Source organism: Spea bombifrons, chromosome 4, assembly GCF_027358695.1.
Source record: "Spea bombifrons isolate aSpeBom1 chromosome 4, aSpeBom1.2.pri, whole genome shotgun sequence".
NCBI classification, from domain to species: Eukaryota; Metazoa; Chordata; class Amphibia; order Anura; family Pelobatidae; genus Spea; species Spea bombifrons.
Window position 1 is genome coordinate 4,074,665 of NC_071090.1, and position 141,001 is coordinate 4,215,665.

General features: G+C 44.8%; 10 protein-coding genes across 13 annotated transcripts in view; 4 read left to right on the forward strand and 6 right to left on the reverse strand.

Moving 5' to 3' along the window:
• The first annotated feature begins 2,083 nt into the window (after positions 1 to 2,083).
• On the forward strand, positions 2,084 to 6,955 carry GPR19 (G protein-coupled receptor 19). The gene is made up of 2 exons (XM_053462475.1): positions 2,084 to 2,314; positions 5,624 to 6,955. The coding sequence occupies exon 2, from the start codon at positions 5,665 to 5,667 to the stop codon at positions 6,910 to 6,912; it is 1,248 nt and encodes a 415-aa protein (XP_053318450.1). The 5' UTR covers positions 2,084 to 2,314; positions 5,624 to 5,664; the 3' UTR covers positions 6,913 to 6,955.
• A 2,696-nt stretch (positions 6,956 to 9,651) lies between these two features.
• On the reverse strand, positions 9,652 to 14,258 carry CREBL2 (cAMP responsive element binding protein like 2). 2 transcript variants are annotated; one of them, XM_053462483.1, is made up of 5 exons: positions 14,074 to 14,258; positions 13,685 to 13,723; positions 12,245 to 12,442; positions 11,146 to 11,293; positions 9,652 to 10,275 (listed from the first exon to the last, which is right to left on the reverse strand). In XM_053462483.1, coding segments are annotated over exons 1-5 (402 nt in total). In that variant the 5' UTR covers positions 14,089 to 14,258; the 3' UTR covers positions 9,652 to 10,273. The 2 variants fall into 2 exon arrangements, with proteins under 2 accessions (XP_053318458.1, XP_053318459.1); XM_053462484.1 differs by lacking the exon at positions 13,685 to 13,723 and having other exon boundaries at positions 14,074 to 14,253.
• A 9,479-nt stretch (positions 14,259 to 23,737) lies between these two features.
• Positions 23,738 to 27,606, forward strand: DUSP16 (dual specificity phosphatase 16). The gene is made up of 6 exons (XM_053462467.1): positions 23,738 to 24,142; positions 24,263 to 24,404; positions 24,679 to 24,842; positions 25,145 to 25,304; positions 25,672 to 25,795; positions 26,078 to 27,606. Exons 1-6 carry the CDS (start codon positions 23,831 to 23,833, stop codon positions 27,195 to 27,197), a joined length of 2,022 nt encoding a protein of 673 aa, XP_053318442.1. The 5' UTR covers positions 23,738 to 23,830; the 3' UTR covers positions 27,198 to 27,606.
• Positions 27,607 to 32,322: 4,716 nt separating this feature from the next.
• Positions 32,323 to 41,079, reverse strand: BORCS5 (BLOC-1 related complex subunit 5). 2 transcript variants are annotated; one of them, XM_053462479.1, is made up of 6 exons: positions 40,934 to 41,079; positions 40,561 to 40,643; positions 40,206 to 40,292; positions 39,380 to 39,523; positions 33,382 to 33,539; positions 32,323 to 32,864 (listed from the first exon to the last, which is right to left on the reverse strand). In XM_053462479.1, the coding sequence occupies exons 2-6, from the start codon at positions 40,628 to 40,630 to the stop codon at positions 32,634 to 32,636; spliced, it is 690 nt and encodes a 229-aa protein (XP_053318454.1). In that variant the 5' UTR covers positions 40,631 to 40,643; positions 40,934 to 41,079; the 3' UTR covers positions 32,323 to 32,633. The 2 variants fall into 2 exon arrangements, with proteins under 2 accessions (XP_053318454.1, XP_053318455.1); XM_053462480.1 differs by lacking the exon at positions 40,561 to 40,643.
• A 7,689-nt stretch (positions 41,080 to 48,768) lies between these two features.
• Positions 48,769 to 52,384, forward strand: MANSC1 (MANSC domain containing 1). The gene is made up of 4 exons (XM_053462485.1): positions 48,769 to 48,864; positions 49,838 to 50,147; positions 50,380 to 50,520; positions 50,764 to 52,384. Exons 2-4 carry the CDS (start codon positions 49,922 to 49,924, stop codon positions 52,038 to 52,040), a joined length of 1,644 nt encoding a protein of 547 aa, XP_053318460.1. The 5' UTR covers positions 48,769 to 48,864; positions 49,838 to 49,921; the 3' UTR covers positions 52,041 to 52,384.
• Positions 52,385 to 57,672: 5,288 nt separating this feature from the next.
• LRP6 (LDL receptor related protein 6) lies at positions 57,673 to 85,527 on the forward strand. The gene is made up of 23 exons (XM_053462465.1): positions 57,673 to 57,846; positions 62,169 to 62,562; positions 67,972 to 68,169; positions 70,145 to 70,341; positions 70,603 to 70,734; positions 71,512 to 71,908; positions 72,427 to 72,598; positions 74,399 to 74,615; positions 74,756 to 75,045; positions 75,620 to 75,846; positions 77,431 to 77,615; positions 78,471 to 78,797; positions 78,937 to 79,136; positions 79,527 to 79,738; positions 79,832 to 80,022; positions 80,193 to 80,402; positions 80,546 to 80,671; positions 81,457 to 81,693; positions 81,915 to 82,025; positions 82,402 to 82,632; positions 83,286 to 83,422; positions 84,041 to 84,138; positions 84,925 to 85,527. The coding sequence occupies exons 1-23, from the start codon at positions 57,792 to 57,794 to the stop codon at positions 85,214 to 85,216; spliced, it is 4,836 nt and encodes a 1,611-aa protein (XP_053318440.1). The 5' UTR covers positions 57,673 to 57,791; the 3' UTR covers positions 85,217 to 85,527.
• Positions 85,528 to 89,925: 4,398 nt separating this feature from the next.
• On the reverse strand, positions 89,926 to 95,604 carry BCL2L14 (BCL2 like 14). Its single transcript, XM_053462478.1, has 6 exons — positions 95,429 to 95,604; positions 93,079 to 93,418; positions 92,071 to 92,199; positions 91,247 to 91,314; positions 90,764 to 91,024; positions 89,926 to 90,476 (listed from the first exon to the last, which is right to left on the reverse strand). The coding sequence occupies exons 2-6, from the start codon at positions 93,395 to 93,397 to the stop codon at positions 90,432 to 90,434; spliced, it is 822 nt and encodes a 273-aa protein (XP_053318453.1). The 5' UTR covers positions 93,398 to 93,418; positions 95,429 to 95,604; the 3' UTR covers positions 89,926 to 90,431.
• A 7,013-nt stretch (positions 95,605 to 102,617) lies between these two features.
• Positions 102,618 to 107,850, reverse strand: LOC128490302 (uncharacterized). Its single transcript, XM_053462132.1, has 6 exons — positions 107,785 to 107,850; positions 105,061 to 105,385; positions 104,178 to 104,266; positions 103,971 to 104,037; positions 103,035 to 103,102; positions 102,618 to 102,680 (listed from the first exon to the last, which is right to left on the reverse strand). The coding sequence occupies exons 1-6, from the start codon at positions 107,848 to 107,850 to the stop codon at positions 102,618 to 102,620; spliced, it is 678 nt and encodes a 225-aa protein (XP_053318107.1).
• Positions 107,851 to 112,872: 5,022 nt separating this feature from the next.
• Positions 112,873 to 129,963, reverse strand: ETV6 (ETS variant transcription factor 6). Of its 2 annotated transcripts, none has more exons than XM_053462473.1 (8): positions 129,499 to 129,963; positions 119,193 to 119,328; positions 115,872 to 116,036; positions 115,483 to 115,617; positions 114,848 to 115,390; positions 114,290 to 114,432; positions 113,577 to 113,677; positions 112,873 to 113,094 (listed from the first exon to the last, which is right to left on the reverse strand). In XM_053462473.1, the coding sequence occupies exons 1-8, from the start codon at positions 129,523 to 129,525 to the stop codon at positions 112,989 to 112,991; spliced, it is 1,356 nt and encodes a 451-aa protein (XP_053318448.1). In that variant the 5' UTR covers positions 129,526 to 129,963; the 3' UTR covers positions 112,873 to 112,988. The 2 variants fall into 2 exon arrangements, with proteins under 2 accessions (XP_053318448.1, XP_053318449.1); XM_053462474.1 differs by lacking the exon at positions 129,499 to 129,963 and adding an exon at positions 120,462 to 120,497.
• Positions 129,964 to 134,528: 4,565 nt separating this feature from the next.
• The window catches only part of LOC128490543 (protein mono-ADP-ribosyltransferase PARP12-like), a 12,764-nt gene continuing 6,291 nt past the window's right edge, over positions 134,529 to 141,001 (reverse strand). The window contains exons 4-13 of the mRNA XM_053462466.1: positions 140,135 to 141,001; positions 139,367 to 139,456; positions 138,791 to 138,914; positions 138,423 to 138,585; positions 137,965 to 138,085; positions 137,120 to 137,216; positions 136,878 to 136,983; positions 136,408 to 136,538; positions 135,955 to 136,106; positions 134,529 to 134,832 (exon numbers count right to left, since the gene is read on the reverse strand). The exon at positions 140,135 to 141,001 is cut by the window's right edge and continues 54 nt beyond it. Of these exons, the coding sequence (XP_053318441.1) occupies positions 134,546 to 134,832; positions 135,955 to 136,106; positions 136,408 to 136,538; positions 136,878 to 136,983; positions 137,120 to 137,216; positions 137,965 to 138,085; positions 138,423 to 138,585; positions 138,791 to 138,914; positions 139,367 to 139,456; positions 140,135 to 141,001 (2,138 nt within the window). The 3' untranslated portion in view covers positions 134,529 to 134,545. The remainder of the gene's footprint in view (positions 134,833 to 135,954; positions 136,107 to 136,407; positions 136,539 to 136,877; positions 136,984 to 137,119; positions 137,217 to 137,964; positions 138,086 to 138,422; positions 138,586 to 138,790; positions 138,915 to 139,366; positions 139,457 to 140,134) is intronic.

Genomic DNA, 141,001 nt, shown 5'->3' on the forward strand with positions numbered 1-141,001 from the left:
GTCTCTAGTTTGACTTAATTGCATATATGTTAACATTTTCTTACTGGTGGTTAATGGGATACGCGGACATAAGCGATGTTTGAGTTGTCAGATGGATACAAGTCTTGTTTCCTCCCGTTTTCCTGTTTTAATAGCCTGAAGTTCTCATTTTGTTTGTCGGCAGATGAAAATAAAGTTGAGAAAGTGTCCCGGAGTCAGTAAGATAGTCCCGCTGTGCCAGTCGGTCTGCTTTTCCACTTTATCTGGCCACTATGCCACCCAACTGTCCCAATTTGTACGGGACTGTCCCAATTTTCACAATGTCCCCCTGAGCTCTACCTCTGTCCCGCTTTTTGAGACAGAGGTAGATCTCGGCAGGACAGTGAGATTGCGTGCCTGGAATTGTGCACATGCGCGGTAGCGCTGCCAGTTTGAGTGCCACCCTACCTCCCAGGAGGTCCCGATTTGCCAGGGGTAGAAGTTGGGAGGCATGCTTTAGCTAAGGTGGTTGGAAGGCCACAATCCTGGCCACCCCACTAGCCACCCCATCCCCCAACACAGGTGTACCGATTTGGACAATTGATATTTTTGGGTTATTAAATTAAATGAATTATAGTAAACTGTAAATGACGAAGTACATATGTCATCACTAAACCAATATACCTATATCTATATGTATATATCCATCGATATACATATACGTCCATAAATATACCTGTTATATTCAGATGCCGCCATGGAGTGGCAGTGCTACATCGTGAATCAATTCCAACCGAATCCTTTCATCAAACGGAGAAACATCGATACGATAAGTACAAAGCTGCGGAATATGATGGCGATATATAAAACATTAAACAATAATACGCAAAGATGCGCCTACATGTGATATGTGTTGTCTATAGCAACCAATATATATATATATATATATATATTTATATATTTTATTTATATTTTAATTCATTTTGCTGGATTAACCTCATCGAACATTGCAGTATTAATTAGTGGATAATATTTGTGTTTTTTCTATGCATTTTTTTTTTATTTATTTTTTAGCTCATCATACTGAATAGCTGAGAAAATCCCATTTTACCTATTGTACAGCACTGCTGAATATGATGGCGCTATATAAATCAATAAATACGTTAAATAATAAATAAATAATATTAATAATCTTTTATTTTTTATAGTGCTAATACTTCTCCGGTTCATCGCATGATATGGGGGTTATCAAAACCCATATAGATTCTGTAAGACCAAAAAATGCATCTTTATTTTATAAAAAAAGGAGAATTGTTCCTGCTTTTATTTGGCGTTCCTGTCATCATACATAAATTGTAAAAAAATTAAAAATTACAATTATTTATTTCTCTATTACTAATTTTTCTTCTATACTAGAAAGAAACATTTTACTACATAACAGACAAAATTAAAAAATAGATATTAAAATACACTTTCCGGTATCCCAAATGCAAACAATAATGTCATAAAATGAAAAAGCAAGAAAATAACAATTATCGTAACAACAATAACAATAATTGTTATTATTATTAGAAAAACATCAACAGTTATAAACCTAATAATAATAATAATACTCACAAGCCTGCTATTTAGTAAAACTTATCTAGGCAAAAACTGGAACAATTCTGGGGCAAAGTGCTATATTTAGAGCAGTCGCCATGGAAACCACCACCACCATGGAAATTTCAGCAGATTGCTCCAAATGTATTTCATTTCCCTTTGCTTGCTCCGGTTTTGCATTGATAAATATGACTCATCGCCAGCCTGCTGTATTTACCAAAAAACACCTTTTTGTGCTTAAAATCAGTATGTTATTTTGCTTTTTTAGTTGTATTCTGATTGCAATCAGTGTGGGCAGAATGTGGGATATTTCTATTATAAGGTTTAATTTTGGGGTGCGTTCCTGGACCCCCCTTTTTACAGTGTGGGGGGGTAGGTGGCCCTGCCGGTGGGGGTGAGTGGCCCCTGGTGGTGAGTGCGAGGGGCCCTTGGTCTCTGGATGATGACTCAGAGCATCCTCCCCCAGCCCTGTGTGATGGAGGAGGAGGAGGAGGAGGAGGTCCAGCCCAGCTCCCCCCATGCTTTGTTGCGGTGGATACGGGCTGTGTGTATGGTGGGATGCAGGGACTGAGTCCTCTGGCTTTGGGACACAGCGCATGGATCTGCTATGAGGGGCCCCCGGGCCCCGTGCTCAGCCTCCTGGCCCCCACTCAGTGACGGCAGAGGACCCCTCCGCAGCTGCCGGGAGGAGGCAGCCAGCATGGGCAGCAGCCCCCCCTCCCAGAGGATGCTGACAGATTGATACATTGTATCAGAGGTGAGCGCGTGCTTTGGGGGGCACTCAGCTCGGCCCCTGACTGGGGTGCAGGGGGTATTGGGGTGCAGGCAGGCAGATGGACCCTCAGCAGAGGGGTGCTTGCAGACAGGGGGGCTGTGTGGATCCTTGTGGAGTGAGGATCATACAGGCTGAGGGTCCCTCAGTTGTGGATTGGGGTACAGACATGGAGTGAACTGATCAAAGTGTGCTGAGGGGCCCCCAGAGGAGGGTATTAGCTGCTAGAAGGGTCATTGGGATTGAATGAATGGATCATTATATACAGGGGTCCGTACAGCTTGCTGGAGGGGTCTTCAGGACAGGAGAGCGTGGGCCATTATAGACCTGCGTAGGCCTTGGGGCCTTCAGTAGAGGGGTGAATGGGTTATTGTGCACAGGGGTTCAGGAGAGGGGGGTCCCTGGATCAGGGGGCTCAGGCAGGTAGAAGAAGCCTAACATGGAGCACTGTGGATTCAGGTTCAAACATGGGGCGACCCAAGCATGGTTTCGCGTGGATTTGGGTTCAGTCAGGAGAAATATACAGTAGATCAGTTTACGATTTCGAAGAGGTCTTCACGAGGCGAGTGTTGGGTCAGTGATGAATCAGTGGGTTCTTTGTAGCGCACTTGGGCATGCAAAGGGTTCATTCTCCATGGGTATCACTAATGCCCTCCATACCTGCATACCAGGGGCTATTGTTGCCGGTGATGAAGAGCGTATACATTAGGGGTCGTAGCTTTGCCAGAGCTCGCGGCTTGCGGCATATAGAAGGCAAAAGTTAGACAAGCAAAACCAAAGGACGCGTCCCCTACACATAACATATTACACACTTATACAGCAGGATGTATAGATCTAAACAGCCCTGCGTATATATTAAATACCCTGAGCTTCGTATGACACAGGATAAGAGTTCTGGACTCACTGAGGATAGTGACGGCGTATCATATAGTATGGCCTCATTATATACCGGGTACAGAATAACATATATGCCAATGGAGAGGCTGGTGAATAAAGGCATGATATGTATATATATATACGGTATACAGACACTCCATAAAGTCATATATAATAAGTTAAAATTAACAAGTAGTGTAGAAAGTCTGAAAGCGGAACGTACAGGTGGAATCATTTTGTTCCATACATTGAGCGCCAGGTGGTTGGCTTAGTGCGCTATACATCCTGCACTTAGGGTTGTCAGGTATCTAACCATAACTGTTCTCCGGAGGCTCACATGTGTTTGTATGTTATAGAAATTAAACATATTTGGAAGCCAGTGTTCTGTAAAACTCTCGATATGTCAGGATCTCCTAGCCTCTTACTTAGAAACATCAGCCCCATCCGGCCCCCGTCTAGTCTGCCCGTTTCTCCTGCTGTAAAGATCCAAACCTTAATCAGTCGTTGGTCCCGTCTTAGATTCAGGAGCCGTATGTCTATCCCATGCATGTTTAATCCCCTCACTGTATTACCTTCTACCACTTCTGCTGGGAGGCTGCTCCACTTACTTACCACCCTCTCAGTAGAGTAAAACATCTTTACATTCCATCTAAGTCTTTGACTCTTTAGTTTTAGATTATGGTCTTTAACATCCCTCCTGTCCTTTGTTAAATCCCTCTGTTTAAACGTCTCTCTCTCTCTCTCTTCTTTCCTCCAAGCCCGAGATATAGAGATCCTTTTGAAATACTCTGCAAAAGTTTAACCGCGGGGATATTTTTCAGATAAAGATTTGTATTCCTCCTGAGCCAATTCTAATTAGAATATATTGATTTATCATTTTTGGTTTTTTTTTAGATTATAGTGAAATGTAAAAAAACTGTGCGGGAGACGGGCCGGTGACTGCTCCGGTCTAAATTCGACATTAAAGGGCCAGTCGGGCTACCAAATAAATCCTAATAGGCACATATTTAGCAGGTTGGATTTAAAAAAAATGAACCACTGACAGCAGAGAGGAATTTGGGGCTAAATTGGACGCGAAATGCGTCGGCCGTCTACCATTTTGCTTTATGGTTAATATTATGCTGATCAATGGCCTCTTTCGGCGCTCAAACAGTTAAATCTGGGGTTGATTTCCAAGTGCATAGGGGGAAGTATGGGGGCCGGCGGCTAGAATGATCTTCGCATTAGAACTTAATAAGTGTTCAACTTAAATAGATCTGTGGATCAGGTAAATATTGCGGACGCGTTTCGCACAGATCCGAGCCGCAGATGTTCTAATGAGTCATTTTATATTTTTTGTGTAGTCAAGGAGGTGTATGTTTGTGTTCCCCGACAAGCATGATTGAGTGTGTGTGTATATATATATATAGAAATGTATAAAATCTGGAGTGTGGATCTTGCCGTGGGAAGCGTCTTCTAAATAATGAGATTGGGGACCCTGCGTCAGAAGAGCCCGGGAGGGGGGCCGTCGCCGTCTCATGCAGTCGTTGTGGGGCTACATTGTTGCCATCGGGTTTTGTGTACCCGTGAGCAATTCAATCTAAAATGCTACATATTACTGACCAGTTTGGGTTAACCCCTTGTGGGCTGGGAGGGATCAGCTATTGCAGAACCCGTAAGGGGTTAAACGGCAAGATCTGAATGGAGCAGGGCTCCCTGCCCTAATGAATTCAGTCTCTAAGCCTTTGCAACTGTTACCCCCCCCCATTCTTCGGTATCCATACGGTCTCCAAGGTCGAGTAATGACCCATTGCTCCGCACAGCATTCACCCTTCTCCGTGGTAACCAGGACGTCACCGATGCCGGTTGCACGGCCCTTTTTTTGCGAGGCAGGCACCTGGTGCAAGCAATAATTTGCCTGTGAATGGCCGTGTTTACCGCTGCTATACCCGCGCATGTCCGCGACCAAAATAACAATGTTCTGATGTGGGTGAAAATGAATTGTGTGCCCCCCACGATAAACGTTTAAATCTGTTTAAATTACAAAATATTTTTAGCATTTTTTTAAATATGATTTTTATTTATTATTTTTATTATTATTATATGTTTAATATCTCCTGAAATTGATTTAAAAGCAATTATGGGAGATAATCAAGACTGAAATCTACAGGGTTAATTTAAAATTATAACAAATTGAAATATCTGAAATATAAACTGTGTTGATTTTAATTTGATTGTTTTTCTCTTTTTTTTCTCTTATATCCTTTTTCTTTTCCTATTTCCCCTTAAAATCTCCCTCACTTTCGATTCTCATTATCCATTACAACCGTTTGTAATCTCCATGCATTCTCGCTTCTGCCACTGCCATTTTCTTTTGCCCGTCCTCTGTCCCCCCAATATTTCTTTTTTACGACCCATTTTCTCTGGTCCCCTCTCCAGTCTCTCTCCCTGGTTTCCCGCTCCCTCTCAGGCCACTGAAGATGGTGTTTGCCCGTGGAATGGATTCTCAAATGCCCCATCTCATCCTGCCCACCGTCCTTTACCAGATGCCGAACACGAGTGTAGTCACCTGTCCCATGCCGGCTGGAGATCCCTGGGTACCTGGTCTCTACAAAGATGGCACCACGGGCAGGAGGAATACCACTATGCCGGTTCAACTCCTGGTTCCTGGGGAAGTGGCTGCTGTCAGCCTTATCTTTGGGGTCATTTGGATTCTATCGGTTTTTGGAAACGCGTTGGTTTGTCTCGTCATCCATCGGAGCCGGAGGACACAGTCAACCACGAACTACTTTGTGGTGTCCCTGGCGTGTGCTGACCTTCTGTTGAGCCTGGGAAGTGCTCCCTTCACCCTTCTCCAAGTGACTTCTGGCCGCTGGATACTGGGGAGCTCCATGTGCAAGCTCGCGCGTTATTTCTACTACCTGACTCCAGGTGTCCAGATCTACGTCCTGCTGTCTATTTGTCTAGACCGTTTCTACACCATCTTGTACCCTCTGAGTTTCAAGGTCTCCAGAGAAAAGGCCAAAAGGATGATAGCCGCCTCTTGGCTTTTTGACGCAGCCTTCGTTGCCCCTGTTTTCTTCTTTTACGACTCCGTGGACGGCCACTGCAACTTCTTCCCTCCGCCATCTTGGGACGGGGCTGCTTACGGAGTGGTCCATTTGCTGGTGGGATTCCTAGTACCCGCCGCCCTCATCATCTTATTCTACCAGAAGGTGGTAAAGTACATTTGGCGCATTGGCACCGATGGATTTACGGTCCGGCGCACCATGAACATCGTACCCAGGACCAAGGTCAAAACCATCAAAATGTTCCTGATGCTGAACGCCATCTTTCTGGTGACCTGGTTGCCCTTTTACGTTGTACAGTTATGGCACCCGGATGAGAGCGACCGGCGACAGAGCTGCCTTGCTTACCTGGCCGTATCTTGGCTCTCATTTGGGTCTTCTGCCGCCAAACCCACGCTCTACTCCGTGTACAACGCCAACTTCCGGCGTGGAATGAAGGAGACGTTCTGTATGTCCTCCATGAAATGCTATCGGAGCAACGCATACACCATCACCACCAGCTCTCGCATGGCCAAGAGGAACTATGTCGGCATCTGCGAGATTCCCGCCCCGGCCAAAACCACCATCAAGGAGTCCGTCTACGATTCCTTCGATCGCGAGGCCAAGGAGAAAAAACTAGCCTGGCCCATTGACTCGAATCCTCCCAATACCTTTGTGTGATGCAGGGATTTGAGCCAGAGAAACATTATTTTTAAAGAATGACTTTAACGCGTAACACATTTGCTGTCGGAGAGACCGTCGGTGCGTCGGAGATCCGTCTGGCAGCAAAAGAAGAAAAAAAAATGGTCTTTTCATGAAAAAAGCAAAATGCGTTGGTTCAAATGTGCTGTGTCTAATTTAAAGAAAACGTATTTTATGAGACTGATTAAACTCTACGATTCACTGGATAATATTTTTGGGGGAAGATTTAAGCAATATTTATGTTGATAGAAAGAAGAAGGGCGATTTGGGTTTGTTTGGTTTTTTTTCACTTATTAAATTGAAAAAAAAGTGTGAATTCTGCTTTGAAAACTTTTTTGGGGGTAAACTAAAGACAGTATGGCCATAATGATACATTAAAAGAGTCTACAGATTATATACATCCTTGGTTTTATAACTAACCCCAAACAGTCTGTAGGTGCCAATAGACACTCAGCGGATTAAACAATTTGTGGTCTGAAGGGGAGGGGCTTATGTTTAGTCACACCCACTGGCCTCCATTGGTATAATAGAGGGCCCTAAAAATCACGTAAAACAAACCTGGAAATTTCCTAAAGGAGCGGACACGGAGACTCTTGAAATATTAAGCATTTCATTGAGTCACCTGCATTCAAGCAGTAGCATTATCTATAGCAGCGCCACCAGCCACCCCTCTGTACCGCCGTGCTTACCACTGACCTATGAGATATGATGTCATACATCAGCTTTCCATAAACCTGAGGAGCGAAATCAGTCGGATTATAAATAAGCTCTGCCCTATTCTGGTCCCTAGGAGCTCTTTTAGGGTTGGACCCGGAGTCTCCGAGCGACGCAGCGGTTCTCCGAGTCACCTTGCTCTGTGTCCGGGTTGTGGGAGGGGAGTTTAGACACGCCTACTTCCCGCCCTATTCCCCTCCCACCACCAGATTGCAGCTATCTGGGGCTTTCCCCACCCCCTATGGACAAGCCCCACCCATCATATGGCTAGCCCCACCTCTCACTAAGCCCCTCCCCTGATGAGAGAGAGGGCTCCAGGTAGCCCGAGCTGGCAAGTTCACAGGAACTCCCATTCATTTCCAACAGTCCTGTTGTGAAAGAAACGCGTCGGGTCACATATTCAACGGCAACTTTAAACTCCAATTAGCACTGAACTAAAAGCGGACTCAGCATTATGTGCACGCTGTGTGCGTTCCGCGATTCTACGCAACGAGCCGACATATGCTGAGCTTTCTATTTTCCGTTGAGATGTTTAGGCAGATCCCATGGCTCTGCGGGGCTGTTAATTCCTCCCCAGTCCGCAAAGTGCCCCGACTCTCTGAATTTAATTAAATCCAATGCTTTCTTGTTGATAGGAATTTTTTTGTATCTATAATTGCCAATTAGTCAGCGGTGTGGGTGCAGCGTTCTCCCTCGAGGTACGCGCCGGGGACGGATACGTCTGAGCATTCTGGAGCCGCTAATCTCTTTAAAATAGAATTGGGAAAAACATTCGAGGGAGGGGGGGTCATCTGTAGCAAATTCACCCACTGCCTTTTGGCAGCATAGTTACATATACACAAAAATATATATAATTTATTATATGAATATATATATATTTATATATATTATATATAGCTAGCCAGCTGATTATATACATTCCTTACCCATACCTAGATGAATGTCCTATAGGGAACCGCAAAGCCCCTACAGAGGGCGCCATTTGTTGTTTAAGCTATAAATACAGCACAAAAGATTGACAGAGCAGAGGAACTCCCATCACATTGAGCCAGCGATTGTCTCGCATTGAGCCTGTAGTACAAAATACATCTGGCTACTTTTCAGTACCTTTACGTCAACTAAGTCATTATTTCTAAGTCTTTCAAGCATCTTTTAACCCCTTAATGATAAAGCCCGTACATGTACGGGATCAAAATGCATGGTTTTCAATGGGTTTAGGGACCGCCCATTGTCCTTAAGGGGTTAAGACGGTCGGGTGAGTAATTAAAATAGTTTTTTTGGTGTGTTTCTCATTGACCTATTGTTTAATGGAACATATAAAATGATAGCGGTAAGGAGCGTACGCCAGGCCACGTACGCTAACTGGCGCAGCTGTGGTATGGAACGGACGGGGGAGAAAAATCCCCCCCCGAAGCTTTAAGGGCAGAAGCGGATAAAATCACATTTATCTACTATTGTCTCGATTTGAGAAAGGCAACCAGCTATTCCTGATTAATGCAGACCCCCGATAAAAAAAAGGAATATAATTCAATTGCATCCCCAAAAAAACAAAAACAAACGAACAAAAACACTTGTAGGATCATCACAGTGGTTTAATAAAATAAAGCTTATCCTAACAAAGACACCCATTTAAAGTGCTAGGCAGTAAATGAATGATGCTCAATCCAATACAAGAAAAAAGTAGCAACTGGTTTAATCTTTAGTCTGCAAAACTATATCAAAAAATAGAATATCATTTAATATCTTCAGAATGTCAGCTCACGTGCCACACAAACATTTCTTGGTTTCCAAATGGAACTGTTGCTTCAATCGGAGATAACCATCTCAAACTAAAACATTTAAGACATTTTGTATATTTATAATATATATATATATATATATATATATATATATATATATATATATATATATATATATATATATATATATATATATATATATATATATATATATATATATATATATATATATATACACACACATATATTATATATAGCTCCAGCTTCTCAGCCTACAGAATAACGGTGGAGAGCTGACACTCACTCACAAGAAGTATGGAGCTGTCCAGAAGGTCACATGTTAGCGAGCAGAAAATGAACATCGATTTCTAAACCACGGCAAACACCATGCAGCTCCATGGCAAATTCAAACCATAGACGCTCCCTCTGCGTATTATGACATGAAGTTAATTGCATGACATCATCAACTTACACAGTTTTCTTCCCCTTAGTCTACTAAAATGTACAAGTAATACAGATTCTTGTATTTACAAGTCCTCTGCCCTACTTAAAATAGAAAATTGATCTTAAAGGTTCTATATGTGCCCTTCAGGGGGTAATTCCTACCAAAGCAGAATGGGGGAGGGGGTAGAAAGCGTAACACAGTAGTGTTATGGTTGAGGGTTTAGCAACAGCCCCTCTTTTTTTTATCTGGAAACAAAGATAGAGAGATGGCTGTCCTCAAAACTCCAGGATTTCAAGCAGGACTTCGCACAGCCTTGGCTTCCTGGTGTAATCGTCAAAGCTCAGTCTGGTGTCCATCCAAAGACCAAGATGGCTTCCCCGCGCAGCCCAATGAACATGCGCCTGTTCTCTTCTCTACGTAACAACGGCGAGCAGAAAGACGTTCCTGGAGAAAGAGAAAAGCAAGGCACGCATCATCTAAATGGCTTCCGAGAAACAGATTTCTACAGAGAAACGATAAAACATGGCAACCGGAAGAGGTCAGGTGTATACACTTCTGAGCAGAGAGAAAATGATCACAAGTGGAACTCAAACCTAAAATTCTCTTTATTCCTAGAACCAGTTTAAAAATGTTTTCAAAAATATTGCGTTATTTCCATTTTTAAACAGTTGTTGTTTTTGCCCCATAGTATAATGTTTTTTCGGGCTACAAAACGAACCCCCCCCCAACTTCTTATCATACTGCCTGTGGGGAACAATAGAATGGCTCAGTCTTAATCACCCAGCCCGACACTCTGACTAATGAAAGTCTATGGGGGGACGGACTTCATTAGCATTGCCATAAAGCATCAGCTCAGTGTGGTGTCTGACCCGGGAAAGTCCCCCAAAATATCACATGACTGACAACCGCTTTCACAAAACAGTTTAATCTCATTGATTATTGATTGTAGCCGTCGGGTTTGGGTTTAATGTAGCAGTGATTGACATGACGTACAGCTGCATTTTAAAATACTGGGAATGCCCCCTTTGGGTTGGATGAATGGCAGAAGGTCCCAAGGTGGGGTGCAGTAATGCTAGTGTCATGGAAGCAGCAACGCAAGGCTGCCCCCTGCTGTCCGTGGAGCACCCTGCACCCCACGGAAAGCTTCCACAAGTTGTCAGGCGAGACATTGGGGTCTATTCCGCTTGCAGGTCTCTCTGGTTCTACTCCAAGAAGGGCCGAGGTGGCCCCTAAGCTGAACATATGACACAGCTACTCAACGTTGAGTAAACTCAGCCCGGGGGGGCTGGACGCCGGTCCTCGTCTCATACTCACAGGTACGTTTCTCTGTGATGTCCGCCTTCCCAGGTCGGTGAGGCTTCCCGGAGTTAGGGGCGGATTTATTCAGATCCTCGCCGTTGAGCAAGGCTTTGATTTCCGACGGGATCTTCCCTTGGTCCATGGCTGAACACCACTGCTTGTACTGACAGGAGAGAGGGGGGGGAAGCAGGGGGTACGTTAAAATGCAACATGGGCAATAATGTATACGCGCCACCTCACCTGTGCATCGCCAAGGGACACCATGGGAACTGCCAGAGTTTGCCCCTGATTCTCTGGGTTTTTACCCCAATCAAAGGGCGAATGGGCAGATTCTCACGGTCACACAACCTAGAGCTGCCAACCTTCATAATCTGATTTCATGATATCAGAGCATCTTGGTGCTCTTCTCACTGCTATATCCAAGCTGAACACCCTGCTTGAACACAGGTGACTTCATTTAAAATATCTCTACTTGTTGACAAGTTAGGGTTTTTAAAGGGCCATTTGGCCGACACAAATAATGAATCACATCACTAGTGTTGGATGAAACACGGACCCCGTATGCGTGTATAATAAACTGATATAACACTAGTGAAGTGACTTCTGGGAACTATTAAAGGCTCAGGCCCAATTGATATTAGATCCAGTAATACGAGTAAACGGGGCACGTACCCAATACACACACCTTTCTTATCCGAGCCCTTATGCTGAGCTCATTCTCAATGATTTCAGTGGCTCTCGATGCACAGGGGGAAGAAACAATTCTCGTGGACTCCCAAGAAGAAAGCCACCTCCACCTGAAGCATACCTCCCAACCACGGACCTTGAGAGGTAGCGTCACTCAAACCGTGCATGCGCAGTATGCGTTCTCCGGTGTGCCAGACACGAGAGGATTGAGGTCCTTATTCCTGCCGAGCTCTACCTCTGCCCCGAAAAGCAAGACAGAGGTAGCGCTCGGTGGGACAGCGGGACAAAGCGGCAAAATCAGGACTGTCGCACGCAAAGCGGAACAGCTGGTAGGCATGACTGAAGTGCCAATGGCTGCCTAGGCCACCACCACCGATGCCAGGATGCGGCACTGATCTGATCCCGAGTCTAGGAAAACCGAAATTACCATCTCCAGCTCCTCCCGCAGGGCACAGATGGCCCTCTCTCGACTGGACACCAGCTCCTCCAGGTACTGGTAACGCAGCTTCTTCCGGGCTCTGCATTCCCGGGCGCTCTGCCGGCTCCGCTCTAACTTAGCTTTCAAATCCACCTTAGCCGGTTTTCTTCCTCTCTTCCCCGATTTCTTCACCTTGCCACCCGACACCTGCAAGAGACCAATGGAGAAACCAACGTGAGCACCTTGCGAGTATAGGATATGGGGCAGAAGAGCTGACACTCTAAAATATATATATTTATTTATTTTCAATTTTAAATACATTTTTTGATTTATTAATTTTTACAGCGCTGTACAGCGTAAGATCTTTATTCCAGAACTAAAAGAAAGATACTAATAGCGTTCTGAATACAGAGCAAAAGTATATTCTAGGTATTATAATACCCAGAAATATATTTTTTTTTTTTGGGGGGGGGTGATAGATTTTTAGTTTAAGGCTCATATAAAATCAAATCTTACATTAATAGGAATATAAAAAATATATTTAATTTAATTACATGATTACAGTTTATTATAGAAAATATATTTTTTCCAATGTCTCTATACAGACTACAAAATAATAATAACAATAATAAAAATAAAAATTGGTATTATACAAATTACAAAAACATAACAAAATAAAAATAGGTAAACATCCAGGTTATTTGCCAGATCCGGAGCTAACCGCATCCATTAATAAGAAATGAAAACATTTCTTATTAACGAATGAATTTTAGTAAATTATCACTGATTGCGGCCCCAGCGGCCCCCTGAGTTCATCTTGGGAAATCTACCATTTTAGTGAAACGTATTCTGACGGGAAACATCTATAATCTGGAACTATTGCCTTTTTATTACCGCAAAACGCATCTTTAAAAAACGTGCCTTTCCCGACGGAAACAAATTGGTTAAATTAATATTCTAGCGTCTCCTATTACCTGACAGGTGTGCGTGGAGCCTTCCCAAAATATCCTAACTGCACCTGTCAGACGGTAACGGCGGCTAAAAAGGGGTTTGCTAAGATTAGCTTGGGAATTGAAAACCCGGGCGCTGAATTAATAACTACCGCTTAAAAATAACTCTAGATTGTAAGCTCTTGGGCGCAGGGCCCCCCCCCTTCAGCTAATGTATCGGTTGGTCTTAGTCTGTGGGTCCTTGTTTAGTCGGACCCTTTCAACGTATGGAATGTAAGAAGCGCTGCGGGAATTGGTGGCACTATATATAAAAAAAAAAAACTATAAAAAAATAATAATAATATGAAATTATGATTAATAAATAATACAATAATAATAATAATGTTATGAAATAATGATTATTATTAAATAATAATAATAAATACGTAAAGAACTTGCATTAAATTGATTATAGACCTATGTAAAATAATGCATTGTTCAAAAGGATATGTTAGATTACCTTACGTTTATTCATATAGCGCCAGCAGACACCGTAGCGCTGTCACGGTAAATCAAATCATATTTAGGATTAAATGTCCGTGAGCAAAACACAGAACTCATCTTAACCAATTCAGCCATAGCAATAATTATTACGATCACCCCCGGGAAACTTACTAAATGAGCTGACCCTGAGGGGCTTTAACCATTAACCCTTTCATAGCCCATCTTTAAGATTCTACGTAGCAACTCGCCAAACGGCTCCTAATACCGGTCCTGATGGAAACCTTGACTCGTCGTTATTTAAAGATGCACTTAACTGAGTCACCTGCATTCAAGCAGGGTTATTAACCATAACCGGTAGCACAAGCAGCAACTTAGTAACAAAAATGACTCATAGAAAGCGCTCACCTTGTTGTCTTCCATGTTGTGAGGCTTAATAGCTTTGGAGGTCAAAACTACAGGTACAAAATACTACCTAATATCAAGCAGGTGAAATATGGTGGCTGCAATAATAATAAGCTACAGGAATTGTATTACCAGCAGTAACTGGATATGCAAAGGACCCCTGATTGCACAATAGCCCCTCAGTCTCTGCCCTTACTGCCCCTAGCCCTTTTTTTTAACCCTGACACTGCTACTTTACAGAAATTAATAAGCAGCAAAAAAAAAAACCAAACATCCAGGCCAGGCAGGAAGCGCTCTGTTTATTTACATAGCTCAGCTGGCTACTTTAAACGCTTTGACAGCTGGGAGTTGTAGTCCTCTGACAACATCCCTAGAAAGGAAGTCGAGGCGCGACGAACGCGATGCGAACTACAAGTACCAGCATGCGCCGCGCGGAAGCGGACGCGGATGAAGAAACATCCAAGGGTTTATGGGTAAAGAAGTGGGATACTTTTAGATGAGAGGGATGGGCCTTCGGGGCATAAACTACATATCCCAGCATGCTCTGCGGCTCAATGAGTTCTTTCTATTTAGAGGATAGTTTTAAAGTGATGGGGATAGAAAGTCTATGTGTGCCCCTCTCTCCTCTCCTGATGCCCCTCTCTCCTCTCCTGATGCTCCTTTTTCCTCCCCCGATGCCCCTCTCTCCTCCCTTGATACCCCTCTCTCCTCCCCTGATGCCCTCTCTCCTCCCCTGATGCCCCTCTTTTCTAGGAGCTCGGAATGTTTGCTGGGTATGAGGGGATCGCAGGGTTCTACAGCCCTAAAAGCCCCGATAATGTGTATAGAAACAGCAGGAAACGGCTTTATAAATTAAACGGGGTAAATAAACCCATTATTGTTCTTGTAAGCGCTGCACTCGGTTACCGTCTCTGACCGGTCCTCTGCTTGTCCAGAGACTACTTAACCACTGGCAGTCTCAAGGAGGAGGCTTTATCCCCAGACCTCTCTCTCTCTTTCAGTGTCCTCCTTGGACTTTTGTCAGATTACCTGGAGTCTCCGGGTCGCTCACCTCATTCTCCACGGCGGGGGGCGGGGTTTAGCCATTTCCACGCCCAATTCTCACACCTGGGAACTCTCTGGGTTTGAATTCTGCGAGAAGGTCCGCTTCTCCGGGTCAACACCCCAATCCTCCAGGTCAAGGGAGTGGGGTCTTTTAAATGGGGGCGTTTCCAACAATGTCAGCGGGAACACCCACCGACATCAGCAGGACCGCCCATTGACATCAGCGGGCAGTGCTGTCCTGGCCGTGACCCGCAAGCTCCCAGGTAATACTCCTTCCACTCCCACTACATTTAATGATACTCGGGCCATGGATAGCTGCACCCCTCGTGTGGCTAAGCCCACCCTTATGCATAGCTAACCCCGCCTCCTCATAAAGCCACTCCCCCCAGAAGAAGGAGAGCTTTGAGCAGCTTGTTCTCCCAAGTTCCTCGCTATAGTTGATTGGTTAATTGGTTGACTGATGCCTCAGATGTCTCCTGGCTGGGCAGTGGATGACTTTTTGGGGGCCTCCAAGCACGTCAGCAAGGGGAGCTGAAGACCCTGCCCTTCTGGAGCGGGGGTAGGGAAGAGGACTGGGCACACTGGGCACTGGACACGATCCTTGTGTTTTTCTGATGTCATATATCTTACATTTTCTCCCATCCTTCCCTGGTCATAGCTGCCGACATTCTGAATAAAATCTAGAAGCTTGCATGTTGTCTGTGATTGGAGAAGGGGAGTGGAGGGGTGCCGTGTCATACTCCATCTACGCATTACGTGGCACTGTGTGTCTAGACCCCAGACGGTTGGATCACTGAGAGAAAGAGTTGGCAAGTACCCCCTCTTATGTGACTCTCCCAATCATTTCAGGATAGTTGGCAAGTACACCACAATATAACTTCTTCCAGCTATGGACAATTAATGCTACAGGCCTGCAGTTAATATGCATTTTAGAGGACATGGGGTCCCCGCAGCGCATGGATAACGTCAGATTTTAGGGTCATTCATTCGTTAAATGATTACTTCATTATCACACCTGCCCAAAGACCTTTGTTTCAGGGGGTGTGGTTAGGGTGTGGTCATTGACTTTTTATGTGACTTTTTGACCTCCAATAAGACATTTAGAAGAATAATGTACTTTATTTATACGCCTGCACTTATAAAGCCATTTCCTGCTGTTTCTATACACATTATTGGGGCTTTTGGGGCTAAAAAGGACTTAGTGCCCATACAGGGACTGCCTTTCATGAACAGGGACACTTGGGAGGTATGTTTTAGACACATACTTACAGAGACCAATTTAAAATGATTACTGAATTCCATTTAAAAGGAAAAAAGACGTAGTTGTGCCTTTAATATGACGTCACCGGCACAACCCACTTGGACTACGCAACTAACCCCGCCCTTTCTTCTTTGACCCGCCTACCCTGGTCTTTCCCTCTCTCGGTGCCCCGCCTCTCCGCCCCCTCCGCTCCCGGATTGGCTAGTGGTGACGTCATGCGGTTCTTCTTCCCCGGATGACCTCACCGCAGCCGGCTCTCACCCCTCAGCGCCCGGAGCCCGGATAGTGACCCGCGACGGTGAGGCCCGGACACCAGGCCCGGACAGCGGGTGAGTAACCCTGGGCCAATGAGGTGGGTGGGAGAAGCTGTCACTGGCCCGGGTGACGTCACTCTGCCCGGTGCTGTCATATTGCGTCACTTAAGAGTGGCAGCTCTGCTCTCCCCATAGGGTAATTAAGTTACTCCGTGACTCAGGCATAGTCGCCCCAGTACTTCTGCCTGGAAAGTTTCCTTTGCCCTCTCCTGTTTGCCCCACACAGGTTAGTTAAATGTCACTTTCACATGTTGCCCCCCCTTGGGGTACTTTATAGGGATTTGCCCCAAATATTGGGCATATTTTATATATTTTTTTCCATTAAAAAGCCCCGATCTGACTTTCCTTGTAGTTTCCTGACATCTCTTTGGCACCCTTCTTACCCCATCACCCCCCTTAAACCTTCCCTCTTATTGCCCCTGCACCTAACCCACCATGATGCTTTTCTGTAATTATTAGCCCTGGCCTAGGGTTATAGATACCCCCCCCCGTTAATATCATGTTATAAAGTTTTTTTCTTCTGCTCTTCCTTTTCTTCTCTGGGGCAATTCCAGAGATTGTTTGCCCCTCTTTAATAATGAACCAGTCTCAGCGGGGTAATTGGCCGTGGGTAGAAAGACCCATTGGTCTCAAACACCATCACTCTTATCCAGCCACTTCTGCCTAAGTGTGATGAGAGTCGTAGAGCTGCCGCTGCAGAGATCGGCCCCAGCATAACCCCAGCTGTTACCCCTGGGGTACTTTGGAATGGTGTTGTGGATTCTGGGATTCGTTTCGCCCCCCGGTTGCCTTTGAGCTATGGGGGGGGCAAGTAGTGTGGGATATTTAACCTCTTCTTTGCCAGGGGACTGTGGTAGTATCTGCCCCCCCTTCAAAACTTAAAAAATATGAGAATTTAACTTTTTATATATTATTTTACATAATTTTCAGTGAATTTAAACCAAAATTCCTGAATTCCGCCAGGAATTCCTATTATTGCCGGATAAGGAAATTTGGAGGGTCCCCCCACCCAGACCCCCTTATGTGCAGATCTAATGACGCCGGTCTAACACCAGAGAGTCAGAGGCTTAGATGTAACATCAGGAGGTTTTACTTTACTGAGAGTGTAGTAGATAAGCGGAACAGCAGAAGTGGTAGGGGGTAATACAGTGAGGGTATTAAACATGCACGGGATAGACATGTATTCCCAATATTTGTATCATTAATAATAATAATAATAATAAAGTCTCAATATTACTGGCACTTGTTATCTCTGATATAAAACCTGTTTATGGGAAAAAATATATAAATAGATAAAGATACAAACAACAAAATATATATATTTCTGCAATCTTATTTGGATTTGTTTTTGTGTTTTTCAATATTATTATTAATAATTATTAATAATATTTGACACTTTACTTTTTAAATAATGCCATGCAGTCAAGTCTTTTTTTTTTAAGGGAAAATCTGAAAGGAGAATTAAAAATAAATGTGAATTAATACTTTAATTCTAGTTTATGTTCAATATTCATTATTTATTAATAGCGTTCATGTAACGCCTGATGAGCCTGATGTTGTATTGTGGTCTGGCTCAACACAGGCAGGCGTAAATATAACTAGGGAACAAAAGGAACGATCTGGAGGATATGCACCGCGATTGACTTTAATTTAAGAAAATGTAACCTTTTTTTGTGATTGTCGGTTATTGAAGCAATAATAATAATAATAATAATAATAATTAATAATAATCTGATTTATTTTAAATGCTACTTTTTCATTGGCTGGACGTGAAGGTTCTGTAGGGCTTTAGAATAATAGACTTGTATAGGGCAGCTGTGTGGCCCCCTTGCAAATGAATGGTGCATTCTATAGAATCCCCCCCATAAATGCATTTGCCCCCCCCCCACAGTTATTCTCCATGCTTGAGGCGGCCCTGCAGTCGGCCCCAGCGCTGGCTCCGCAAAGCTGCAGGCGGAGGAAAGGGGGCGTCCAAGCAGCCAATCCGTGGCCACGATCTGACCAGACAAACGCTATTATTATTATTATTATTATTATTTACTATTATTTTTTTATATTATTGTTATTTATTATTATTATTTTTATTTTATTATTATTATTTTTTTAATTATTATTTTTATGATTTTATTATTATTTTTTTAAATTATTTTTATTATTTATTATTATTATTCAGACCCCCCCTGGAGGATCTTTTGAGGTTTTAATGTTATTTGCTAGAAATAGGCGAGACCCCCGCTTTATACCTAAATCGCTATATGGACTTTTAAATAATAATAATAATACTTTGGATATCTATAGCGCTAACGAAAATGTTTATTTTTATTTTACTGAATCACCAGTTTTTTGTTGTGTTTTTTTATATATATAATTTACGTCGTGTAATTGAGCAGCGTAAGAGAAGTCCAGCTTCTTCTGAAAGGATTTTAGGGAAAGAATCGGGTATTTGTGTACGATTTCTTCGGCCCCCTACTAACTTTTTGCCCCTTTTACATTGTCTGCAGTGTCTTTTGTTGACAGGCGAGGGGTTAATGCCTGCCTTTGAATGACATCATACTTTTTGTTGTGAGCACAGCTGCAGTTTCAGGGAAGGGGGGGGTTGAACCCCGACTGTGTCCGCTTCGGGGCCGCTGATGTCATGGTGCAGCTATGTTACATGAAATGGAAGGAGTACACCTCTGTGCAAGCAGGGGGGCGCGAAGGAGCTGCTCAATAATACATCGGCCCCAGAACGGCCCCGGCAATAAATCTTTAGCCAGACGAGAAAAAAAAAGCTTTCTATGTTTTTTTTTGTTGTTGTTGTTTTTTTTAACTTACTTTCTAGATTCACAGAACCCGCCGGCAGATCGGCCCCCGTTCGGCCCCCGTCTAGTCGCCCGTTTCTCCTGCTGTAAAGACTCAAACCTTAATCAGTCGTTGGTCTCGTCTTAGATTCAGGAGCTGTATGTCTATCCCATGCATGTTTAATCCCCTCACTGTATTAGCTTCTAACACCAAAGCTGGGAGGCTGTTCCACTTCTCTACTACCTTCTGGATCATTGGGGTGGACTGCCACCGTTACAGCTTTTAAGTTAACTTATTAAAATCACCCGTGAAGTGGCCTCTGGTACGTGCCAATCAGCTGCTTTCTGGACTTGCAGTCCCTAGAATCACATGGACGCTCTGCACCTGTTGTGATCAGTAGCGGTTTTTAGCCGACGACGTGACTGAAACGGCCGACGTCAGGAGATTCCAATCCAGCCGGGCAACGTCTCCAACGCGACCCGAACCCAGCGGTAACGCCGAACCTGAAAGAACCCAGGGGCTTTAAGTGTTTTCCCGGCTATTGAAAGTTCGCAGGAATATAGTCTAGGAAAGGGTTAATGTGCGCGGCAGAAGCCTCCCAGCAGAAGTGGTAGAGGGTAATACAGTGAGGGTATTAAACATGCATGGGACAGACATACGGCTCCTGAATCTAAGACGAGACCAACGACTGATTAAGGTTTGAATCTTTACAGCAAGAATAACGGGCGACTAGACGGGGGCCGAATGGGGGCCGATCTGCTGGCACAGTTTACGTTTCTAAACAGGAACCGACGTCTCCGCTTCCACCTTCCAATGTATTTTTTTTGATGGTGGACTAGGAGGTAACTCGTCTTTTCTCTGCGTTGGGGTGCCTGTTCCGGGGGCCCGTTGGGGTGTCTGTCCAGGGGGCAGTTGAGGGGGCCGCTGGCGCTGCGAGTAGCGAGTCCCCCCCCCCGCGGTAGCCGGGTTTCCGCCGATCTCTTCGCCCCCCGTGTTTCTGTGAGTAATCATTGGCTTCGTATCTCTGGCGCGGAGGACAGCGAGGTTACATGCGGCCACCCGGCCCCCACTCCGGCCCCCAATCCCCCGCGCCTCAATTACATAACAGAACAAATCGCTTCTGGAACCTCTTAATGTACTCGACTAAACATCGATACATTCATTGTTACCGGAACGGGTTCCATAGACTAATGTACGGGGCTGTCCACCCGGGGGCCGAACGACGCGCCCTGATTCCCGGGTCTCTTTAGTGTTCAGAAGCCTCCTTTGGGGTCCCGGCAGCGGGGTGATGGGGGCTTATTTTGACTTTGATGCAGAACGCGCTGGGCGCCGGTCCCGGGGGGCCGACTCATTCGCTGTGAGTTTATAGGGCCGCGATTATCAGGACCCCCCCTCATTCTTTAATAGTTAATTGTTTGAGTTCTCGGAGCGGAGAGACCAACGCGGCGATGGGATCCCCGAAATGCGCTGGGGTCACCCTCCCGGTCTCGCGGTATAGAGCGCTACGCACAGGAGGGCGGTGGGGATCCCCGCGCCGGGTTTGCCTCTCGTCTGTTTGCTGCTCTAATCACATGTTCATACCTTTTTACGTAAAGCGTCTTTCAGCTCCCTGGGAAAACCCAAGCCGTCTGCCATCACCCGGACTCGCCCGTCCTGTTCTCCTGCCGTTACCCACCTCCCAGCAGGGGTGGTGACGCTTGGAGTTTTCAGGCTGTAGCGGGTGCTCCGCAGAGGGGGTCTCTTATGAACGCGTAGGGTATATAGGAAGGCCGGGGGGGGGGGTGAATTCGAGGCTCCGCCCCCCTCAGCGGAGTATCTTTGACGTGAGAGCCGCGCCACAGACATGGCTGCGCTCCGGCTATCGCCGCGGCAACCACTCACGCTCCCGTCCCTGGATTTCTCAGGCTTATATGAGGAATGGCGGCCGCTTTGCTTGATTAACCCTGTCTCTGCCAGAGGACTGTGTCTAAAAACCCTGTATTCAAGCAGGGATTTCAGCTGCGATATGGGGGGGGCACGTGGCGTTTAAAACTAAAATGCCCCCCCCCGGCTCTTACTAAAAGTTAGTAAACCGTAGTCCTGTAAGAACCAAAGTGCATTGAACTCGAATGATACGTCGGCTTGCTGGCCTCCGGCTCTGCGAGGGTTACTCGGCCAAGATGATTATGTCAGCACAGCTGTGTCCGTGCTTTACGAGGTCACTTTACCTGTTTTGTTCCCGTCGGGCGATAGCGGGAGGTGTCCGCGCCCGGAGCGCTGCGTGAGTATGAGCTCACCCTCCTGTTATCTGCGTGTGATGAGGGCATTTTATTACCGGGCCAAAGATCGAATGACTTAATCCCTTCTGCATGCGCAGCGATCGCCTCGACTTATAATACCCGCCGTACCAGCAGAACGCCAGAACGTAAAAAGGGCAGATTTACGTTATTTTGGGTACAGAACTATTATTATTATATATTTATATTCTATTTCTAGTGTAATTGGGGGCCAGCTCCGGACAGGTAACCTTTTCTGATGGCGGAGAAAGGATCTCGCCCGGCGGAGCTTTTCTAACGCTGACTGCATCATAAACAGAGTCGCCGGCTTAATCTTTCACCTGATTGCAAGGCATTTACAGATAGCGTCTCTGATGTCATCGGGTTAATATTAAACGGGCTCTTTCATGTCTCTCCTGCGAGTGAAAAGCCTGTCGCAATCCGAACTTTTAACCGGATTCTTAGGAATCGGAAGATAATTCTCCGCTGGCGAACGACTTTATTTAAAAGTAGAACCTTTTCATAAAATCGTCCAAGTGAAGCTGCAGCTTCTCCTCACCCTATGGAACGAACGCGTGTGTTTCAAGGTGGGCTTCCATGTCACCGGAGGGTTGGGGCTGTATTGGTGCCCCCCCCCGACAGTCAGCATTCGGGAAATTATTAAAGGGTGTTATGCACCTTTAAGACACAGATCGGCAAGGTATGACATCATACCCCAGCACGCTGTGTATTAACGGCACGTATCGCCTTTTAATACAGCCTGTTGAGGCACCGCAGCCTCCATAACGTAAATAGTTCAGCCCATTGTGTAGCGGGACACTGGGTGATCAACCCCCCCTCCCCCCGGGGCTATACGCACCGTTAATAAACCGCGTGCTGGGGTATGATGTCATATCTCGCCGATCTGCGTCTTAAAGGTGCATAGGTCTACTAGGCCGGCCATAGCTGTTGATTAATACAACCCTGATTAGGTTTCTCACCCTCATCGTTGGACCACTTGGGGTCACACGGTGTCCACAGACCAGTAGAACCCAGTGTGATACTGGGATGTTTATCCTTTTGCAGAGCTCTGGCGGAATGTTTTTAGATTTTGCGCGTCGAGTCCTAGTTGACCCAACTCACACCTTGTTGCATGGTTTTGGTGGATACAATGTAACGGTTCTAATGTTGACGATGTTTCCCATGTTGGAATGATCATGGATTTTAAAGCTCTTGAGGCAACGAGCGCTTTTAAGGTCCAACCGCTCTTCACCTTAAGTGCTCGGAGCTACCGACCAATCTACAACCGGTTGGAAGGATCTTGGTTATCAGCAAGTGTTGGGTTTCCGAGACCCGGACTGAAGGAATATTCTGCTTTGTGAATACGGGGCGTGATATCTGGCGTTGGCTGTAATGGGGACCTTGGGCAGATATCTGCTGGTGGATCCCAGTGTAACAGATTCAAGGACCCAGAAAACGATTCTCTCCCCTGTTCTTGCAGTTAACTCAAAAAAGCTGTATTTTTAAATAGAAAAATCACACAATATGGGAATATCCCACAATTTGAGTCATTTTTTTTATCCCCCCCCTTGCAGAAACGATAGGCCTGTCTGTAGTTACATTGTATATTATATGATACATTGTACTTCCGTCAGTGCCTAATGGGTTAAACTTGCATGATCTAGTCAATCAGATATGTTGTTCTGAGCTCACCCCTCGTGGCTAAACATAACTATGACCTCATTCTATTTCTGTTTTTCTTTCTTAATGCTTCCCTGTTCTCTCCCTACCCCTCTCGTGCTTCTCTTTTTTCTCAGTTTGCTCCCTTTTGCGGATTTTTACCGTCCTCCGTTCTCGTTTGTAGCGTTTCTCGTGTCTTCTGTCCCTCTCCTGTCTCTTTGGCTTGTATTAATTACCCCTCTTCCTACTCTCCTTGCACAGATTGTGGTTTAGGTAAGAAGAGGCTTAATGGAAGTTGATCGCTTCTAGAGCTGTCAGCTTGGCCACCTTGGATGACCGATAGGAGATCTTCTGAAGAAGGTCCTCTCCGATCCTGAAGAGCCTGATCTTGGCCTCCTGACCGTAGTTTCATCCTCTTGCTTTAAGCGGAACGCCCCGATAACCCGATGCACCATGAACCGGACAAGGCCCTAAGAGCCCCCTTTTTACTCTACCCCAGTGTCTGCGAGCGGGGCCAAGGGGCCACGATGGCCGCCGAGACCTCCCAATGCCGGTTGCTAACCGCAGACAGACTCGTGACTTGGATGGAAGGGGGTGCGGAGAAGGTCCTTCTGATCGACAGCCGGCCCTTTGTGGAATATAACACCGCTCATATCCTGGACGCCATTAATATCAACTGCTCCAAATTAATGAAGAGAAGACTTCAGCAGGACAAAGTCCAGATTGCCGAGTTAATTCAGCATTCGGCCAAGCAAAAGGTGAGGAGGACGAGAGCCGTCGGTTTAGTTACCGGGCATTAAATATGTATTTTATTCCTCTGTGGTTTACGTTATTTAGCATGTTTTAAGTTCTTTGTATCCGGCGTCTTCTCCTTGCAGGTGGAGCTGGACTGGACGGCTCATCAGGTAGTTGTTTACGATCAGAGCTCTGTGGACGCGTCTTCTCTGTCCTCCGACTGTTTCCTCTCCGTGCTGCTCGGAAAGCTGGAGAGGTTATTCTGCAACGTGCATCTTCTCTCAGGTAAATAAAATGTATCCCCTTTCTCCCCTGCAATTCATTTTTTGTGTTTTTTTTATTATAATTATTATTTTTTTTTTTTTTTTACACTTTCCATATTTGCCAGTTATAGAACGTCACAAAAAAAAAATCTGAAATGCCCTACAATAAATGTGTATATTCCTTATAAACATCTCTGATTGCTCTTCCACTTATGATGGGCTCAAATATTATTTAAAAAAAAAAAATTAAAAAAACTATTAAATTCAGAAGTATCCGTTCTTCTATCCTTCTGCAGGTGGCTTCTTTGAGTTTTCCTCATGCTTTCCGGGGCTGTGTGAAGGGAAGGCGTCCATGGTCCCCACGTGCATCTCCCAGCCCTGCCTTCCCGTGTCCAGCGTTGGTCCGACGCGAATACTTCCTCATCTCTACCTGGGCTGCCAGCGGGATGTCCTCAACAAGGTGAGGCAGCATGATGTCAACAACATGACGACAACTCCATAGAACAGGGACTCCCAAACCGCGCTTTCCAGTAACTTCTCTCATCGGCGGTGGCTGTTCACTCCGTCACTCAGGTCCCCTTGGTGTTAATGAGTCCTTTCCTTTCCGGCCGTCCCCCATACGTGATTTGGAGGGTCGTAGTGGAGGAAGGCAGCTCTATCGGCAAAAGGAATACAGAGATGTAAACGTTCTATTTGGAGTTATGAAGGTGTGGAAATATCCGTTAAATTAACGTTTCACCATCTGTTTGATTTTGGGTGCAGGAGCTGATGCAACAGAATGAGATTGGCTACGTTCTGAACGCCAGCAACACCTGCCCCAAACCCGACTTCATCTGCGAGTCCCACTTCTTGCGCGTCCCGGTGAACGACAGCTTTTGCGAGAAAATTCTGCCTTGGCTGGACAAATCCGTCGACTTTATAGGTGAGGACGCGGCGGCCTTGGTGGATCCTCCACTCGTCTTGCCTTCGTGAATACAGTAGACCAATCCGATACGTTCTGTGCCTTCTACAAGTCAGGTTTGTCGCGACCGGTGGGGGAGAAGCGTCGTGACCTGGTGTGTCGGGGCCACTAAACCAGAATGTGATGGTTTTCTCCATAGATTAGGGATTATAATCTCTTAATTTAAATGATCCTTCCAGTGTCTTTCTTTTTTGGCCTCTCCTTATATAACGAATAAGATAAGTATAGAAAATGGATTTTGATTTTATACACTTCATGTTTTAACGCCGGGGAAGGAACTCTTCCTGATTCGAAGCTACGCTGACCGTTCTTTGTTCTGTTTTCACAGAGAAAGCCAAGGCCTCAAATGGCCGAGTGTTGGTCCACTGCTTGGCCGGAATCTCCCGGTCAGCAACCATAGCCATTGCTTACATCATGAAAAGGATGGACATGTCCCTGGACGAGGCTTATAGGTAACATTGAATTATATTCACGTTGTAGGCTATTCCTGGAAGCCACTGACCACTACTGTAGGCCAAGTGAAGTTCTGTGGACCTTCTCCTTCAAGCTGCTTATTCTTATATATTAAGATCTTTCAGTGATCTCCACCACTCGTTTGCATCGGCGCTGGGAGTTATATGCTTATCGAAGGGGGGGAGGGGCGTTGTAAAGGATTCTGGGATGTACTGGAGAGGAAAAACCATATTGGTGGGACGTTGGATGCTCTCTATAGTGACCGTTCTCTGTGACTGCAGGTTCGTAAAGGAAAAAAGGCCGACCATCTCTCCAAACTTCAACTTCCTGGGTCAACTTCTGGACTTCGAGAAGAAAATCAAAGCTCAGACAGGACAGGCGGCCCCCGTTGGCAAACTAAAGTTGCAGCTGGAAACCTGTAGCAGCGAGCAGCCGGGCTCCGCTGAGACCCCACGGCCGCCGAGCCCGCTGCTAACGCGCCCTACCTCATCAGAGCTTCAGCTCCATTGTGCCTGGAAGCAGCCGGCAGCCACGGAGGAGGCTCCGCTCCTTCAGGGCCTCAACGGACTGCACGTGTCTCCCGGGGAGAAGCTCGAGGACAGCAACAAGATCAAACGTTCTTTTTCTTTGGATATCAAATCTGTGCCTTATTGCGGGTTGGCCAGCGCCGTCTCTGTCTGCGCCGCTTCGGAGGACAAAAGCGAACTCTACAAAGCTCCAGCGCCCATGGAGTGCGGCACCAAAATGTGTCAGTTCTCTCCGGTGGAAGAGGTGTCGGAACAGACCCCGGAGGCAAGTCCCGATCAGGAAGAGGCAAGGAATGTCTCGGAAAAGACCACCGGGTGTATCCAGGCGGAGGGCAAGAGGCATCAACCGCAGTACACCGGACGGAGCAGCGTGTATTCCCAGAGGTCTTCGACGAATCTGTTATACCGTAGCGGCAGCATGGAGGACAACCGGAAAACAAACTTCTTGTTTGGCTTGTCCAGCAGCCAACAGCACTTGGCCAAGCCCGGCATGGGTTTAAAAGACTGGCATTCCGATATCTTGGCATCCCAGGCCACCTCACTGACTGGCAGCTGGTACTTCTCCTCCGATTCCCCGTCTCACTTCTACTCTGCCTCGGCCTTGTATGGCGGAGGAGCCTTTACGGCCTACAGCTGTGGGCAGCTGTCCGCAGAACCCTCATGCGCAGTGCGCCGGAGGCAGAAACCAAGCGCCCGCGGGGATTCCAGGCGTAGCTGGCACGAAGAAAGCCCCTTTGAGAAGCAGTTCAAACGGAGGAGCTGCCAGATGGAGTTTGGGGAAGGGCTCGTGGACGGCAGGTCCCGGGAAGACCTGGGCAAAGTGGGCAGCCAGTCCAACTTTTCAGGGAGCATGGAGATCATTGAGGTGTCCTGAGCTTGGCATCGGGGTTGGGGGAGGTTGGTGAAGCCAGCAAGCTGTGCTTCTCTGGTATATTAAAATTATTATATTTTTTTCTTGTAATTTCCCTGTAAATCTGAAATTTAGGATTCACAGAAGTTTTTGTTTTTTTGGGGGGTAAACCCGCAATTCATAATCTATTTTTACAGTTAAATGGCTGCACACAGCACAATTCTGCACACGTAAACCTTTGTCTGCAGGGACAGCCAAGGCTTCTTTACCAAGAAAATGCCCCAAAAACATTCAACTCTTTTTACTTGAGCCTATGTGCCAACAGTCTTCCTAAAAACACGAACTCTGAAGGATGTAGTGTGCCTTTTGAGTGTGCCTCACTTTTGTGTGTTTTTGTTTGTGTATAATAAAGTTTTCAAGTCGGCAGATAAAATGCCACATAAATGAATGAAAGGTTATGCATCTGGCTAATACTAAGAGCGACCAGGTAATGTCGGCATTTATCCAGTGTCTAAAACAGTTTCATCTATATATTTTAAGGACGTTGGCCCCCAACACTCAAGTGGTTTATGTAGAGGATTTGGGCAAAGTGACACTTTTGAACTAGTTATTTATTTGCACAAATATTTGTTTTCCTAGAATAACCACAGGCCCTGTTTCAGTCTATATTATAAACGCAGAAAAACAATTTGGACATTGGCCAGCCTTCCATGGATAACGTCAGCGTTACCCAGCTCATAAAGATTAGCCAGAAATATATATATATATATATATATATATATATATAATGATGATTGGCGGCAGCATTTAGTATGTTAATGTTTGGTCATTCGTAATATTTTTGTTTATGTCATTGTAAATTTGAGAGGGAGAAGTGTTATTTAAGTTTGGTTTCTTAACACTATACTAAAAATGCAATAACCTAATTCCGCGGTTCATGGTTCCTACCCACGCAGATCATTTAGACCCGCAAACATTTTCACGATGGATGTAAAGTAACGAGCTGGCTGAGACGTGGTTAATAATAATTACATTTTGTCTTCTTTTTAGTTCTAATTACGTAACTTTTATTTTTTTTTTCCATGAAAATGAATCTGGCTTAAAAGCTTACACTCAAGCTTACGTAAGGCTAGTGGAAGAGTGGAAAATGTAGATAAAAAATGTAAACATCAACGTTTTTTTCGTGTCTGTCGGGGGAGACGAACCGTTGACTTTCACAGTTTGAAGCTTTAAATAGACCACCGCGAACAAACAGCGCCACCACGAAATGCGCAGGTGATAAAGAGTACTGCGCTCAGAAATCGCGGTAATTGGAAAAATTACCTATAGGGGAGTGCGATGATTAGCATTTCGATTATGAAGAACTAAAAATTGCTGAAGAAGGAGAAAAATGCTCATAGGGTTTTTGGAACTTACTTTGGCTTTAACACCAAGCGCAGTGTTTTTTATTTTGTTTCTTTTGGGGGGGGGGGCGTTTAACACCCCGTGGGTAACAATGGAGATTGATTTGGCAGTTTTTGCCAGTACCGGTCAGAAAACTAAAGGTCTTAAAGTTTGTTTAAACTCCAGTTGTTTATGTGCAGGCTGATTGTGTCGATCTCTGTCCTTAATCACAGTATACAATGAACATAAAGAGTTAATACTGTCATAATGAAGTGCACCGGTGGCAAGACCTAGGAAAGCAGTGATTTATTATGCATTAATACTTATATTTTAAGTTGTATATGTTTTAAAAACTAATCATACTAGCTGATTAATAAGTAATCGATCACAAATCCCTGGGCTGTCTCGGGTCCGGCCAAACCAAATGTATGTTTTTTGGGGTTTTTCCTGGACATTTAATGTGCTGTATTTGACATGTAATTTGTTTTCTGATTATACAAAATTTGTTTTAGTCTGAGCAAAAAATCCCCCCCCCCAAAAATAAACATGGGACTAAGAATATATATTTTTATTTTATTTTAGCTGGTATTTTTAATGAATCTGATGTCGTTTGGAATCAAGGACCTCATTGGCTAATTATTTTTTTTTATAAGGAACCTTCTCTTTCTCCAGTATGAATGGGCTTTTTAGAATGTAAGACTTTTACGCCTCTTTGTAAATCCAAAAATCATTATTATTATGGAAATGTTGCAAACGCAAAGGGTACAAATTGTAAAAATCTTTTTTTTTATTTTTAGGGGAAGACAAACCAATTTACTTTAAGAATAATTAGTAGTCTGTCTAGATCGTCGCTTTGGGGTAGGTGGTAACGTTTGTGGAACAATTTAGATTGATGCAAGTGTCATCCGAATATAAGCTGCTCTCTGTTAACCCTTCCAGTGCCGCTCAGTATGCCGGCACTAAAGCATTTATTGTATCTGTTAATAGCCGAAGAGATTTTTTTTATTATTATTTTTCTTTTTAAATACATCACGTTATATTTTTTTTTATCTTTTTTTTTTTTTTTTCTGCTGCAAAGGTTTTATCCTAAGATCTTAATCCTTAGTTCAGAAATCAGAATGGATTTATTAAAAAATTCAAAATTAGCCACTAAATGACTTAGAAAGTTTTGATTTGGAGCTGAAGGTCGGACCGGTCGTCGGTTGGGCTCTTTCGTGGTTTTCTTTTTGAGCTGCAGGGCAATCGGAAGGAAAGAATGGCGTAGAACGAATCCCGTTCAATGTATCGCTTGTGTGTTTCGCATCCATCGCCGTGAACAATTCTGCTTTTGTTCTGTTTTGTATGAAAGGAGAGAAACAAATATTTTTTCTGCCACGGGAATGTTGTAGAAATCATGTGCTGGAATTTTTGGAGTATTTTGTCTGTTTTGTACCATTTTTTTTTGATCTGAGGATAAGTTTTGGTTTCAAGAAATCTTTCCTGCTTAAAATGGACTATAATTAAGACTGAAGCGCCATGAATTATGGAACACGACATCCGCTTGGTTACGTTGCCACCGTGTAGCTGACGGATTTTCACGCGTCGATGATGAAAATTGTATTTTTAAGGACGGCTGGATGGGTTTTGCGTTTGTTTTTCAAATGTTATAGAAATTGAAAACTCATCGTTTAGGGCCGAGGTTTTTTTGGGTGGCTTATCAGAAAATCGTAATTTGTTAAAGGTGCAGTTCTACTTTAAAGCAGCATTAGAATCATTGTTCATAGTAAAGTTTAACGCCCAAACCCGTCCCAGAAATAATGCCTTAATCCTGCTAAATTTTTTTATATTTATAGTGTTTGCTGACGCCCTATCAGCTGATACAAGCAGGCATTGATACTCTGTTACCATAGCAACTGAAAGCTTTTAAAAGGGTTGTCAGTTTTTGGTGATTCAACCCGCAGAGGAAAGAATAAAATGTCCAGCTCTGCTAAAGCTCATTTGCTTAACCCCATCATGACTTAGGGGTATTTTGTAGCCCTGGTCATAAAAGGGGTTAAGCCTTAGCTTAGGTATCGGAACTGTTTTGACATTTATACAATGTAATCTGTGTGATCATGTGACTCTTCCACCCACCAATCAGGTCCTCTGTACAGGGATCCACTGATTTACATGCAGTGTTCCCCATCACTGCATAGTCCTTATTAACCCGTTTATGACCACTTGATCCCAACATGCTAGAGAGTGGAACTGCACCTTTATAACGACCCCAGGTCGTTTCTCATCGTAAGTCCGCTAACATCTCAACTCCAAGAAAGTCGTACTTGTAAAGAAGCGAAGCAACGTCTCCGGTGCTGTATCTCAGAGCCGAAGGGAAGCTTATACCGTGAAGAAACAAACCCTGATCGTCTGAGAAGCCTTAATTAAAGGGGGGGTTATACGCCATCTTTAGAGCCGTCAGCCTGTATCACCCGAATAATCTGTTCCTATGGCAGGGATAGATTTCTCTAGTGTATAAACACTTTGCAGAGACTGATCGTTACCCCGAAGCCATAGATTTCCTACGTTAACCAAGAATCGACGGGCAGAGACTTGTTTAGTTAATCTCTCCCAACCATCGAAACCAGGGTCTGGGACCACCCTCAACATCTGAGCCGATGACCCGCGATGTAGAAAGCGTTAAGATCCTGGTAATTCTTTGTAGATTGATGAGAATTCTTCCTTTGCCGGTTTTGTTTGATTTTTGTATTTCAGGGACTATTGGCGCGATCTCCTTAAAGTAAAACTCGCTTTCTCCGTTATCTGCCCCCAAAAAAAAGCCTGCTAACTTTGCAATCATCGTGGCTTCCCGAGCCGCACGAGTTACAGTTTAATCCTCTTGCCCCTCGGCGGAACTAATGTGATTTTGTTCTGATTAAACGGGGACTTTGAGCCTAATCTGAAAACCATCTTGAATTAAACATTAAAAAAATGCCGTATTAACCGAGGTGTCCGAGTCGCTCATTGGCTGCTTATTCATTTTTAAAGCACTATGGGGGGGGGGGGTATTTATAAGAAAATGGACCGTACCATCTTGGGGCAAAGTTCTAAATATGGAGCAATCCCAGTGGAAAATGTACATTTATAAATAAGTCCCAAACTATGGTTTCCAGCCTGAAGCTGAAAGGCTGTCTTTATGAACCATTAAAGGGACCGTTTAGCGCATGTGACGGCTAAGCGGTCCCTTTAAATTTCCGTGGTGTTGCTTTTGCGCATGCACAGGGGGATTCTGCGGAGGCTTCGTACTTTTATTATAGTTAAAACACATCCCCTACAAGCTAAGGTGCTGGAGGGTGGGGGCAAAGGGGCAGAATCCATCCATGCATGTGCCCCTAAAAATGATCATTTAAAGGGGACGCAACAAAGTGCTTATGCTGCCTGCGCAACCCAACAACGCAACGTCCCAACGCTTTCAAAAGCCGCGGCCGGCCCAATACAGGAGCCGTTTAATAAATATTTAAAGGGTTATTTAATCTCCTGCGCGATTGCTGTCCGTGAAGCGTACTGGTTTCGTTTACAAGCCAAGTCTGCTCGCTGATGAAAGCTTAACGCGCCGTACAAATGATTTCATGTACAGGACTGCGCATGAAAATGATCCAAAGCTCAGAAATCAGAATTTAACCCATTTCATGTTTTTAAGCCTCTAAACGGCTGCAGTTTGTGAATTTTGAGATGCAATCTAGTTTATCAGCGTTTCTTTGATAATTACAATTGGAAAGGATTTTTGCGCACAATTTTTTTTAAGGGGGGGTTAGCGACTCCTATGTCCGGTTTACGGCAACTAATCCACATTCAGAATTCAATAAAACGGCTAAGCATTGGCGGGTAGTAGCTTACAGCGACGGAACCAATTCAGCTTTACGCAAGTCTGTGGGTGCTGGAAGAAACCTGAAACGCAGGGCACCCGAAGTAAATCCAGTTCTGTAATCCCTGTCTACAGCTGGGTCCTTTTACCCCGGTGCCTTTGGTACAGTTTTCCATGAGCTGGGCTACCTACTTTGCTCGCTCAGGTTTTCCTAATCTCGCCCTTAAATGCAGACACTGTCCGCAGGGAGGCAGCGTCTAGGGCTTGCTCTCTCGCTCCGGGCTCATGCAAAACGGCTCAAGCCTCTCGCCCTCGGGCAGCATGGAGTTGAGCTTCTCCATGAGAGGGACGGTTTGGTCGATCCCCATCTGGATGCGCCGCAGGATGGCAGACATCTCGTTCACCTTCTGGATCTGCTCGGCGTACTTGGCGAAGCGCTTCTGCCGTTCCTGCATGTGGCTGTAGAGGGTGTCCACCGATGCGTCCATCTGCATGGGATGAAGCAAAGATTATTCAGCGGATGTGCCACCTACGTTACATTATATACCATACATCAGGAACGTCCAACCCCGGAGAGCTGCATCTGTAGGAAGAGTTTCGCTGCCTCTGTATAACATATAGATAAGTATTATTACTTCTAAAGCTCCTCGCCCATTGAGTTATTCATTATACAGGGTGAGTACGGCCCTTCACACTGGAGAAACCTTCATAATAAACAGTGAAGTAAAGGAGTAAACCACAGCTCTACTGCAAACTCACCTAACAACGCTCCATTTAGTGGATAAACCCCAGTGTGGCTGAACTACAAATCCCATGATGCAGTGCTAGATAACGTGAAATAGCAATCACTGCTTGTCACTGTGGGGAAAAACATGTTCTGGGAGCACCAATAATGCAGTGATTGGCCTTTTTTTTTTTTTAACAGAAAATCCCCCAAATAGTAGCCAGTCAGACACCAGTATGGCATGTACCCCACAGACCAGTGGCCGATCCCACGGCACGCACCTCTCTGACGCGTTTGACCAGCGCGTTCTGGTCGAAGGACACGGCCTCTGCGCACTGGTGGAGGTGATCCTGGTAACGGACGCAAAGCTGCAGGACTTGCGGGGAGTCCAGCCTCTCCAGCCGCACGTTGGTCGGGGAAGTCTGACCGCTCAGGAGACCTGGGAAGCAACAGAGAGAGAACATGGTCACTTAGTAGATCCCTGGCCCCGGAGGGGCATCAGAGGCATCATTCCTGGTGCTGCTAAATGCCCAAACTCTTCGCCCGACAAATGTGCTAATCAATTTGCCCCATTCGTAATATTTTCGGGGGAATGCTTAATTATCATGTGACACAAAATCAAGCAGAGATTAGGTTGTTGTCATAGAAACGGCAAATGGCTCTTAGAGGATTCAGAGCGAAGGCCAGACCTGTAAAGGTTCATCTACTTGCTGGTGGACACCAGCCATGTGTTCAGGGTGCTGCCTAAGTGGAACAGCACCTTAAAAACACTCGGGGCAGCATCCTTCTCCCTCCAACATAAACGTCTTACGGCCGAAGAGCCGTTCATTCCTCAGAGAGGTAAATAAGAGTTCCCAAGCAGCACATACAGCCCCCATCAGTGGCATCAGGGCCGTAACCTCCGCGGGGCGGGAGACCCCGGAACAGCAAGGTGAGGGGGTACACTGGAGCCACCCGATGGCGATGCCCCTATGCCTCCTTGTGTCATGGGGCACAGGGCATGACCTCTGACCTTGCCCGGGGCCAAACCCCTTAGTTATGACCCTGCGGGGCATCTAGGCAGCCAGCAAGAGACGGTTCGGGTGAAAGATACAAAAAGGCAATAAAAACTAGAAACAGAACAGAAAATGCGTATTCTAAGGCGATCGAGAGAATGCCAGCTTACGGACTGGCCCTACTAATAGAGCTCCCCTTTTAAAGGCCCATCTGGCAGTGAAAAGGTTACTGATCCGGTCCCTGCGCTGTATGCCCCTCCCACCCCTTCACCCGATTGGCTCACAGCATATAAAGAAATGAAAGCGCCTGCCAAGCTTGACCTCACTCCATTCTTATCTGTTGATGTCATGCAAACACGAGCGCGGCTCCCATCCCCCGAACCACACGCTTATTGTTATTGTGGCCCCGCTAGCGTCTCATCGACTCCGGGCGAAATAAACAAATATTTGCTTTCATTTTTAATTAGAGCGATTTGTTTAGCGCCGTTACCCGTCATCGGGTTCCCGGCCAGCATGAAACCTGTTACTGGTGAGGCTATTTGCCCTTTACAATTTAAATGCCCGTTTTAAAGGGCTTCTCTATTAAGTAGTTCAGCTATCGTTGAAACATTTTTATTTATTTATTTTGAATTAAGTCATTATATTTTTTGGCAATTAGAGCCCTAAACTATCCGCCTTCTCTAACCCGATTCCTGCACCGGTCACAATACAAGTTGGGGGATTACTTACAAGAACGCTAAGAGCAAATTACTAAAAATTTATCGTTTTATATACTACACACTACCATTCAAAAGTTTGGGGTCACTTAGAAATTTCCTTGTATTTAAGACAATAGATTTTGTCCATTAAAATTACATGAAATGAATCAGAAATCCAGCGCAGACAGGGTTAATGTTGTAAATGACTATTGTAGCTGGAAACGGCTGATTTGTAATGGAATCTCTTCATAGGAGTACAGAGGCCCTTTATCACTCCCATCACTCCTGTGTTCCAATGGCCCTTTATCACTCCCATCACTCCTGTGTTCCAATGGCCCTTTATCACTCCCATCACTCCTGTGTCCCAATGGCCTTTATCACTCCCATCACTCCTGTGTTCCAATGGCCTTTATCACTCCCATCACTCCTGTGTTCCAATGGCCCTTTATCACTCCCATCACTCCTGTGTTCCAATGGCCTTTATCACTCCCATCACTCCTGTGTTCCAATGGCCTTTATCACTCCCATCACTCCTGTGTTCCAATGGCCTTTATCACTCCCATCACTCCTGTGTTCCAATGGCCTTTATCACTCCCATCACTCCTGTGTTCCAATGGCCTTTATCACTCCCATCACTCCTGTGTTCCAATGGCCTTTATCACTCCCATCACTCCTGTGTTCCAATGGCCCTTTATCACTCCCATCACTCCTGTGTTCCAATGGCCTTTATCACTCCCATCACTCCTGTGTTCCAATGGCCCTTTATCACTCCCATCATACTCCCATATATACGGTAGCGTATATATATTATATATTAATTTATTTACACATATATACTATATAGAGACAGTTGCTGATCCAGATAACTACAGACAAAGTTTATATTAAAGTATGATGTCATAGCACTTGCTTTATGCCGAGACAGACGAGTCTTGTTACCGACGGCCTGCAGTGTGCTTGGCTGACTTAGAGTTTTAGGAGTTGCATCTCGACAGTTGCCGTGACCTAATTTAATTTGCGGCTGTAAACACAATAAAGCAGCAGTTCTCCTTTTCATATGGGAGATAATTTGCACGCAGCGACATCAATAACCGAGTAGACGTAATAACTTTGCAGAGATTACTCGCTGTGTCCTTAGAGATTAGTTCTGCGGAGGGGGGGGGATTCATTTGCCCCGGGAGAGATTGGAACATTAAACGATCCGGGACGCAAAGGGCTGCTTCAAAAAAATACAGCGAGTCTGTGAAGCGCAGAGGGTACAGAGGAGCATTTTAATGACATTCAATGAGAATTAGGGACTTTAACCGTTTCACCGCCGGCAGCCGAAACACAGCGGATCGCCTTCGCATAAATCAAACGGCGCTCAACGGGTCAATGATTTCAAAGTTTGCTTTATATGTAAAATAAAAATAAATTATAACAAAGTGTCGCAGGAATTGTAACAAAAACACAAATTTTTTTTACAGAAATTGCGTTTATTTACTATAAAGTAAACTTTTCGGGGGGGGGGGGATTCTATAGGAAGTACGAGACGTTGTGTCTCAGCAACAACTTGGCCCGTATCCTCAATGTGAAGTCCCTTTTAAAATGTTGTGATTCTCCCCCCCCCCCCATTTGCCCCCTTTCCATCACTACTGCCTGTGCAGGAGATATACGGCTGAACCGCCGGTCAGCTTTACGACCAGCACCGCAAACTCTCTTGCCACCGATTGGCTGTTTCAAGACCATGGAAGAGGTGGGGAGCTGCAGCTTCTCCCGTAGGATTATTTTATTTTTTTGGGGGGGAAGAGTGCAATTTAAAGTACGCACAAAGTACTCCTAAAGGCAAGTGGCTTTAATTATTTATTTTTCTTTCTATAATCTTTTCTTTTTATCTTTTCTTTCTGGGGGTAAATGATGCATATTAAGGTACTTACGAAATACTTGAATATGTTTTTTTTGGGGGGGGTGGGGTGATATACGGCCCGGTGATCATGAGCAGCGCCGGCGACCCAGCACGACGTCGGACCCATTGGCTGCACGGGGAACGCATGGCACATCAGTTACCGCTAACAACCATACCCGCAGGGAGCGACTCTCCAGGCAGAGGTGGTAATGTCTCACATACCAACAACAGACACTATATGTCGCTGGAATGTAACCCATTCATTAACCCCGTGTTAACCGGTTAAAGGAAGCTGACTCAGCTTAATAATGCGACCGAAAAAAAACAAGGTTTCGCCTGTTGAGGGAGAGCGAGATAAGTCCGGAGTTATCTCAGCTGAACACAGAAGACAGAAGGTCGGATGCAATCATATAGATTACAAAAAATAAAGCAGCGACCTTCTCCCTATCGGCAGCGATTATGTCAGCGCGGAGCGTGTCATCCGGAACAGTTTTGGACGATGAAAGGCAAACAGCAGCTTTAAATATGAACTCGTCCTCACGGCGTTAAAGCATTTATAACAAAAAATACACAGAATTTGTGGGATTTTTGATTTTTTAAATAATTGTTTAATAAATATTTACATTAAAAAAAAAACGAGGTACAAGTTCTGTTGGATCCGTGGCAAAGGTTGGCAACAACAAGCAGTTCTGCCCCCCTCCGCGCGCAACAAAGGGCGCGAGAGCAAATTAGGTGCCACGAATGAGCGTCAGTAGCCTAAAAGGGGAGGAATAAGCATTTAAATTCTAAGCTCCCCAGACGGAGCAGGGTTCTGCGGGGTCTCTGCGGAGAATACGGGGGCCATTATCGGTGCGTAAGGAAAGGGTAACCGCTGTTACGAGGGTCCTGGGGTCTTAGAAAAAATAACTCATGGTAAATAAATTTTGCAGATTCTCAGTGCTCTCTGGCAAAGCAAATAAAGGAGAGTTGCCAAAGCTTTACAAACAGAGAGACTGGGGTTATTTGGTTAATTTGTAACCACTTGAAGGACATGTTGTCCAAAGAGTGCTTTCTCCTGACTACTGAACATCTAGTGACGCGACAAATTAGAAACACTGGTCCAGCTAGTCACGTTGCGCGCAGGCTGTCTGCCGTGGAGATCTAAGACCTAAAGTCGGAATCAGGGATGAAACAATAACGGGACAATAATTTGCGACCGGTTCCAATGTTAACGCATCGATTATTTGGCGGCTTCATCTATAGAAACAATATAAATAAGACTTGTAAAAAGGTGGGATAATGGGATTTTATTTTTTTATTAAAGGGTGATTTTATTCACCAAAATTTAAATGATCAGGAAGTGATCTTGTGGTCTGTCTCAACATAGACATACTTGACCGAAAAACCAAAATAAAGCAAGCCAGAGATTGTTCTTCTAGAATTTTAATATATTTAATATTTTAATATATTAAATATGTGATGCAATAATCCACAGAACTACTCGATACCCAAAATATTAATTTAATACAATTCATTTTTTTGTATAAATCATTAAAAGCTGGAAGAAATTGTAATTTTTTTAACCTATTGTATGCTCTTTTTTTCTTTATATTATTTTTATTTTTTTTATTATCTCATTTAAACATTGAATATTGTATCAAATTTTTTTTTTCTGGAAAGAGGGTGTTCATTCAGATCTGGCCTAACTGCATTAAATATGTTTTAAAATCTAAGTTGTGCTGTTTTGCCCATCATGTAACAAAAACAACCAAAAACAAAACACCCAACAAATGTAATTAAGCGCTCCCTTATTCTGATAAATCAAACACTGACAGATGTGATTAAACACGAATATTTAACACGTGTAAATCAGGCGTACGCTTCCGCTAGCACCTGCTACAGATCACATTTCCTAATTCACTTCTTTCATTTTGAAAACAAGAAGTTAAAACCCACAAAGAGAGTCTTTAAAGCGTAAGGCATTGTCATTGCGTTGTACAGCGCTACAGAACACGATGACATCATATAAATCATTAAACAACATTTCAGAGCCGTCTGATCGTTAAATTCCTGCCCAGTGATTTTGCGGCTGGCGACGTGTCACGGGGCGTTTAGTTATAAAGTAATCCAACCCGATCTATACTGAACACCGCAGAATAAAGTACACGGCAATAATAGTAATAAACCACCGATCCGGCTATTAATTCATTCGGATGCCGTTCGGACGCAATAAAGTATTCGCTATACATGTGTTGGGTGCTGGCGCCCTCTGCTGCTCATATGTGGGAATTACACAAACTGTAGACAGGCACTTACTGATTTGTAGAAGCGCCGATATTTAACGTAAAGCATTACAATTTCATATAGTAGGAAAAGTTCACACACTTTATACGCCAGGACTGCCTTGTAAGACTGTAGGTATAATACAATACCGGCAATACCCACAAGTAGAAAAGCAGGAAGGGGGTAGGTGGCGTTTAGCAATGAGCAATAGGCCAGTGGCATGGTTTGAATGAAGTAAGGGTCTGTAAAGCAGAGCTCCGCTTTAATACTGGCAAATATATACAGCTTTACACCACCAACCTCATCGGGAAATTTAAGAAAGTCCCTGTGGGGGTCCATGCAGACAAAACCTGAACACGGCTGCCAACCCCAGCTCTAGTAGGTGCACTAGTGGAAAACTAAATGCAGCACATTCATGTTCAAAAAGAGCCATACTGACCCTTCAGAAGGGGTTGGAACGTGGGAATCTCCTGTAACTTGATGACTTCAGGATCTTTGCTGATGTTCCGGTGGGACTGGGTCCCCGGAGCCACCACTACAATGTCGTCCATCTTTGCTCTCTGCTTGGCAGGTGACGGGGAAGCTGCGTGAAAAACAAAGTCACCTCATTAAAAGAAAACTCACACTTTCCTTTTTTTTTTATTACTAGAATTACCAATATCCTAAAAAAAAACCCGACTCCTTATCATACTGCCTATGGGAAACAGACTGGCTCAGTCTTAATCACTCAGTCGGACACTCTGGATCGGCAAACACAACGTGCCATTGGAGCACAGGACTGATGGGAGTGATAAAGGGCCATTGGAGCACAGGACTGATGGGAGTGATAAAGGGCCATTGGGACACAGGAGTGATGGGAGTGATAAAGGGCCATTGGAGCACAGGAGTGATGGGAGTGATAAAGGGCCATTGGAGCACAGGACTGATGGGAGTGATAAAGGGCCATTGGGACACAGGAGTGATGGGAGTGATAAAGGCCATTGGAGCACAGGAGTGATGGGAGTGATAAAGGGCCATTGGAGCACAGGAGTGATGGGAGTGATAAAGGGCCTCTGTACATCAATTACAACATTAACCCCGTCTGTGCTGGATTTCTAATCCATTTCATGTTATTTGAATGGACAAAATGTGCTTTTCTTTCATAAACAAGGAAGTTTCTAAGTGACCCCTAGCTTTTGGACAGTAGTGTGTATATTAGCAGCAGGCATGTGAGATCTCTTACTTCTGCTCAGTGAAATTGACAAAATAATATAATTTGAACAAACCTGAAGAGCCCCCATCGCCGTGCCGCAAGTCAGACTCTGAGCTCTGGTCGGCCCCCATTCTGTCCCGCAGAAGATAATATAAATTCTCTAGAATAAAGGAACATTAGACGGGTTCAGTAGTCGCTTACGCTGGTGAAAAGGCCGCAGCCAATTAAACATTTAATTTATAGAACAAGATTTCTGATGTCCATAGAAAACACAAACATAAAAAAAGCACAGAAAAAGCATTAGCAATATAAACGTGTCTATAAAACGTTCCTTTCTAAAGTTTCCAAAGACATTGTAATGTATATATATATATATATGTCTATGTATCTCAGAGGCTTAGATGTAAAGTCAGGAAGTTTTAATTTACTGGGTAGGTAGTTAAGTGGAACAGCCTGGCAGCAGATGTGGTAGAAGCTAAACATGCATGGGATAGGCATTTGGCTCCCGAATCTAAGACGAAACCAACGACTGATGAAGGTTTGAGTCGATTTAAATAGAATATTCAATTTCGTTGTCTTATTTAAATATTAAATGACTTTATCAATAATAAGTTATGCAGTATATTATCGGAGGTCTGACTAGAGGCCCTGCCTATTCTCAGGGATAAATAATAAACATATACAATGTATACAGAGGAGTATATGCATGTATGTATGTATGTATGTATATGTAGTAAATACATACTAGCCACACGCTAGGGTTTTGTTTGCAGCACATGTGTGTTATATGATGCACGGTACCTATCCCGCAGATACACGCAGCATCCTGTGCACAGACAGGGCCAGCTCCGGAGCTTCCTGGACTGTCACCAGCCTCCGGAAGTTCCCGTTACCGGCTCTGGTTACCCTGGTTACTTGCGATCCGCACAAGCAACTTCCGGCTTCCACCAGTCAGATGATATTCGTGTTGTGCTTCCGGGTACAGTTGCGCCGCGCGTTGCTCCGGCCAGCGCTAGGGGGCAGTGGTGTGGCACAGCTGGGTCGGGTAGGGGAAGCCAGAGCCCCTGAGCGTTATGGGAGTTGTAGTCCCGCATCTTCTGAAATACATCTGGCTTAACTACATGGATTTAGGAGATTTGTTAAAGTTTATAGACTGGAAGCTCACAAGAACAGGGCCCTCTTCTTCTTGTGTGGGTTACATTTGCCAATGTTACCATTTATTTGAGAGAAGGCGGGAGCTGCAGCTTCTCCCTAAGGATTAGTTTTGTTTTTAAGTTGTTACAAAGAACAAACAAATCGCCTTAGGGAGAAGCTGCAGCTTCCTGTCTCGTTTGTGGTGCGAGAAGTAGCAGGAAAGCTTAGCCGTTGAAGAACGTGTTACAGCTCCTTAGGCCGCTCGGGGAGGGACAGATTATCTCCACGTTTGGGCCGTGATCCTCAAAAGGCAGGGCGTGGGTCAAACAATCAGGACTGTCCCACAAAAATTAGGACACTTGGGAGGTGTAAGCTAAATGAGCCATCTGGTCAGTTTAGCTTTTGGGAAATAATATTATGGGAAACGGACAATCCCACCCGAGTGTCCCTTGTGACGATCCCACCCGAGTGTCCCCTGTGACTATCCCACCCGAGTGTCTCCTGTGACGATCCCACCCGAGTGTCTCCTGTGACGATCCCACCCGAGTGTCTCCTGTGACGATCCCACCCGAGTGTCTCCTGTGACGATCCCACCCGAGTGTCTCCTGTGACGATCCCACCCGAGTGTCTCCTGCGAGGATCTCACCCGAGCGTCCCCTGTGACGATCCCACCCGAGCGTCCCTTGTAACAATCCCACCCGAGTGTCCCCTGTGACGATCCCACCCGAGTGTCCCCTGTGACGATCCCACCCGAGTGTCTCCTGTGACGATCCCACCCGAGTGTCTCCTGTGACGATCCCACCCGAGTGTCTCCTGTGACGATCCCACCCGAGTGTCTCCTGCGAGGATCTCACCCGAGCGTCCCCTGTGACGATCCCACCCGAGCGTCCCTTGTAACAATCCCACCCGAGTGTCCCCTGTGACGATCCCACCCGAGTGTCCCCTGTGACGATCCCACCCGAGTGTCTCCTGTGACGATCCCACCCGAGTGTCTCCTGTGATAATCCCACCAGCCACTATTATACCTTCCACAGCACTTACGCCAAAGCAGGTCATGTGAAGCATGGAAGAATCAACCCACATCCACGTAATAACCCTGACTGGTAAAATAAAGTCAAGAAACATCCGATTCCTGCACTTTGCCCTAAAACGCAGTCATCTTTCACCTGTAAATAAAAAACACCGGCCAATGAGAATTCCACAACACCCAGGCAGCTTTCTTGTAAAAATAAACGTCTACGCTCCTAAACCTGTTACACCGGAGCCATGAGCGGCTGATCGTGTCCCTGACGCACACCTTAGGGGTAAGGAAAGGTAGGAAAGGTATGTGATGACGCATGTCGGCGTTCCTGGGCACTGGCCCTTTAACAGCCCCATCACCAAACACTAAAATTCTGTTGAATTAACTCACTGATGGTGGCCACGCGGTGTTCTAATAACTGTCTTTAAGAAAATTTTGGCTTCCCAGATGGTAAAGATAGTCTGAATGAAGTCACCTGTGCTCAAGCAGGCATTCCAGCTGTGATATAGCTGGGAGAAAAGCTCCAGTTTGCGGATATCATTAAATCAGAATTGAAGTAGTATAGTACAGAACAGTATAGCATAGAACAGTATAGCATAGAACAGTATAGTGTGGTATAGTATAGTATATTATAGTACAGTATAGTATGGTATAGCACAGTATAGTACAGCACAGTATGGTACAGTATAGTACAGTATATTGTGTAATATTGTATAGTATAGCACAGTATACTATAGTACAGAATAGTATGGTATAGCACAGTATAGTATGGTAGACTAAAGTATAGTAAATTATAGTACGGTATAGTACAGTACAGTATATTATTGTATAGTATAGTACGGTATACTATAGTACAGAATAGTATGGTATAGCACAGTATAGTATGGTAGAGTAAGGTATAGTATATTATAGTACGGTATAGTACAGTACGGTATATTATTGTATAGTATAGTAGGTATACTATAGTACAGAATAGTATGGTAGAGTAAGGTATAGTATATTATAGTACGGTATAGTACAGTACAGTATATTATTGTATAGTATAGTACGGTATAGTACAGTATATTGTATGATATAGTATTGTATAGAATGGTATATTATTGTACAGTATATTATCGTATAGTACAGTATATTGTATAATATAGTACAGTATAGTAAAGTACAGTATATTATAGTATGGTATATTATAGTATGGTATATTATTGTATAGTATAGTACTGAATATTATTGATATATTGTATTGATTTTTGAATAATATTAATATTTATTACTCAGCAATGAAAGCAAATCTTATAGAACGTGTACATCATTCATCACAAGTACCAATAATACCCCCACCAGCTGTGACAAACTGCCCCGCAGCGATGCTGAGGTCACAACCTTGGGGGTATCTCCGTAATGGGCGTTACACGTGGGAGGAGGACTGGTTTGAAGGGGAAGGGATTAGAGGGGACATTTTCAATGGTGGGCGTGTTTATTCAGATATCGTGGGCGGCGCTTGAGTGGGCGGTACCTGCAGCTGTTCGGTCTCCGGAGTGCTGAGGCCGGAAACCTGCCGGAGCTTCCCAGCGATCACAGAGGGTAAGGTGGGCTGCAGTGCTGGGGATTGTGGGGTGAGAAGGGGGGAGAGTGATGGGGTAACCGGGCACCTGAGAGGGGAGGGAAAGGGTTCACTGCTCGCCATTGTGGGTTAGAATGGGTTGTAATGATCGGTGGGGGTAACAGAGAGGGGTAGAGAGGGCTGCAGCAGTGGGGATTGGGGGTCGTGGAGGGCAGAGCAGGTGACACGGGTTGCAGAGCTCCAGCTCCTCTCCATAAGCGCTGCGTTCCGGATGGATGCATGAAGCTCTGCATACTGATTGCTCTGCAGCATTTCCCCAGCTGGGTCTCAGGGGGCTCTGCATTGTGGATGGGTGCGGAGGGCTCAGCCCAGCCATCGCTCTGACCCCATCCCCCCCCATTCCAGAGGCCATCCCAAAGGCTCTGCGGATGGGAGACGGGGAGCTCTGCACACGGAGCGCTACGCACAGCTCCCCAGACCAGTCCCGCTAATGGCTGCATTGCAGGTGGGATCAGGGGCAGTTCTGATGGCTGCATATAGCGATCCGACTAGAATCACATGTTATTGCCCCAGCTATTGTATTTAAATGTATTCAATGTATCTGTTTACCCGCTCGCTCCTGTTAGGATCCGTGCCTCTGATCTGCCAGCGGTCGATCCATACAGTCGATCCATACGCAAACCGCACATTAACACATATGGCAGCTGGAGACCAGTAAGGGCATTAAATGCAATAAGGGAATCCGCTGTTATTAGACCAAGAAACGTGAAACAAAGCGGATCTGAATGGCTCCGTGGAGCTCCCCTCGTACCTTTTACCTGCGTGTGAAGCCGTATAGATTGCAAGCCTGCGTGTTCGCCGTGTGTGTCACGCAAGATGCATGCAGATGACCGTCGGCAGGCGGAGTGATTGAGTCCTTCACCCCGGACACTGAATAACGCCATTGTGTGGCTTTGCATATTGCGATCGGCGTGACAGCCCGGGCGGGCAGGTATTTAACTCTGTCAAGAAACTAATTACAGGCTTCAAGGGTTAAAGTTTAAAGGGAAATTAACTCTAGACTTTTAAGGACTGGGGGGGGTGAGTGGCCAGGTTTTCCAGACCCCCCTTAAAGGTTCTGTACCACCTATCCGACTGGATTCCATTCACCGGCCGCACATTCCCCAGAAATAATTGCTTCATGTCAAATTTTTGCTTCATTCATAATTTTTGCCAGGAATTCTTAATCGTCATGTGACACAAAAGCAGGTAGCGATACGTTGTTGCCATAGAAACTGTAATGGCATCAGTGAGTCAACCTAAAGGATCACATAAATATATATAGATTGGTGGAAAGAAGAGAGAGGGGATGGGAGAGAGGCATTTAAATACATAAAGGGGTTTAACAAAGGACCGGAGAGGTTTATTTAAAAGAGGAGAAAAGTTACAACAAGATGTCATCATCATTTACTTTACTGAGTGGGTGCTGGATGGGTGGAACAGCCTCCCAGCAGAGGTGGTAGAGGCTAATACAGTGAGGGGATTTAAACATGCATGGGAAGCCAAAGAGTGATTTGTTGGCAATTTCCAGGTGGAACAGCATCTTTAATGCTCTGAGCGCCAGCGTCTTGCAGGTAACTGGGATTAACTGGGCGCGCGGCGTGTTTTACCAGCCGAGACATTTTGCAGACCGGTGACTTTCTCTGCGTCTCACTTGCTGTTGGGTTTGTTTGCTCTCTCCTTCTGTTACATTAATAATCACTGAATAAATACCGAGTGACCATACAGGAAAGAGACTCTGATAAACCTGATGCTAAGAAGCCGCTGTTTACCCTGCGGAGGAGATAAGAATATATAGCTGCGTCCGCGAGGAACGCTCTCTCACGGTCTTCTGAATCACAAGCTTTAGTTGCTCTGGAAAGCCAGATGCGATTAGGGTTGCCATATCAGCGTTTCCCCCAGAAGACTCCTAATCCGTACATGTTGCTGACCACCACCTCTAAAGTACTCGCCTTCCTTTAGGACGACGTATATATACGTCCCGAGTAGTGAAGGGGGCAGCGCTGATGGTGGTCAGCAAGGTGCGTCGAAGAAAACATGGCTGATGTGGCAAACCTGGGAAGTCTCCGGGTGAAGCAAGGGAGCAGTGCTGCGGACCCCCGCCCCCCCCTGCCCAATGGCCCTTCAACAATGGCGTGTGCCCCGCAATGTCAGCGGGACCTTCTACCCGCATCGGGGCAGGGGGTGCTCCGGCGTACCTCGGCACTTGAGGGCTCCAGGACACCACTGCTGTTGGTGGGCGGTCCAGCTGATGACGGTGGGCGGTCCGGCTGATGACAGTGGGCGGTCCTACTGACGTCCCAGGAAACACCCCCATTTAAAGGGAAGATGGGCGAGGAGTGGGGTGCATCAGGACTCTGCTCCCGCGACCCGGAAGATTCCGAATCCTTAAAGACGTCTCTTTTTCGGTTGATGATTTGGAAGGTGACCTTTAAAAAAGAAAAGTCATTTATACACCGCGTTTATTATAACAGCGCTACAGAACCTGCAGGCGCTATACCAGTAAATGCAACGCCTTGTCGTCTGCTGGACGCCGTAGATTCCTGGAATAGTTTTTCTGCAGACGTTCCTGGTATCTATAGAGATAGCCAACCGTCACCGTAACTGGCAGCCGGAATTCTGACACGCCGAGCTTTATCATTGATAGAGCGGAAGCCGGAATCTTTCTGTCTGCTGTAGAGAAGGTGTGAGAGGCGGCTGAGTAAAGAATAGCCATAAATAACTAAACGTATAGAATGACACTCGGCCCCCCATCCGGTCGCCCGTTTCTCTTGCTGTAAAGACTCAAACTTTAATCAGTCCCTCTACCACTTCTACTGGGAGGCTGTTCCACTTATCCACCACGCTCTCAGTAAAGTAACATCTTACCCCATTGTTCAGATGATATATGAAATGCCGCTGCGGATTATAGGACACCGAGGCACGCGGGTCATGCGGAAAGCCGATCTTAACCTGCCAAGGCCTTTGTGTTTTGTGATGTACGGATTATTTACTCAACTCTCTCCAAATATTTGAGAAGCCATAAATCTCGTTCTCGATGGAGAACAGAATCCCGCCTGAGCGACTTCATCCGCCGCGGCAACAGCCAAAGTTCAAACGCAATATTCGAAAATGAATTGCTTTTTAATATTCCGTATTTACGCGATTGAAAGTTTTTTTTCAGAAAAAAATCATATGATGAAACTGCCTTGTCTTATAATCGAGGTCGTCTTTTATTCAGATCCTCAGATCCATCGCCGCCGATCAGCCGTTGGTCTCGTCTTAGATTCAGGAGCCATGTGTCTATCCCATGCACGTTTAATACCCTCACTGAATTACCCTCTACCGCTTCTGCTGGGAGGCTGTTCCACTTACGTACCACTCTCACCACAAACGCATGTTTAAGTTAGTGGGGGTTACCGCTACCGTGTATACTAATTGCAGAACCGAATCCGCGGTAGGCTTAGGTAGCTTGGTTGGTAATTCGGTTTCTAGGTACGGTGGAAGCCATCTTTATAAATCACTCTGAACGTTTACGGTTTGGGCAGAAATAGAACCGGTTTTACATTAACGCTGATTTTTCACACCCTCTTTTGTGGAAGTTTTTTGTACGGATTTGGGGCCTCCCTTCCCACGGCGTCTGATGCAGACTCACCCGTCCTGTCTTTCTTAATTCCTTCTCCATTTGCCCCCCCCCCGGGGCAAACTTCCCTCTAATGCCTCCATGATGTAATAATTATCCTTTTTGTTCGGAGGACGGGGCTGCGGGTGTCTCTGGCGGGGCGGGAGAGAGACATTTGAATACAAGTTAGAGAAGGAGGAGAAACGGAAGAACGAGAGACCGTAATCTAAAACTAGAGGGTCTGGGAGGCATGTATGGAGGTTTAACTTTACCGAGAGGGAGGTAGGTAAGTGGAGCAGCCTCCCAGCAGACGTGTCCTTACACATAATTGTGTTGTAATCATGTCTTTAATGAGCTCGCAGGGCGTGCGGTCTCTGGATAGGGTGTTGTGGCGTTTTAACCCAGTAATTTGCATGGTATGATCAGGTGGCTTCATAAAGCTTGACTCGTTTGAGGCTCCTCGAGACAAAGGATTGATAATCGGTGGGATGTTGATGATTCCAGATCTTTTTCTGGTGATGTTTTCAGGTTTATTTTCTCCTCCATCCACTCACTTTTTTTGGCTAGGATCAGGTGAGGACCTGCGAGCGAGGGAGAGCTTCATTCTCCGGCCATAAGGCTGAGGGCGCAGGGAAGCCCGAGGTGTCCCTAAGAAGCCACCAGGTTAGGTCCACCCGGGCGCTCGTTGCTGGTGGTGTTTTGGGTGAGGGGTTCCATGCGCCTCTTTGTTGTTGTCCACCTGCGTCTCCTTTCCTTTCGTGGTTTCGTTGAGTTTTTATTCAACAAACTTGCATGCGCTGGAGATGCTCGTGGAGCCGGGTCAATGAAGACTCTTTTGGTGGGGGATGGACCATTGGGCTACCATGTCCCCTTGAAGGCTATTAGTTCCCCACCTCGGAGGGGAACCAAGAAGATCTGGCCCTCCCTTGGCTTTACCCGTGAAGGAAGGGGCTACAAATCCTTCCAGGGAGCGTCGTGGCCCCAGAAGTTTGGGGTTCAGGTGTTCCTCTGTAACCTTACGTTGGCACCAACTTCACCGGCGTGTTTGAAGCCTTAAATCACCCGTTTGCGGGGCTGCTGAAAGATCTGTCTGCAAAAAAATGAATCTTTAGATTTTAAACAATGGATGTAGAATTTAAATGAATTTATTTAAATTTGGAAAACAATTAGAAGAGGCGTTGAAAGCCCTCCGGGTTTCAGGATATCGGGCGTTGAGATCCTCGGCCGCGGCTGTCAGCCCCCGAAACTTCAGGAAATGCTTTAACATCCTGTGCCTTTCCCGTCTTCTCCAGATCCTGGATACTGCCCCCCCCCGAGCGATGTAATATTCGAACCGCGAGAACAGGAGAGCGATATCGAGTGATCTTCAGGATAACGTGAGTATCCACTCAGACCCCAATCCTCGTGGTCTTACTGGGAGGGGGGGGGTCAGGTTGATCTCTCTTCCTCTCTGTTGACTTTTCTCCTCCCACCCCCAACATGTACACATTATATAAGTGACTGTGGGTATTGGGCTGTGATGTCATAACCTGGTGTCCTAGAATGGACCACCAGCAAGTGCGGTATTCGGAAAACCTGGAAACTCTCAGGGTTTTTGCCCCAGTCTCGGGGTGAAGGGGCAGGTTCTCAGGGTCATACAGCCTGGAGCAGACTCCGTACAATTCTACCCTGCTGTGATCGTATATAAGACCCCCAGTTGGTGCTTTTGCTGCCGCTGTGTTATGCTTGGTATCCCTGCTTGAGTGCAGGTGACTCGAGTGTATCATTAAGCCAATGTTTCCACGAGGACTGCTATTAGAGCCATTTCTTTAACCCATGAGGCGCCGTGCGATCCTCAGGATTGGCCATTAAAGGGTTAATGTCACAAGAGCCTCAGGGTCTGCTCATTTAGGAACTTCCCAGGTATGTTTTTGGGTAAGTTTCTTTTCTGGTCCCCCCCCCCAGCACCTATAGTCACTGAAGCCGCGGTTCCCGGGTATAGGTATTGGGGGCGAGATCAGTGCCCGAGGGGGCAAAACTGAGGGTTTCAGGAGTCCTTTTTTTTTTACAATGTGTCTGGTTGAATATATTTATATAATAAATGCTGATTAACGGGGCTGGGATTATTTTTTTTTACAAATCCACTTATTGGGAGGTTTTGTTTTTGCAAAGAAATCCATAATTCCACGGAAACCCCCATTCTGTGTGGAATATTCCCGACTTTGGGGTGAGGCAGAAGTCTCGTTATTGACACGGAGGTTCTGAGATAATGCGACCTGCACCATCTGCTCGAACTTCAGGAAAGTTGCCTAACCTGTTTGTGAATAGCGATCGTTCCGTACTGACGTCGCCTTTCTTCTTTCGTTTCAGTCGCGCCGGCGGAACGCGTTGAATCGTCCTTCTTCTGCCATGGGACGCCGGTAGCGGTAAAATTTCCGCCCCGGTCCGCTTACCATGGGGGTCTGCAGTGTATCGCCCCCGTGGGCCGTGCTTCTATTTGCCCTGCTTTGGGGGGGCCCCGCTCCCTGTGCGGCACAGACCTGCGTCAGCCACCCCATGCCTAACATGGTGATAGACATCGAGCCCGCCGTGTCCCATGGCGTCCGCAGCGCCGATCCTATACACACGTCCACCATGGAGGAATGTTCTGCCGCATGTTGCAGCGAGCACTCTATAGCAGGTAATATATATGTGAATATAAATAGTACGTGGTTTTTATTAATAGAACATATATGGAAAACTTGATATGTAGGCCCTAGAAGAGCGGAAGGAAAGGGATGATATCATAAAAGCATTAGTAGTAGATACCTGGCATAGACTTCCAGTGGAGGTAGTAAAGAAACTCACGAGATGTAAAAATGTTTGGGCAGACTAGGTTTTATCTGACTTGTTGTCTTTCTGTCCGCGTCCAGGTAACCGAGACTGCAACCTCTATATATACGACACCCGCAAGATACGGGCTCATCCCAACTGTTATATGTTCAACTGTCCCACCCCGGAGTCCTGCAAAATGACGCCGGCCGAGGGGGTTATGAGCTACAGCCTGTGGACGGGTGAGTGGGATATGAACTCTGTGCTGGGGGGTATTTGAATGTCCACAAAAAGCCGGACTCCCCAGATCTCCCGTGACCGTCCTGAGTAGCAATGGAGGTTTGTGCTGTTTCAACAAGGACCTCCTTTGAAGCTCCTCCGTGGCCACCTCGCGGCTGGCCTTTCATGTAAGGAGGGAAGATGGCGGTGCCTCTGATCTAATACTCGATCCCCCTAACTGTATTTATTATTTTTTTCTTTTGTAGAAAGTTCCGGCGATAAAGGTCCTTTGTATTCATCCGAAAAAAGGCAAAAGCAAGAACCCATCTCCAGTAAGCGTGTTGAAAAGGTTGATGCTGAAAGCTCAGCAGGCAAAGTGTCCGGGTCTGAGTTGCGTCCTCAGGTGAAGGGATCTGGATCTGCGGTACATGCGCAAGGTTCTGTAGAACAGTCCCAAAGGGACGCAGCCAAGGAACCTGGTTCTACACTACGCTCCCAATCCTCCGCGAGCAAAGAACCAGATTCCGTGGTAGACGTACAGGGCCCTGGAAGAAAGGGGTCCAGCTCCAAGGCAGAGTCTTCTAGAAAAGAGTCAAGTAAATCGCAAGGAGCTCTAGGACAACGTTCAGGCTCTGGGAGCGTGGCAGAAAAGTCTCACAATCCAGGATCTCTAGACAACGACCCTGCCGGGGAGCAGAGCCGGATCACCACTCAGATGCTCCGTCTGACCGAGAACATTGAGAAGCACCTGGATGAAATGATACAAGAACCAGTGCCCAATCCAGACGACTCCCTCCAGACTTCTTATCTCTCTCCAACCCAAGCTGAGCCTACAGTAGGAAAGCCGGTGACGACCGTCCAGCACAGGGGGCTTCAGCGGGGAGAAAAGGGACCGGAACTCAAACAAGCCAACGAGAGACGTCCCCCCGCAACATTCCGCACGATGCATACTACGCGAGTGCCGGGCACGAGGCTTGGCACAAATGTACAAAAACTTAAAGCCACCACAGCTGCCTTTCAAACTGTACCTGCTACGAAACGCAATACAATCCCTAACGGGCCAAGTTCTTTATCTAAAGGCTTAGAAAAAGCCATGGGTCATGCTGGTTCTGGATTTCGTCCGAGTCCCAATCCAAAAGATGCGCTTGTCCACCCCAAAACCAGCACAAGATTTCAAGGTCTTCAAAATGGACATCTAACCAGGGTACCCGTACCAGTCACACCCCATAGCCCTTTAATCACTTCGATTGCCAAGACCACAAGGGCATCTATTGAACCCACAGTTGTGACTCCTAAAGCGCCCAGATCTACCATGTTGACACCGATGGAGGAAGTCAAAAGGCCCGTTGAGAGACCCATCGAACTGGACACCTCTGGGTCCAAGCAGGACAACATCAACGGCCTGGTAGCTGCCCTGGTCTTCGGAGTGATATTTCTGATGGTTGTGATTGGCCTTATTGGCCGTAAGCTTTCCGAGGCTTACCGCAGACACCGGTACACCAAACTAGATTACCTCATCAACGGAATGTACGTGGACACCTAAAGAACGCATCGGCTTTTACAGGAGTTTACAGAAGAATGAAAAAAAGGACTTTGCGTTCTGTTACCCCCTCGCACATTTTACTTGCCCCCCTATTTTTCTTTCGGCATAATCACCCAGTACTAAAGGGAATTGTAAAATGCGTTGTGATCCTGGATGTCATGGCAACCCTGATCAAAAATGGATGTTTTTTTTCCATTTATTCTGAGCCGACTCAAAAGTTTTTTGAACCTGGAGATGAATAAAAGTTTGAAGTCGTGGAACCTCGTTCTGTTTGCTTTCCTATGTCTGACTGTCCGATCGGTCTGGTTTTCAAAAGGCAAACCGTTATTAAAACAATGTACAAAGTTATTTAATAATTCTTACCGGGAACTTTTGTGTTTATTATTATTTTTATATGTTGGAGGATGCAATTGATTTCTGACTTCACTGTTCTAATGATCATATCATATATCAATTTATTTTTTTTGTCATTTGTTCTACCTTTTTATTGGGGTGGGGAATGCAGTTTTCTGCTAAATGCAAAGTTCTATAAGATATGCAGACAGAAAGCAGGCTTATGCAATTGTTTAAAGAAAAAAATTAAACAAATTATTATTTTAAAAAATAATTACAAAAAATATATATAATTAAAAGCGCCACTATAATTACATGAAGATTTTTATTTTAATTAAAAAGTAAATTTTTTTTTAACAATATAAGCCTATAGCCAGTAGCCAATATTTAATTGGTTAAGAGTCTCCAGAAAGAGGGTGGGAAAGAGGTGAATTAATTAAATTGCAGATAAGCTTGACTATTTATAAACGTGTGACTGTATTTTTTAGCGTTTTATTGCCTCTTTAAAGCATGTTTCAGCTGTGTTAGATATCTAAGATGAACGAACCAATCAGAGCGAAGGCAGTGAAGTTGGACCTTTGTGATAAGCCCGCCCAGTGTGAGTGGCAACTGCCAGCAGTGAAGTCAGAAGAAAAAAAAAAGAGGGAGAGACAGAAGAAAGAGGGGAGAGAGTAAAGGAGAATGGAAATAAAAAAAGTGTTATAGAAGAAAGAGAGAGTGAGAAGAGAAAGAGGGGGAAAGAAAGCGGGACAGATAGATGATAGGGAAAAAGGGAGAGAGAAGAAATGGATAGAAAGATGAGAGAGATGAAAGGGGGGGAGAGAGAGAGCAAGAAATAAAGGGGCAGGAAGGAGGGAGGAAAGGATGGGGAGAGAGTCCAGGAAGCGGTAAATGTGGTGTTACAGCCAGAAAATACAAATCTGAATAAAATAAAAATTATAGTGAAAAACTACTAATAACATGAGTATTGATTTTGCCAAAAATGCCTCTAAGTGTGAGTTAAAAACCAACATATTGGTAGAATTTAGAGTATGTCACCACTAGGTGGCTCTGTTTACCCCTTCAAAACCCTGTTTGATTATATGAAGACTATTCTACGTTTTAAAGGGAAACTTGCATTATTTTTTTATTAGTAGGATCAGAGCAAAAATAACTTTTTTAAACAAAATTAAAACAAAATGTAAACTTGTTCTCTCCCCATTACCCATTGTATGGCGCTGCATGATATGATGGCGCTCTAATTCCTTGTGTAATACAGAAAATGAACAGTAGGGGGCAGGATAACATCGTCCAAGCAGCCAATTCACTTTCCAGGAAATCTGATGATGCATTTGTGGGGGAAACCACGGCGGGCCCCTGTGACACAAGCCAATGTGATTCGAATTATATTCATTTTATTTATTCTTTTTACCCCAATTGTTTTTTTTTCTTCCTTTAAATAAACCCTACGAGCTCGGAATGCACCAAAAAGCTTTGAAACAATAAAAGACGGCTGCCTGTTTTTATATTGGAGAATCGATAAAATGTTTGTTAAGTTACCCAATTACATTGGAGATGGTAGAGAAAGTATATTAACCGTGACCAATAAGACTCAACGTCACCAAAACCTGCCTAAAACCACAGCCATTACACGTAATTCTGTACTACAATACATGAAATATGTTTCTAAAACACCAGCAGGTTCCATACCTCCAAAGTGTCCTGGTTTTCTCGGGACAGTCACGATTTTTAGGTACTGTCCCAGGTAGCTGCCCTCACTGGCCTGTCTTCGCAGGCAATGGGCATCATTGATCCGTTGGGGAGATCCGCTGACCTATGATGGCATTCCGGAGGATTTATTGCCGTTTTCATACCACCCCCCCTCTATGCCTCCAAGAGTCCTTTTGTGGGCAGTGGGGATTATGGACCCCCAGGGAGCTTTAAAATCAATGGAGGCCTGTGCTGTTGCTCCATAGACCTTCACTGCTGCTCCCAGGTGGTCCTTTGGGTAAGGTGAGCGGATGGCCAAGCCTTTGAACGCGCCCCCTCCCACCTCTAGTCCTGCCCACTCCTAACGGAAGTCCTGCAATCCCTTAAGCCACACCCCCAACAAAAGTATTTATACCCCGGAACTCTCCAGGTTTCTCCCGGAGACTCCAGGGGAAGCGTTGCTTCTCTGAGTCAACACCCAAATCCTCCGGGTCGCGGGGTCCTGACACACCCCACTGCCCTCCCATTTCCCGCGACGTCTGCGGGTACACCCACCAACTTCAGCAGGACCACCCACCGACCTCAGCGGGACTGCACACTGACCTCAGCGGGACCGCCCATCGACCTTAGAAGGACCGCCCACTGACTTCAGCCGGACCACCCACTGACCTCAGTGGGACCGCTCACTGACCACATAATTACATCCATGTGTGTTTCATATATTAACATACATTTATTTACATAATAGTATTAGTAATAATTAGTAATATTATTATTAGTGGTTTAGTGAAACCAAAAAGGCACAGAAATAAAAGTGTAGATCATTATTTTCCTTAAAAAAGAAATACTTTGAAATAATGTTACTTAAAGCCGACCTTCTTATCGATCTCTGTGATTAAAATTGTAAAATGAATAATTTTACCCTAAAACACTACTTTTCCAAACCTAAAAATGACTCGGAATTGTCAGAAGGGACAAAAAAATTTACTAATAAACATTATATGTATAGGCAATTTACAGTATTATGTAATATAGTGCTTTTTCTGTAAATAGCTGCCTATTAAATTTAAGTTATTATTGCATACATTTTAGAATATCCCCTATATACTATATACATCACAAAAGAATAATGACGCAGTATTTTATTTAGCTGCTCAAATGTACATTTCATTAAGTAAAATGTCACATCTCCGCCCCTTATGGCTGCCAGAACCAATCATATGCTGCCAAAGGGTAGGGGCATCTTGATAAGAGGCGTAACCATGTCGTTACTATGCAAGATGGCCGCTCACATTGGGAGTTAGGAAAAGTGAACCAAAAATACATATTTTACCAATTTTTATTGGGATACGTTGTTATCAGTTTATTATTTATATTATTATTATTATTTATATATTATTATTATTATATATTTACATATTTATTTATTTTTTAAAAATTACATATTATAGAGATTTATTCCATACAGTAAATTCTATATTTTAGGATTTGGGAAAGTGACCGATACTCATTAATAAAAAAATAAATAAACACTAAATTAGCCCGCCAATGCCTCCAGTTGTTGGGCTGCTTGCCCTGAGTGCCTGCCGTGAGCATTCATTCCTTTCTGGAGACACTGATGTTTGAAATTAAAGCTTGTTTAAGGCCTCATTTTATCTCACCTGACAGTTTTATTGCCCCGTCTCTCTAAAAAACTGCCCCTAATGAGACAATGTCCCACGGTGTCCAGCAGCAGGATTCCAATAGGCATTGAATCTCACGTTGTGCACCCACTTAAGGCACTTTGCTTCCTCTTCACGCACTATACATATTTATTAGGGACTGTACTTAATTATTAATAATTGATTTATAGAGCGCCATCATATTCTACAGCGCCGTACAAAGGAAGGCACATATGAACTAAAATGGACTTTTATATGAATTAGAATTTTGTGACACTGGAATATATAGAAACATTTTGACAACTTATAGCAGAATGTTGCTTTTTAGTGGGGGAAGCAGATTTTGGTTGCACACGGAACTTCCTGTTTTATGTTGCATCACTTAATGCTCAGGAGCATTCACATATTATAATTATAATATATATTCTGTGTTGTTTTCTATTTAAATAAACATATTTGCTAAATATTTTAATATAAGAAGCATAGCCTCAATTGTTCGTTTTCACTTTTATGCGTACATTTTTTTTCTCTCATCGTCTTTTGGGTTCGTAGAGACTTATGTGCAAGATGACCATATTATTATTATTATTATGAATTATTGTTTTATATAGCGCCATCATATTCCGTAGCGTTCCGTTAACGCATATAACCATATGCTTAAAGGCGTCTGGAAGTGCTCAACCTTTTGATTTTTTACGAATGTTAATAAGAGGGGAACAGAACATGGGGGGGGGTACAAAACCAGGGGGCAGATCACTTTCTCGGGTGATCAAGCCCCCCAGCTGGTTACAAGGGAGATCTTTGATCTCCTCGACTGGTCTAGTTACGCTACGAAGGCTGTGCCGACGTTATATCCCGACGGTCGGTTTCTTAGAGTGCAGCTCCTTTGGACGCTGACCACGGAGGGTGGCAGCTCGGGGCCACTGCCCTAGGTGGGGGTAAATACACCACCGCCTGTTTATATAATAAAGACGTTGTGTCAACATACCGTCCTGGCCTGTCTTGTATTGCATCACACTATGGATTCTAATGCAGGGATACGGACGAGGATGACCACACAACCACATCCCTCGTTTATTATAACCCGATTTACGTTAGATTGTAAGCTCTTTGGAGCAGGACCCTCCTCTCGTAAATCCAAATTGTTATATAAGGCGCTACTTCTTGTACGTCCTATTTACCTGTTGTACGGCGCTGTGGAATATGACGCCGCTATATTAATCAATAAATAAAAACATAGGAAGTTGTATAACGTATATATATATAAACAGCAACACTGAGGTAAAAAATGAGGAGCAATTAACAGGGACGTTCCATTGGTTGCCATGGTGACTGCATCATTTTTACCACTTTGCACTATTTTTATATATAGACATTCTATATATAATGTATAATATTGTATATGTAAACATACATGGCTTTATATTATAGGGGTATTTACATAACTATTTATATTTATATTACTATTATAAATGTAATACTGATAGCAATATTAGTTTTTTTCAGTTTTCATACCATAGTTTTTTTCAGAATTTTTCCCACCATGTATTACTCCCCCCTACTCCATGCCACCACACTTCAGGGTTAACGCGGCCGGCTGCTTACCCTACTACAACCCGAGGATTCTTTGAACTCCCAGGAGAGAGTAGGCCCTGGAAAATACATAGTTCCGGCTGTGGCTTTTGCTGCTCCTAGAAGGGGGGAAGGGTATGGAAGAAAAGTAATCCCTATGGAATTTTACTATATGTTATAGTTATATTCTTTCCAGAAGCCACTAATGCTATGATTTCTAGTTATTGCTGTTTCTGAAAGTGGGCAATGGAGTGTTTTTCCCCTCAAAGTTTATGTTGTGTAAGCGTCTAGGCGGAGGGATACATGAAATGTCACGGAATCCCTCCGCCGGAGCAGCAGCAGCAGCTGGAGGAGGAGTGAAGCGACGGCGGGTTCACACGCAGCATGGAGGGATCGGAGCTGGATAGCCGGGGCCAGGATATTGGGGAGCACTGAGGCCGCACTCCCTATCACTCTACACAGCGGAATGTCCGGGCCCCGCCGGTGACACGCAGACATGGGGGCCGTGCTGAGGAGCCTGCTGTGCTGCAGCCTATGCTGCCTACTGAGGGGTGAGAGGCTCCGGGGGCATCCCTGGATAGGGACGTGGGGGTATGGGGGCAACGAATCGGGGTCCGGTTGGGCAAGGCCTGAAGGCCACTGTAGTTTGGGGCTTATTGGTGAGGTGCTTGGATATGATCAAGCCTGTGATTATTTATGCATAACGCGACCACGTAGACCACAGCGTGGTACAAGGAGAGCTGGACTATGCTTCATTCCAGTTGTGTCTTGAGGGAAAACAATAGCGACACTAGATGAGATATTGGCCCAGGAGCTTGCAGTCTAGGGTAGGCTGGGAAATCAGCTGGCTGTGGTGGCAACGGGAGTACCAACAAGGGGAAGGCAGCACCATGCAGGTGAGGGGAGGCAGCATTATAGGGGTGAGTAGAGGCCACTGAGGGGAGGCAGCACCACAGGGGTGAGTAGAGGCCACTGAGGGGGAGGCAGCACCACAGGGGTGAGTAGAGGCCACTGAGAAGAGGCAGCACCACTGGGGTGAGTAGAGGCCACTGAGGGGGAGGCAGCACCACTGGGGTGAGTAGAGGCCACTGAGGGGAGGCAGCACCACTGGGGTGAGTAGAGGCCACTGAGGGGAGGCAGCACCACTGGGGTGAGTAGAGGCCACTGAGGGGAGGCAGCACCACTGGGGTGAGTAGAGGCCACTGAGGGGAGGCAGCACCACAGGGGTGAGTGGAGGACACTGAGGGGAGGCAGCACCACTGGGGTGAGTAGAGACCACTGAGGGGAGGCAGCACCACTGGGGTGAGTGGAGGCCACTGAGGGGAGGCAGCACCACTGGGGTGAGTAGAGGCCACTGAGGGGAGGCAGCACCACAGGGGTGAGTAGAGGCCACTGAGGGGAGGCAGCACCACAGGGGTGAGTAGAGGCACTATAGGGGTGAGGGGGGCTTATCAATTGAATATAAAATGTGAAGATGGGACACTTGGTTAAGAAAAAAGAAAAAAAAAAAAACCCTGCAAACATGGTGGGGTAATTGGGATCTGACGTTCAGCTTATGGCATATATATATAATATATATATCCCTATACCACTTTCGCATTTGGTGTCTCTCAGTTCTGTGGCATTCAGAGGGTTAAGTGCTCTTACTGGTGAAGATATTCTGGAGTTTTGGTAAAAAGTCTAGTTTCCTTTTTTTTTCTGAATCACAGTCCGCTTCACTAGCTGTGCCCTATACATGCCTTAAATTGGGACCGTCAACAGTCAGGAGACGGCAAACATGCGCAATTTTCCAAAAAATGCTGCAGGAACTAGCGGCGTATCCCTTGGGGTCTTTTGACAAAGACTATTTAGATATGGTTTGAGACCCCCGGAAAGGCTTGCGTGCGAAGAAACGCGTTACTTTATTTTTGTACATTTGCTAAATATTCTGCAGTGTTGAACGGGGCTTCGCTGCACGTTGCGCGCCTTGGTTTTGGTGCAAAAAGTTTCCTAATTGGTTTAGACATTTTTATAGGCTTGTGCTAACTGTTTAATAGTTGCCCTTTTGTGTGCGCTTGATTGTTTAGAACTCCCCCCTCCTCCACAGTCCATTCACATGCATATAGATTGCAAGTAAACACCGTTCAATTACTTTTGCCCCCTCCCCACTTACCCCAGTATGTGAGCTTTTCCTTTAACATATTCCTCCTGCTACTTTGTAAATAAAACCCAGAATAAGTTGCTGGGGGGGGGGGTGTAGACTTTAATTATTTCTATTCCTTTATTGTATATATAAAGTGTTTTGTTTTGTAATATTGTAATTATTTTTCTTTCTTCTTTGTATCGGTTTAAACCTTTTTAACATTCACTCGCAAACGTATACACCGCATACGTAATATAAACACGCATTTACATTCCACGTCCAACAGAGAACTTAGGAATTTATGCTATATAAATCCACCTTTTTGTCCCGGAAACAGGGTCGATAGTTTTACTAAATGTTCTGTTAACAGCTAAAATAATAATAATAATAATATATAAAAAAAAAAGAAATTATAAAAAAAATACATTAAAACAAATTAAAAAAAATATTTTTTCTTCTAATTTTCTTGTTTTTTCTCCCTTTTCTCTTTGTAATGCAAAGTTCAGACAAAAGGATTCCGCATTCCTCAATGCTGAGAATGAAAACCCTTCTCAGATGTCTCCTTATTGTAAAAGCTCCTACCATACCCCCCCCCCAACAAAGGTCGGGACGTTGGTGATTCTGATTAAATGTTCCAGAAAGGAAACTGTTTCTACTTTTGTAGAGTTGGATCTCATTCATTCGCTTCCTTTCTTCTTCCCTTTTTTTTTGTAAACTTTTTTTTGCATCTTTGTACAAAAGGGAAATTAAATCCCACTTTGATTAACACGCTTTGGCCAGCAATCAGTGAAACTTATTTATTTTGATGGGCACCGGGATTATGAAGTATTTCCGTAAAGCTGGTTGCTTTGGATAGCGAAGGAATGTTGTCGATGTTTCATTTTTCTTTCCCTCCCTCTCAGCTGCCAGCCACATTGCATCCAGCTGAAATCAGTGTTTCTGTTCCCCCCTCTGGTAACTGTATTCAGATTCCTCCTAAAGGAGGAGAAATGTTAGTACAAGTGGTAATAATCTGAAACCAGAGGGTAAGAGGACTGGATGTAATGTAAGGACGCTTCTCTTTACTGAAAGGCTGGCAGATGCATGGAACAGCCTCCCAGCAGAAGTGGTAGAGGCTAATACATGCTCCTCCGAATCAAAGACGAGACCCTATTGAAAAATAGGGCAGGATAAATACTATGTAGAATTTGAAAGGCAGGCGGGAAGAAATACTCCATTAAATTGGTAGCAGAAGTGTAATATAGTCGTGGCTACCTGTCTCGAGGTGTTTGCCCGTCCCCGATTTTTTTTTTTAGAGAGCGCTAAAATATACTTAAAACTTCCGCGGGCCGTGTTATGGACATCGTTTCATCAGGAGTCCGAGCGACCAAAATATCTGCAGCTTAAAGCTTTTATTGATGCCTTTATTATTTTTTTTATATAGCGCCAACAGTCTCTGCAGCGCCGCTTACAGTCCCTACATTCAAAGGGTCTGAAAAACCTGAACCGAGTGCTAAACAGGCTCCCGATCTTAGTTCTGGGCATTTAGTCTGGCTTTTATGTATTTATTTACATTTATTTGAATGGATACAATTCCTGAATGCTCTTGGTTCGGGTTGTGTTGGGGTCATTTTAGGACGTAGCAATTTGTACCAGGCTTTTTTGGGGGGGATTTATATACATCTTTAAAGGGAATCTTCTGCTATGGGTTCCATATGGTCCCTGGCGGGTCCTGGTGCGCGATCCCTTTACACCTGGAAGCGTTTAATTCCCGTTTACAGCAGCAACGCAAATGTCTACACCCCCCCCCACACAGCCTATGTGTTTTACATCCCAAAAAATGCATAATGTGTATTTATAGTACTGGTGTCCTGCGCATGGTTAACCGACTCTCCGCCCCGGCTTCAAACCCCTTGCAGATGTTATATAGAGACGTGTTTATGCTTTGGCCCTAGCACTTGTTCTATTAATTAATAACCCCCTTTCTCCGCAGCAACCCTTTTAAAGAGGAGTAAAAGAGGTTTGCTTGGGTTTGACCTAATAAACTCTATTTAACCCTTTCCAGATCTTCTCGCTCACCTGCAAGTATGGCTCGTCGGCTAACTAATTCTATATGTAGATCGTAAGCTTTGATGGTTAATTTTTCTTTGGTTGATTGATAGGGTCTGGTTCTGGTTCTCACATGGGGCGCCACCACTCAGATCCATCACTCAGCCTTATCTCTTCCTCCTTGTGCCGGCGCAAGACGAGCCGCCTCTAACCCCCACTCGGCTCGCCTCTAACCCCCACTCGGCTCGAGACTTGTGTTTATTTTCACAAGTATAGTGTTACAGGATGTTCCTGTGGGGGAGGACGGTGCCTGCCATGAATACATTTGCAAAGGGGGACCGAAGTCTGCCCGGAACAACGAAATGACATTTTATGCCCCAAAAATATTTAGGCTACAGTTGCCTAAATGGGGCGTCCCCGGCAGCTTCGTGCATTTGAGTGTTTTGCTTGTGTAAACCCGCGCTACGTCCACGTTATGTTGATGGTATATTAGAAACTGACTTTTTTGTGACCTATGTCAATAAAAATAAATATGTAATAAGGTTGTGAATCTTTTGGGTCAGAAAAGAAAACGGTCCTTTTTATTTTTTATTTATTTTATTATGGGGGATGTTGTTAATTCTCATTAAATGAAATAAAATTGCAGTTGCCGTATCCCCCCCCCCTGTATCGTCCGGCTGTAGCTCCTGAGACTGACTCCATCTTTCGTTTTTATTCCCTTAGCGTCTCCGCTGCTGCTTTACGCCAACCGCCGGGACCTGCGCTTAGTGGACGGCGCCGGGGTGAAGGGGAATTCCACGGTGGTGGTCAGCGGGCAGGAGGACGCGGCTGCCGTGGACTTCGTCTTTTCCCGAGGATTGATCTATTGGAGCGACGTGAGCGAAGAATCCATCAAGAGGATCTACTTTAACTCGAGCGGGAATGCGCAGGAAGTGGTGGTGGCGGGTTTGCTTTCGCCAGACGGACTGGCTTGTGATTGGCTGGGAGAGAAACTGTACTGGACAGACTCAGAAACCAATCGGATCGAGGTCTCCAACTTGGACGGCTCTTTACGGAAAGTGTTGTTTTGGCAGGAGCTGGACCAACCTCGAGCGATCGCCCTGGATCCCGCCAGAGGGTAAGTCGCTTGCAAATCTCGGTATATCACGCAGGACGTATACTGGAAAATAGAATATATTCTGCCGGTTCGGTTAATGTAATAAACGTTCATTTTGTGCAAAGCGGAATTCCGGGGGAAGTAATTGGCCAAAAGGAGATAATTTCTGTTGAAAGCAGCGAGTTATGTGTGATTGACGCTAAACGCTTTGCTGAGGTGAGGTATAGATGTGTTGTGGAGGCTGCTCCTTGGGCTGTGTATTTGTGCGTTTCAGGTACCCGCCTGCTAGGAGTTTGCTTTTGTCTTGGAAGTGAGTTAAATGGACGAGTTCTTACGACATGTGTTGTCACGTTTAGGCTCCTTTAGCCCATGTTGTTAGGAGCGTGTGATAAATGCCTTCCTTTTTAGATGAACCTTTTTGTTGCTTTTATATTTACTTTAACAGCCTCCCAGCAGAGGTGGTAGAAGCTAATACAGTGAGGGTATTAAACATGCATGGGATAGACATACGGCTCCTGAATCTAAGACGAGACCAACGACTGATTAAGGTTTGAGTCTTTACAGCAGGAGAAACGGGCAGACTAGACGGGGGCCGAATGGGGCCGATCTGCCGGCAGATTCTATCTATCGTGACTCGTGGGTCGGGTTCGGCTTGACGTGTCCGCACGGCGTTTGTCGGCTCCCCCCCCCCCATTAACCAAACTGTCAGACGGAGGAAGCCCCGTCCGTCCGGTCGGCTTCAGAAGCCGCGATGCCGAAACATGAATTATTTTCACAAAGGCAGAGCTGTAATTGCCCGAGCGTTCAGCAGTCAGCTCGTCGCTTTATTGTGATTAATTGTTCTTTTGATGCTATTGTGCTAAAGCTCTAGAAAGCCTGCGTGATTCTCCGTTTCATCTGGGAAGATAGATGGGGAATTATTCCGGGTTGTTTGTCTTCTCCACCCTTTCCACCTAAACGTCCGACACAAATATATCGGAGCTTAAGGAGATGCCGAACACAAACGGTGTCGTCTCTGATCGATTGCGTTAATTCGCAGTCATCGATGTCCCTGGAGTGTCATGGGAGCAGTCAACGTAACTTCCTGTTCACAGGATCCGAATGATTATTCCTCCCCATTAAGTTAGCTCTCTCCTATTAAATTGCTGGTTGTTTGGTTTAGGCAGCCTTTGTAAGGCTGAGGGAAGGAGAAGGGTGAGAACGACGGGACTGGAAGCTGGTTCTGCCACAAGCTGCCACCGCTTCCGCAAGGACGGGGACGGTTCCCTGGTTAAAAACATATCATTTAGTATATTAGGACTCGCTTCTGATGCTCCATTAAAGGATCTTTAGTTGTTTTTTTTATTGTGGAATATGAAGCATTTATTGCTTGGCAGCGGACAGAGCTCATCACAGCGCAATCTGCTTTCTATTTACGCGCCCCCCCCCAAATGTTTTCTTTGAAGCACGGCCATGCGCTCTCAGCGGCGGGCAATGAAGCGGTTAATGCTGCCAAACTCCATCAGATGCCGAGACGTTAATGAGGATTTCTTCGTACCGTGTCATGGTTCCTTTCTTCTTCCTTTTTCTGTTGACTCCGAGCCGCCGGTCGTCGGTTTTCGTCATTAAATGTGAAACGTTCGTCTTGTATCCGGAATTCGTGTCGGTGAACGTGGCCGTATATACTCTGTAAAGTGCTGGTTTTTGACGCTGGGGTGGTTTAGATTGCGAAGGGCGGTCCGGATTGACGTCTCCCGCAGCTGGCAGTGTGCTAAAGTGCACAGCCCGTGCGTACAGCGACCAAGACTGCATCCGTATACACGGAGAAGCTGCGGTTGGCACGCGGGTTCCTTTTAGGGGCAACCTGGCAAGGGTTTCGGTAGGACATCAGTGTCTCTCCCTGTATCCCAGATGGATATTAATCTGTATTTCTCAACACATATCATACATCTCGTCTGATATACTCCCAGCTACTTCTAGAGTGTAAGCTCCTTTGAGCAGGACTCTCCTTACCTTTTGGCTCAGTGTTATTATTACTTATCTCCTAATTACTCGTACAGCGCCGGGGCTATCAGGCATTCCTCCATGGGCTGGCGATACAGAAGACCACGCGGTCGCTGCGTCTGAAGAACACGAGGAGAGCGGAAACTTTCCAATCTTTAACCAAATCTCAAGTTTGTTTTTATTGTTAGATATTTTAATGCAAGGGATTGGGTTTTTTTTGTGCAGAAACTGAATTATGTAGCAAAATTATCTCGTGAAATTCTCTTCCAACTCCACTCTGCAACTTAACAGGGCAGAGAACGCAACGGGGAGGAATAATTACACAGATCCCCAGAACAGGAAGTTAATACGGCTGCTCCCGTGGCGTAAACACAGTAAGGGTCCCCCAAACATCTACGTGATTTTACTGTGTAAACTCAGTGCTATGGAAGGTTATGTGATTTGTTCCAACTCCCATCATCCTCCAAGTACGACAACGCCGCACATCCTAGGAGCTTCCAGCCGAGGATGCGTATTTATGAGTTCGGTCCAAACACTCTGTGTTTAGGCGAGAATACCGTCCGGCCGTCACCAGAGTAACACGGGGAAGAATAAGGCGATGGCCGCTATGAGCTCCTAACCCCCCCCCCCACCTCGAGGCAGTCAGGAAAGGCACAGGGCCCAAGCGTGGTCGGTGAGGCCCCCGGGTGCCACCGCCGGAGCCGTCCCCGACTGGAATGCTTTTGAACTCGAGTTGCGAAACACAATGTAGCAAATGTAGCGTGTGTGGAAGCCGAGCCGCCATTCACCCCGAGCTGGTGCTCTGCGCACCCATGGAAACGCTGCTTTCATTGTGAACGGGCTCCGTCCTTTCACGCTCCCGGCACGTCCATCACCCGGCCAATTTGTAGCGCTTTGAGATTCGAGGTGCGGTGGGGGGGGCTTGGGGTGCGCGGGGGGCTGCAAAGCTTAAAAACCGCTCCTGTGTAAATGTTTCTGCCGCCAGGGCTCCAGAACGCACGCTGTACCCGTTACCCGCGCGCCCGGTGCTTCCGGTACACGATCTGCGCTCCGCTCTCGGGTGCTTTGGGAAAACATGGTGTTTGTGTTCATTTTTATTTTTGCCCCTGGTTGTGTTCTTACAGAACCCCGACTGTCGGGGGCAGAAATGTTTCCGGGGAGTCTTCTTACCGGTGCACAGGCGGTTTTATGAATGTCTTCATGCCTTGCTGTGTTATGGGATTGCGGGTTCGAATCGCATGTCATGGAGGAGAGTTCAATTCATTAAATTCATATGAAACTGACTCAGATGCTGGCCACAAAGAACAATCCCCGATCCACCGGCGCCGGCCCACATTCATACAGCAAACACTCTGCCGCGTTGGTTTAAAAAGCAAAAACCCGCTGAGCTCCCTTTACCCCCATACTGAACTCGCATCTCTCTGACATACGCCACGCTCTGCCGCGTCCCCGCATCACTCTCAGCCACCTACATACTTACATGCATACACACACTGCCACGTCCCCACGCCACTCTCAGCCAGTTACGTAATCACACACGCTGCCGTGTTCAACTTGCCTGCCGTTCAAAGGCAGCATCCGTGTGGAGGGACGTTATCCGCCGACCACCAGGTTCCCCCGGTGCTGCTAGGCGGGAGACCCCGTACCGAGGATCGCAACTTCCAGACTCTCGCGATTACGACTGCGGGCCCTGACGCGATACAGAGTTACCGTAAATGTGTGTTAGGGATGTTAAGTCGCTAAACTGGACCTTAACTGCCTTAAAATTCATTTCGAGCGAAAGATCATTTAGTCGTTAGAATTTCTGTGTGCCGACGAGGAGCAGATGATTGATAGTTTGCCAGTAAATGCTATTAAAACCATACACACTACATGTTTTCGTTGACAGGCTCCGAAAACAACTGGATAAGGTTAAGTTATAGAAAACGTGCAGCCCAGATGTTCGCGTTCTTTGCTGCTTTCATTTCACAAAAACCTCCGAATAAAAGCTTACTGTGCGATTCTGCGTCGCGTGAAACTTTCCTTACACGGCCGCCCCTGGAAACCACACTGAGCTGACGCTTTATGGCAACGCTAATGAAGTCCGTACCTCCATAGACTTTCATTAGTCAGGGAGTCCGACTGGGTGATCAAGACTCAGCCGTTCTATTATTTCCCACGGGCAGTAAGGAGTCGGGATTTGTTTTGTAGTTTGGGCTCGGAAAGCAAACGCGTACCAATTAAACTGCTGTCAAAACATATAAAGAATTACTTGTTTAAAGTGTATAAACCTTATCTTTGAAGGGTTTGCGGATTATCTTTTGGGGATTCCCCGATAATTTGTTAAGATCGGCGGAGAATACAAGTTGAAACTGGGCCGCCGTTGGCCCCCGCTGTAGCTCCGCTCTTGGCCGACGGGTCGCGTACAAATCCTGAGGTCTACAATACATTCCTAATAATAATGATTTGCTAATTGGAGGCGGCAGGACTGTTCAGACTCGCCTCCCGAGGATTGAACGTTGCTTTTCCTGGCATAATGTTAACCTTTTTGTATCGCTCGCCACTATGGCACCTAAAGGGTTATCTCTGTTGATTTGTAATGGAAACCCCATGCTCTCTCACCTTTGTGTCGCATCGAGAGACGTCCCCACGCTCCTCTTCGGGTGCCACCGTCTCTTGCAAGCTGCCGCATGTAACCGCAGGCAAGGGCAGGGCAAATCCCAGAAGCCGGGTAAACTCGGCTCCTAAACTTTTACTACCGGCATCTGACTTATTCGGCAGTTTATAATCTCTGCGGGATGATCTTTGTGCTTATTTCGGAGGTTTTATGTCTGGTGACTAAAATTCCCATCAATTTATGCGGCTGTACAGCCATACGTGCAAAAATATCTTTCTTAGACCAAAAAAATAGCACTGTATACAGTAATAGCTCCCCTACCCGGCGCTGTATACAGTAATAGCCCTCCCCACCCGGCGCTGTATACAGTAATAGCCCTCCCCACCCGGCGCTGTATACAGTAATAGCTCCCCTACCCTGTGCTGTATACAGTAATAGCCCCCCCCCCACCTGGCGCTATATACAGTAATATTTTGGGTGACTTTCCCGGCTCAAATACCACACTAAAATGATGCTTTATGGCAATGCTAATGAAGTCCGTTCCTCCATAGACTCTCATTAGTCAGAGTCCAACTGGGTGATTGAGACTGAACCATTCTATTTGCCACAAGGCAGTATGACCAGGTCGAAACTAAATTTGAAAATGTTTTGTATCATGAACATTCGATGGGGGTCTGCCTTTGATTTGGCTCCTTGTGCTCTTGTTCCTCCGTGTTGACCTCTAAAGCAAATTGACTGTAAGTGATTTGCCCTCACAGATTATCCCTCAAAGGGTGGTCTTTTTCCAAATATTCACCTTTACCCCTGCTTAGAATGCTTGTGCTTTTTGGTAACCTTGCCTATCCTTACAGGTACATGTACTGGACGGACTGGGGGGAGATGCCAAAGATTGAACGCGCCGGGATGGACGGGTCTCTTCGAAGCGTTATTATAGACGCGGACATTTACTGGCCAAATGGGCTAACGTTGGATTACGAGGAGGAAAAACTCTACTGGGCGGATGCCAAACTCAGCTTCATTCACAAATGCAACCTGGATGGATCCAACAGGTGAGTGAGGATAACGTGTACTCATCTGTGCTCCTTCTCGATTGCCGAGGATTTGTATTTAACGTCCTATTGACAAGGATAACGCTCGGCATCTTGAAACGCTTAAAAACGTATATATATTTACGACTAGAAGAGTGCGCCCGTGTGACAGCTGCACCGTATTAGCGTGTAGACGCTCACGCTTCCCACATCTGCTTTTTACAGTTGGCTATACTTAGTAAACCTATATAATCAAAGCTACAGGTTAAAAATACCTGCGCGGTTTGTGGCCGGCGGCAGAGGCCGGGCTCCGGCTCTCCGGTATATTAAACCCATCGGAATACAGCCGCAGACTTCTCCCTGTATTTATATCTTATGATACTTTAGCTTAAAAAGTTATGACATCGTTACACAAAGGTCCTTTCACGTGCTAATGGCCTCGTTCCAAGTGCCCGCTGTGTGGTTGTTGCTGTGCTGGGTGTCCCATCGAAGATGCTTTTGGTAGGTGGCCTAGGCAGCTGCTTAGGGGTACCTGCTGGATCCACTAGGTACCTTACTGTGTTAACAAGCAAGCGTTCCCTGGACGGAGGTGCCGTCTTTGGGGATCAGACGCGGGAGGTCTAGCAATGGCTCCCATCGCTACATTAATTCCCTTTCGGACGCTCGGACCTGGCTTGGTTCCCTGTACCAACTGCACCATGACCCCCCCCCCCCGTTTCTTGTTTCTGGGGGCTGGGGCAGATTCTTCTAACGTGAAGCCCTGCCGGCTTTCTCAGAGTATTTCTTACTTGGGGGGCTTGTTTGCCCATTGGGAAAATCGTTCCGAGAGTCGCATTCCGGGAGATAACCGGATCCGAATGACTGCGGCCTCGTCGTTACTCGTGTGTGGGGTGTAAGAACGTCTCCTTTTCTGTGGAGTTCTGAGGGCTGCCAATCAATTACTTATTTATTTATTTTTTTTAGTCCAAAGGGTCTAAGACGATTCGAAACGATAAGTAGAGGAGGCCCTGCTTACAATCTAGATTAACGATAATCATACAAGCGATAGGAAGCCCCCTTTTGTGTCTGCGCATTAGAGCCTGTCCTTATTAGTAGCTGTCGTTAATCTCTCCCCCCCCGTAACTAAGAGGTTAAATAGTTTGTGCAATTATGCTTTTGTTTTTAATGCATTGTGTAAACTCTTGCTCCCGGACCCTCGGTTGCTTAGTCTGTCGCTTCTAGTTTAGCTCGACCCCCTTCAATGTATGTAAAATGTGAAAGTCCAAGAGCCCTTAACTTGTTAACCTCTCCTAACCCCAGGATCTGTAAGGCAAATAAGGGGTTACGGGGGATTCCTCCAGCGCTCCCCCTCCCCCCCCTTTTTTTTTTTCTCGCTAGATTTAATTCTCTCAGGGGTTGCTGAACCCAAATTTGTCTTAATTGCCAGCTCCAAACGGTTCCAGCTGCTCCGGCGCTTTCTCCCGGCGGGATCGCCGCCGCGGCCGGCCCTGTTTACATTAGGCGGCTGCTCACCTCTCTGGGTCTGCTTCTCATTGCTCCCTGCGTCTGATTTCACTCGCGATAATCTCGCCAGCTCCGGGCAGGAAACGCTAATGGACAGCAGGAGCGCTTTTCACCATTCCGCCATAAAGTCCCCTTTGTTTTCTGCTTTTACAGGCTGATTACATAAAGACGTCCTTGTGACTCCATCAAATAGGACGGATATATATATATTTTTGTTCTTCGGAGTAGACTGTTCCCTCTGCGTTTGGGTCCCGTGTCGTCCCACGAGTGCCATTCGCTGACCCCCAGGGGTCTTTCAAAAACACCTTATGGGGGTTGTAGCTTTTTAGCTTAAACTGGGGGGGTGTTCTCCAGGATACCGCGTTCACCTGCGATGTCCCACAACCTCGCCGTATCGGTTTATTTACAGGAATAAGCCGGGGACGACGTCTAAAACACGCGTTATTTTGAGCGAGACCCCAGTGATTGTTTACGTTGGTCTTGCCCCCCGCAGGAAAACCGTTGTAAAAGGTTCCCTTCCGCACCCGTTTGCGTTGACGCTCTTCGGAGACACCATCTATTGGACAGACTGGACGAAGCATTCTATCTTGGCCTGCAACAAATACACAGGAGAGGACCGGCGAGAGGTGGACACCAACATCTTTTCACCTATGGACATACACGTCTTCAGCCAGCAAAGACAACAGAATGGTCAGTATTGCGCATATATATATATATATATTACACATTTAAGCAGACTAGCCACGTGATGCTGCTTAGAGCATAGAGAGAAAACCAGTTCTGTATAAATCAAACCAATTCTTAGTGTACATGGAGCCCTGACCGGTCTTTCCCCCCCCTTTTTTTTTATACTGTTAAGTTTGTTTCAACTTCACACTCTGTCTTGCTTGTTAACGTTAACTTGTAAAGCCCCAAACTGACCAAAAAACTTAATTTTTTTTTGTCTTGTAGCCACCAATCCGTGTGCCGCCCATAACGGTGGCTGTTCCCACCTGTGTTTGATGTCCCCCGTGGAACCCTTTTATCAATGTGCGTGTCCCACCGGAGTGCGGCTCCTGGAGGACGGGAAGACCTGCATGCAGAGTAAGCAGCCTCAATTCATTCAATAAATCTACTGTGGCTTATTTCAGACACAAGGCAAACTCTAAAGTGTTGCATACCTCCCAAGTGTCCCAGATTGGCTTTGCGAGTCCCCCTCTCCCCCCCCTCTGTAAAGCCCTGTCCCCAAGTGATGCCACATGGTTTGCTCTTTGAAATGTTTCGGGTAAAGGACCAGGACCCTCGGTAATTAGAGGGTTTGGGGCCTGGATCCGTCTCCAGCTCGGCAGATAACCATCGCCGTACAGGTGTGCATGACTGACGGCTGTCTGGGTTTTCTCACGCAACTGCGGATGCCTCAGCGCTTAGTCAGCGAGGCATAAACACGGCTCGATTCCTGGAGAAACCTATCCTGTTACGCTGCAGCTTCTTTAACTCGTGGATTACGGAGGCCACGCTTCCCCATCTGATCTCAGCCCTTTGTCTGCCGCTGGAATGCAGGGCCTTCCTTTAAATCAACATCAGGGAATCCAGCTGACCGGCCCCTGTGTTTATGCAAGGGATGGGGGTTGGTGTTAATGGTGCGTATAGACTGCTATGGAATAGAAGCGCACTTTATTAGTGTGTTTCACAGAACAGATTCTTGGAGTGCCCCTGGGAAGATTTAAATAACTCGGCTATCGGGAGCGATATGAAAAAGTACCGCAGCGGCAAAAACTGTTCATGCTCGAGCATTAAATTTATATATGTCTGCAAAAATTATATAATTTTAATAAATATTTTACACCATGGCTTCTCTAATTCCTTGCTGTTTTCTTTAAGGTGCCACAGAGTTGCTGCTACTCGCTCGCCGGACGGACCTCAGGCGGATATCGCTGGACACGCCAGATTTCACGGATATTGTTTTACCTCTGGAGGATATCCGCCATGCTATCGCCATAGACTACGACCCAGTCGACGGCTATGTTTACTGGACGGACGATGAAGTCCGAGCCATACGCCGCACTCTGATCAATGGCTCTTCCAGTCAGTTAATAGTTGCGTCTCAAGTTGCCCATCCGGATGGCATCGCTGTGGATTGGGTGGCCCGTAACTTGTACTGGACGGACACCGGAACTGACCGGATCGAAGTCACGAGGTTAAACGGGACCATGCGCAAGATTCTTATATCTGAAGACCTCGATGAACCGAGAGCCATTGTGCTGGACCCTATGAACGGGTGGGTATTTATATATTGTCCCAGAGCAGCAGTAGATACCACATTGGTCTCGGATGCTTGGCGGGGTCTTCTATGGCTTTTAGTCATAATTCAGCAGAGGGTCAGAAGATTCCCCTTGGCTCCCCTCTTAATAAAAGCTAGGATTTTAGGATGCTATAGGTCTCATCGGTGAAGATAAATTCAACCCTTTCTTGCTGTCCTGTGCTTGCCCGTTGTTGCGCAAGCTTACATTCCAATGTGGTCCTAATCTCGTCTTCTGGGTCTGATGTTACTGATCGCCCTGGTCAGTATGGTGGCCTACGAGTCACATAAGACCCCATCTTTTGTTCCAACGGAGATCTCGGTAAGCTAGATCAGTAAGCAATTCTATATTAGTGGTGCATTCAGTACGTAACGTGGGAGTTAAGACCCAGTTTGACAGATGGTACAAGATATCCTGGTTCAGGAATCACCAGTTCGATAAACCGTGTCTTTCACATGGCTTGTAAATGAGCTCTAACCTGTTTCTGCTTCGACAGCTTAATGTACTGGACCGACTGGGGGGAGATCCCTAAAATCGAACGGGCAGCGATGGACGGTACGGACCGGGTGGTTCTGGTTAACACCTCGCTGGGTTGGCCCAACGGGTTGGCCCTGGATTACGCAGAAGGGAAGATCTACTGGGGTGATGCCAAAACAGACAAGATAGAGGTGAGTGATGGGTTATCCACACGCGTGTTTTTAGCGGGTTTAAACTGACCGCCAGCTCTCCATCTGTTCCAAAGCTTGAAGCAGAAAGCAGCCTGTTTTGAGGCTGCAGCTTCATCAGATGGTGTATATTACCCCTGGCCGCTTGCCCCTCACATCCTTTCCGCATGTTTTGTGTATTTACGTCTGCAATGATCTTTTATTGGATCTGTACCACATGCGCCATTCCTTATGTTGCGTATCTTAAAGTTTTATCAGTTTTTCAGGCGCTTGCTGTGTGCGGCCATGGAGAGGATTTGCATCCGGCTGCCACACGCGAGCACATATCTCTTTTTCCTTCTAAGCACATACCGCTTTGCTTTGTGGGTTCGCCGGCAGCTCCCCAGACGCCGATAAGCTGACAGTTTTGGTTAATGGAGCCCGGCGGGGGGTTTCAGAAGGACTCTTTTGTTCCCCGTTTTATCTGGCAGCCTGCAGCAGGCAAAAGCAGACTCTCTACAGAGGTGACATTAATCTCTCTGCAGTTTTTAAACGGCTGCCTCTCATCGTGTCGAGGTAGTTGGGGATGGGAAGCGCACGTTATAATAAACCTTACATAGCAGTGTTTTCTATCTTTACTGTTTGCCTGTTAGTCCTTTCGGGGAGAATCCAGACTCAAGGAGATTTAAAATAAATCACTCTTTAACCAAATAACACGCAGAATGACGCTCCTGGGGTTTCCCACAATCCTCCAGGTGGTTTTAAATGCCCCAAAGATCCAGGCATTAATGTATCCGTGCGATCACACATTTTCTAGATGATTTAATTTACCCCCTTCCCTGCACTTGTGACGGGGATTTCAGGTTTGTTGCACGTTGAATATTGTATTTGCGCGTGTAACTTATTGCATCTGTAATGTATTAGAGATGCCTCCGCCATCATATACAACCTAATGCGTATGATAGCTGCGTGGCCTCTTCAGAGAATTTGTGGCAACAGCCACCAGACCACAGAGGTGGAAAGTATGATCCAAGGCTCTTTAAAACCCTTCCGTGTGCCCAAAAACGCCAGCTGCTTCTTTGATGGGGGGCCTTTTAATTCTGCTCTACCCATCGGGAGCCCTGCGGTGCGGCTCTGCGTGCTTTCGCTCTTCCTCTTCCAGCTCGCCGACCGGCAGCCTCGGTGGATGTGGTTTGTACCGCACGTGTTTTTTTTTCTTGTAGGTTTTATCCCTCTCTGTGGTTTCCCAGTGTTTAGATTTGACCCAGAATGTGAAACTCCACACCATAGAGCGGTTTCAAGAGTGCAAACCACAAGAGGTTTCTTACATCAGTCCCGAGATCTGCTTTCAGGCAGACACGGGGGCGAAGAATGGGGTCTCTAGATACTCTAGTATCGTTGCCTTGTTCTTTATCATATATTGTTTAAATGGCTCTAATCTTTTTGTGCCCTACCTCTTTTTTTTCTACATAGCCGCTGGTAGATAAATGAGATATTCCTCAGTCAGTGGTTAGTGCAAATGGTTTTAAAGAAGGAAAATTGGTTGAAGGCTTCTCCCTGGCAAAGCAAAGCATGTTCTTTGTTTCTGGAGCAATTCAGCCTCTTAAAGTTTCCTTTGAGCTGCCCCGAGGATCGCACGGACCCTGCGTGGCACGCCGCCTGGGTTTTAGCGGCCTGCGGAGGGGGTAATGGAGTTTGACAGAGAACTACTGATCTAGCGAATGCATAAATAGAGGAGAGAAGATTGGATTCCCAGTTGGGGAAAACACAGCGACTGTTGGCGAGTTAAAAAGCTAAAACCCAACCGTTTTATTTTATTTCTAGGTGATGTCAACTGATGGCAAAAACCGACGGGTTCTGGTTGAGGACAAGCTGCCCCATATCTTTGGCTTCACTCTGCTCGGGGATTACGTTTACTGGACGGATTGGCAGAGGCGCAGCATTGAGAGAGTCCACAAGCGCACCGGGGAACGGGAGGTCATTATAGACCAGCTGCCCGACCTAATGGGACTGAAAGCCACCAACATACATAAGATACCAGGTGAGCGCGGTTTACGGGCCCCGTGCTTCCATGGGGGGAAAGCGCTTTGTAGTCTTATCTTCAGCTTTTTAGTGAAATCGTTATTACCAGCTTTCGGTTTGACGTCTAGCTTTGTGTCCTTCGTTTTTGTTTTCTTCTAGGAACCAACGCATGTGCGGACAACAATGGCGGCTGCAGCCACCTGTGTCTGTATCGCCCTCAAGGACCTCGCTGCGCTTGCCCGATTGGACTGGAGCTGATTAACGACATGAAAACCTGCATTGTCCCCGAGGCCTTCCTTCTGTTTTCACGCCGGGCGGATATCCGTCGCATCTCTCTGGAGACCAACAATAACAACGTAGCCATCCCTCTGACCGGGGTGAAGGAAGCGTCCGCGCTGGACTTTGATGTGACGGATAACCGGATCTACTGGACAGACATCAGCTTGAAGGTGAGTGACTCCTAAGGGTAGCACGAACGAGCTAAGCACATGTATGTTATATGGCACATGTATGTTACATGGAACGTTACAATAAAACACCCTTGACTTTAATTTTGCTTAAAATGACTGCAGATTATTTTATTGATGTAGCGCCAACGATTTCCGCAGCGCTTCCTACAGCCCATACATTAAAAAGATCTGACGTAACTAGAACCGGCAGACTGAGGCGACCCAACCCGGGTGCTTTTCACTTCCAGTATAATTTATACCATATAGAACGGGATACGAGCTTTGATCTCCTCTATCCTTGTGAATTGATGGCCGACCTCTGTGGTCTGTTACGATGTAACCGGACTGATATTAAAATACAGCTAAGGTGTGCATCAAACAGCCGGGGAAATCTGTTTCTCGCTTGCATTCTGCTTGGGTGCAGGTGTTGAGCTTTAGAGGTGATGTAATATTTACATGCCAGCTCTCACATCCATAGGAATTTGTTGCCCCAGGCAGCGATCTATCTTTTTCTTCCCCACCCCCCACTCTCCACTCCTATTGCTAATACGATTTTTATTTCTTTAATACGCAGACAATCAGTCGGGCGTTCATGAACGGCAGCTCCCTGGAACACGTGGTCCAGTTTGGCTTGGACTACCCCGAGGGCATGGCGGTGGACTGGCTCGGGAAGAACCTCTACTGGGCAGATACGGGAACCAACCGCATCGAGGTGTCAAAGCTCGACGGGCAGCATCGGCAAATCCTCGTGTGGAAAGATCTAGACAGCCCTCGGGCGCTTGCGTTAGACCCAGCGGAGGGGTGAGTCAGTAAAACATGACATGATATGTGTCAACCTGTCAAGCCATCAAGACGTGGATTTTTATTTCTTCCAAAAATATTGCTTGTTTAGTTGCGCCGTGATAAAACGAACCAATCCGGCAGAAATATATTCAGATAAGTTTACTAGAATGTAAATATTTGTTAGAATTTCCCATTACGCCGAGTTAAAGGACGGGCGTCTTTGCAACCTTTGGCTAATGAGCTGACATCTCGTTGAGATGATCGCAGATCTCGGGAATTTTAATCCCACATCTGGACGGCTGCAGGTATCCGCACGTAACTCTTCAACGGCTGTCAGCTCCGCAGAGCTGCGCGCAAAGTCTGACCGGCTTCGGTTTATCTGCAGCCGGCGGTGCCGTGCCAAAAAGCCGCTTGGTTCTGTCGGGAGGTAAATCCTCTTTGGTTCCGCATGAGAGATTTGCGGATCCCTGCGGGCAGGCTTGGTTTATTTACATTCATGTGGACGACGCGTTATCCGTCTGTACGGGCATCGCACGAGCCAGACATGAAATCCCAGACTCTGCGGGGGATGATGGAGGTTCCTTCCGTCCATTGCTATACCATAGACAGGGTTGATCATCCACCGATGTGTGATAGAAACAGTTAAGGGTCATCTGACCCACCGAGTCGCTCTAGGACCCCCCAAGCTTACTTGGTACCCAGCCTTGTTTTACGTTTGCGGTTCCTTGACATATTAAACTCTTACCGCTTCTGCTGAAAGGCTACTTCAAGCTTCCCCTATCCTCCCAATATCTTCCTTTAATATCTTTTATTCTGTGTCCAGCGTTTTAAATTAATCCGACAATCTGTCGATATTTTTCGGTCGTGGGGAAGGAGGGTGAAAACGAGCCGCTGTTCTCTGCACCGAGAGAAAAGCGGAAAATTCCATAAAAATGACAATTTTCTCCTGCTCTGATCTCCTGTATTTCGTGCCAGGGCTCGGAAGACCTTTGTATGCCGTTTCTGTTCATCATAACAAAGGCACATTATCCGCTCAGCCTGCTGGTCTGATATCAATAATTATATCCAGCGGGAACGCCAATGTGAAATATTATCTGGTAATTTAGGCAGACAGACCTGGATCAGTCTGCTTCCATTCCTTTCGCTCATCGCTGTTATTGTTAAACTAGGCCAGGTCACGGCTGCAAATGGGGAGGAAAAGAAGAAAACAGAAATTTCTCATGACCAGCAAATTATGTACTTATACATTAAAAAAAACTATAGTCTCTTATGTTTCCATTAGCTTGAGATGGCTAAGATTGCAGGAGGTCTTTCTCTTCTCTTTTCTCTCTGTCTCTCCTCTTCTCTTTTCTCTCTCTCCTCCTCTTTTCTGTCTCTCCTCTTCTCCTTTCTCTCTCTCCTCTTCTCTTTTCTCTCTCTCTCTCTTCTCTTCTCTTTTCTCTGTCTCTCCTTTCCTCTCCTTCCTCAGCGATAGATTGATGGATGTCCATGTGAAATATTGCAAAATGAAAATGGAGATTTTTTGTGTGTTTTACAGTGCTCTGTCGTGTGATAATTCTGTCCACTTGATGATAATCGTATGTATGTATATTTCCCATACAGGTTTATGTACTGGACGGAATGGGGTGGGAAGCCCAAGATTGAAAGAGCAGCTATGGATGGAAGCGAGCGTCTCACCCTCGTGCCCAACGTAGGACGCGCCAATGGGCTGACTATAGATTACGCGGAGCGGCGGCTGTATTGGACAGACCTTGACACCAACCTCATAGAATCGTCTAATATGCTGGGTGAGTGCCGGCTGCCATGCTGTCTTTCTATGTTCTCTGTCCGGTTATCCTGTTCTACTTCTCCGGGCCTCTGTTGTTGTGTTTGTAGCGAGGGGGGGATATTGGATCAGTGCTAACCTGGTTGGGCCCTGGTAAAAATCATCGTGGGCACTAAGGTACAGCGAACCCACGGGCACCAAGGGGTTAAATGGATCTTTCATGCCGTGTCGTGATCCTGTTCTGAAAAAATTCACCGTGACTTGTATGTACATTTTGAGCACTCGATAGTAGCGAGGTCTGTGCTACGTTACAATGGCTTCTAAATTGAGAAAGTTAAAAACCGCTCTCTGGGGAGGGCAAGAATCGAGCGCAGTCGCTGCAGGTAAAGTGATTCGCCTCCCAGCTGTGCTGGTCTTTATGCAGCCTGCTCCCCAGGCCCTGGAACGCTTGCACTGTACTCAGCCTGCGCATGGACAGGTGCCAAACTCCGCTTGCTGCAGCCAGTCAATTTGCATTAAAAAGGATTTATCTGCAGGGGGAAATGTTTAACATCATGTTTTAAGTAACTGATCCGCTTTGTTCAAAAGCTTCCCCGTCTATCAGTCTCTTCCTGAACCTGTCTAATTCCCCTCTGCCTTGTGGTTTTGCACATTTTGTTATTTAAAGGAACGGCGCACCCCCTCGCCCCTAACCCCCCCTTTATGAATGCGAATGCAGAAATATGTTACAAAGTATATACCTTCTAGTATATTAGGAAATTATATAAATATATATATAATTTAGTTATTAAAGGGGACACAAACCCTAAAACTTTCTGTATTTTTTTTTAGAAGGAATGCTGAAAGATTAAAGCCGGTTATTTCTGTATCTCCACAGGGCAGGAACGTGATGTCATAGCCGACGATCTCCCCCACCCTTTTGGTTTAACCCAGTACCAGGATTACATCTACTGGACGGACTGGAGTCGTCGGAGCATCGAGCGCGCCAACAAAACCAGCGGCCAGAACCGCACCATCATCCAGGGTCACCTCGATTACGTCATGGACATCCTTGTCTTCCACTCATCCCGCCAGGCTGGGTGGAACGAGTGTGCCACCAGCAACGGGCAGTGTTCTCACCTCTGCCTGGCAGCACCCATCGGCAGCTATACCTGCGCATGTCCCGTCCATTACTCGTTGAACACGGACAACAAGACTTGCAGCGGTAAGCACGCTACATCAAGGAAATTACGAATCGTATAGGAACAATGCCCAGCCAACGTTTCTAGCCGCTCCGGCCACGGTGTAAATTAGATCAGGGATCGCACTCTGTATTAATTTGTTACCCCCATATGTCGTTTCAGCTCCTAGTGCCTTCCTGCTCTTCAGCCAGAAAAATGCCATAAACCGCATGGTGATCGACGAGCAGCAGAGCCCGGACATCATCCTGCCCATTCACAACTTGCGCAGCGTCCGTGCGATCGACTACGACCCTTTAGAGAAGCACCTGTATTGGATAGACTCCCGGCAGAACATACGACGGGCCATGGAGGACGGCAGCCAGGTGAGCGTGGAGATTAGCGAGCCACGGATGGGATAGACTGGTCCCCCATATCGTACGAGTGCATAGAAATCCAGCGTCTGAATGACTCCGGATATACACCTTAAGTTCCCGTTCTCAGGAGGTGCATGATTGTTCCTCCCCAGTTATATCAGCCCTATTAACAGCAACCATTTGAGTTTTTTATGAAATACTCATATTCTTATTTATGAAATGGTCTCTAATGCGATTTTCAGTTGGTGTTAGGGGTGCGCAAGCACAGCCCAGGAGCCATCAGTCATGGCTGATTTAGGTCCTGGCTGTGTGTTTAAACCTAATCTCTTTTGATAATCCAATAGTAATGTGGCTACTATATTAGCATAACGCTCAAAAGGCCCCCGAATTTCTTTCCAGAGCATGACCGTAGTCGCCAGCACGATACCAAATCAGAACATGGACATGCAGCCGTACGACATGAGCATCGATGTCTACAGCCGTCTCATCTACTGGACCTGCGAAGCCACCAATGTCATCAATGTGACGCGCATGGACGGAAGGGCTGTTGGCGTGGTCCTAAAAGGCGAGCAAGATCGCCCGAGAGCTATTGTTGTGAACCCCGAAAGAGGGTATGTTGGGATGTCTGCGCATGTTGCCAAATCCAACAAAGCTTTATGGGGAAAGATATAAAGTCCTCATCTCCACAACTTTTCTGTCCCCAGGTACATGTACTTTACTAACGTGCAGGAGCGCTCGGCTAAAATAGAGAGGGCTGCCCTGGACGGCACAGAACGCGAGGTGCTGTTTTACTCTGGGTTGAGCAAGCCGGTGGCCCTGGCTCTGGACAACAAGTTGGGAAAGCTTTTTTGGGCTGATTCGGACCTGCGCAGGATTGAGAGCAGCGACCTGTCTGGTAAGGAGCTTTAAGCAGCAGTGATGGTGTGCCATAGATATTTAGCCAGACATGGCTAATGGCCATCATCCAGCGAGCCGCCTGCGTCACTTGCTTCCAGTAGTCTCCAAAAACTTGTTTTGACGGCCTGTTGTATTATTACATTGCCATATAATTGCCCTCCTCCTCAGGTGCCAACCGAATAGTCTTGGAGGATTCAAATGTGCTTCAGCCCGTCGGGCTCACCGTCTTCGGCAATCACCTGTACTGGATCGATAGACAGCAGCAGATGATCGAGCGCGTCGATAAGACCGGACAGGACGGACGGACGAAGATCCAAGCCCGTATCCCGCTCCTGACGGATATCCACGCCGTGACCGAGCTGAGCATGGAGGAATACCGTGAGTGAACAACCAAAATTAGAATGTTTGTGGTGGGGGGGTTTTGTGGCCAATGTCCCTGAGGGCGAGTGGTGATTTTTACAGTTTCTTCAGGCCGACGACGCAGTTATTCGCTTACTGATTTACTGATCCTTCCTTTTCAGAGGAGCACCCGTGCTCTCAAGATAACGGCGGCTGCTCCCACATCTGTATCGTGAAAGGCGACGGTACAACTCGCTGTTCCTGTCCCGTACATTTGGTGCTTCTCCAAGACGAGCTGGCCTGCGGAGGTAGGTAGCTTGCCTTATACACGGGGTTAATATTACTCGGGTTTGACTGAAGCCCATGCCGGGTTAGTAGGTACTTTGAGGATTGTCACCGTGACACCGTGGAGCTTCCGCTGGAAATGTGTATTTCTCTTTTATCCATAAACCCTGCTGCCAATTATCCCATACCCCCATACCCTTGCTTTGTATATGGTAACTCGTATATAAATATTTATTTATATATATATATATATATATATATATATATATATATATATATATATATATATATATATATATATATATATATATATATATATATAGTTTATATTTATATATATCATATGAATCTGGATGATAGGCAATATTGACCTGGGTGGCTTCTCGATGTATAATGCAGTCTTGTAGATTTTCCACCAACCCCACCACCGCTCCTCTGTGGCCCGAACAGGTGATCGTCCCAGAATGTTTAACTTCACTATAACAATGCCGCACTCTTGACATGCGCATCTCTCCTCTGCTTCTCCCCCGCCCTCGATCTGCCTCGGGGCATGTCTTCTAATTGCCCGGCTGTTTGCCCTGCCGCTCCTCCTCTCATTGTAGGTTACTAGAGGTCAGGACTCAAATTAAAAGCAGCATGTCCCGCGCGCCAGGGTGTTTCAGACTTCATGATGTGGATCTCTGTTACTGCGCTGCCTCGCCGCGCTTCTGTTCATCTAAAACATAAACCGGGCCTTTTTACGGTACCGCTTTCCTCTCTGTTCCTCCAGACTGTGATTTATTTAACCCATGCCGTTCTTCTTGCGTAGAGCCTCCGACCTGCTCCCCGCAGCAGTTCACCTGTTTCACCGGCGAGGTAGACTGCATACCGGCCGTGTGGCGCTGCGACGGCTTCAACGAGTGCGTGGACCACAGCGATGAACAGAACTGCCCCGTGTGCTCAGATAGCCAATACCAGTGTGCCAGCGGCCAGTGCATTGACTTATCCCTGCGATGTAATGGCGATGACAACTGCCAGGACAAATCCGACGAGAAGGACTGTAACGGTATGAGTCCAAAGCGGCATGGAGGTGCAGGGTGTTAAAGGGACCCCCCCACGTGATTGGTGTCTTTTTTTTTTTATTTATAACAAAAAAAAACAAAAAACTATTTTTGAACCTAGAGTTGAACACAATCGATCTAATTAATGTAAGGTGACGTAAAATCTTCCGTCTGGCGTGAGAAGAGACGGCTCTGATACTTATGTTATCCCCCCCCCGTACTGCAGATATCTGCCCCCCGGACCATTTCCACTGCAGCAGCGGCCAGTGCGTCATGAAGCATCAGCGCTGCGATCACATCCGGGACTGCACCGACGGCTCAGATGAGCTGCATTGCCGTAAGTGTGGCCGACATGATGTTTTTGATCGGATATTTCCTCATATTGGCAATCAATGCAGTAAAGTTTTTTCAGAAGGTTTTGGGGGAAATAAGGTGTTTCCTTTGCTTCAGTTTTGTTTAAACCAAGCGTTTCCATTATGTCTCTCGTCTGTCGTGTAATAAGTGGGAGGCTTCGGCTGTTGAATGATGGCTTTAAATATTCGCCCTTCCCTGCTTCTTGTACCGACTCCAACCGCCGTTTTATTAGGGCAGGTATTTTATAGCGCAGGGCCTCGTTAACAATCCTTTTAAGCATCGACATTGGTTTAAGACTTTCTGACCTGTTTTTGCTTTTGTAGTAATAACTTTTATATCATTTTATTTTTCTCCTGTAGACCCCACGGAGGAACCGCCCCCACCTGCAACCAACACAATAGGGTCCATCATTGGCGTCGTCCTCACAGTCTTCGTGGTCGGAGGGGTGTACTTCATGTGTCAGCGTGTGTTGTGCCCTCGTATGAAGGGTGACGGGGAGGCTATCGGCAATGACTACGTGGTCCACGGGCCAGCCTCGGTTCAGCTCGCGTGCGTCCCCCATCCTGGCTCTCTCACGGGGTCTTTGCCAGGTGAGCATTTCAATAGAGCTCTGCTTTTAACTATTAGCCCATAAAATCAGTCCGTCCGAAAAGGCTTCCCAGAGCGCTGACGACTGTAATTAATCTGATCCACTCGTAAAACCAGGGCCTGTGCTTCCCGACGACTCCCCGATTAGAAGCGAAGAAACTCTCGGCTGATCCCTTCCTCGCGTTTCTTAAATACTGGGCCGCCACCAACATTTAGGCTGAATGCGTGTTCATTCCTGTTTCTACTTGTCCCGGCTTTCCACCAAAAAAAGCTTTGTTTTGAGTCTGTAACGAGTATCCGTTCCCTCATTTCAATATCAATGTCTTCTCTGTTCATTGTGTTGGACCCAGTGTTGGGTTACACGGTGGAGCGCAGGACATTGAGGTGAAGAACACAAGAGAAGCCCTGGGATATCGTTAGTGAGAATCTGTCACCAGGACCCGTTTTGCAAACGGAATATTTAAAATCTGTTTAAGCTCGCGGAGTGTCGGGTTAATAAATGCATAGTTTGGGGTGAAAACATATATTCCTTGCACTTCTATCTGCGTAATGGGCTTAAAAAGTGTCTGTAGTATTGGCTAGATTGAAGCGACTGCTTTCGGCACTTGTTTTGAGTGACTTTTCTGATACATGAATCGTTCTGCGCTCCCCTTAGGAATGTCGCGTGGAAAATCCGTCATCAGTTCGCTTAGTATTATGGGCGGAAGCAGCGGCCCTCCGTACGATCGGGCGCATGTCACCGGCGCTTCGTCCAGCAGCTCGTCCAGCACGAAAGGAACCTACTTCCCCCCAGTAAGTACGCCTCAAAGGGGCAGCCCCATGGGGAAAACATCTTGTGTATTAAATACATCTATCTATATGGTCGGCTTTAAATCTTCATTTATTTGCCGACCTGGATGCCACCATTTGTCAGTCATGTGATATTTTGGGTGACGTTCCCGGCTCAAACGCCACACTGAGCTGATGCTTTATGGCAATGCTAATGAAGTCTGTTCTTCTGTAGACTTTAACTGTCTGGCTGGGTGATTAAGACCGAGCCATTCTATCGATTCCCACAGGCAGTGAAGGAGTCGGGGTGTCTGTAGTAGATTGGGGCTCGGATAACAGCGAGAACCAGTATGGCTGAAATGCAGCTGCCTGAAAACATTATATAAGGAGGCAAAAACTAGAACTACTTTAAGAATCTGATACTATAAAAAAAATAGTGTAAGTTCTCCTTAAAGTGAGTATAAATAAATAGAAGTATCTTTGCGAGTGCTAGGCTTGGGGAGATCAGACACTTGTGGCTTTATGGTGACTCCATCGTACGGCTTGATCTCGGGTGGCGGTGTTTTACAATAAATTTCCCGATACTGCACTAAATCTACCTATTATTAGTGCTATTAAATTCACATTTTTTTTCTGTTTCAGATTTTAAATCCGCCTCCTTCTCCCGCGACGGTGCGCTCACATTACACAATGGAGTTTGGCTACTCCTCGAATAGTCCATCCACTCACCGCTCTTACAGGTACCACCAAGCAGCGCTGCTTTATTTTCATTTGGTGTGTTTTTTAAACCGAACGCCTGTTTCGTGGCCCAGCTGTGGGAGGTTTGGCAGGCGCTCTGCCTTCTGACTGCCAGACCTCCCAGTAGCTTTATCTGTGTAATTGAACACATTTGGCCGTTCTTATCTCCCTCCGCTGGGCTGCCGATCCAGCTGTGCTGCCGTTCCGAGTCGCCTGCGCTGACGTTCGCCTCCAGCCTCTTCACTCACAACAATGTGGAAACACTCAGCTGCGCAGGGTCGCGACTCCGGCATTCAAGATGTTTTAATGCGTTTCTTTTTTTACAAAAACTTGAAGTCATGAGCAGAGTGCTGGGTCCGTTCACCAAACTCCAGAGTTCCTGTGTTTTCTGATAAAACCCAAATAAATTTAACCCTTAGCTTCCCTTGATTCAGCAGCCGGTTTCTCGAGATGCTGCGGAGTTCGGTTTCTGGAGCTCTGTGGAGCATATAGGAGTGTGTATATATATTGCTCAGGGCACTTGGAAGCCCTTGGGGCATTGACTTTAACTCATGGGGCTTTTTTTTCCCCTGTCTTAGATTCAGGAACCAAATGCCTCCTGGGATGCAGTTCCACTTTTCTGTCTCTGACCCCTCTATTTTTATATTATGATTCTCGTCCCTCCTGTGCTTATTTAAATCCTGTTAAGTATTTAAATGTGTCTAGCCCGTCTCCCCTCTCTTGTGACATATATTTTATTCTTTTATGCTAACAAACGGCACTAAATACGTGTTTTCTGCCCCCCGCAGCTACAGACCGTACAGTTACAGACATTTTGCTCCGCCGACCACGCCGTGCAGCACCGACGTGTGCGACAGCGATTACACTCCCAGCCACCGGCTCACCTCGCCCACCGCCAAAGGCTACACCAGCGATCTCAATTACGACTCTGAGCCTGTGCCCCCCCCTCCGACGCCGCGCAGCCAGTATTTATCCGCCGAGGAGAACTACGAGAGCTGCCCGCCTTCTCCTTACACAGAACGCAGCTATTCGCACCATCTATACCCGCCGCCTCCGTCCCCCTGCACAGACTCTTCCTGAGACCCCCTCTGTAAATAGAAAGCTGCTCACCGCACGGAGGGGAAGAGACCGCCCCGGAGACCACCTTTCTTTCCACTTTATAAAATTTGTGTACAGAATAAACTGCCACGGCCTTAACGGGAAGCGTCGGGCGGTTTTGGACCATAAACCTATTTGTACAGAGACTACAAAAAGATATTTATATATTTTTCTTAACCTTTTTCTTTCTCATCACTTGTTTTTTAATACTCGTGCCATAAAAAGACAAAACCCCCACCTCTTTATACTTCACATCTCAGCCAAGCATTTGTATAAAAGGAGTTCTGGAACAATGGAAAGGAAAATTGTACAAATATATATATATATATAATCTATATAAATATCTATTTTTGCAATCAAAACACACAAAATGCCTTAAACTGAGGAAGTGAGGAGTTTTTTTCTATACCAAAAAAAATCGTCTGAGAAAGGAAAATATGACTCTAAAAGATAGTTTTTATATTTTTAATAGGAGGGGGCAATACGAAGCATTCAGAGAGCTGGTCCCAGCGCGTTGGTACAGGGCCCCGCAGATTAAACGGTTAAACGTGACCCTAATGTATCCGACACGGGCAAAATGTCAGTGAATGGACCCTCGTTCCCTGAATATACAATTACGCAGATAACGGAATACTCAAATCGTTACCCCCCTCGCTCCGACTTCCCAAAAATGAAATAAGCCATCGTCCTTTTTTTTTTTTTTTTTTTTTTGACATCTTTTTCGGTGTCCTTTGTGCAATTTTTATTTTTTTTTTGCAGGGCAGGTTAAGCGATTGTGGCTTTTTTTATTTTTTTTATTCAAGATCGGCAATTTGAAGGCCAGAAAAGGGTAAATCCGGGTGAGCTTTTAATTTGTAACAATGGTTTTAAATTTATTTTAATTCTGTTTTTCCCCTTGTCTCAGAACAAAGATCCGAAAATCCAAAATGATAGAAAACCTTTGTTAAACCCATCGTTTTTTTTTTGTTGTTTTTTTTTTTTTTTACAACAAGTGCTAAATAACCACTGATATCGTAATCTGATATAAAAATGTATAATAGAATTAAACCACTAAGTGTGTCTTAGATGGGAAGACCGTACGAGGCTGTGATAACTGATGTTCTCTTGTCCTCGTTTATTCCTTAAACCCTTTTTGTGCCCGATGCCCTCCTGGAACGAAGAGTTACCCCCTCTGGCACTGAAAGGGTTTCTGATCCTGCCCCAGCGTATGAGGTCATGACGTCCCCTGACTTTTTATTTTTATTTTATTGTTTTAAGGTGATGCAAATGTAATATTTGTATGCGTATGATGTAGATACTGTTTCTTTTTTGTATTTATAAACCCGTATTGTACGATCTTTTGTTATGAACCGTATATCCTTGCAGTTATGTTTTTTTGCTTTCTGCCATCGTTACAGTACCTGTTAAAAGCTTTTTTTTCGCCGCAGTGGCCTTTTAAACCCTCCTGTTAAATGTGTCCCTTGGATCTCCTAAAACCCGAATTTCTGAGAGCATTTTCTTTTCCTTTAAAATGCGCCAAAATAGATGTTTTAAAGAGGACAGACCCCTCAAAACAATCCCTTGACAATAAATGTCAGGTTTCGGTACTAACACAATTGTCATTCTTTAACCCCTTAACGACAATCCCCGTACATGTACGGGGTTGCCGTGCAACGGGTTAACGACAATGCCCGTACATGTACGGGCTGCCGTTAAATAGCTGCAGCGCCGCGATCGCGGCGTTTTCGCCGCGATCGGCGGCTTTGCAGCATCCACGGAAGCCTCACAAGTGAGGCTTACCGTGGATCCGGGGAGGGCAGCCCTCGGCAGCCCTCCTCGGAAGAAAAATGGCCGCCGCCGCACCGATCATCAAAGATCGCGGCGGCGCCCGGCTAAAACTGCTTAGGAAGCGATATGAATCGCTTCCTAAGCATAAATGGTGTTACTGACATGCCTCGATATCGAGGCATGTCAGCAACACTACCCCCCGACCCCCGATCGCCTTGTGATTGCTCCGAGGAGCAACCACAAGTGCCATCCTGTAAATGACGTTGCCGTCATTCACAGGATGGCATTAACAATAGAAATGAGTTCATAGAGGGTCTATCCAGACCCTCTTGAGAACTCTCGAGCTCCTCCTGCAGGTTGAATGCAGGTACTGCATCCAACCATGCAAGGTCAATGGAGCCCAGCTCACTAGTGAGAGTGACTAGTAAAAAAAAAAAAAAAAAAAAAAAAAAAATTAAAAAAAAAATTTAAAAAATGTTTCAAAAAAATGTCAAAAATATGGTAACATGTAAAAATCCCCACTGTCACCAAAAAAAAAAAAAAAGTTTTTAATAAGCAAGTCCTAAAATTTTTACAAAATATGTCCTAATATCTTTACAAAAATTCCATTATGGAAAGAGTTAAAATATTGGCATTACAAATGCCCATAGGGTGTCTAGTATTAAAAAATATATGATTTGATGGGGTAAATTGAATTGGCCGGGTTCAAAGATGTCCCAAATATGGGACATGGGGCAGATGTCTAAATGGCAAAAAAATACACACCTCACAAAGGCGGCCTTTTACCTCCCAAATAACCCTACAAACCCATGCATGTGGGGTATCGCTGCGCTCAGGAGATGTTACTGAACACATATTGGGGTGTTGTGTGACACGGACATACACCAGGAGCGATAAATTTATACAACATGTGTGAAAAAAATACAAAAAGAATTACTACCATAAAGTTTCACAAAGGGTAGTGGTAAAATTAGTGCATTGAAAGGGTTAAAATACCAGCATTTCAAATACCTTGGGGTGTCTAGTTTTTAAAAATATATGATTTGATGGGGTAAATTTCATTGGCCGGCTTCAAAGATACCTGAAATGGCAAATGGGGGCAAGAATTACCAGATTTGGAAAAAAAGGTTTTGAAATGGCAAAACGCTACCTGTACTTATTGCCCCATAACGTGCAGAAAAAAGCAAAAAAACATAAAAACATTGGGTATTTCTAAACTCAGGACAAATAGTAGAATCTATTTAGCAGGTTTTTTCATTCGTTTTTGCAGATGAGTAAAAGTTTTCTGTTTAAAAAGTGAGAAAAAGTAATTTTTTAACAAAAAATCCCCATATTTTATCATTTTTTTTATAGTAAATTAGATGATATGATAAAATTAATGGTATCTAAAGAAAGCCCTGTTTGTCCTGAAAAAAACAATATATAATATGTGTGGGAGCATGAAATGAGAGAGAAGAAAATCACAGCTAAACAGTAACACTGAAAAACGTTAAAAGAGCCATTGTCCCACAATATACTACGAGTAAAAACCCCTATTGTCCTTAAGGGGTTAAAGGAAAAGCTCATAACTAGATGCTGAAGTGCCCCCTTTTTCAGACCGTTGGACCGAATAGGCTGCTTTTTGAGATTTAACTGTTTAGCTGCCCGTAATTCTACCCGTATGAGCCCTAAAAACGCCACTTTCCCTGTACAAGGTGCTGTACGACTTACAGTATACTTCAGTTCTGGAATAGTCTGGTCTTGGGGGGGGGCAGCACTGGATTAATTGAATTTTTGGGTTGGTTTGCCGCGTCGCAGACCCGGGATTCGGTCCGGTAGTATAGGGGTGCCCTGTAAATGAGCGAGTAAAGTGTTCCCCATTGACCGGGGTCCTGAACATTATTAGTCTTATGTGAGCGCTCATGTAAAAGAGCATGGCCCGCAAGGGTCAGGTGTCCCATCCCCCCCCCCCCGCGCGCTGAACCCGGTACCTGTTGGAAAGTTGACCAAACGGTGAATTCTGTCTTAAATGGTGAAGCGGTCAGAAGGAACATTCCGTTTTTATTTTTTTTTATTTTTTGTTACTTTTGCCCTTCTGTGCCGCGCTTCCCGCTCCTCCAGGTACCCGGCTCGTTTTTCCCGAGGGTTTCCTTTAATGGGTAGAATACTAGGCCGCTTGCATTGCTTTTAACCCTTTGTTTTCCACCCGCCTGCCGCTGGTACGACAGATCTGCACAAGGATGTATATTAAATGGTAACGGCCAACATTTGGTCAGCTCGGAGCCACTCGTTACGGTTTTTCCTTTTTTTTTTTGTAATATAAGTCATTTTGCTTTGTAAGCTGTGTACAATAAAAAAAAATCCAATGACCTTGTATAAAAAGTTTCATTATTACCATAAGCTGAGTTGTAACAAAGAAAATTGATTTTTATAATAAAACAAAACAGCAAAACTATCACTGTTGCAAATTGTTTTTTTTTTTTTATTTATTTACATAAATATTTTGCTTTCTTTTCAGATGGGAAATCGGAACCTTAACTTATATTCAAGCCTTCCACGCTATTTAGTGTGTGTGTGTGTGTGTCGAATCAAATGCACATACATAACTCCCAAGTGTCCCTGCTTAGTTAACCCAGTCCCTTTGGGCACCAAATCCCTGTCCTCCTCTTTCCTCCCGCGATGCTCTTATGGGTGATCGGCCCCGCAAGCATCGCGCTGCTGAATGGGTTGGGAGGAGAGATCTTTGGCACTCCGCAGCGCTGCAGGGGACCCGGATCCTCCTCTTTGGCAGCCGGTGGACTGACAACCTTCTCTGCTGCCGGGGCTTCTATGATGGAACGCCGGTGGGACTTGATCTTCTAGTGCTCCATCTCAGAAGCGCCGGGCAGCAGCAGAGGTTGCGCAGACATAACAGGTGCCTCCACTGTGAAATAAAGGGAAAAATGCATTTTTCTCACTTTTTATTAAATTTGAAAGTTATATTAATCACCTTTCCTGTATCAAGATGAACCTTGGCAGTGACGCGCGGTTAGCTCGGGGGGCCCTAGACCCAAACACAGCCGGCCGGCTCAATCGCCGCTCTGCTATTTAAAACCTCTGGGCCGTCTTATTGTAACACTTGGGACGGGTGACCCCCCCCCCTTATCTAAGAGGGGGGGTTCTAGAATCTCTAGCTTTAGTCCGGTACCTGCCGGGTTTCACTGACCTCGGAGTAACCCGGGGAGAACCTTCCCAAACATTTTTGTATAAAATGCAATGAAATGATTATTCTGCATCGGTCGTTAATAATCAAAATTATCGGAATAGGCTGGCACGACGACGCGTCTCCGGATGATTCGGAACCCTGCGGCTTCGATCCAAGATGCCCGAGTCTGAGCTATCCAGAGGTCGGTGATCATGGGCCATCGAGAGGGGCTTCACTCGATAAAAATCCGGAGTTCTGCAGCAGCGTTTACTCGACCTCCTCATCGGGATGAATTTCCTTAGCAAACTCTTCCTGGAAAAGAGAAACAACAAAAAAAAAAAAACACTTTATGGCACAATCTCTTCTGCAAGAGCGCCAAGCATGACTTGGTTAAAGAGCTTGCAATTTACAACAATGGATGCCGTAACTCTGTTATACTCTCGGATACTTTAATGGCTTCCATACCAATGATCCCGATGTAAAATAGAGTTAATCTATTCTAATTGATGAACAGAAAGGGGGTGACAGCTGGGGGGAGGTCCCATCCAAGCCCCCCCTTAAGTGCCGTATTTCTCATTACGTGGATTTTAGAACCTTACCCATCCTCCTTGGCTCTGGATAAACGTGGCGTAATGGCTCTGCATGTACCGCGCTCCGAATCCGAGCACTCTGTTCATCGGCTGCACCTCCAAAGCCGTCAGTTTGGCGACGAGGTCACAGCACATGGCCACTTTCTTCACCTGCGGCTCCGGCTCGGAATCCGGGACGGTTTCTGTAACGTAGACGTTCGCCAGCCCTTCTAGGAACACGTACGAGAACGCCTGGCGGAATTGCTGGAGGAGGGTTTTGTTTTCTCGTATCTGGAAAAAGTATACAAGTAAATAAACAAACAAACAATATATAGCATGTCTCGGCACAAAAAAACAGACTATATTGCACATAGTTCTGCAAAGAGGGTGGTAGATAACTGGAACAGCCTCCCAGCAGAGGTGGTAGAGGGTATTAAACATGCATGGGATAGACATACGGCTCCTGAATCTAAGACGAGACCGACGACTGATTAAGGTTAAAGCAGACTAGACCTTCTCATCCAGTTTGTCCCCCTCGTCTCTCAGAAGCGTCACAAGTTGTTTAATTAACGCATCGTCATCTGAAAGAGAAAACAGTGAGACGGCGCGTGATTTAACAGCTTCCTTACTGTGTACCCCCACAAAAAAAAAAAAAAAAAAGATTTTAATCTTATCGCCATAGCAACCCGCAGCATGACCATTATTATTATTATTATCATCATTTATTTATATAGCGCCGACAGTTTACGCAGCGCTTAATACAATATACATATATTTAAGGGGTCTGACGATGAGAATTGACAGACAGACAAACCGATACATTAGGTGGAGAGACTCGGCTCGCAAGCTTACAATCTAGAGGGAACTTATAAGAAAGAACTTTTTACTGATTGCTATAACATCTTTTTAACACCTTCATAATAACACTGATTATGAAGATTTATTTCACCTCGTCTGGTATTATACGGGACAAATGATTCTATAACAACAACAACTATATAATATTAACAAATACAATTTAATAATATACTTCTTATAACAAACAATTATATAACAACTATATATTAATAAATACATTGTAAATAATAATATTACTGCTTATAACAAATATATAATATTAATAAATACATTGTAAATAATATTACTGCTTATAATATAATATTAATAAATACATCTTACTTTAAATAAATATTACTACTCCTTATAATAAACAATTCTAATATATAATTGTTTAGTTAAATTTAGTAACTACATAATGATTATTATTATTATTATTAATATTTATAGCCCCATATATTCCGAAAGCATCTTGTAATAGCGCGCGGGGGTCTCCTTACCATCGCCATCTTCCTCCACACTCAAAGTCCTGAAGACGACCTTCTCGCTCTTCGTCTTCCGCAGCTGTGACGTCACGATCCTCCGCAGTTTTCCGGCGACGACGTTCTCAAAGTTTGTATCCCCCTCTCCTGTAACCGAAAAGGAAGAGAACGGTAAAAGGTCACATGATCTCCACAACCAAATAAGCTGAAAATTCCACAATGCACTAAAAAAAAAAAAAAAAATTATAATAAAAAAAAAAAAATTAAATACATGATTATATATATTTTTATTAATTATAAATTATAATAAATTAAGAATTTAAACAATTTTAATTAAACAAAATAACTATTTTTTTTAAATGATTTGCCATAATATAAAAGATAAATATAGTAATAAGTACCTTAAATCGGCATAATTTATTCTGAATTTTTACCTATGTGACAAAATATTCCAAAGTATTACAAAATTTTTCGGAGACCTGTTTAAAATTGATGATTTTCGGTTGTGCAGCAACAAGGCCACCTAGTGGTAACCGACATAAAAACATAGAATCAGCCGGCAGATCGGCCCCCATTCGGCCCCCGTCTGGTCGGCCGTTTCTCCTGCTGTAAAGACTCAAACCTTAATCTGTCGTTGGTCTCGTCTTAGATTCAGGAGCCGTATGTCTATCCCATGCATGTTTAATACCCTCACTGTATTACCCTCTACCACTTCTGCTGGGAGGCTGTTCCACTTACCTACCAACCTCTCAGTAAACTAAAACTTCCTTATGTTACATCTACGCCTCCGACCCCCTAGTTTTAGTGTCTATGTAAGGCCGTGAGATATATAGATAGATAGGAGGTATACATATTATACAAGTACAGATTTGGGGTCACTCTGCCCTCTCCCCATTTGGAATGGTTGATGACAATTAGAGGAAATTATAATTTTATAATTAAGAAAAACATCATTTTTGGGGAGTCTGTAAGGTGGGGATTGATAATGACTTGGGCAGGACCGTCACATTTTATGCCACCGCTCACCTCCTTGTGCCCTCATTTCTGCCGCCTTCAGACACTTTGGGGTCATTCGTCGTAGCCACTTTTTCTTTTTTTTCTTCTTTGAGACCTTTGAGGTTTCGTGGCCCTTGCGGTCCTCCTCGTTTCTGGCCACCAGATCCTCGGTACCTGGGATCCGTTTGGCGTCCGAATCTTCCTCTGACCCGTCCGCCAGGCCCTGCAGACGCCGTAATTTGCTGGCGGGCAGGGAACGGCTGGCGTAAGCCATGAGGATCCTGAACTCGGGACTGTCTTCACCCTGAAGAGGTATCTCGTCCAAAGCGCCGTCACTTATCACAGCCATATTTATACCGTCTACGGGGGCCTGAACACACAAAAAAATAAATAAATATATATATATATATATATATATGAAATTATTATTTATTTATAATATATAAAAAAAATTATAAAAAAATATATAATCTATAATAATAATAAATTATGTTTATATATTATATTATTTTTTTTAATGTAATTTAATTTTTCATATAATGATTTGACGACCCCCCCCCCCCACGCTTTCCTTCTGACATCTTATCACTAAAAGGTTTGGGAACCCGACAAACAGGTTTTCTGATGTGACCGCTGCTTAATGCCACAAACGCCGTGGACTACAACTCCTGCCAATCTCATCCAGCACGTGCGGTCAGTCCTGGGAACGCGTATCGTTAGTTCTGGTTTGATACTTTGGGGTGAATTACTAATCCCCCTCCTCTTTGGGATTTACTAATCTGCTTAATAGAAAGTAAACAAAAAGCAGCTATTCATATAAAAAGTATTGCCCCCAGCTGACCTCAGGCACCCCCTCACACTTCATTTTGTTTTAACCCTTTCTAACCCAAACCTGTTTGCCTCCCTGGGCATTATATGTTAACACCATATTTTTTTTTTATTTTTCCTCCCCAGTAAAGGCATCTCCTTCGCGGAAACTCTTACTGGATAAAGAAACAAAGCAAAGGCTAAAACAGCGTCACTGGTAAGGCTTTCCAACAGTGACTCGGTTTGTCACGTGATTTACAGGTAGTGAAACTTCATTTACGGGAAGGAACTAAATAAAAAGAAATTACATTTTCTGCACAAAGATAAGTGAGCCCGCAACTTTTTAGTATCATTATCGTTTATTTGTGGGACCAAGATGGCACATGCAGACTGTTTGGGGGCGAAAATGGCACTCACAAGCTGTTTGGGGGCAAAGCTGGCACTGTGGTACATGTTGCTTGGTGAAGTCAGGGAGCCCTATGGCAGTGGCAAACAGCTTGCCTAAGCCATGTTTGTCCCAAAAAACTGGGCAGTGCCCCAAACACATTGTCGGTGCCACCTTTGCCACCAAACAGCTTGTCAGTGCCCCCCAAACAGCCAGCCCGCTGCTACCAATGGACCGTTCCGGCATTTTGACTCTTTTTGTTACTTTTTGTGAAAGTCGCAGCTGCCCCCAACAGAAGCATCCCCCCCCCCAAACCCGATCGGCAGGACTCCCAGCAGGCATATCCAGCTTTCCAATGACAATTTATAAAGTGGATATTAAGGGTTAAAAACCAGTACCCCGGCACTTTAAGGACAGCGGATGAAAAATGGTCACACAGCCCGCTCTGGGAAACGCCCTACGGCCACACAATCACCTTATGGCCACACAATCACCTCATCGGCCGGTGGACTTAAAGTGCCAGGGCACCTTAACAACGCCAGTCCGGCCCTGGCCCTTACCCTCCACAGCATGGGGCCGCTAGTAAGCGACTGACACCATCTGGCACCGGCCCACCGGGCATTTCTCCTGTTTGCCAAATCCCCAGGCCTATGGCCCTACTTAAAATTCCCTATCAACGAGCTGCCATTGAGAATTTTCAAACGTTAACCCTTTAGTTGCCCATCCATTGAAGCGACTTGCCAATGGTGGCAACCAAATAACCGTCCTTACGGTTTTAAAACCTTCAAGAACACCTTCATTCAAGCAGGGGCCTCATCTATTAAGAAAACCCTGAGAATAATGTATTAATATTACTCCATGACATCACTTCTTTATAATAATAAAAAAGAACCTACCCACCTACCTCTCCCGGAAACAACGCCCTGTACGGACTCCCGGCGTATGTTATTGCCAACCAGATTTTAAGGGGTTAATACAGACATTGCCTAGAGATCCAGCATTGGCTCATCACACAGCTGTGTCCACGCTAGATTGTAAGCTCTTTTGAGCAGAACCCTCCTCACCTGTTGTTTCTGTACGACATCTTGTTATATAATACTTGTTATGTCTGCCCATTGTACCGCGCTACGGAATATGATGGCGCTATATAAAACAATATATAATAAGTATATTGTCCCGAGTCATTACCTGCGTGAGTTCCTGATAGGGATCGAAGACTTCAATAAACCAGTTTCGAGGAGGAAAAACGAAATACCGAAAGTCACCAGAGTTTTTTGTCCAAAAAGCCACGAACCTCGGCCCCTGGATGAATGAGACGTCCGGAGACGAGGCAGCCTCTCGAGTGTCTCTCGCACCGTGAGTGCAGGCTGAGTGTTTTATACCCAGTTCCTGCTTCCCAGTTACACAGTAACCCAGTGCCACTCCCCAGTATAGGAGGGCAATAGACTGCCGTAACCCATAGGCTGCCAGCATAGGTGTGTAACAGGCTGCCTATGGGCTACGGCAACCAGGAGGGGGGCTCCCTGACCACTTCCTCTCCTCCCCCTTCTCTTAGTGATCCTCAAGACCCACTCCACCATCTACAGTCCTCAGGAGGAGAACTGACTTCCCAGCCCTGACTCACCTGCTTCCCCCATCAGCCCTCATTCCTGTCACACCCAGTGAGAGACTGCAGAGGCCTCTGGGAAAGGCTGGGTTAAAAGGCCATGTTGTTTGAGAGACTCCATCTTGTCCGTTACCTTCTGCTAACTTTCCGCTATTGCAATAAATTCCGAATAAACTCTTTTTCACCAGAAAACGGGTGTTTCCTATCGTTTTTGTCATCTTGTCAGCTATTGGTTAGAACGTGGAATTTATGTAAATCATAAGAAAATCTCCTCAAAGATCCGTGCTGGACTTCTCCTCGGGGGCACCGGTAATAAATCTCTCGGCACTACCGGTATTTCCGTACCCCGAGCCCCCTCTTTATGGGATTTGGGTAAGGGGGTCCCGCTGATGTCAGTGGGCGGTCCGCTGATGTCAGTAGGTGGTCCCACACGCTACAGGAAAACTGGAGGCGGTCCGAGGGGAAGTGGGCGGGGATTGGGGTGTGTCTCATTGCTGCGCACCGCGACACAGAGTTTCTCGGTGATGACCCGGAGACCTGGAGAAGAGGAGCTTCACCTGGAGCCTCCGGGCAAACCTCAGAGAGTTGGCAGGTATGAGTATATCACTGAACTCCGGGGGGGCCGCAATTCTTGAAGATTTAACACATCTTTAATCTCTTACACATTAAATTATACATTACACGGGGCCCTTTCATAATAAACAGAGAATTTAAATAGTTAAAAATCACAACGCCCCTGCAAACTCTCCATTTCGTAAATAAACCCCCCAAAACCTCGTTGACCTTCTTCCCTTTTTCGCTTCGCTTTTCACACTAGATGGATCGGAAAGCCGAGCATTTGGGGGCCTGCAGTGCTTTCTTCCGTAACTACAACTCTCACCATCCTCAGCCGGATGGGGGAGGGAAGTAATTCATGTACAGAGCCGTAGCGTGATAACGTGAGTGATAAATATATCGCGTTTCCGGCCTCACGTCACATGACAACGTCCTAAAAAAAAAAGAGTGAAGAGTGAAACCTTGCACCTTCTCTCCGGGGCTGCATCGAGAGTCTGGAGTCTCTCTGTTGGCCCAAAGCACTCTGTAACGAGCCTGCGCGGCCCTGGAGGTGCCGGAACCTGCTGTCCGTCAGGGAGCGGTGAGAATAAACACAAGGTAACGGATCGTCAGCTCTTGTTAAGGCGGCCGATGTGATTCTCTCTCCTTTTGTGGCCATCGGGGGTCTCTGAAACTGGACCGGACACAAAAATATGAAATTAGTGTTAAGAAGATTTATACACATTTCTGAGAGAGTAGTAGATAAGTGGAACAGCTTCCCAGCAGAAGTGGTAGACGCTAATACAGTGAGGGAATTGAAACAGCAGGAGAAACGGGCAGACTAGATGGGAGCGAATGGGTCTGTCCTGCCAGCAGATTCTACGTTTCTATAAATACACTGAATATTCCTGAATACAAATGTGTATTTGTTCCATTTATTCCAGCACAGGGTTATGTTATGTCATATGCTCATACCTGGGAGCACTCCGGGAGAACACCTGAAACCTCCGGGTCGCTGGGTCTTGACACGCCCCACTCCCCTTTAAATGGGGGTGTTTCCTGTGATGTCAGTGGGCGGTCCTGGCCGCGTCCTGGAAGAGTGGGGTCAGAGCAGCCTGAGGTTTGCACAACTGGGAACTTTTAGGCTTCAGTAACCCAGAGCGCCTCCCTTGCAGGGAAACACCCCCATTTAAGGGGGAAATAGGTGGGGAGTGGGGCGTGTCAGAACCCCGCTCCTGTGACCTGGAGGATTCGGGTGTTGACTCTGAGCAGGTGGGGCTTCTCCTGGAGTCTACGGGCCAAACCTGGAGAGATCCCAGGTAGGTTATTGACCCATGGCCCACTTGGCATTTGACCAATGGCCAGTCCAACCCTGGCCCCTGGCAATAACATGCTTTCACATGGGAGGAGAAAAGCCGGGGTGTATAATGCATAAGCAAAAGTGGGCGGGGCTAACACTCTGCGTTGGATTGTCCGAGTAAAAAAATGAACTCTTGGAATCGATTACCATGTAGGCGTTACACGCGGGCGTTACATACGGCAGGTTTCCTGACCACAGCATCACCTATTAAAGGGGAAATTACCTAGAACAAAAATATTTTTCTCACCGAGCATTGCCCCCAAAGCTGTAAACAGTAATATACCCCCCAGCGCTGTATACAGTAATATAACCCCCAGCGCTGTATACAATAATATAACCCCAGCGCTGTATACAGTAATATACCCCCCAGCGCTGTATACAGTAATATAACCCCCAGCGCTGTATAAAGTAATATACCCCCCAGCGCTGTATACAGTAATATAACCCCCAGCGCTGTATACAGTAATATAACCCCCAGCACTGTATACAGTAATAACCCCCCAGTGCTGTATACAGTAATATAACCCCCCAGCGCTGTATACAGTAATATAACCCCCCAGCACTGTATACAGTAATATAACCCCCAGCGCTGTATACAGTAATATAACCCCCAGCGTTGTATACAGTAATATACCCCCAGCGCTGCATACAGTAATATACCCCCCCAGCGCTGTATACAGTAATATAACCCCCAGCGCTGTATACAGTAATATAACCCCCAAAGCTGTAAATGGTAATATACCCCCCAGCGCTGTATACAGTAATATAACCCCCCCAGCACTGTATACAGTAATATAACCCCCCAGCGCTGTATACAGTAATATAACCCCCAGCACTGTATACAGTAATATAACCCCCAGCGCTGTATACAGTAATATACCCCCAGCGCTGCATACAGTAATATACCCCCAGCGCTGCATACAGTAATATACCCCCCAGCACTGTATACAGTAATATAACCCCCCAGCGCTGCATACAGTAATATAACCCCCAGTGCTGTATACAGTAATATAACCCCCAAAGCTGTAAACGGTAATATACCCCCCAGCGCTGTATACAGTAATAACCCCCCCAGCACTGTATACAGTAATATAACCCCCAGCGCTGTATACAGTAATATAACCCCCAGCGCTGTATACAGTAATATAACCCCCAGCACTGTATACAGTAATATAACCCCAGCGCTGTATACAGTAATATAACCCCCAGTGCTGTATACAGTAATATACCCCCCAGCGCTGCATACAGTAATATAACCCCCCAGCACTGTATACAGTAATATAACCCCCAGCGCTCCATATAGTAATATAACCCCCAGCGCTGTATACAGTAATATAACCCCCAGCACTGTATACAGTAATAACCCCCCCAGCACTGTATACAGTAATATAACTCCCAGAACAGTATACAGTAATATAACCCCCCCAGCGCTGTATACAGTAATATAACCCCCAGTGCTGTATACAGTAATATAACCCCCCCAGCGCTGTATACAGTAATATAACCCCCAGCCCTGTATACAGTAATATAACCCCCCAGCGCTGTATACAGTAATAACCCCCCCAGCACTGTATACAGTAATATAACTCCCAGAACAGTATACAGTAATATACCCCCCCAGCGCTGTATACAGTAATATAACCCCCAGCGCTGTATACAGTAATATAACCCCCCAGCGCTGTATACAGTAATATAGCCCCCCAGCGCTGTATACAGTAATATAACCCCAGCGCTGTATACAGTAATATAACCCCCAGCGCTGTATACAGTAATATAACCCCAACACTGTATACAGTAATATAACCCCCAGCCCTGTATACAGTAATATAACCCCCCAGCGCTGTATACAGTAATAACCCCCCCAGCACTGTATACAGTAATATAACTCCCAGAACAGTATACAGTAATATACCCCCCCAGCGCTGTATACAGTAATATAACCCCCCAGCGCTGTATACAGTAATATAGCCCCCCAGCGCTGTATACAGTAATATAACCCCAGCGCTGTATACAGTAATATAACCCCCAGCGCTGTATACAGTAATATAACCCCAACACTGTATACAGTAATATAACCCCCAGCCCTGTATACAGTAATATAACCCCCCAGCGCTGTATACAGTAATAACCCCCCCAGCACTGTATACAGTAATATAACTCCCAGAACAGTATACAGTAATATACCCCCCCAGCGCTGTATACAGTAATATAACCCCCCAGCGCTGTATACAGTAATATAGCCCCCCAGCGCTGTATACAGTAATATAGCCCCCAACGCTGTATACAGTAATATAGCCCCCAGCGCTGTCACTCAACAAGGACTCCTTTCGACTTTATGTGTTTCATCATCGGCGGCCATTTTGACTGGCACACGCTCAGTACGGCTGATTCTCTATCGCTACGCCGCCTTTGGCTTGGAGAAGCCTATCTAAGGCTTACTTTGCAGGAAAGATGCAGATGTGGGGTTGAGGTTACAGTGGATATAAAAAGTCTACACACCCCTATTAAAATACCCGCTTCTTGTGATGTTAAAGAATGAGACAAAGATAAATCACGTCAGAACTTTTCCCACCTTTAATGTGACCGATAACGTGAATAATTCAACTGTAAAAAAAGCTGAAATCTTTGAGGGGAAAAAAAGACCAACTCACAATAACCTGGTTGCAGCGGCGTCACTGGGGTTGCTGTCACACTGTGCGATGACACATGGTGTCACCCCCTCGACGTGCGCGGTGCCGTAATTCCTCCTCCGCCGCCCAGTGATGATCTGCCGGTGCCAGGTCTGCCTCCTCCGCGGCCGCGCTATGGTGATGCCTGTAAGGTGTCACCCGGGTTGTGACGCCACTACCTGGTTGCATAAGCGTGCGGACCCTGAAACTAATACTTTGTTGAAGCATTATAATACTTTGGAAGCTCTCTGCGGACCATGGCTTTTGCTCTGAACAGCTGAACTTTATTTGCGATTAATCAGAGTCACTTTAAACGATGGCAGGTGTGTAATGACTTCTATTTAACAGGAGTTTGAATGTGATTGGTTAATTCTTAACCCTGTAATAACCCCTTCTACAAAAAAAAAAAAGGCAAAAAACGAAGAAACAAACGAACACGAAGAATGTACATGAATATTCGCCCGAACTGAACACAGGAACGGGCGAAGATTCGCGGAATATGAAAATCCTCCCCCCCACGAAGATGAAGATGAAGAGTTGGCCGGCGCCCAAGTCTAGTTTTCAGTTTGTTTTGCAATTTAATTTTTCACGTTATCGGTCACATTAAAGGTGGAAAAAGTTCTGACGTGATTTATCTTTGTCTCATTCTTTAACATCAGAAGAACCTGGCATTTTAATAGGGGTGTGTAGATTTTTTATATCCACCGTGTATATACATATATATATAAATTTTACAAGGAAAGAATCATTTGATATCCACAACTTCACAGAAAAGTTTAAAATTAAGTTAAAAAACCCCAGGTAGAACCTTTCCCAACATTTTTGTATAGAATGAAATGATTATTCGGCATCGGTCGTTAATAATCAAATAATTGGAATAGGCTGGCACGACGACGCGTATCCAGATGATTCGTAACCTTGTGGCTTCGATCTAAGATACCCGAGTCTGGGCTATCCAGAGGTCGGTAATCATGGCATGATGCACGGGGACACGTCTAGGGAAGCACTGGTAAGTCGGGCAGGGTAAGAGTGTCATATAGGGGGTTAAAAGGAATATCAGGGAGGCAGAGTGGCATGTAGGGGGTTAAAAGGCATATCAGGAAGGCAGGGTGGCATATAAGGGGTATAAGGCATGTCTGGGGGACAGATGTGCATAACTGTGGGCAAATAAAAAAGGCATTTTTCTCAGTCATAGTTTTTATTAAACATGAAAAAATAGTTAACATGTGAATTAATATTTACTGGTAAAACTTTTTTCTTATAGGGTCGTCTTATATTCAGGCCTTTTCTTTTATTACTCAATTAATATTCAAATGTTGGGCAGGTCGTCTTATAATCGAGCAAATGCGGTAAACGCAAGATAAAAAAATTTTACGGCAGCGTTTAGTCGATCTCATCTGGCACAGTTTTCTTAGCAAACGCTTTCTGGAAAAGATGAAAAAAAAATAAAAATAAAAAAAACAAAATAGATATTTTTGAGACTTCCAGACCAACCATCCCTGTGTAAAATATAGATTTAATCTGTTCTAAATGCTGAACAGAAAGGGGGTGACTGCTGGGGGGGGGGTCCCATACGAGCCTCCCTTAAGCGCTGTATTTCTCAAACTTTGAGCAGCCAATCAGTGACAGAAAAGCACTCCCACGGATACCAATAGGAGTGCATGCCACACATGGGCACAGGGGTCACTGCGATTGCTGAGCCAGCGCTAGAGCCGAGTATATTATGTGCAGGGAGATGTATTCGGCTGAATACATGGGGGAAGGGGCAAATGGATATGAGGGGGGTAATTCTACAAACCCCACCCCACCCCATCTACTTGCTCATTAAAGTGTCCCCTAAACATTGATTAGTAACAAGAGTAATAAGTATTATAGATACCTACCAGCCTAAATGTGATTGGAATATTATGGCAAAATAATAGAGGCTCAAACAGTCCTCTGTGGGAATTGATACCTTTGTTTAGTACCGTGCAGCAAGATAATGAATTGTTGGTTTTATTTAGTAACGAGATAAAAGAGCTCTTTCATACAAAACAGGTACACCGCTGTTATGCGGATTTAAGAACCTTACCCATCCTCCTTGGCTCTGGATAAACGTGGCGTAATGGCTCTGCATGTACCGCGCTCCGAATCCGAGCACTCTGTTCATCGGCTGCACCTCCAAAGCCGTTACTTTCGTGATGAGGTCGCAGCACATGGCCACTTTCTTCACCTGCGGCTTTCGCTCGGAATCCGAGACGGTTTCTGTAACGTAGAAGTTAGCCAGACGTTCTAAGAACACGTACGAAAACACCTGGCGGAATTGCTGGAGGAGGGTTTGGTTCGCTCGTATCTGGAAAAGTATACAAGTAAATAAATTTTAAAAAATATATAACATGTCTCAGATAAAAAAAAAGCTATATTGTACATAATTCTGCAAAGCTATAGCTTTACTGAGAGGGTGGTAGATAAGTGGAACAGCCTCCCAGCAGAAGCGGTAGAGGGTAATACAGTGAGGGTATTAAACATGCATGGGATAGACATACGGCTCCTGAATCTAAGACGAGACCAACCACTGATTAAGATTAAAGCAGACTAGATGAGGCCGAACGGGGCCGATCAGACGGTAAATTCTATGTACTTTACCTTCTCATCCGCTTTGTCCCCTTCCTCCCTCAGCAGCTTCACAAGTTGTTTAATTAACTCGTCATTTTCTGAGAGAAAACAGTGAGTCAGCGCGCGATACAAAAGCTTCCTTAATCTGTGCCCCCAAAACTTTAGGGTGCGAAAAAAAAAGTTTGGGTGCAAAGATTTAAATCTTATCGCCATAGCAACCTGTAGCATGACCTAATAAGAGAACAATTTTACTGGTTGCTATTTTACACCTTTTTAAAAGTTTGCACCTGCAATAACCCTTCATAAATAACATTGATTATTAAGAATTATTTCACTTTGCCTGGTATTATATGGGACAAATGATTCTATAACAACAACAACAACAACAACAACTATATAATATTAACAAATACAATTTAATAATATACTTATAACAAACAATTATATAACAACTATATATTAATAAATACATTGTAAATAATATTACTGCTTATAACAACAACAACTATATTATATTAATAAATACATTTTATTTTAAATAATATATTACCGGTACTTATAAGAAACAATTATATAACTATATAATAATGAATACATATTAATTTAAATCAACAATCATAACTATATAATATTAATAAATAACAATTATAACTATTATTATTAATAGTTATAGCTCTATCACCAATGTTCCATCTAATTTTTCTTAGTTGGCGTGCGCAGAAAATTTCTCTTGTGCAAAAATTTTCACAGAGCAAAAATTTTGTGCGCACAATATCCGCGCCGCATAAAGTTTCCAAAAAGTTATTATTTTTTTCTTTTTTGGGGAAAAACTGTTGTGCGCACAATTTTTGGACGTGTGCGCTCTCTTAAAAAGCTATGTGCGCACGCACAAGCGCACAGCTTAGAGGGAACACTGTCTATCACACTCCAAAAGGATCTTGTAAAAGCGCACAGGGGTCTCCTTACCATCTCTAGCTCCACTGTGTTCAAAAATCCGGGATGGACATTGACAGTTACGAATCCATACAGTTTTCTGTAAGTCAAATTGTTACGTTATATACTGCTTGTTGTGTCCTGTCCTCCCATTGTACAGCGCTACGGAATTTGAAGGCGCTATATAAAATAATAATAATAATAATAATAATAATAATAATAATAATAATAAAAGACGACCTTCTCGCTCTTCGTCTTCCGCAGCTGTGACTTAACAATCCTCCGCAGTTTTCCGGCGACGACGTTCTCAAAGTTTGTATCCCCCTCTCCTGTAACCGAAATGGAAGAGAACATAAAGGTCACATGATCTCCACAACCAAATAAGCTGAGAATTCCACAATGCACTAAAAAAATAAAATAAAACTAAATACATGAGTTTAATAATTATATATAATATATTATATAAATTATAATATAAATACAATCCAATATATTATATTGATTTTAAACAAAATAACTACAAATAATTTTACTAATAACATTTCTCTGATCATTTATTATAACTCTTTTAAAAATAATTATTTACCATAATATAAAAAGTAAATATATTAATAAGTACTTCAAGTAATAATATTTGTTAACACAATTTATTGTGAATGTGTCAGATTTAAACAAACATGGGATAGACATACGGCTCCTGAATCTAAGACGAGACCAACGACTGATTAAGGTTTGAGTCTCTACAGCAGGAGTAACTACAGTTTTCATGAGAGATTTCTAGATATTCTGCAATTAGTGCGTTGCCTCTGCAGTCAATCTGCCTTTAATTGATAAAAAACAAAAAATAAAAACAAACAATCTAAATATATTAACCAAAATAATTCAAAATACTTTTTTGTGCTACAAATATTTTCTGAGACCTGTTTAAAATTGATAGAGAGAGAGGTATACATATTATACAAGTATAGATTTGGGGTCACTCTGCCCTGTCCCCATTTGGAATGGTTGATGACTATTAAAGGAAATTATAATTTTATAAATAAGAAAAATATTTTTGGGGGTCTGTAAATCGGGGATTGATAATGAGTTGGGCAGGACCGTCACATTTTATGCCACCGCTGACCTGCATAACGTGCCCTCATTCCTCTTGCCATTCGACGTAGCCACTTTTTCTTGCTTTTCTTCTTTGAGACCTTCGAGGTTTCGTGGCCCTTGCGGTCCTCCTTGTTTCTGGCCACCAGATCCTCGGTACCTGGGATCTGTTTGGCGTCCGAATCCTCCTCTGACCCGTCCGGCCGGCTCTGCAGACGCCGTAATTTGCTGGCGGGGAGGGAACGGCTGGCGTAAGCCATGAGGATCCTGAACTCAGGACTGTCTTTGACCTCAAGAGGTATCTCGTCCAAAGCGCCATCACTTATCGCAGCCATATTTATACCGTCTACAGGGGCCTGAACACAAAAAAAATATATTTTTATATAAAAAATATCAAAATACATATTTTTTATTCAATTTGTATAAATAGCAATCATATAACTTCACGGAATTAGCCATATAATATATATATATATATTTGTTTATTCATAAAAACATTTCCTTTACCCCCAGGGCTGCATATAGTAATATAGCCCCCAACGCTGTATACAGCAATAGCCCTCACCTACCCATCCAGCCGTGTGCCCTGACACTCTGGTTTCCCCTGTCCTCGCTGCAGTTCCCCTGTATTCTTTGATTCCAGTCCTGCTTTTCTGTCTGTTTGTGTGCCTGTCTGTACCTATGTACCCATCATGATGCATCAAGGGCTACAGACAGAGCCCATGGTTTCCCCTGCAACTGGGCTCCTACCCGACCTGCTGGCCCGGGGCCTGACAGAATGCAAAGGCCACTCCGAGGAGTCCGTGGGGAAAACAGCAGTTTTGGAATTATTGGCTGAATGTGTTCTCCAGATATTTAAGGATTGTGATAGAATCCAAGACTGAGGCCAAAAGTAAGACAGCATCTAGGAAGAGTTGCAAGCGAGAGCCATTCACCAAAGAGGAAAAACAGAAAAGACTGGAGGGTAACTCACACTAACAGGCCCCAGTCCAAGGAACCTGCCTGCGACAACAGCAACATCTCGGAATGGGAGCAAACCCTGCCTCTATAATGTGGTCCATACCTTTTTTCCCATTTTTTAACGTCTTCTTTCTCAGGATTCAGCAGAGCTTATCACGCAGGTACCAAAGAAATCATTTTATATAAATGGTAAGGTCCCTTTATTCATAATCAATAACTGAGGGTATCATAAAATAAAGGTACTTGAGAATTGTAAACAGACTCTATGTTTATTGAGTATATATATATATATATAAAATACAAACAATAATTGATTTTAATCCAAAAATGTATCTATAAAGCAGAGATCCTGGCAAACTATTTCCGAATAACCAAAGGCCTGTGAAGGGTTTACAGCCTCCTAAAAACCTCCCCTCCAGTCCAGTCAGGAGGCAGTCCGGTCCTGTGAGTTCTGCTCATTGCTCTGCCTTGGCCCCTGTCGTACTCACCGGTACAGTTCATGCAATAGAGGACACGTTACTCATTGTTAATAAGGTGTCCACTCATCCGGTTTCTGGTTCTAATGGACCCCTTCCACCAGACTGTGTGGTGGCACCTAACGGGACTATCGTACGTACAGTTGACCTACAAGTATTTGAAGAAGCTCTATGTCCTTGGGCTAAGAGTACTTACCACAGATCTGAGTACTGCCGCTCAACAGACCTAGGAGCGCCCAGGGGCTGCTCCTTGAGGAGGGGGTTCCATCCTACCAGCCTGGACTACATGATAATCCTAACACTGTCATGTCTACCTGCAGCCACTAGTGGCGTCCCTCTCAGCAGCACCCCTTTCTTATTACTTGGGACAGCTGAGCCTCATTACCTGAGCTTAGCCCTGCCCTCATATATCTGTTCTCCCCTTCAGTCTGGGCTTTGCATTGTTTGGCTTTGGTTCCTGTTTGTCTGATTGTAGCTATAGCTCCTTGTACTTTGTTCTGATCTCCTGTGTATGACCTTGGCTACGTTTACGATCCAGATTTGCGTACCAGACCCAGGCGTGTTCGAGACTTCACTAACAGTCCAGCCGTGTGTCCTGACACTCTGGTTTCCCCTGTCCTCGCTGCAGTTCCCCTGTATTCTTTGATTCCAGTCCTGCTTTTCTGTCTGTTTGTGTGCCTGTCTGTACCTATGTACCCATCATGATGCATCAAGGGCTACAGACAGAGCCCTTAGTATCCCATGCATCTGGGCTCCTACCCGACCTGCTGGCCCAAACAGCTTGTCGGTGCCCCCCAAACAGCCAGCCTGCAGCAGTTTTGCTGTGTTAAATATGATGCAATCACCGTAGCAACCAATCTTGCATTTTGAATCTTTATACAAAGTTTTTTTGTTACTTTTTGTGGAAGTCACAGCTGTCTCTTAATGCACCACTTTGCCCCCAACAGAAGCACTCTCCCCAAACCCCGTCGGCAGTACTCTCAGTACCCAGCCAACATATCCACATTTCCAATGACAATTAATAAAATGGATTTTTCCTGGAAATGATGCCTTGTATGGACTTATTTTATTGCTAACCAGATTTCAAGGGGTTAATTGCCTAGAGATCCAGCATTGGCTCATCACGGCTCCGCATGATGTGCCCACGCTAGATTGTAAGCTCTTTTGAGCAGAGCCCTCCTCACCTGTTGTTTCTGTACGACATCTTGTTATATAATACTTGTTATGCCCTGTCTACCCTTTGTACAGTGCTACGGAATATGATGGCGCTATATAAAACAATAAATAATTGTAATAAGTATAATGTCCCGAGTCGTTACCTGCATGAGTTCCTGATAAGCATCAAAGCCTTCAATAAACCGTTTCAAGGAGGAAGAATTATACATTTCAGATGAAAGCCACCAAAGTTGAAGTATTTGACAAAAATTCTCACAGCCACGAACCTCGGCCCCTGGATGAATGAGACGTCCGGACACGGGACGGCCTCTGGAGTGTCTCTCATGCCGTGAGTGCAGCCTGAGTGCTTTATACCCAGTTCCTGCTTCCCAGTTACACTGTAACCCAGTGACACTTCCCAATATAGGAGTGTAATAGGCTGCCTATGGGTTATGGCAATGAGGTGGGGGATTCCCAGCCTGGTTCTATCACGATTAACTCATATGATATAGTGGATGTATGGAAGGGTAATCCAGCAGAGGTGGTTAGTTCCTTTGTGTTAGCATTCAATGGGTTAATCTGATGTTGATTTAAATGTGTTTCTTTGTGCATGCCCTCTGTATCTGTTCTGGCCAGAGGTGTCATTTTCCCAGGACCCCTGTGGTGATTCATGGCTGATAAGGACCCTGAGTTATAGGAATTCCATTCCTAGCTTAAGTGGAGGGGTTTCCATCACCTTTACCCCACCATAACTTAGTGACAGATACAAGATGGGAACCAATTCATGGAAAAGGGGTCATATAGTTGGCCATGTGGTCAGAGGGGCGTTTTCTTGCAAAAGAGACAGATTTAGGGGCAATGCAGCGACCTCAAAGCAGAACTCCATGATATTCTGTGATCAGAAGAACATCATAAGAAACCGTCTGGACTTAAGGAGTTCCCACAGGCCAGCTTATTGATGAACCCGTGAGTGAGGGTCCTGAGTCGCAAAAACAAACTTGGGAGTAGCTCCAGACCTGTAGTATAGGGATCTCTCTCCCAATGAGCGCTGAAGCGTATGGGATCCGGTGCAAAAATCCAAAGTACAAAGGCTCACAGGTCGCCCGGCTGCTTACGATTAATCACTTCCTTGTGCGAAGCGTTAAGCATCTAGCCTGTGTCTCCATTCTGTGCCTGGCTATGTAACCCTCGTTTTGATTTTATGGTCTATGGATTTGTATAAATTTTGATACATTTTACAATGGATGCTTCCTCTCTATTCCTTGGCTGGCAACCTCTGATCCTGTGTTGAAGTCCCCTTGTTTTGAAGAACTGTTTGCTTGTTTTGTTTTTCTTTTGTATGTCTTGTATTTTTGTAATTGTGTAACATTTGCTTTTTTATTATTAAAATATTAGTAATCCAAATCTGTCTTTGGGTTCTAGTATTGATATCCGCAAACCCTAGGAGAGGATAACACGTTACTGTAATGTTATTATCTAATTTCTACAGGATATATATATATGTTGGTTGCCCGGGGTGGGTTGATATATATAGAGAGATAAAGATTCTAATTCAGATTTCTTACAAATCCGGTTTCAAAATCGTGAGTGGTGGCAGACTACCTGGGGGGATACAGGCAGGATTTGGGGGTTAATTTGGTGTAACTTATGCCCTGTTAAGGGGTGAAGTTAGTAAATCCAGAGGCCTGGTGCTATTAACCCCTTCATGCCCACACCCCTCCACACTGTCACGGCTTGGCAAGTAGACCGTGACAGGTTCCTCTCCTCCCTCTCCTCCCTCTTCCTAACTTTTTCAAAGACCACTCCACCATCTACAATCCTCAGGAGGAGGACTAACTCCCAGCCCTGACTCACCTGCTTCCCTCGTCAGCCCTTGGTCCCCTGACACACAGCAAAAAAAAAAGACATGACAAGACACCGGACTTGTTAGCAGCTAATGATATTAATGATTACGTCACCTCTACTCAAGCAGGGACTTAATATCCGATGTAGCAGGAAGAAAAGCATAAGGAAGCTCACATATTAAATCAGACGCTCAAGACGGTGCAACCCGGAGAATCCACTCATTCGCCCTGATACTTGGGGGAAACACTCTGAGATTAAACTATCCTTATAATCTTTATAGTCAGTTGCGATTAAAATAACGTAATAAAAACCCTTTTTAAATTTTTTTTTATAAATCTGTTGGATTTTTCTTTCCAATGATGTCCTTACCTGTGTAAATTCCTAGCAGGATCCAAGCCTGTAATACGACGGGATAAAAATCTGGCTTCCTGGAACGAGATGGATTTGTGGGTCCTTTTCTGTGCCACCAACGCGATCACTCTACTCTAATCCTCTACTGCTTTATTCCCAGTCTCTGGTTCCCCAGTTTTATTGTAATCCTGGACACACCCCTGCCTGGGGGTAATGGGAGTGTACCGTGCTGCCTAAAGGTTAAGCCTTACATAATTAAAGTAGTAACCAATGACATTCTTGTACCAAAAAGAATGAATATAATAAAAAAATACTCATTCTTTAAAACAAAGAAGGAAAAAAAGTATAGTTGCTTGAGGGAGAAGCTGCAGCTTCCCTCCTACTCCGTAGTCTGATGATTTAAAGGTATCTCACAGTTATCATATGTACTAAAGTGCATTTGATGTCTGGAGTTTCCTTTTAACTGGGGTGTTTGAGAAATATACGATCAGTCGTCACCATGAACATATATCAATCGGCAGCGGTTTGTAAATCTGTATAAGCATGAGTTTTTGGGGGGTTTTCTACTTATTTGTGGTGTTTACCTACGATATACTCCCCCCACATTCAAATATTTGCTCAGAAGTGCCATACATTGGAAGCTCATGAGCGGGACCCTCAAAGCCCACCAGGGCAAACTCAGCCTCTCTTGCCCATAGCCCGGCCAAAAATCTACCTGGGTTAATTACGCCCCATTAGAATGGGGAGTAGAAAATGGCGGCCATATTGGAATTATCCAGTGCGTATTATATGCTGGAAGCCCTGGCAAGGGCTCTGCAGACTATGTTTACAGTCCTTGTCTCCAGAGTACACAGTGTATGACAGCCCTTTATGGGGTAAATCCGGTATTTTTTGATATTACGCCAGTTTAATTAATGGTTCCCTTCTGGGCTATCCAACTTTATTATGTCCTAAGACCATCGCCCCCCGCCCCTGACCATTATATAGCCATTAACTCAACCTCTATTATTTATCTGTCCCCGATTCTTTGGCAATTTACAGCCAATTTATGGCAGTTTTTACCAATATGGGTAATTTCTTTACAATGCATTCTTGTCACTCAATAAGGACTCACCGGTGGGCATTTTGACTGCTGGCACACGCTCAGTACGGCTGATTCTCTATCGCCACACCGCCTTTGGCTTGGAGAAGGCTATCTAATGGTTACTTTGGAGGGAAGACGCAGATGCGGGGTTATGGTGACCGTATACAAATATATTTAAAGGCTGTGCAAAGACCTATCATAGAACTTTACCGAAAACTCAAGGGTATCTTCTCTATCTTACGCAGGGACAAATCTGACTGCTTTTGGAGTCAAGAAGGTATTTTTTTACATCTTGGCACAATATTGGATAAAAGATACTTGGAGTAATTGAACATCATGGATTTTAAGTCTGTTTATGTTACCGCATGCGTTAAGAATAAGACCTGCTATGCTGGCTGTTGTCCACCAGATGGCACTCAAGTTCTATGTCTGTTGGGGTACGTCTTGCGTTCAAGACCCATCGACCCCCGCAGTTGGGTGACCCCAGTTGGTGGATTTCTGGGTTCAGACACGGTGAATAAACGACGTCATATTTGATCACACCGCATTAAAGGTGCCGTTCCACCAACTCTGCTGAATTAAACACCTTTGCAACTAAATGCATCGTTAAAAACATTATACTAAATGTTAAATGCCCCAAACCTTTCCCAAAAATAATAATTTGCTAATCAGAAGATTTGGGCTCGTTCGTAATTACTCTGTGATGTTCTCTGTGACAGATCTGCTGCTTATAACATACGAGGGAGGGAGGGAATTAAAGTTTTGGCTAAGTGGAACAGCACCTTTAACCATTAATATTGAGTTACTGACGTCCATGTTGACCCAAAACTCGCGTTCTATAATTCATAGTTCGGTGGGGGATGGTTTTTTTGCCGTTGCAACTCAAGTCCAATTCCGTGGTTACTAAATCACTCCCCCCCCCCCCCGGTTGGAAGTGTTTGAGGATGGGGGTCCTAGAACATGAACCTAGTGGGCAAAGTGCTCCTTGTGACATTAAATCCAATACTCATTACGAATACAAATTTTAATTGATTTTTGAAGCCCCCCCGTATCCTCCGCTGCCCCCCCTGCAATATTCACACAAAATAAAACCGATGAAATTATTCCATTAGCGGCATTATGAAATCATTTTTTTCCCCATTTCTTTACAGAATAGATCAACTGTTAAAAACAAAAAAAAAAGCAAACCAAAGAAGAGACATTATCATAAAATACATTCCAAGAAAACGTATTCCGTCATAAAAATTAATTCACCCATAAATCTAAATCATTCTGCCAAGAGGCGTCTGTCCATTTCATCCTTTTTTTTGCAGTTTTTTTTTTTCTTTATTTTAATTTAAAAGTTCGGAAAGACAATCACAGGGGTACTTCGCAGAGTATGCCGTTTCACAGGACAAATAGTTATGCGGTTCACAAAGATGATGTCACAGGTAGTAAGTTTCGAGGAAGGGACGACGTGGGAGGTTCACAGAAACAGGAAGTGGCATCACAGACTTCGGTGACATCACAGACTAAAAAAAAATGATGTCAGAACAGTGTTTTTGTTTTGTGTCACTAGTGCAATTCCAGGAGGTGAAGTGAATGTTAAAAAAAAAAAATAAAATAAAAAAATAATGAGATTAGGAGGAGATTTCCACGTCAGAACTCATTCCCTCTGCTGGCGGGGAGGGGCGTTCTGTTTGCTGCCATGGGGTATATACATTTCTTATGCATTGCAAATACCTCCAAGGATATCTCTCAAGAAGTACAAATAATAATAATAAAAAAAAATTAAAAACACAAAATAAAAACCCAACTAAGGTTTCTAAAACTCAGATCCATTTCATCCTTCCTTGGGAAAAAAAAAATGCTTCACGTTGGCTGCCCAGCGCAGCAATCCTCCCTGAGAATTAGCAACATCCGGCGGTCCTGATAGTCCCGAGACAATATCCCTACAGTCTATACATACTTCCTATAGGTAATGGAGGCAGTGTTTTGGTTTTTTTTGCCCCAGTGGAGAGGACAGCCTTTGGCGTTCATCCTCCCGCTACATCCTCGCGTCTCATTCATCCACCTTTCACTTCGGGTACCGAGCCGAGGACGCGACCTTCAGCATTCATCCTCTTGATACATCTGCTCATCTAGTTCCTGCGATTCCAGATGTTCGAGGCGGTCTGTCCGGCCGCTCATAATCTCATCAGGCGTCTTCATGAATCTAGGGTGGGAAGATATAATAAGAGATATTATATTAAAGATGTTGTTCCACCTGCTCTGCTGAATTTGTAACTAAATGCATCCGTTGAACTCAAAAATAATTCGGTAATAAATTAAAATGTTTCCTCATTCATAGTTTACCCGTGAATAGAGCGTCCCACGGATGGAATGCTAGGATATATGACAACATGTAATATATTTTTGTATTAATGTAACGACCCATACAATATATGCATTCATTTGGGCAAATACAGTAAAAAGATGCATTAAAAAGTTGAAACAGGCGTAACAGATTTTTTTTAAAATCTTTTTATTAAGTAATTTTTTTGTATTTTTTTTTCTATTGTCGTTTTTACAGTTTTCCTATTTGAAGGCGATTTGTCACCTGTTTGCCCTAAAGGCTGCACCTGTTTGCCTGGTAAGGTTCCAAAAGTGCTCAGTAACTGAGACTGGGGAGGAATAATGAGTTGTATATTCTGTTACCTGAAGAGCAGCCTCTGTCCGGGTTCCTTACGGATTATGTTCAGTTTGTAGTAATGGCGGAGAGCACGAGACATCTTCTCGTATGTCATATTTGTTCTGTTCTGTTTGATCGGTCGGGAGAGAAAGAGGAATTAGCCAGGGAGTGGGGGAGACAGGGAGAAGGGAAAGGAGAGACATGGGGAGAGGGAGAAGGGGGGGCAGGGAGAAGGGAAAGGACAGACACAGGGAGAAGAAAGGGGGGAGACAGGGAGAAGGGAAAGGACAAACACGGGGAGAGGGAGAAGGGAAAGGACAGACACGGGGAGAGGGAGAAGAAAGGGGGGGACAGGGAGAAGGGAAAGGACAGACACGGTGAGAGGGAGAAGAAAGGGGGGGAGAGGGAGAAGAAAGGGGGGAGGGAGAAGGGAGTCGATGAGTTGAAATGTTTAAGGCCCCTGAAAACGTGCCGTTACGCTTATATTATCCCCAGAAGAAACAATTAACGAGAGAAAAGAGCTAAAAGGAGTGAAATTAAAACTAAAAACCATTCCTGCATTCGTTACGATTATCAGTCTTTCTATATTTTTTACTTTACAGTTTTTTGCTATTTTTTTTTTTATAAATTAATATCTTAGAGAAAGATTCCAGCCAATTAACAAGATCCCCAAAACTACAACTGTACATAAAAAACACCATAAAAAAAAAAAATAAAAAAAACTCCGGGCGCCCGGTACCTTGTGATTGCCCCAGAGACGCGCCAGTCCGTTGGGGTCGATGATCCGGAAAACCATCAACTCCTTATCCTCCCAGCGGATAAAATTCTCGTATCGGCTGTCGGACAGGAGCTGGTACACATAATCCCACAGCAGCCGGCAGTCTGCACACGGAAAGGCGAGAGGGTGAGGTCGGGAGAACAAGCGCGAGACCGCGACAATATTTCATTTCATTGGAATTTTAGTAAAAAAAAGTGATATTTTTTTTATGCCTAGAATGCAAGGAAACAAAAATAATCGGAAAAATCGGAAAGCTATACCCATGCGATTATTTATATATAACCCCATCCCGGGGTAGGTCAAAGAAATAGCGGGTTCACCAACCGCCTTATAGGTGCCTTCAGCTCACCTATTGATCTGTATATTTGGCACCGGTTTGAACGCAATACACAGATCAAAAATGGAGTAGATGTTTTTGTAAATTGTTCCTAAATGGTGGTTTTTTAACTTTTAATGGCCAACAAACCTCCCCCCTATGACTATGACCTTCCCATTGGATCAAAGACACAGCCAACAAACCTGCTATTCTGCCAATGGGCATGGCCTGCTCGTCTGGAGGGGACACGGACACCATAATGGGGTTCATGTACGCCATCTCCTCCCGATGGGACAGATTCATGGGTTTGCCTTCACGCTGTTGGCCATCGTCTGCCCCCAGCCTCGGTTGCTTGAATTCCATGGCGTGCCGCGGGTTTAGAAGAAGCGGGTGCATGATGGGGCTTGGCATGAGTTGAATGACCCGCTGGGTGTCTTGTCTTGGGCTACTAGCTTTGTTGATAGGGTCCACGGGGCAGTGGTTGGCTTCGGCGGGAGACACGGAGAGCGGGTAGGGGTCCTGAACGTGATGGTTGGTTTCACTTTGCAAGCGATGCAGACGTTCCGCGGGGGACGGACGGCGGAGGTTGGTATCCAGAGGGGAGCGTAGTGGGCGTGTCTCTTGATCGGGAGAATGGTGGTGGTTCGTGTTCATCGGTGAGCGGGAGCGGTGGAGCAGCTCTATAGTGGCTGTGTTCTGCGGGAGAGCATCGGAGGGTGTCCTTGAAGGCCTTTGCGGGTGATGATCTAAACCAACAAGAATCAGAAACAAACCTTCATCATAAGACTATTTTTCAGCAGGAGGGACTTATAAATATTTGCCGGGGGGGGGTGCTCACCATTGTGGTGGTTTTGGGGAAGAAGGACCTCAGGATGAGTATGTAGAGAGTTTCCTGAATGAAAGATGGTGGACTGGATCGCTCGCGACTTCCTCTGCTTCAGGATGTGCTGCAGAACCTCGTACAGAACGTCCCCTGCAGAAACCACACGTCACACCGTGAGAACACAATCAATGGATCCCACATCACATGACTAAGCGCCTCAGCGAGACACGCGGGAGGCTGTAGGTGTCCTGGGGCACTGGCCATCTAACACAGATCACAAAGACGTGAAATCTACATCTCCTGGTGGTGGGCGCTGGTTTATCATATCTGGTGGAGGACCTCACCCACCTTGGATAACCAGCACTTCCACCCCACCGCTTGACACCTCGATCCCACCACCTTACCGGAGTGGGGACAGCGGTATCTGAAGTCTTCCTTGGTGAGGAGCAGCAGGGCTTTCCCGTTCATCTCGAAAGTGTTGCTCTCTATGGGGTGCAGAGAAAATTCGATCTCTGCCCATCTCAGCCACTGGGAGACGTCCTCCCTGCTCCAGTGTGCAGGAGGAAGACCTGCAGGAGACACCCCAAAATATCATTACCAACCCAGCATGGCGCTACTACAATGGGGGGGGGAATAGTCCAGCCAGAAACCTGGTAGCCCAAAGAGCATTCGTCCAGCCTCAACACACTCAGGCTGGCCAAGACAACACATTCTAAAACTCACCAAACGGGTCACAGTAGGGCAATTCTGGGGCCACATTTTAAAATCGGCCTTATCGCCATAGCAACCAAACAGCTAGATGCAACATTCCATTGGTTGATATAGCGATCCGCATCATTGGGCGCTATAAAGCACCCTTCCGGTGTCATACCCCCCCCCTTGTGGCCATATTTAGAACTACAAAAAAAGAAAGACGGGCCATCCAGACTTTGGTGACTTGACTAATATTTCCTTTTATTAATTAAGCGCCAACAAATTACGCCGCGCTGTTCAATTTAATTGGGGCAATTAACACAAACATAACGAATATACATTAATCCATACAGACCTATCAGGAGCTGAGATATTTCACATTCTTGGTATCATTATTACTGAATTTGGTAACATTTTATTGCTCGGTTGTGTAAATGGTGTATAAACCGACGGGTCCCGACCTTTATTTATTTAATCTCGAGCCATTCCAAGGACCCTTAACCATCATGCATTTCATCTGTACAGGAAGAGATGTCACTTGGGCAGGAAATTTCCTGCGGTCAAACAGACTTTGCAGTGTGCCGTTATCACGCGGAACAGGCTTCTCCGGGCAGGCATGTCTCCACGGCAACCTCAAAGCCACAAAACGTGCATGCGCGTGTGGGGACAATACGCACTGACCTACTCAACCACCAGTGTTAAAGCACCACAACCTGCTAGATTATTTATTTGAAAGAGATATATAACAGTACAAGAGGTAGTTATTCATTCATTCATTCATTCGCACACACAGAAGTTACTAGGCATAAAAAATGAATATGGAAGGGAAAAAAACTATAGTTATTCAAGTAAGATTTTTAAATTTGTTAAGTTATGATTTCTTTAGCTTCTGCATGACACATCATATCTTCAAAATGAATAACATCTGATTCCGAGTCTATGAATGCACTTATTCTCTACCTGGTAAATGAATGTGAATAATATACTAGCATGAGATAATACTAGTATATACTGAGGGGGGGGGGTCAGGCAACTACATTTTTAAGCAATATATGCTAAATGCCGTGTTCCATACAATGGGTGGAGGTTCCCGCGGTACTACAGATAAAGGGTTAATTTTACCAAACGCCCGTCACACTTTGCTGGTTGCGTTCGTCATTTAGTTAGGAAGTGCCGGATTCTTCCAAGAAAGTCGCTGCGGCAGGAAACCTCATCAGCCCACGCAGGAAATTCCTTCCACTCCGAGCTCCCCAAATAGGAAATTTCCTGCATGTTCCAAGGGGAAGGGAGTCAAACAGCCCCCCCCCCCAAAAAAAATAGGGCTTATCGAACATCGCTTATTCTACAAAGCACCGGATGCGGAAAAAGAAAAGAAATCCAAAATATATATATATATAAAACGACCACTGGCCGATATTACGGAGTTTTAAATCTTAACACTTCGCTTGCCAGAAAGATCTGTAACCGGCACGGGTTCCACAAATATCACGGAAAAAAAATGTATATTGAGATAATTATTGCCCTTTCTCAAACACGAGGGCATAACCTATAGAATCAATAGGTGAAGCTCCATCTACAGTGGAACTATAACTCCCATGATGCTAAGACAGGATTTATTGCATTGGGCAAGCACCATAAGGGGTTAACAAACGGCGGTGAATGCTGGGTCCCTTAACTAGAAAAAATAACTCATGCTTTCCCGTGCGATTGTGCAAGTTCTGTTGCTTGAGAATTCCCCTTTTTTCGATGCCTCCTCATTTGTGAGAAGTTCCGGATATAACCGTCAAAGATATTTGGTGCATGCCTGTTCCAGGGCGGCGTAGCGCGTGCTGATTGGCTGAAAACCGGTCATCGTATTAATAGTAAAAAAGACACTATTTGGTTCAGAAAGCCAAATAATTTCTCCACTGGGGTAATTTTATGAGTTCTCTTATTTTTAGGACAATTTCAACATGTCATTCTAGCCTTTCGCAGCGGGACCCAGTCGGCAGGAGAGGCAATCCGCCGCCCCGAGGCATGTTCTTTTGGGGTAGATTCAAGGAGAAAGAGAAGCATTTGTGCACCTTTTCTTCCGCCAATCTTTCTGCATTATTCTGGTCTCTCGATACTTTTACGCAAAAAGGGCAGAGCGGAGAAGTGGATGAAGGAAAAAAGACACAGGGAGAAGGGGACGAAGAAAGAAGACACAGGGAGAAGGGGACGAAGAAAGAAGACACAGGAAGAAATGGATAAAGACGAAAGACACAGAGAGAAGCAAACAAAGAAGAACAAGAAAGGCAAGAGAAGAAGCAGAGCTGCATGAAAGGAGACCGGGCCAGAGAAGGTTGAGAGAGCTTAAGAGAAAGTGAATGAGAGGACGAGAGAGTGAGCGACAGTGTGAGAGAGCATGAGCGAGTGAATGGCAATATAACATAATGGATGTGGGCGAGGTTGTGTGTGTGGGGGGGGTTTAGCATTTTATCCTTGGACCCAAGAAGCACAATGCATTGGGCCGGCCCTGGACAGCTTCCTAGGGGGTCTGAGAAGCTGGGGGGTGCCACCACAAGGTGTCTTCCCTATGATAGGAGGCAAATGGATGCTGGAGGCACAACCAGGAAAATAGTTCTCCTAGGAATGCTGGGTTCCAACAACCGCTGCATCATCCCAAAATATTGTTGCAACGCTAATCCACGCTTTAACCCCTTCCTTGTTTGCTATGACTCTAAACACTCTCAGCCAGGTTTTGGATTTGAAACCCAACTACTCTTAACATGGTTCTTCTTCTTAACACACGCTAAGAGGGACTGAGCCTCAGAGACACACGACGCACGCAGGCAGGCAGCCCAGCGCATGCGTCGGGGGCTCCACGGTCAGCGTTTATTCCCCAGAATCACACAGATGGTAAATTTTATTTCTGTAACAATTATACGTTTTTTTGTGGCATTTTCACTTAAGGCTGGTAGTAAGTCGGTCGACGGGGAGGAGAAGGGGTGGTGGAGAAGGAGAAGGGGTGGCGGAGGGGTACGAGAGGCAGGCGCGGGGAGGGTACTCACGCAGGTGTGCCGGCAGCCTGACTGCGTCCTCTTCCATCCTGTAAGAGCGCGGCGCAGGGGCATGGAGTACCGACGGAGAGGACGGGTGGCAGTTCCGCGCTGGGCTTTCGGGAGGCGAGAAGGAAGTTTGCTCCTGCTGGGAGATTCAAGAAGAAAAAAAAAGAGAAAAATAAATAATATTATAAAGACCCATTCGGCCCCCGTCTAGTCGCCCGTATCTCCTGCTGTAACGACTCAAACCTTAATCAGTGGTTGGTCTCGTCTTAGATTCAGGAGCCGTATGTCTATCCCATGCATGTTTAATACCCTCACTGTATTACCCTCTACCACCTCTGCTGGGGGTTATTCCACTTATCTACTACATTTTCAGCAAAAGTATTTTGCATCTATCATTTCTTATCGTTGTTTTTTTAAAGCAGGTTAAATGTACTTTGCAGTATAACTTTCTTTGCAACATTTATAGATGATTTCTAGCGCAGGAGGTGTTGCGAGCAATCACTCTCATCAAGGCCAGCCATCCACTCCTGCGAAACCGTATGTAGCACATGCTTAGCGGGTTCAATGCGTAAACACAGTAACCATGGAAACACACGATGGATCTTTTTTGTTTTCCTAAACTCATTCAAATTTCAAAAGGCCGCCGCTTAACAACTGGGGAGAGGTAACTAAATGGGGAGGAATAATCACGCAGATCCTGAGAACAGGAAGAGAGGATGGCCGATGCCATGGTATAGCAGCAGCGCTACCATATGCATTCTCCAGGGCCCCAGACCGCAACCCCGCTGAGCTCTACCTCGGATAGCGGGAATATGATGTCATAGGCCAGCAGCAGAGGGAATGGCAGGTGTCTCTGCCCTTTTTTTAAAAAAAAACTAATTTTTAGGAAAGGCAACAGCCTATCAGTGCCCGGGTGTGGGTCACGTGATAATTAAGTGTTCCCAGCACACAAAAAAAGCATTATAAAACATAGCTGGGCTCTAGAGCTGACGCTCTTTAACCCTTTGCTTCTTGGGCTGCTAGTAGTACATTTGGTGAAGCCAACGCTCCTAATCTCAGGTGAAGGGAATCGGGGATAAGAAACCACAAGCGCTGCTGCCGAGGAACACGACTCCCATCACGGTCAGCCAAACCAAGCTGGCACAACCCGCCACTCCCACTCAATCTGATCCACAACGTTTTGATGTTGCCCCGTGGCCCTCGCCGAGTTAACCCTTTGCAACCCTCTCCCTGCTGCTGAGCTTTGTAACTTTGCGACGTGTCTTTTCTCACCTCCTCTCGTTTATCAGTCCACCCCGTCTCTATCTCTCCCTCGCCTTTTTTTTCTCCACTATTTTGGGCTTCTCTCCTTTTTTTGTAACCCCACCTCGTGCTCTCCCTGCAGCTCTCCCTGCGGCCCCCCCACCCCCATCTGCTTCTGGCTACCATTCTGCTTGTGAAGGATTCACTTTCCCTTCCTAGTTTCCATTTCTCCTTCTTTCCCCTCATCTCTCCACCCCCTCCATGCACTTCCTTCTTTCCTTTTTCTTTCAATGCGATAATCGGGGGGGGGGGGATTTGGGAGATTGATATACCTGAAATGGGACCCCACATACAAAAATTAGCCTGGGTGCACATGGGTTAAAAGATACTTCATGTTATTTGGGAGAGTCACCGCGACTCTCACCCCCTGGATCGAGCCCAACGTGAAACGGAAGTGAAGAAACCAACTGAACTGGTCGGACGAGCCATGAGTCAACTTGGAAAAGCCCAGACCCAGCTATCTGAGTTGATCACACGTGAGCCTCTGCTTATCCGTGATCTGTGTGCATGAGCGCACTCCCCCGAACACTGGGTAAACACGGACCGACAGATCGGCCCCATTCGGCCCCCGTCTAGTTTCTCCTGCTGTAAAGACTCAAACCTTAATCAGTCGTTGGTCTCGTCTTAGATTCAGGAGCCATATGCCTACCCCATGCATGTTTAAATTACCCCACTATGTTACCCTCTACCACATCTGCTGGGAGGCTGTTCCACTTATCTACAGCTCTCTCAGTAAAAGTAAAACTTCCTTACTCTAAACCTTTGACCCTCTAAATCCCTTCTGCTCCCAAAGCCGCAGGAGCCTACAGGAAAAGTCCCCCCAAGAACCGTGTAAGTCACACCCTTCATAAACGGACGTGGAATATACGGCGTGAGCGGCGTCTCTGCGCGAATTCTGTGGCCCTTTACCCCGGGCAGATCTAACACAGAATGCACGTTTTCAATATGTCAGAAAATATACATTTTAATAAAACCGCATCAATTATTTGATATTGATACAAAACATCTAAAATGTTCAGAAAACAAACAAAAAACAGCGTGGCTGCTGCTTAAACCTGTGGCGGGACAAATACCCACTTATGACACGATAACATTAATTTGCCCCCCTTATACAGGCTGTGATGTCATAACACGTTATATAGGGGTATCTGGCTGAAGCCCTCCTTCTGATGGGGGTCAATCTCCTTTTTTTGCCATTTCTAAATAATAAAAATAATAATAATAATAATAATAAAAATAATAATAATAATAAAAATAAAAATAATAAAAATAATAATAATAATAAATGATTGTCTCTGCGGCTGATGAAGACACGCGGCACGAGCAGGGTTGCAGCTCTCCCAAAAACGTTGTTTTTTTTAAATAGAATTAACGAAACTCGGTAGAAATTCGCTTCAGGCACAGGTGGGAAATTCCCCCAACAAACCAAGACTTCACTTTTTTTTTTTTTATCCTTTCGAACGTCAACAAAAGGTAATAGGAGGTCATTCACTAAGAATTTATTTTCCTTGCCACGACTTGCAAGGCCAGGGATCACGGAGCTTACACCCAAAAAACATGCGCCGAAAGTCAATGTAGACCCGGAACTGGAGCTCGACACCCAACGCTTAATATTTTAGCTGATACCATATATCAGACGGGGGCCCTAGGGCGACCTTGGTCTTGCTGTTTCTTGGTCCTTCCCATCCACCCTCATTCCATATTTGGAATGGTTTGGCCCACCAAGGAGCTACTGGGAATAGAAGGCCATACTAGCCTGTCGAGTTGCTCTCTATGGTTTTTCCAAACCCAAGCACGTTTATTAAGATCGTGAAGAGCGGTGGGCTTTCTCTGTTGTCTACATGGAACGATCTTGGCTACATAATGAAACGAGTTAGCCGTCACGCTAATTGCATACAAGAGAACCTTCTCCTTAACGCCCATGCGTAGGTGGGGAGGTCGTCTTGTGTCGATGCCAAGTACAGGAGAAGGATAACGCTATTTCCAAGGAATGTGGCACCAGAAGGGCGTCTGGAAGGGCTGGCACCGACATGAAAAAAAAAACGGGGCGGTTAATGAGTGGGGTCGGGAATTTACAGCAGACAAAAATAAAGCCAACAAACGTATACTCAGCAAAACTCACACTCAAATATGAATTGGCCGTTGGACCTGTCTTAGTTCCAGGAGCCGTATGCCTCCCCCATGCGTGAGCCAATGTACATAACTCATTACCGCACCACTTAGTCAACATGGCCAGTCTACAACGAGGGGTTTTTTTTTTAACTAGAAAAGCCCATGCATTCGCATTCTCTCTTATCTTCATTCGTCTCCCCAGCTGTAAGGGAATGAGGAAGCGGGGAATTTTCTGTTGCAACTGCAAACCCTTAACCCGGTATATCCCATACCCTCCATAACTCCTCCATCTTCCTAAATCAAGGTCAAGCCCTCGCTATAGCCAGGCCCAAGATGGCACTGACATCATCAGGAGGCCTCGGGCCTTAAAGTGCCGGGGCCACCTCGTCATCATTCCTGGGTATAGCCACTCGAAGCCAGGCGCTGCACTCACGCTGCACTCACGCTGCACTCACGCTGCACTCACGCTGCACTCACGCTGCACTCACGCTGCACTCACGCTGCAAGGGTTCCCTAAAAACAAAGAGGCAGCATTCCTCGTAGCCAAAGAGAGACAAGATCCTTGCCTCTCTCGTCAGCCATTGGATGCACAATGTTCCAATTTAGAATGTGGAGTCACACTTTGACTCCTCTGGCAAAACTCTGAATAATGTTCTTGGCGGCTCCATTGTTCTCCCGTGGGCTGAAATGTCCGAATGTACAAACGGTACTTGGAGGGCAAGATGCAGTTCCAGAGGGTAATTCTGTCTCGCTGGCCACGACCAGATTAACGGGGAAACCGATCCAAAACCGGGGGGTCAGGGTGACACAGGGCAAGCAGCCATTGTACAATTATAGACAGACAGCTGTATGTACACAGGTTGTTCAAACACGAAATGGCAAACATATAGAAGCCTAAGTACGTATCTAAAAGTCACGGGGCATGAAGTGAGTGCAAACGGGACAAAGGAGACACGGGAGGTTTCTAAACGAGCCGACTTTATCTTTTATTATATAATTCATTTTTCAATAATTAAAGGCACCGTCCGGCCTACTCTGCTGATGGCATCGCCTCTTTAAGTAAATTCGGGATTAGAAACAAGATTCCCGGGACTAATGGATGCCAAAAATCCAGAAATAATTCAGTAAAACGTTGTGTTATTTATTATTTTACAGGGAATGATTGTCATGTGACACTGAGGAAGCCCATGATAGGCTGTTGCCATAGACAACGAATAAACCTGCTTAAAGCAGAGAAAATCTTCCAATGTATAAGATATCTTTCAGCATCAGAATAAATAGAGAGATACAATGAATAGAAATATAGAATCTGCCGGCAGATCGGCCCCAATCGGCCCCCGTCTAGTCTACCCCTTCTTCCTGCTGTAAAGACTCCTTAATCAGATTACCTTAACATGAATGTTTAAATCCCCTCGCTGTATTAGCCTCTACCACTTCTGCTGGGAGGCTGACCCATTTAACTACCCCCTTTTTAAATTGTATAATTTCCCCAAATCTAGGACAATTGTTGTAGTTTTTACTGAACCGGGGGGGGGGGTCAGTGATGCACACACTTTAGTGACATCGGCAACTCGGTAACAAAAAACAAAACAATTAAAAAAAACTAATTTTCGGAAAATCGAAAGTTTCTGTACTAAAAAAAAACAAAACGTGTTAAACGGCAGGGAGTGAAAAAGTTTGGGTTTACATGTTATTTTTTTAGTAAAAACTTAGTTTTAGCGAGTTATAGAAAACAGGCTGATCCGGTTCCCCAATGGGTGTAATAACGCACATGTTATATATCACGGGGCGGACTAATTCCTAAAGCCACGTAAATGCAGCACCTGCCGGTACCCAGTTTTTTTCCAGCGTTTACATTGACCTTTTAGAGGCATTCCTGGAAACTCTCAACATCTTACCCCGGGTCTCAGGGTTTTTGCCCCATTTTCGGGGTGAAGGGGCAGATTCTCCGGGTCGCGCAGCCATCAGCGAACTCATTCATACTCTTCATTGATTGACTGCAGTATGTTATGGCAGATATCCCTGCTTGAATACAGGTGACTCGATTAAGTTGATCTTTAAATAATGACAAGTCAAGGTTCCCATGACGACCGGTTTTAGAGCCGTTATGGTAACACATTTGGCGAGTCGCTGCGTAGAATCTTCACAATGGGCTATTAAAGGGTTAATATTTTAAGACTCTCGGGGTCCAGCCGGCACCTATAGTCACAGAAGCCCCTCTTAATCAACCATCGCTGGACGTTCTGCGCATGCACAGGTATCGGGGGGGGAATCACACTGCTGAGGGCCCAATGCAATAACTTTCTAATGTTAACCGGACTATTCCAACCGGGGCCGTAACGCCAAATATCCCATTAACGGTAACCAATCAAAAAGCAGATCCACCGACCGGCAGCCATCTTGAGATTTCAGTGATTATCTGCCATTCAAGCAGATCGAGGAGAACGAGAAAGCGAAAACTTCCTTATTGCCTTAGTCAACAACCTGAGGCAAACGGATCGCACACACACCCAATAACTCCCCCTCCTTACATTTCTAAGGAATTTACCCCAATCTGCACAAAAAAGGCAATTTTTATAAATTTTCTTCTTTTTAAAGCAGTTTTTGTAGAACATAATATTTTCAGGCAGCTGCATATCAGCCATTTGCATGAGTTCTCGTTCTGTTATCTGAGCCCCGATCCTATAAACACCCCGACTCCTTATAATACTGCCTGTGGGGGACAATAGAATGGCTCAGTCTTAATCACCCAGTCGGACTCTCTGACTAATGAAAGTCTGTTGAAGAACGGACTTCATTAGACCAATAAAATTAATAAATGATGCATCGAAGCCAAAACACGAACGTGAATTTAAACGCGTTTCTGAGTAATTTAAATATTTCTTACACAATAAAATTTATACATATATTTAAAAAAAAACAAAACCCCAAAAAAATGCTGAGCTTCATGGATCCCAGAAAAAAAGCTTTGATAGTATATAGCGCCTGCATCAAATATACTATAGCTGTTATATTACACTCTTCCGTGTATCCATTTTTATACAAAAGTCTACAAACATTTGGACATGAACCTTTTAATAAAATATATACATTAATAATACTAAAAATAATAATATGCAAAATATACTGTTTATATTAATAATACTACTAAAAGTAATAATACTAAAAATAATAACACAATATATAAAATATAAATAATACGTAAAGTTCCGGTAATAATAATTATAAATTTATAAGATATATATTAATAATACAATACTAAAAATAATATATAAAATATAAATATTAATAATACTAAAAGTACCGGTAATAATAATACTAATTAATAAAATCTATATATATTAATACTAAAAGTAATAATAATAAATGTATAAAATATAAATATTAATAATACTAAAAGTAAAAGTAATAATAAAAATACTAAAAATAAAAATAAACGTATAAAATATAAATAAAATCGATAATTTTGTTTAAACCCAATCGTGAGAAGCGCGGTATGGGTTAAATTCCTTATCTATAATTCATCCTTCCCCTTAATAAGTTTTGGCTCGCAGTTTTGTCTTTGTGACTCAAGTTCCAAATATCTGATTGCGAGGACTTGGAAGGAACCCTTTGTGGAGCTGAGTTTTTAACCGGCGGTGGAGCCGGTTCGGGGCAATATTACACGGAAACTCCCATCAGGCAGGTAACCGGAGTTTCCAGGTAACCGGAGACGGGGATACGGGGGGGGGGGGCTTTTCATTTTCCAACCAGCTGCCCCCTAACCTTTCAGTTACAGGACCGGGTTACGATTATTAATAGAAAGAATTCAATATATCCTCAGGGTCACCTCATAAAAACATATAATATCATGCCTGCCAACTGTCCCGCTTTGCACAGGACAGTCCCGATTTTGGGGCTCTATAACACTGAGCAGGACAGTGGTAGAAGTCATCACGTCAGCGGGATTGGGAGCATGCGCACCAGCGCTACCCCCAAGCTTCGCCCTCCGCGTCCCCCTTCACCAAGGGTAGAAGTTGGGAGGAATCCAATATGGCGGCCGGGACAGAAGATGGGATCAGTGATTATATATATATAGTGTCATGTAGTAAATAAAAATGTTAATAGTTATTCAACGATAAACATAAACTGACACTAACATCCCACTGTACAACGCCGTGGAATATGATGGCGCTATATAAATCATTAACTGATCTAAATGATTTTTTATTTTAATTTTACATTACAGATCTTCCAGCTAAAAAAAAATGTAGGCCCCCTCTCTGCGATCCAGCGCCCTTTCCCTTTCACTACAGTGCACCTTCCCCTATCTGCAGGGCAGTTCCTAGGGGAGGTTGAGGGGCCCAGGGCCAATTTCACTTACCCTCAACCGTGCAAACCTTCCTCAGTGCCAGACAACAAAGAAAAACAATGAAATCACGTTTTCTCGTGGCCGTTGTAGATCGATGGAGCCCTTGTTATACACCTGGGCCTAGGGGTGCTGCCTGGCAAAGGACTGGCAGATGCTGGTAAAAATACAATGTTTCTAACTCTATAGAATATGTGACTGTCCCTTTAATTTAATTTTATACAAATCTGTATTTGCATATTGGGGTTCAAAATTAGAATACCAGGCAGCCAATGGGAGACCAACAGGAATCCTTATTCACGGTTCTACTGGAAAGCTCTCCCATTGCTTTTAATGGGCTTCCTTCCTCAACACCGATTGGCTGCTTCAAGAAGCCAATCAGTGCCAAGAATCGTCAGACCACAGAGGAGGAGGCCTTCTGCATCTTCAGAGCTGCAACTTCTACTTAAAGGAAGTGTTTTAAACTCAGTTTGTAACGTTGAAGATTGTGTATAATTATTATTTAATTTATTAAGCGCCAACATATTCCACAGCACTGTACAATTTAAATACGCGGCGGTTAACAAACATTTACACATTCAGACACAACAGGACCTGAGGATCCGGCCCTCTAGCCTTACGGTACCTTCACACAGGAATGGAGGGCTTCTGAGGGCGCCGCGCGTGAGCTTACAATCTAAAAACGGTGGAAATTACTGAAACCCTCCCTGCAAACTCGTGTAAATTACCGGTTAACGGCACAAACAGAACGAACGCGTTTATATCACGCGAATCCATGTCAGGGAGGGGTAGTTTACCAAGAATACGAGATTATGCCTTTTTCCAGGAAATTGAATGTTCTGCCATAGAAAAGCAGGAAGTAAGTGATAATATAAACTAGATTGCAGAATATTAACTGCCGCGGCCCCCCCAACTGCAATTTAACCATTATCTTGCCAAGACCTCACATGTTATTAAATCTAAAAAAAATTATATATATATATATATATATATATATATATATGTATATATATATATTTATTTATTAATTCCTGTGGGGAAAAAATAATACAAAAAATAAAATAAATTATTATATAATATATATATATATATACACACATACACATATATATATACATAGCATCAAAATGTTAGAAAAAATACAGTAAGAACTAAAAAAATAATAATAAAAATTCCAGTTAAATACAGTTTTTTTTGAACATGATTTCTAGAGTGTTCTAGGTCACCCAATTTTGGGCCCATCACCCCCAGTTACATAGGGTGAAGTTCAGGGGTGTCCCATGCATTTAGATGTGATGCCTATGGGAAGGTGTATAACGCCACAACCCTTGCCAGGCTCTCCCTATCAGGAAGCGAGTATTCAAATCAGAATTACCCTGTTAGAATGTAGCGGTGCTGCTACCCCATAGGCCAATTTAAACACAGGAACAATCCATAAAATAAGTAAATTAACCCCAACAAGCCTTATCAATAACATTTTAGCCACTTAATCTGGGAAACATTGTTTATATTATTTTTACCTAATTTTAAATTTGAATGTTTCATTTTCATATGAAAACTGTTTCTCTATATTGTACTTTTAAAATGTAGAATTTGTTACGATGATAAAATATTCTGTATTTATTCTAAATGATAGCATTACAAATAATTTCAAAAACATAAATATCATTTTTTAAGTTGAAAAAAAAAAATTGGGTTATTGGCAGAAAAAAGACCCATAAAACTAGCTGAAAGTATATTGATTTGTATTAAATTATTTTCTCGATTATGAAAAAAAATTGCCTGGCCCACCTGCCTCAAAATAATAATAATAATAATAATAATAATAATAATAATAAAATAAAAAGTACAAAAAAAATAATAATAAAAAAATAAAAAAAAAAGTACAAAAAAAATTAATAATAAAAATATTAATAAAAAAAAAAGCAAAAAAAAAAAGAAAAATTATTTACTGGCGTTGTTGTTGAGTTTCTGGATTATATACAATTCTTGGAAGCTTAATTTAGAATTCTAACAACCGAGTCCTACTTCCTCATTCAAGGAAGTCGTCCTAAAAGTAATTAGGATCCATTCCGCCAAGACTTGGTCATCAGGTTTATGAAAATGTTTTGCGTAATGTACATTATAGTATGTTTCATATATAATGTATACATATTTATATATATATAAAAAACCCTCTTTTCTGTAAATATGCGTAGGTAGTCGCGTGTGCTGGTGAATTATACCTGTGCTGGATTAACTCATTGTTATCAGATACAAAATGTTTATATACATTGTAACAAAACAAAGACAAGCGATTATATGTTTAAGGCAAGACAGAACTCAAATGTAACATTAAGTATCGTTAAGTATCGGTGTCTGCGGCCGCCCACCTTGTGCACTACAAGACATCACTACCTGCAAGACACCACTACCTGCAAGACACCACTACCTGCAAGACACCACTACCTGCAAGACACCACTACCTGCAAGACACCACCCGGGCATATTTAAGGACCAAGCCGGACAGTTCTTGTTGAAAAGAAGCAAATACTTGAAAGGACTCACCTTAATGCAACACTGTGCAGAAGACATGGCCAGGAGTGGTAGTCCCTGTTTGTAGGGTGGTAAAAGGGGGGAGGGGGCAAAGAGTGGGTGCCCCTGTCCCCCCTTGGCTCCCAGAATTTAGCACATTGTACCCCAGGGTGCTGATGCAGTCATCTAGAGTAGTACTGAGCCTTGCAGTGCAGAGGAAGAGGCAGAAGAAGCTGTTGCTTTTTTTTCTTCTTAGTGTTTTGCAGGTCTTGTTTGGGGTAATTTCTGGGGGTTTTGGGGTTTCCAAAGGTTGTTTGTTTGTTTGTTTGGTTGTTGGTTTTTTTGTTTTCCTTCCTGGAAGAGAGAAACTAAAAAAAAAAGGCAGAAGTGAAGATCCCCCCTTCCTCCCTCCAGCTCATTGATCTCAAAGTGTGCAAGTCCTGAAAGTGACGTGTATTCCCAGCACTTAGCTCCGCCTCTTAAAGGGCCAGCGCACCAGGAAGCAGGGCAGGCACAGACAGGGAAATGTCAGGGATGGGAGGCAGGGCAGGGGGGAAAAAAAGGGGGGGGGGAGGAGGGGGAGAATGTGTGGGGGAGGGGCGGTGAAAAAAAAGGAAGGAATGTGGAAAATGAGGAGGAAGGGGAAGGCAGATGCACTAAGCAAAGGGTAGGAAGAGAGAGTGGTGGGTGAGGAGAGGTGGGGGCAGGTGGGGAAGAGGAAGAGTAGGGGTATTGGGGGTAAGTGTGATGGAGAGGTGAATAGGGGCTGGAATTGGGGAAGCAGATTGGGAAGGGAAGGTGCAAGAGAAATGGCACAAGGAAGAAAGATATGCTCATATCATACAAGTCATTCTATTAATTATAATCATATTCTATATAATGGATAGGTGGGAGAAAAAGTCTAATAGGAAAAATCTAAAAAGATGTTAAAATCAAGGGGAAGGAGATTAAAGGGTTAAGTGACTGTTAGACATGATAAGCAGCTGCACTTTCCAGGGCAAATCCTTCCTGGCAAGGAAATAGTTGTGAAAGATACAATGTTACAGCGTAAAATATTATTATTTATTATTATTATTTATTATTATTATGGTTATTATTATTTATTATTTATTATTGTTATTATTGTTGTTTGTTGTTGTTATTATTATTTATTGATTTGCGCCATCATATTCCATCCGTGTTTTAATATTGTCTGGGAAAATCCGAAGTATAAATCCTTTTGGAAAGTGATTATTTTCTGGAGATTCAGCTTTCTGAACTCAAATGATCCCAGAAATATACCGTGAACGTGTTAATAAAGAGGGGTTCACAATCACGGACGGTGAAAGGGGTTTTATATGCTTTATGCTTCGAGCAGCCAATCAGTGGCAAGAATCGTCAGACCATGGAGGAGAAGGGCAGTTGCTGCAGCAGTGCTGCAGCTTCTAGCTCAGACAGGGTGTCATTGACATTAAACTGTCCCGTAGGCAGTGTAACCGAACACAATGTCGCAATCCGTGCACCTGCTACACACGGGCTCTACCGACCCGATTCCTGCCATTCTAAACATGGAAAGAACTAAAAACATAAAGGAAGCGGGGGTTTCGTTTAATGAAAGGCGGCCTCTGTTTTGGGGGCAGAAGCGAGTGATTTGTGAAAAGCTGCGCTGCGCCTTTAAGACAATGTACCCGGAAATGTCAGATCTGGTTACAGAGACATGGCTGGGAAATGAGGAAGGACGAGAGAAAGAAATGGAGGGGGAGGCAGAGGAGGAGGAGGAGGGGAGAGCTCCGAGAGGCGGGAGGGAGGGCCGTGGGGTGCGATCTGGCCAGGGGTAGGTGAGGGGGGGTGGGGGGGAATGGGGAGCTGTTAAGGCGTCGAGACAAAGTGAGACACGGAGACCGGGGATAAAGGACAACGAACAAAAGAAAGAGAGAAAGGAACGGGGAGGAATTACGGACGCAACGAACTAAGCAGCTGATCAACTATGTCCTTGTTCCATACCTCCCAACTATCCCTGTTTACGAGAGACAGTCCTTCTGTGCTGTGGCATATTATGGCCTAGACTGACAGATCCAGGGGGGGCGGCAGTCCCTCTGCTTCCTATTGGCCGATCCGGCTCCCGGCGGCACTATTGCTGAAAGGGCCGGTTAAAAGGCAGATTATTATATTCCCAAGCGAGCCGTTAACACTATGGAGGAGCGGGCACGGCCTCCATGTTTTGTTCCCGCCCCGGGGGCCGCAAGTCTTCTAAGCAGTAAGGGTGGTCAGGCCTAGGGCAGCGGAAGATAAATACGGTACTGTCTCTTTGGGACCCAAATTCTATAAGTCTCTTTTTCCTCCCCTGATGCCCCGCTTCTCCGGAAGCTCAGAAATGTAATAATGTGACGGAAACAGCAGGGAAAGGGTTTTTTTTTATATATTAATCAGAGTAAATAAACATTATTCTTATTTTTACATTACAACGTCTCAGTAAAGCCACACCCCCAGCCACACCCCCTGAAACAAAAATATCCCTCTTCGGGCATTTGTAATGTTGGGAGCTATGCTGGTCTAATGGGGGCATTTGGGTAAGGGTAGAAACGCAGTAAAATGCAGAACGCCCCACTCCCCGCCCATTTCCCCTTGAAATGGGGGTGTTTACCACGATCTCGGCAGAAACGACCACTGATGTCCGCAAGAACACGCCCAACATCAGCGAGACCGCCCACTGACATCAGCGTGACCACCCACTGACCTGGCCAAGTCTCACAAGGGTAGGCTCTGAGTAGACGGAGCCCACAAGTTCCCGGGTATGGGGGTGGGGCTAGCATTGCATTGGGCAGGGCTAGCCCCAGACTGCCTTAAGCGGGGGTGGGGAGTAGGGGAGGAGTGGGCGTAGCCAAATGCTGCTTGCCTGCCTGGGAAAAGAGGAAACTGAGAGGGAAGCAGTGCTTTACCCAGACCCCCGGGTCGCACCCCTGTAAAGTTTTAGCATTTAAAGTTGGCGCAAATTTAATATTTAATGATTACTTTGTAGGCACCATAGATGTTTTTTTTTTCAAACAATCCTAGATTTCAGCGCTATGCATCTTAAATAAACTCATTCCTTTTCCATAGTTTCTGATCATTTTTTTTATGTGTGTGGGGGGGTTCTCTTTTATGTTCTGGGGTCCGGCTCCGCCGTGTAAATATATATATATGTAATATACGCCTGTGTGTGTAATCTCATCGGCTTCACAGTGCGCCCCCGAATGGCAGAAAAAAACATGCGGTCACCCTAACCCCAAAACGCATAAAAAAAATAATAAAAATCCATATTTTTGGGGATTGTTTCTTTAAGTCGTGCGATTCGTAACCTCGGATTCCGTTTACGAAGGGACTGAAAGATCCTGACCGATGCGTAGTGGGTGTTCATAAAATCCGCTCCCCGGCATACTCCGCATTCCGGCACAGACTGCATTGCGGTAGCTTTCCATGTACCGGGCCGGAAAGCTGTATAGATCAATCGTTGAAAAATACGGAAAAAATAAACAATATTTAAAAAAACACACGCTTTTATAATTAACCAAGTTTATTAGTAATTAACTTTCAGATTGCAACATTTGGATTACGCAATCCTTGTTGGTCTTTAGAATATAGATTTTGAATATAAATAAAATCCCACCTCATTTCAAGGATTGACACCTTATAACAAACCGCATACCTTCCCCATGCACACAAACTTTGTCGCCTTCACACTTTATTTCATGCTTCAGGAAAATTAGCCGATTATTTCAAAACCTACATTACTTTTTTTCGATCGATTTCATTGAATTAAGCAGACCTGCCCCTCAAAAGTACAATGCAGCCATCATACCTACTTTAACGCTTATGATAAATGCATGGTCCCTTTTCCCACCCTCCGGTTACTTGGTGCGCTCCCATTGACATTAAACTGTCCCTTATGCTCCCCGTGACCGTATTTCCACTAAATTGACCTTTTTTTCATGTTTTTGTACTCAATATCTGTGGTCCGATGGCAATTGAAGTATTTTTGGGGGTTCTGTACATTCGTTATTCAACGATTAATAGAACAGTAGCAGAAAGAAGATGAGGAATCATAATCCTGGCTTACCATAGACGTCATGCAAGAAGCATACTCAGGTACGCTCCCCGCTTTCAGTAGAGGGGACTAGGGGAGGAGCTAAATGGGGCAGAAGAACTCCAAAAAGCAGTAAAATGCCCTCTATATTAATTCAACGCGTAAAGGGAGCTGGTTCTGTAACAGAAGGTGTGTGTGGGGGGAATACCTTAATGGGGAGGAATAATCAGGCTTCTAGGTTAAATCCTGAGAGTGTCGTGCTGCGGCACGCGCATGCACAGTTATGGAGACTCTGCTCTGCTCCATGAAACAAAATCACAGTGACCCGCGAAGCAAAAAGAAGGTTGCTTCATTGGCCCCTGAACGATAGATGGGCATCACTGCCCGTATATTAAACGCGGCCCATTTGGACCTCGGTTTTCCAAGCCACTGGAACGAGGACATTTTTTATTTTTATTATTTTTTTAACCTTTTTTCCACCCGATGCGCAACAAGGCAAAAGCCAGACGCCTTAATAGAAGGGGAGGAGAGGAGGAAGGATCCTCGCAAGGAGTGGGATCGACGTGGGGATCAGCATCACCCGTTTTAACCCCGTCCCGTCTTATCTCCACTATTATTTTCTATTTTTTGTAGCTTTTTTTATGTCATTACCGGCATTTTTTTTTTTACGTCTCCCGAGAACACGCAATGATGTTTGAACTTCATGCCTTCCCATGAACATGATCCATGGAAGTATCCAGACACCAGCAGAGACCCCCTTTACCCCCCCCCCAAAAAAAGGTTTATCTGCTGGGTTAAAAAAAATATATATATTTTTTTTCTGTATTTTGTTATATTTTATAACTATTTGAATTAACCAGAAAAAAAAAAACGAATCACGCGGCCCGGAATCCTATTGTATTCCGCGACCGTTACGCAAACTATTCAAAAAGTTCGAATTTTAGGAAATGTGAGATTTCATAAAATCCAAATTTAAAAAAAATGTAAAAATATTGTCATTTTTTTTTCTTGTTTTAGGGTATTTTTCACATTATTTTATCAGCTGATGCAACAGGATTTCTTCTCCTCTTCGTACTCTATGAGATATTCGGGGTAAATCTGATGTTTCTCGAAGACGACGAAGATGGACGGTAGGAGGACGTCGTCCACACAGCTGTCGTAGAAGCGGGTGAGGCTCCCGTGTTTGGACGGAGGGCGTCTCAGCGAGGGATCCCCTTTCACGGATTCTCCGACCAGCACGCTGGCTAAAAACATCGTTCTTTTACCGCTGAGGTCCGCGGGGGAATAGTTATGAGAGTAAGAGGCATCCCTGGCAAAGTAACTTCCTGAAAGGGGTGGAAAAAGAAGTGTGAGATGGTTACAAAACATCCTCCCAGCAGAGGTGGTAGAGGCTAATACAGCGAGGGGATTTAAACATGCATGGGATAGCGAACAGATTACCTGCGGAGGACAAACATAAGTTATTAATATACACTATCGCTCAAAAATGTGCAGTGACTCAGCTGTTTTCAGGGAAAACGAGGACGAGAAAAAGGGTTAATAACCATCAATTAGCCTTTTAAACTTAAACTTGGATCAGCGAACACAACGTGCCATTGGAACACAGGAGTGATGGGAGTGATGGGAGTGATAAAGGGCCATTGGGACACAGGAGTGATGGGAGTGATAAAGCGCCATTGGAACACAGGAGTGATGGGAGTGATAAAGGGCCATTGGAACACAGGAGTGATGGGAGTGATAAAGGGCCATTGGGACACAGGAGTGATGGGAGTGATAAAGGGCCATTGGGACACAGGAGTGATGGGAGTGATAAAGGGCCATTGGGACACAGGAGTGATGGGAGTGATAAAGCGCCATTGGAACACAGGAGTGATGGGAGTGATGGGAGTGATAAAGGGCCATTGGAACACAGGAGTGATGGGAGTGATAAAGGGCCATTGGAACACAGGAGTGATGGGAGTGATGGGAGTGATAAAGGGCAATTGGGACACAGGAGTGATGGGAGTGATAAAGGGCCATTGGAGCACAGGAGTGATGGGAGTGATAAAGGGCCATTGGAGCACAGGAGTGATGGGAGTGAAAGCTGTTTCCAGCTACAATCATTTACAACATTAACCCCGTCTGGGCTGGATTTCTAATCCATTTCATGTTATTTTAAAGGACAAAATTAGCTTTGTTTGTTTGTTTTTCCAAAAACAAGACATTTGTAAGCACCCCAAACTATTGAATGGTACCAAAATAATAATAATAAATAAAATTAAGAAGATCTACTAAATTTGGTTAAAACTCTTACGTGCCCACATTTAAAAAAAAAAACCAAAAAAACAAAACAATATTCTTAGACTCCAAAATGTCTAAATAGCCCCCCGACTAATAAGCTAGAGACTTATTATTATTATTATTATTATGATATAACATTCCTTCCCCACGCTTAGCCGAAGACCCACCTTGCCCGTATACAGTCCCGTGGACCCCGCAGATCCGCCAATCAAAGTTATGATGGCAGATGGCGGTAAGGTGGGCGCTGCTCGTTCCGTGGAACAGCCTCTGCTCTCTGACGTTTACTCCTTTATTTTCTTTTTTCATCTGCTCCTTTTTCCTAATAATAAAAATGTTAGAAATTTTACATAAAATCTATTGATTCCAATAACTAAATATACGGCGCCTTACATCTTACAATTGTCAGAGAGTTTATTCTTTATGGCGATGCTAATGAAGTCCGTTTCTCCATAGACTTTCATTAGTCGGAGAGTCCAACTGGGTGATCAGGACCGAGCCACTCTATTGTTTACCAAGAAGTATGAACCTCTAGATTGTACGCTTGCGAGCCAAGCAGTTGGGACAGACATTGACAATGCGACTCCTGTAATAATAATAATAATAATAATAATAATACCTACAACTGAAACACCTGCCACAGCGACGGGTTCTGTATCCGGCTTATCTTGTTAACCACGTGGCCCTTAACGGTTTTCATGAACATGAGTTTGATATCTGAGCCTTCTGTGGAAGTCAGTGGGACAGTCACCAGCTGTAAGGGAGAAGAAATCACATAAAAAAAAGGAAAATTCCTTCATTATTAAGGAAATTACTTAAAAAGCATTTAAAAAAGGGACTATTATTCATAAAATCGAAAAATATTAATCTTAAGGGGGTTTTGGGGGTTAAATGGTATAGTGATGGGGGGGTGTAGTATATCTAGAGGGTCAGAGGCTTAGATGTCATGTAAGGAAGTTTTTCTTTACTGAAAGGGTAAGAGGGAAAAATGGGCCGAATGGGTCTGATCTGCTGCCAAATTCTATGTTTCTGTGTTTTTAGGTCCACTTTTTTTTTAATTTCCGCTTGGAAAAAAAGGAGATCATGCCGGTACCTTATATCCAACCTCAGGCAGCGCGGTGGAGTCCCAGGTTGATGGGTAGATACTTGTCTTCGTGTTCCCTGTATGCGGGGAAGGACCGGTCGCTGCCGATTTAGTACTGGAAAATCAGAATAAAACGCTATAGACACTGGCGCCACCTAGCAGACGATCCCTGAACTACAGCCGGCGACCGGATCAAAATGTATAGACAAAAACGACTCCAATATAATGCGATTAAAGCACCAAATACTTACGTTCCTTCCAGCTTAACCACGTCGTTATAAGACAGAAACTTGGGTCTCCTGCGCATTTCTTTTTCGGTTTTATACACGATGTTCCTCTGTGTCATGGCTGGAAAGGTTAAAAATATTAGTTAACGTTAAATTGATAATATTTATGAAGACATGCTCTTTTTTATTTGTTATTTTTTTTTTTATAAAACACAATCAAAAATCTCTACCGGGGCCTTCAAAAAGCAGCTCCGGCCATAGAAGTGATTCACAAAAAAAAAAAATTAAAATAAATCTAAAAAAAAAAATATTTCTGGGAGAATAACTTTCATTCTGCAATTTAAAAAAATGCAGTAAATATTATAACAAGAAATACAAAAATAAATAAATAAATAAAATAAAATAAAATATATATAATAAATCTTGATTTTGTGTTGGAATGTAAATGAAGTAGGGCTTCTACCGACCCTGGGGCCAGGCTGGTTTAACGAGGCGGCCCTGGCACTTTAAGGCCGTTAGCCGTCAAATGATGTAAGCGGCCAATGGCTGGATATGACAGATGGCATGTTTTTAGGCTCATGGATACGTGCCGGCCACACACTACAGCACCCAAAATGCCGCTGGAGAATGGGCGAGTATGGGGTGCTGTTGGCCAGAGTCTTGCCCAGTGTATCAGGTGGCCAGTCCAAGCCTAGGCTGGCCCTTCGGCTATGTATTCATATCATAATAAAGTTAGTAGATTTATTATTATTATTATTATTATTATACTTTATTTATAAAGCGCCGACAGATTCCGCAGCGCTGTACAAGGTAACATTTTTTTTTACAGATAACGCCAAGATGTCTACTGAATTTAGAAAACGTCTTACTTCGGAAGTCAATCTCGTAGTCCTGCTGCCCTGCCCGGAAATAGACTTTTTCAGTGGGATCAGACAGATAGATGGATTCCAAATCGGACGACGTTATGGAGGCGCTCGCCTGTTTTGTGTTCTGGGGAAGAAAAAAAATAAATATCAATCAATTAATTATTTCATGTGCTATATTCATTTTTTTTTTTTAATAAAAATATAGTTTTTTGGGGCAACCAGGACACAGAAGGCCGCCAGAAGCTGGAATCTTTTATGCCAATTCCCTCGTTACTATCAATCATTATCATATCCAGTATCAACCTATGACATGGACCCCGACCCAGCGTTTTAACCCATTAAGCCCTTTCCCCCGGGTCCCCGACATCCAGTGGCAGCCCTGACTGTTTTTTTTTTACACGCGGCTCATATTTGAAGTGATTTAAATGTTTCCGTTGGGTTTAAAGATTCCGCAGACTCACTGATTTTCCGTATTCGAACCACCTTCCGTATTCATCCTTCCAGTACCACAGCCATTCCGTGGTCAACACGAAGTCCGCCGGCTTCGAGGCGGAGGAGGGAGTGGAGAGCCGGCGGACACGGGACGATCCGGATCTCATGCTCAGAAAATCAACCGAGAGCGTTCTGCGGGATCACATGGACTGATTGACGCATTTACAATAGATTCTTATATATATAAATAAATATATCATATAGATACATAGTATATTCCTTTTATTCACGGGACTTTCAAACAATCATATCATGGATACATTTTCCGACACAATAAATCAATTTGGGGGGGCAACTGCAAAAAAATAGACATAAAGGGTTAATATCGAAGCCCTACCCGGAAATGCTAGGATCGCAGTACGCTTTCTCAATGACTTCTATGCCTTTCAGGTCTTCCCATTCTGACCCATTCTGCTTTTGCCACCTGTAGGGGAGGTGAAAGTGCATCTCGCTGCACCGACCTGCCAACAGAACACACAACATAAAGTATTAACCCCTTAAGGACCCATGGGTTGTCCTTAAACCCATTAAAAACAATGCATTGTCGTGAAGGGGTTAATATGGCGAGTGCAGAATTACACTTATTCCAAGTACAGAGATGACAGCCCCTTTATAGACGAACTCTAAAAAATGGGGAGGGGGAGGGGTACTTACCTTTACCCAGAAGCTGCAGCCCTGTTGCTGCAGCTTCCCTCCTCCTTAAATTTAGCAAAAGAAGAAGATAGGCTGGCACTTGTTGCCGTCACAAGAGGGAAAAAAACGCAATAATATTTTTTCACCCCCATATTACAGTATTTTTTAGGGCCTCCCATATAATATAGCGGAAGAAAAAGCCACCGATAGACTGAAAGTTTTGTTGCCATAGCATTAGAGAAAAAAAAAAGAAAAAAGAAAGGGATTACGGGTCACTTACTGCCAAATTTGCATTTTTTCCAGATATGGAAGAGACAGATCTCGGTATAGTCTTTCGTTTTATCCTCTTCTTTCTTGGCAGAGTTCATTTCTTTTCATAAAACAGACAACAGGATGAAAAAATATACATTTATTTGAGTTGTTTACGTTCTTGAATTTTAACCCTTTGACTGGCAGAGTGCAAAGCAACACTTTGCAAACATTGGTGCATACGTAGGTGGCACTTAAACAGTTAAATGGGCACTGCAGTCACCATATGGACTATAATGCATGTGGGACCTAAGAAGTCCCCTATATATTAACGTATATAATGCTGTTTAAGGATATATAATATATATAATATACAGCTTTATGTGTATGGCATGGGAGCGATCTTAACCCCGTGTTCGTGAAACCTGCACGATTATCCCTTCGCGGTTATCTCTCCCTGTTGTCCGGTTGCTGATGGTTGCTGATTGGTTCAGGGAGCCTTTTGTAACGGGGGGCGGGGAGGAGAGAGAAGCTCTCAGCTGCCGTTGGGTAAAATTGTCCCTTTTTTTTAATCGCGTATCTCCAAAACAAATGCTAATTCGCGAATAACGCGAATAAATCCCATTCCGACCTTGAAGCGGAGTGACTTTGGGCGCCCGAGGCTGGGGTAAGGAAATAAAAGCCGGGACTGAACCAGGTGCTTCCTGCTTCGATATGTTTTCCTCAATGCTCTCCACTCCCCGTCTTTAAGATATAAGTCCTTAAAATCATTACCGAGGTTCTGAGGACCTGACATTACCTGATCGCAGGGAGCTGTGGTTGTCCAAGGTTCTAGGCTGGTTGTAGGTACTGGATTGTTGACCGGATGGTTTCTCGTTACTAGACACACTCGCGGTGGACACGTTCTTGGGTACGTTGGCTTGTACCGGTTGGAAGGTATTCCTGAATATATATTCCGGGAGAGGTGCAGCTGGTTGGGTAACGGGTGGACTGGCAGTAGACCCATTCTTGGACATGCTGGCAGCGGCCGTGGTTTTTTCAGCAGAAGGTGAAGAAGCGGTGGACACGTTCTTGGGTATGTTGGCTGGTACCGGTTGGAAGGAACCCTCATTGTAGGTATTCCTGAATATATATCCCTGGAGAGGTGTAGCTGGTTGGTAAACGGGTGGACTGGCAGTAGACCCATTTTTGGACATGCTGGCAGCGGCCGTGGTTTTTTCAGCAGAAGGTGAAGAAGCGGTGGACACGTTCTTGGGTACGTTGACCCCGACCGGTGTAGTTAGTTTGGCAGAGGACGGGCTTGCGGTGGGAATGTTCTTGGAGATGCCAGCATTGCCAGCTGTGGTTGGCTGGGCAGAGGATGAACCTTCGGCTTGCACGTGGCTAGGTGTATTGGCTCTGACAGTTGACGTTGGTTGGGCGGTGGATGAAGTGGACACGTTCTTCTGCAAACCCGACGTATAAGAAGCTGTTACATTCCTTGATATTCCAGAATATTCATAGAAGTTTCTGGCTACACTTTCGTATGACTTTCCTTGGGGGCCGCCAGACATGTTTCCAGCAATCATTATTGCTCTCAGTAAGGAAGAAGAGGTTGAGTAGAACGGACCGGATCCTTTTTCTTGATCTAGATTGTCTTGAGATAGCGATAATTTTGCCACGGAAC

Bases quoted from the DNA above. Each gene is read 5' to 3' on its own strand.
- GPR19 (XM_053462475.1), top strand. From the start codon at position 5,665: ATGGTGTTTGCCCGTGGAATGGATTCTCAAATGCCCCATCTCATCCTG.
- CREBL2 (XM_053462483.1), bottom strand. The intron at 12,443-13,684 runs GTAATCTAACAT...GGTCTCTTGCAG, and splicing joins GCTATATGAATAAACGTAAG to GTGTCGGGTGGCAAGGTGAA. The intron at 11,294-12,244 runs GTAATTTCGGTT...CTCTCCTGTCAG, and splicing joins TGCGGGAGGAGCTGGAGATG to TACAAGCAGTGGTGTTCAGC.
- DUSP16 (XM_053462467.1), top strand. From the start codon at position 23,831: ATGCACCATGAACCGGACAAGGCCCTAAGAGCCCCCTTTTTACTCTAC. The intron at 24,843-25,144 runs GTGAGGCAGCAT...TTTTGGGTGCAG, and splicing joins AGCGGGATGTCCTCAACAAG to GAGCTGATGCAACAGAATGA. The intron at 25,796-26,077 runs GTAACATTGAAT...CTGTGACTGCAG, and splicing joins TCCCTGGACGAGGCTTATAG to GTTCGTAAAGGAAAAAAGGC.
- BORCS5 (XM_053462479.1), bottom strand. From the start codon at position 40,630: ATGCCTATCCCATGCATGTTTAGCTTCTACCACATCTGCTGCCAGGCT. The intron at 40,293-40,560 runs GTAAATTAAAAC...CCTTTATTCTAG, and splicing joins TCCACTTAACTACCTACCCA to AGAATTTATATTATCTTCTG. The intron at 39,524-40,205 runs GTTTGTTCAAAT...TTTTTCACGCAG, and splicing joins CGGCGATGGGGGCTCTTCAG to CTTCCCCGTCACCTGCCAAG.
- MANSC1 (XM_053462485.1), top strand. From the start codon at position 49,922: ATGGGGGTCTGCAGTGTATCGCCCCCGTGGGCCGTGCTTCTATTTGCC. The intron at 50,148-50,379 runs GTAATATATATG...GTCCGCGTCCAG, and splicing joins CAGCGAGCACTCTATAGCAG to GTAACCGAGACTGCAACCTC. The intron at 50,521-50,763 runs GTGAGTGGGATA...TTTCTTTTGTAG, and splicing joins GAGCTACAGCCTGTGGACGG to AAAGTTCCGGCGATAAAGGT.
- LRP6 (XM_053462465.1), top strand. From the start codon at position 57,792: ATGGGGGCCGTGCTGAGGAGCCTGCTGTGCTGCAGCCTATGCTGCCTA. The intron at 80,023-80,192 runs GTAAGGAGCTTT...CCTCCTCCTCAG, and splicing joins TGAGAGCAGCGACCTGTCTG to GTGCCAACCGAATAGTCTTG. The intron at 84,139-84,924 runs GTACCACCAAGC...TGCCCCCCGCAG, and splicing joins TCCACTCACCGCTCTTACAG to CTACAGACCGTACAGTTACA.
- BCL2L14 (XM_053462478.1), bottom strand. From the start codon at position 93,397: ATGGCTGTGATAAGTGACGGCGCTTTGGACGAGATACCTCTTCAGGGT. The intron at 92,200-93,078 runs GTGAGCGGTGGC...TTTCGGTTACAG, and splicing joins AGAAATGAGGGCACAAGGAG to GAGAGGGGGATACAAACTTT. The intron at 90,477-90,763 runs GTAAGGTTCTAA...TCTCTTTTCCAG, and splicing joins TCCAGAGCCAAGGAGGATGG to GAAGAGTTTGCTAAGGAAAT.
- LOC128490302 (XM_053462132.1), bottom strand. From the start codon at position 107,850: ATGTATAATTCTTCCTCCTTGAAACGGTTTATTGAAGGCTTTGATGCT. The intron at 103,103-103,970 runs GTAAGGAGACCC...GTTTTCTCTCAG, and splicing joins ACACAGTGGAGCTAGAGATG to AAAATGACGAGTTAATTAAA. The intron at 102,681-103,034 runs GTAAAGTACATA...ACGTGTTCTTAG, and splicing joins GGGACAAAGCGGATGAGAAG to AACGTCTGGCTAACTTCTAC.
- ETV6 (XM_053462473.1), bottom strand. From the start codon at position 129,525: ATGTCTTCTGCACAGTGTTGCATTAAG. The intron at 119,329-129,498 runs GTGAGTCCTTTC...TGAATCTCCCAG, and splicing joins CTGCACAGTGTTGCATTAAG to CAGGAGCAAACTTCCTTCTC. The intron at 115,391-115,482 runs GTGAGCACCCCC...TTGTTGGTTTAG, and splicing joins TCCCCAAAACCACCACAATG to ATCATCACCCGCAAAGGCCT.